Here is a 142043-nt window from a genome sequence, read left to right as displayed (position 1 = left end):
TTTTTAGTTTTTGCCCACTGAGTATGATGTTGGCTGTGGGTTTGTCATATATGGCCTTTATTACATTGAGATACGATCCCTTTATTCTAACTTTGATGAGTTTGTATGGGTGCTGGATTTTATCAAATGCTTTTTCTGCATCTATTGATATGATCATATAATTTATCCTTCATGTTGTCTAAGGCGTTTATCATGTTAATTAATGTGCAGATATTCAACCATCCTTGCATCACAGAAATAAATCTCCCTGATCAAGATGCATAATTTTTTTAAATATATTGCTGAATTTGGTTTGCTAATATTTTGTTGAAAATTTTTACACTTGTGTTCATCAGGGATATTGGCCTATAATTTTATTTCTGTGTACTGTCTCTCTCTGGGTTTGGAATCAGAGTGCTGGCCTCAGAGAAAGGGCTCAAAAGTCTTTCCTCCTTTTGGGTTTTTTGAAATAGCTTGAGAAGGACAGGTGTTAGTTTTTCTCTGAATGTTTGGTAAAATTTGCCTGTGAAGCCATCTGATTCAGGATTGGGAGTTTTGTTTTGTTTTGTTTTTTTAATTAGTGCTTCAATTTCATTAGTTTTAATCAGTCTATACAGATTTTCTGATTCTTCTTGATTCAGTTTTAGAAGATTGTATGTTTCTAGGATATTATCACTTTTTCCAGGTTGTCCAGTGTGTTGGCGTATAGTTCTTCATAGAATTTTCTTAAGATCTTTTTTATTTCTGTGGTGTTGGTCTTTCTTTTCTGGTTTTATTTGGGTCCTCTCATATTTTTTTCTTGATGAGTCTGGTTAAAAGTTTTTCAATGTCGTTGATGTTTTTTATTTTTAGAGGAAGGAGAAGTTGGGGAGAATGAGAAGGAGAGAAACATCGATATGCAAAAGAGCATTGATTGGTTGCCTCTTGCATGTCCCCAAATGAGGGACCTGGCCCGCAACTCAGGCCTGTGCCCTGACCAGGAATCAAACCAATGACTTTTGGTCCACAGGACGATGCCCAGCCCACGGAGCCACACCAGCCAGGGCTTTTGTTTATCTTTTCGAGGAACCAGCTATGCTTTCACTGATCTTTAGTATCATTTTTCATCTCTAGGCCATTTATTTCTGCTGTGATTTTTTTTCCTTCTACTTACTCTGAGCTTCATTTGTTGTTATTCTTCAGGCTCTTCTGGGTGTATGGTTAGATTGTTTACATGAGATTCTACTTGCTTTGTGAGGTAGGCAGGTAATGCTATGAATTCCCTCTCAGGACTGCTTTCTCTGTGCCCCATAGCTTTGGGGTGGTTTGTGTTTATTTTTATTTGTTTCCAGGTGACTTTTGATTTCTTCCTTGATCTCACTGTTAACCCGTTCAGTGCTGAATAACATGCTATTCAGCCTCCACGCATTTGAATGTTTTTTAATTTTTTTTATGGTATGAGCCACCAAGTATGTTTTCCTTAAACAAAATGTCCGCCAGATATTACCCCAGAAAAACGGTTCTATTTGGGAACAAGAGAGAATTGTGACATGTAACAGGCAGCCATGACGTGCCACTCACTTGCCGGTCTGCCCAAGTGAAGGAGGGAAGCTTTTATGGAGGGGAGAGGAAGAGGAAGGGTCATTACCTAGTTTTCTCTGTTGTGCTTGGTGATGAGTGCAGGGCACAGAGCGCCCCTTCCGCCTTCATATGTCCTTGTGAATGAGGCTTCTATTTACTAGTTTTTACGTTGCAGTGACTTTTGTGAACTCTGCAATCGAGGACAAGACATTCTAGAAAACTGAACACCATAAACCCCTCTAAAGATCATACCAATATTGTCGCCAAAGAGAAGGCATTTGAGATGCACGATAAGCATGCTGAGGAGGGGACTGTGAGCCAGTGAGATGTTTGTACTTTACGAAATGCGCAGCAGAGGAGCCGTTCTGCCCCAGCTGAAGGGGATGCAAATTTCCCATCTGCTGCTCGCTGCGCAGTCTGGGCCTCAGGCTCTTCTTGCTCCTAAAATACTTGTAAGATGTGATCTTGTTCCATTTTAATGATATAATCCCTACGTATGGTATGACAGAGTCTTCTTTCTTTTACATTTTTACTCGTTGAACTTAAAGGACTTTGTATCTACCTTTTTCATATTGTATGATGTAAAAATTATTTATAATTCAACTTTTGAAAGCAAAACAATCATTGTCTGTGATTCAAAAAAACTCAGTATCTTTAAGTTCCATAATGAGTGTTTGTACTTTTATAAGTAACTAATAATACATTTTGAAATAATTTTACTTAGTACAAGTGTGAAGAATATGTTTGGGGTTTTCAAGGTATGTGGGGATTTTTCTAGGTATTTAGACAAGAAAAATTTCTAATAGTATTTTTAGAAGTTTGTCAGGAGCGTATCCATGGCCGCGCTGCTATCTGGACTAAAGCTCTGCCACCAGAAGTGTGGACGCGCGGGGAAGTTTTCAGACAGCGGCGCGCTGCTCGGGGACGAAAGGAAGGGGACAGGGGCAGGAGCGGGGACGCCTCCCGGACTGTGAGGCCGAGTCAAGGGGCCTTTCACAGGTGCTCCTGGACGCCGAGTGAGGGACCTCCTCTTGGTTCACTGAGGACACGGGAGGGGACCCTCAGAGCTGGGTTCGCTCTGAAGGAGGGCGTCCTGGGACCGGGCTTCGTCGCCTCCTTCCCTTCGCGCACGGCACTGGAACGCCCCGGACAGGGACTCGGGCCTCCTGGTGTCACTCCCTCTGCGCAAGTGGAACGGCGTCCCCGCATCCTAGTCACCTGTCTCATTGTCCACGGCTTGCAGTGACGGCCACGCCTGGCTCTGGCCTTTGGGAGGTGGGGGGTGGACCCTGGTACCTGTGTCCTTGAGGAGCTCTGATCGGAGGAGCTGGCGCTGCGCGCTCCCTTCCTCCCGGGTCAGGCACGCGGGAGGGGCCCAGCCCGTGGGGCCCGCGCACAGGTGGGTGCAGCAGATTCCCCGCAGGACCAGGACGGCTCCACGCAGCTCTGCCCGCCTCGGCCATCTGTCCCGGGACGCGGCGCCCCGCCTTCCCCGGCCTGTTCGCACCCAGCAGAATGTTCCCTCTGCTGTTCCCAGCCGATCTGGCAAGGCTCAGGGCTTTTTTAATCAGCCTTCATGTTTCAGTTCCATGCAACTCTGACATTTAAATTTAGGTTCAAGCCCCTTGGCCTTTGCTTTCCTTGTAACTGCACAATCGCGGACAGTCCCCGAAGTCCCAGGTCCCTTTAGGTCTGACCGCAGTTTCTGTTCCGACACATGTTTCTTGTGCTCTAACCATGGAATTCCCCACCATTTCTATAAGGCAGTAGTTTTTCCTAAAATAAAATAAAAAAACTACGATTGGGGACTTGAATGAGGTATATGTCCAGTTGGAAACTGAGTCCGCTGTGAAATCATAAAGGAAGACTTCAGAGCCTCCCTCCCACGTGCTTCGCGGCTCACACTGAGGTTGTGGCGCCTTCTCTCTAAAGCAGGTCAGTGTTCTCTTCCTCTACAATTTCATTCTGGCTACAAAGGAGTTTTCTCTTCTTTATGTTCGAAATCTTTGATTTGAACCCCGGTTTCCTTCCCTTCACCATTGGTTTTGTGTGACTTTTCCTTCGTTTCACTTAGCATAGCCTTCACTCCTTCCCTTCTGTGTTTGCCGTACTCAAGCATATCTGTCAGCCTGTGAGCATCTTTATCACCAGTGTTTTGAATTCTTCATCTGTTAGGTTGGCTGTCTCCTCGTCACTTAGTTCTCCCACTGGAACCTTGATCTGTTCCCTCTTTTGGGCCACACTTCTCTGTCTCCTCATTCTGACAGGCTCCTGTGTGTGTTTCCCTCTGTGTCTTAGGTAGAATTGATGCACCTGTTATGTTGTAAGGGGCGGAGCCTTAGGTATTTGTCAGTACAGGTGACCCTTTTCATCACGTTGTGGCTCTGTGTGTGGGGGAGGGTCTGAGAGGGAACAAAGCTGCCTGCTCAGCACTTGCCCCTTTTCCAGGCACCTCTCCCACTTCCGTATGGGACTGGCGCCCCTCTAGCTGCTGCCCTGGCCGTTGTTCCCAGAATGGGTGGGTCTGCGGACATTGGGACCATGCGGGCCCTTTAAACAAGCGGACTCTGCTGAGACCGGCAGTTTCTGCCTCCGCCCCAACCCCCACTGGTTTGTACAGTCAGAAGCAATGAGGCCTGATTTTCCCTGGTGCTGGGACCATGAGCTGTGCGGTCTGGTGAGGAGCTCGGAACGCTCCCCAGGTGTCCCTCCTGACTTTTTAAAATGTGTGACTGCGCTTTCTGCCAGCCTGCCACCACTGCTGCCACCACCACACCGTGTCCTCTCCACTCCAGCTCCACCTCTCCTACCTGTCTTGATGAGTATTTCTTCTTTATAGCTTTGTTCATTGGACTTCCATGGAGCTCGATTTTCTGGAACTTCTGGTTGTCTCTAGTTTTGAGGTAGTTGTGTTCCTTCTTAGTTGTGGAGGGTGACGCAGTGTGTCTGTCTAGGCCTCTGTCTTGGCCAGAAGTTCTCTGAAATGTATTTCTTAAGACTTGAAAGTCACTTATTATTAATTGGTCAGACTGCAATCTGTTTCCAATATGAAGTGTGTGGAGGATAAGATCCTCATATTAATATCCCAGGATAAAGCTTCCAGGATTACCTAATTTATCTGGTGATTTTAGTCTGTCATAAATACAGTCAAATTACAGTGAAAACACCTGGAATTTTTTTTTCATCCAAGTCTGACATGTTTTCTATTTTATTTAAAGCGGCTACAGAAATAACGGGTAAGACATCTGATGTTATTTGTACGTGGAATCGGAAGAACAAAATAAACAAAACAGAAGCAGACTCACAGATACAGAGAACAGACTGGCCGTTGTCAGAGGGGAGGGGTGGAGGGGACAGGATGAAGAAAGTACAGGGACCGAGACGTACAGGTGGGTCGTTACAGAATGGTCACAGGGATGTATGTGACCATTAGAGAGCAAATAGTCAATATCATGACAGCTGGGAGTGGGACATACAGGGCCAGGCGGGGACTCAAAGCTGGGCGAGGGGACCACTCTGTGAACTACATGAGTTTCTAACTGCTTTGCTATACATTTGAAATAAATGTAGAATAATAAGTGTAAACCGTAATGGAAAAATAAAAAATAACTGGTAAGATCTTTATAGCTATGAAATAAAGTCATTTCTGTCTTTCTATAAATTTAATTACCCTCAATTATCTTCTAATAATGAGAAGTTTATATTTTCCTTGCCAACACACTATTGGTGTGCCTCGCTGACATTTAATGAGTTCTAATGTGTTGACACTGTGCACTTCCTACAATCATTTCTGTCTCTACCTGATATTAATTGGATCTCTTCCAAAACACATTAGGCTATTTATGCTGTTTGTTTTCTTAAAATGTTACATTTGCCAATTATCTGCTAAAATCCAGAGTTTGCGTTTGTTTACCGTTATTTAATACACTTTAGCACTTTAACTTTTCAGTAAGTAAGGTCTTTCTTTGTTGTATTTGCCAAATTTTGCTAAATGCCTTAGCAAACTTAAAAGAACTAAACTATTGAGTGTAAATGAGTCCACTTATCATTTCTTTTCTTGTTGCAAGAAATATAAAATTCAGAAGGCTCTAGAAATTATACAATTACTAAGGAAGCAAACATATGGGAAGGGGAGTTACGGGACTGAGGTAGAAAAGCACCCTAAACATTCAGTAAGAGGTAGTTTTCAATATCTCTTGGGAACACAGAGTTTTCCCCTTTCATTTTGATATAATACCTTAAATGAATATAGTCTCTGCAGAGGCAGCAGATATGATACTGAAGTCACATTGCCTGAGATTGAATCCTGGTTTCACTGCTTTTATATACATGCAATAAAAGCTCTCTAATCAAAATATGTTTTTTTCTTTTTAGGATTTGCCATATGTTTTCATACAGAAGCAGAAACAAAACTCTTAAAGTGAAATGCAAATGTTGTTTAAAAATATAAACAAGTGTCAGCTGGCCCTTGCTGCTGGGTGCAGGGGTGAGTGACCTGAAGTTTGCTGCTGACCTGTGACCTCCCCTGGACCTCACGTGGTGGGTGGTGGAGCGAGAGGGTACATAGTCTTGGAAAGAGAGGCTGCAAGCATGTACTCTCCTCCCTGCCTTGTTAGGCGACACCAGGTAAACACACTCATTTTTCTCCTTATTCTGTTCTCAAACATCACAGCGGCACCAGCTAATCCTGTTGTTTCAGCTATGAATGCCCTAAATGCTCATCCCCAAATCTGTCAGTCAGTGCTGGCCCCCATCTCTTTCTACGTGCGGCAAGAATTACATTTTTAAACACGAAGACGAGGGCTCTCCTGGGCACATTGGAGCCCTACTTTCCTGCAGTCAGAATTGGAACTCTCTCCGTGGGCGATGTGGCCGGAAAGTCGTTTGCTGCAAAATCATGGCCAAGACTAAAGTCCCACTGCAGTTAGTTAAGTTCATTAATATGGAGAACAGATTAGTGGTTGGGGAAATGGGTGGAGGGGTTCAGAGGAGAAAAACTTCCAGTTATCAAATAAACAAGTCACGGGGATGGATGTAAAGAAAAAAATCTCACATCCCATTCCAAAGATGGACTTCATCTCCCCATTATTTTAATGTGTACCTATTTCCAATGTTTCTTAAAAAGAGCCTTGCAGACATTGTGAGAGGGATGCTTCTCTTCTAAACGCAGATGCTTAGATCTGTAATGAAATCTGATGGACAGAAGTCTTCTTCCCTCACTATGCAAGAACCCCTGATGGATGCTCGCGAGGTGGCCTTGGCCTTTCTGGCTCACCCTGCCATCCCTCGCTCTTAGCTTCAGGGCTCAGAAGGCGGACAGGATGAAAAGTATGCTGTTAAACGGAATAAGAGTGGCTCAGGCCGGCAGCCCAGTGCCCTGTTTCCATCCTCGCAGACCGCAGAACAAACGATTGATACGCCCTGCACGTGTGTCGCTCTTCTCAGCCGGATTTCAAGTTGCCAAGTGCAGGGCTCTTGTCTTTCTCATGGACTTGACTACTCTCTTATCTGTGGCAGTTAAATATACGTCAATATTGCAGAGTCAAGTGTGAAGGGGAAAAATGCGAGAAGTCTAAATGATGCAACAGGACCGGGTTGCTGGAGAGGCAAAAGGATACTAATAACAGCGATTTTCAACTTTTTTCATCTCGTAGCACACATGAATTACTCAAATCACATGAGCTAATTACTAAAGTTCTGTGGCACAGTAAGAAATATGTTATACTTTTTGCTGATCTGACCAAAAATAAAAAATAGGTAGAATTTTGATTCATTCACACCGTCCAGCTATTGCTGTGTTGGCTGTTCTCATTTTTTATGTGACAATCTAAGGGAAAAGGGGCCGGTGACTAAATAGTCAGGTATTGAATGTTCTAAAAATTCTTGCAAGTCCCTGACCCGGGAGCTCAGTTGGTTAGAGCGTCGTCCATATGCTCCAAGATTGAGGGTTCGATCCCCGCTCAGGGCACGTGCAAGAAGCAACCAATGAACACATAAGTAAGTGGAACAACAACTCGACGTTTCTCTCTCTGTCTCTAAAAAAGTCAATAAATAAAAATTCTTGCAACACAGCTGTTGAAAATCGTTAGTAATACAATCCCGGTTCCTTGAGCTTTTCTGGCTCCGGTTGTCTTAGCAACCTGGGAGAGCGTCCCAGCCACGCCCTGGCCACGCCCCTGGCCACGCCCCTGGCCACGCCTCTGCTCTTCCCCAGTCCACGGGGCACAGATTTCCGCCCCAAGCGGCCAGCTGGGTCCTACTACCTTATCCACGTTTGTGGTGCCTGACAGAAATACAGTAGCCAGTACCTGCATTTAGAAAAATACTAATTCCATACAATCCCTATGTTGTTCTAGGAAATTTAAATGCAAAATCAGTAGGCATTTGTGACGCGGAGTCTCTGCCTAGACAGGTATCCGCGGCCTATTTTCAGGCAGTGCCTTAGACAGCAGCATCTTTAGAGGCCCCCAGCGAGCAGGGAGACGTGGACCTGGGAGCTAAGGAGCTTCCGGCCCAGGGCGGAAGCGGAAGTGCGGCTCCTGGGGGAAGGTGGCGGCTCTGCGCAGACCGGCTGCACCATGTAGGTGTCCGCCCGCGTCGCGCCGGGGGTCGACCCCACCGCCGCCCCTGACTCTCCCACTCTCTTTCTCAGGTCCAAGGTTTCCTTTAAGATCACGCTGACGTCCGACCCGCGGCTGCCGTACAAAGTGTGAGTCGCGCGACCGCGGGGCGCGGAGCAGGGCCGGCTTCACGGGGCCTGGCGTCCCGAGCAGCTCCCACCCGCCCCGGCAGCCGCACTCTTGCGTCTCCGTGCTCCCGGGAGCCTCCCCGGGCCAGCGGGCCTGGGCGCAGGTCGCGGGGGTGCGGGTCCCCGGGGTCGGGGCGCGGGTCCTCTCCCCGGGGCCGACTCGCTGGGGTGGGGGGCGGCCCGGGCGGCCCGTGGCCGGCCTCCGTGGGTGACCGCTGGGGCCCTTACCCAGTCCCTGTCTGCGCGCGGCTTGCGAGGCCTTTCCCCGCCGAGCAGCTGTTAGCGGAAGGAGGAGGCGTCCCGTCCGGGGCCCCAGACCCCGCGGACGTTTGTGACTGTCGGGGGCCGGGGCCGGGAGCGGGGGCACGCGCTGTTGGCGCCGCAGTGCCGGGGAGGCCGCGGCTGTGCCTGATTAGGCGCCGACGTTCTCGCGGGGCCGCGGGCCCGTCTCCGCGGGCGCTCACGGCGGGCGTCTGTCTCGGCGTCAGTGTCCACGGTGTGCGCGCGGACGCGCAGCCTGCGGCTCAGACACGTCCTGGTTTCGTCCGCTCCGAGGGCCCACGCGGGGAACAGGGGGCTTTTTTCCCTTTTAATCACCTTCTAAAAACTGTTCGCTTCTCCTTGCAGACTCAGCGTCCCCGAAAGCACGCCCTTCACGGCCGTGTTAAAGTTCGCCGCGGAGGAGGTAAGTGTGGGGGCCGCGGCAGGGCTGGTCTTGGGATCCTGCCTCTGACCCCCCGCGTCCACGTGGCTCGTCGCCAGCTTAACGCTCTCGGGAGGTCAGGCTCCGCCCCGGCGGGCGGGCGGCTGGTGAGCGTCCCTCGGCTGCGGCGGCGCGGGTTCGAGCCCCCGGCAGGGCGCGTGCAACAGTCAGCCCGTGGGCGCGTGAGTGGGGGGGACAGGCGGGTGCTTCTGTCTGTCTGTCTCTTCCTCCGCTTATCAGTCTATGGGGACCGCTCACTCCTCGCGGCGTTACGTTCTAGGCCCCCCGCGACAGGCGAGAATCCGCGAAGGAGGAACCTTACATTTATTTCTGTATTTATATACGTTTTACGGCTTTATATACCCTTCCCACACACTTATAACCGTTCCCACTCCCTCGTTAACCTTTCCCACACTTTTATGAACACTACTTATGTTCTTAAACGTGTTCTGCACTCTGAAACCTACGTCACCGTAACAACACGCGTGTCCGGTATCGCAGAGCCCCGCGGTGCAGCGAGAAATCGCGATCAATAATCAAACACAACGTCTTAAAGAAGCCGCGATGCGGTGCGGCCGCGACGGAGGGGCCGCTGCGCGATCTCCCCTCCTCTGTCTCTTCTGAGCTCAGCGACAGCTTTCCAGGGCCGAGCTGACTTGCAGGCGCGAGTAGCAGGAAGTTCGGAGCAGAGCGCCCCGTCAGCGGCCGGTGGTCGCAGCCCACGCGTCGCTGGTTCCGAAAGCAGCGCTTCGTGCGACGTCCCTGCCGGCAGCCTGGCGGGGCCTCAGTGTCGCCCGGGGCCCGGGGCAGCGCTGCGCCCGTCCAGTGGCGGCGCCCCGTTGTTGTTTCCCGGGGGCGCGCCTAGACCGTTGGCCCCCCTGGGAGGTCTCGGCCAGCGGCCCCGTCCCAGACACTGGGGGACGGGCTGGCGGCCTGGCTGCGCTTCCGTGGAGCACGGGAGGCGTTGGCGGGCACTTAGGTTTCTTCGAGGGAGTGTCGGCCACACCCCACGCAGCGTACGCTGCCGTTTCTGCCGCCGCGAGGCCGCCCTGCGTGACGGCAGCCGCGTGGCCGGGTCCGAGCGCCCGCGTGGCCGGGCTCAGGGTCGCTGGGGGCGGGTGGGCGGGGTCGTGTGGTGAGTGACGGGGGGCGCGGCCCAGGCCCGGGACCCGGTGGGCAGTGGTGTTGGCGGAGCGGCGCGGGCTCTGACGCCGGTCACAGTCGCGCTTTCCTCGGGCGGCGCTGCTTGTCCCGAGAGGCGGCCCCGCCGTGGGGGCGTCTGTGTGTAACCGCGTGTCTTCTCCCCGCAGTTCAAAGTTCCTGCGGCCACGAGTGCGATCATCACCAACGGTGAGGCCTTGTCTTAAAGCTGCTGTCGGAGCTGCAGAGGTTACTTAGAAGAAGTCAGATTAAAATGGGCTTAAGTGTCAGAGCCTCTAGTTTGTCTCGTTAACGAGGGACGTAACTGTAAACGCTAAGTCGGGGCTATCGTCCACGGCGGCCTCTTCGCGGGCGCCTAGTGCTCTCTGGTCCCCTGGGTCCGGCCGTTTACACCTTGGGGCCCGCGTGTTGTCACTGAGAGCGCGTCGTATTCGCCGAGGCGCTTTTTAAATAAGTTATGAGCTGATTAATGCTCCCAGAACTCGAGGCGTTCAGCAGGAAGGGGCCTTTGCCGCGCCTGTCGCCGGCTTTCCTGGTGACACCTGCGCCGTGACGGCGGTAACGAGGGCCTTGTCCAGGGAGAGGGGAGCTGAGGCCCCGGGGCGCCTGAGAGCCCCGGTCACAGTGACGGCGGAGAAGCGCCGAGGGAAGGCCAGGGGCGGGGGGGCGGGGTGCCCGGGGACACGGCAGGGCCCCCCTCGAGGGTCGGGAACCGGCGTCCGCCGTCGGCACGAGAGCCTCTGACCCGCCCTGCCCTGCTCTTGGCCGGTCTCGTTGCTGTTGACCGTTTCGCTTTGGAAATAACTTAGGAGGCTTTATGTTTATTTTCCAGATGGAATAGGAATAAATCCTGCCCAGACTGCCGGTGAGTATCGCGGAGACGTGGGCCGGGCTTCAGGGGTGATGCGCCAGCCGGGCCCGCGCGTGGGCGCCCCTGAGCAGCCAGGCGAAGGGTGCCCGCACCCCGACGGGGAGCCTGCAGGTGCAGCTGCGCTCCTGCTGCGGGGTGGTTCCGACCCGCCTCCCGAGGCCGGTGGGGGGCCGTCCCCAGGGGGGCCGTGGGGTGGGGGTGGGTGTCCCTGCTGCGCGCACAGAGCTTCTGCCCGGGCCGCGGGGCGCCACGCGCCAGCCGAGAAGTGGGGGAACGGGAGCGCGAGCGTTGCAGCAGGGGGTTCGTGCCCCGTAAACGGGCCCGTCGGCTTATGTGATGACCCTTGGAAACCAAGCGCACCTTCCTAAAACGCTGCCTCGGTCGTGAGCAGCGTTTACGTTTCAGTTACGTCCTAAACTGCTCTGTCTTACAACAGAATTGTGTTCCTTACGGATCTCGGGGTTGGAATTCTTAAAGAGGGATTTAAGTGTTTTAAACTTAAATCAACTGGTTTAGGTCTATAATTTTATTTAATTAGAAGGCTTGTTCATCAGAAATCATGAGGCGTTTTTTAGCGTAGACGCCTTTAAACTTCGTGTAAAGCTCTTGCTTTCTGGGTCTAGAAACGTTCAGTGCGCGTTTGTGTGGTCCCTGCCGATCGTGACCCGCCAGCCACTGCTGAGCGGTGCCCGTCACGGGGCAGGGACTGCGTGGTCGGGGTTCCCAAACCTGTCCCGCGCGGGAGTTAAGACCCGTCATCTTTCCCGTCCTCGGCACTTCGTCCTGCACTGAACAAGTGTTGATGGTTAGGCGACACGGTGACATGCTGAGCGGGCGGCATTTCGCGGCTGGTGCTGGGCCAGGGCTCCGGCCTGCGGGTGGGGTGCGCGCCGCTGAGCGACTGGGAGCGGCCGTGCGAGGCCCGCACTCGGGTGGGGTCGGCGCTGCCGGCGGCCGCTGCTGGGCCGCTGGGGCTGCTTGTCCCCGAGGCCGCTCACCGGGTGTTCTGTGTGTCTGTGTAGGAACCGTTTTCCTGAAGCACGGCTCCGAGCTGCGCATCATCCCCAGGGACCGCGTTGGAGGCCGTTAATGCCCGCTCCCCGGCAGCATGGCTCCCTTTCCCAGTAAACACGGTTCTGTCGCAAACTGGAACTCGGCGGTGACGGTGCTGTGCCAACACCTGCGGCCGGCGGAGCGGCGCGCGGAGCCTGTCCCCTGCGGCGGCCGCCCCCACAGATCTCCGCCTCGTTGCAGCCCCTGCGTGTGGGTTAGGGTCATCCAGCCGAGTTTTATTTGACTGCAGGGCGCTTCTGACCATTCTCTGAGGACACTTGGAAGGTCGAGTTTATTGAATCAAGTTTCAAGCTTCGTGTGCTCATATAAATTTCAGTTGACTAACAGAGAGCCCCAAAGTAAGTGTTTTCCATCTAGTCTTCCGTGTAGAATTGACGTCCCACACCAGAGAGGTAACTGGGATCTTTAGAATCACGCGCTTGTGATGATAGGAACGGAAAATAAAGGAGAAGCATCCCCTGCCGAGTCACGCGTTCCTTTTCCTGTGGCCGTGACACTGATCTGAAAACAGCAGTTCTCGCGAAGCGTGGTCTGAGCTGCACCCAGAAGAGACGGATGTGGAGAAGCTCTGACGCTCCCACCAGAGCTCAAGACAGTGCGCGTGGGAGACGCTGGGTGATGACACCCACTGGCCGCCCAGCAGGCCGAGAAGCACAGAGGAGAAGCCAGGGAAGCAGGGGACGGGGAAGCCTGGGGACCAGCCTCTGGGGAGGAGGGGACAGGAAGCCGCAGCGGCGGGCGGGCGGGGGTGTGCTCCACAGCGTCCTGGGGAGCAGGGACGATAGCCCTTGGCAGCAGACAGTTGCAGACCGCCTGAGAGCCTGAGGAAGGGTGCGCAGAGGAGGGGCACCTGTTTACACCTGTGCAGTGACACGCGGGCTCGCCCGGGGCTGAGCCGGTGCCGACCCCCCACTGGGTGGCAGGGGGCGCACGCCCGGCGTGGTCCGCTTGCCGTGAGCACCTGCCGAGGGATTCACAAGGAAGGCCAGTGTGGACGTCAGCAGGTCCCAGTGTGGTCCCTGTCATAGGTCCTAGGTGCCCTGGGGAAGAGTAAATGGAAGTGGAACGGAATCAGCCTCTGAAGGGTGGGCGGCGCTGGTACTTCTGTGTACCAGATTCACCAGCCACTGTTTCTGTATCTGATAAACGAACACCGGGACTCTGAGTTGTAAAGGGGAAAAGGTCTTCGCTGAAGTAGGAAAGTATACTAATGACGTTTGGGAGTTTTTATAAACAAAATGATGCTCAGAGAGCCCGTGGTCCTTCACGACAAGAAGCCTCAGAGAACCAGAGACGTGTGAACACTCGCTCCCTGCGTGTGTGCAGTTCAGACCCCCCGCCCGCCCCCCCATTTCTGCGCAGATCTACCTGCTACGTATATAAGTCCATGATTACTGAGCCGTAATTTGTTTAATGGTTTTGAAAATTTTATTGTAGCAAATTCTTAAAAACATTTTCTTAAAGAATTAGACATTTTGTTCTTAAATCAATGTGACCTGTAAGTTCCTCGTGCAGCGTTTGTTGATGCGTTTATCTGACTACATTATGGGCATATAGTGTTTTCTGGAAGCATGTTTTATCACGCCATAGCCCATATTTTCTGTTCTTACTGCGCCCCCGAAGCTCTTAGCATGCCTGGGAAGCCGGTGCGTGGCGGGTAAAGCGGACCGTGCGGGCGCGGGTAGTGGCCACGGGTCGTAGGAATGAGTCTGCGTTTCCAAGTGCCAGTCCCGTTTCAGAAACAAGCAAACACAGGCCATGGGGGCTGTCTAGGCGAGTCAGTCTCAAACCCGGGCGGTTGTCAGCATCTCTCAGGGGATCAAAAACAGATTTCTGGAAACCACCCCTCGATTTCTGATTCATTCAGCCTGGAGTAGTCTCAGTCTCTGCTGTGTGGCTCGGTCCGGAAGGTCACAGGTTTAATTCTGGGTCAGGGCACATGCTCGGGTGGCTGGTTCGGTTCCTGGTTGGGGTGCATTCGAGAGGCAACTGCCCCGTGTTTCTCTCCCACATCAGTTTCCCTCCCTCCCTGCCCCGCTTCCCCTCCCTAAAATCTGTAGGCATGTCCTTGGGTGAGATACATTTTCTTTTAAAAATTAGTTACGTGAAAGTAAAGTCAACGGGAAGAAACTCAGTCCCATTTAGGACCCCTCTCCCCAAATTAAGATGTTAAAAATATCTACCATGTCTTTTCCCTAAAGACCTTGAAATTTGTCACTTGGAAGCATTAATATACTTTAATGGAGCATTTCTGAGTTAACTGAATATTATTCCCAAGTCTAATAATAAAACTGAAAATTATGTAAGTTATATGTGAATGTGTGCATATATATGTGGTTTATGTGTGTGGTTTATGTATCTAGTTCACAAATGTGGGTTTTGTATATATGAATTATGTGTGTAATTTAGATGTACTGAACATCTGCTGTGTATTGTTTTGATGCTTTCACTCTTCACAATTTTGCGGAATTATCCCCATTTACAGAAGAAAGACTTAGGCTGCGACTTGAATTTCGATCCCTTGTTTGACTTTGGAGCTCTTCACATGGTGCTGGGAGCGTTTTCGGGGTCCTGGAACATGTGTGTAATGACGGGAATGCTCTTACTCCTTAACACCTGGCGTAAAGGCGGCGTGAACAGGGTGAAGTTGCGTAGGACATGGAGTAAAGAGCCAGTCCAATGGGGACCATTTTGATTCGGCCCCCCGCCCCAGGGTGGAGTGAAGGGAATAGGACTGCACCCCATGTTCACCTGCCCCACCAGGCAGTTTGTTTTTCCCGTGTGTGTCTCGCAGACGTGGCCACAAAGAGGAGTCCAAGCACCCTGCCCGTGAGCCCCGGCAGTACAGGGACAGGGACTACCCCGATCGTTAAGGACGGAGGCAGATAAATCGCCGTGTAAACCAGGCTGTTCAATTAAGCCGTTCACTGAAATGAACATCCTCAGCAGGCTCAGCCTGTCCAGTCTGTTAGCCCCGCCTCCAGGGCGCCGGAGGCAGGTGTTGGCGGCTCACTGGTTTCTCTCCTTCCTTGGGTCCAGTGCTGCTTGTCACAGACGTCTCAGCCGGCCCTGCGGTCTGATGAAAGCCCCCTGTGGTCCGGGCTGTCATCAGCCCCCAGCCTCCCGCCGCACGCTGCCTGCTGCCCCGCTGGTCGGAGTCCTGCGGACGGAGGGTCTCCTTTCCACGGCACGGGGCCCTCCGTGAGCGGGGCTTCGTGCAGAGTCTCCCGTGCAGGTTTCCTGTCCCAGCTCCCCTGATCCAGGCAGTCTCCGGGTGCCACGTTCTCCCCTCGTCGGCGGGGGAGCCGGGGTCTCTCTCTCCAGGTTCAGGAGCCGTCGGGCCTCCGCTCCTCACAGCAGAGTCGGGTGTTCACCTGTCCAGGCAGCAGCTCCGTCTCCGTGTGTCCCCGCAGAGCAGCGGTCAATCGCGGAGTCACAGCCCTTGTCTCTGAAGCTGCACAGCGTGTAGAGCGCTCGGGGCGTGCCTGCTTGCCCGTGGGGGGTGACCGGTAAGCACCGCATCGGGCTGAGAGACGGCGAAGGAAGGAACCCTGGGCAGTTGCAACTACTCGTGACTCAAACGCGGGAACTTCTTTACCCGGAATATTTGATTAACCCATGGACCCATGTTCGTAAAAGTTACACCTAATCAAAGCCTGCAAAATCTACCGAAGAAGTAATTCTATAGAAGGGAAGGTGTGCATCAGGCTCTTTAATGTGCTGGGAACTTGCCGGGCATTTTTCATACATTCTCTTATTTAATCCCCCATCTGTCTACAACATGCTGATGCCAATTTCTTCTCTGCTGTCGAAGAAGCCAAGATTTAGGTTCATGAATCTCAGGTTATAATGAGATTAGCTCCTTGGTATATGTGATTATAAGTCCACCCTGTGAATCAATAGACGTTTGCCATCATTTCCTTAGAATTATATTGCAAGTCCTGTTCCAAAACGAAGGTCCTCAGACTGGCCACCGAACTGCTTGGTGTCCTGACTGCTGGTGAAATTGAACATTCAGTAACCCCCACAAATACGCACAGACTCCCAGTAAATACACAGACACATGGATAACAACAAGGAGTCACAAGCGTTTGGAAAGCAGGCTTGTGACTCTCCTGTCTTATCTGCTCTGCTGTGTAGATGATGATGTGGCAGTTTTATCACGGCGCACGGAACGCCAGCCACGCTCGGCAGACAGCTGCAGCGCCAGTTTCTGCCATAAATCTCCGATTTTCTGGCAAAACTCATTAGCGGCGTAGAAGCTGCTATCGGGAGCGTGTTGTGAGGCTCCAGCATGTCAGTGTGTGTTTGGCTGAGGAGCACCGGGTTTGATACAGTAACTCGTGAATGCAGTTTACAGCCGACGAGCTGTTTCAGAAATAAGCTGGTATTTGTCGGCAGCGCCACAAAGGTTTTGACGTCGTGAGTGGAGCTGCCAGCTTGTCTGATTTTCTAGGTAAACGGATGCGTGGCACTGGGCGCTTTGCGTTTTCCTTAGACGTGTAAATCGTGTGGGGGTGAAACGTAAGCGGCAGTGAATAAGCGAGTCGGTCACGGAGCCCTTCATCCCTCGCGGCTTCTGCCAACAATGCGGACTGTCCGCCGACTGTTCGGCGCGACGTTGCCCGTTGGGCATGGTGTCAGAAGGCGCCTAAACCAATCTGTGGAGTTACTAAATCGCTTTTGTTTGTGTTCTTGGTGTGTGGGACGGACACGCCCAGCACTCGGAGCCTTCAACCTCACGTCTTACAAAGGAATCATCACTAGGAACAGCCTTCGTCCTAAAAAGCACAAAAATAAGCAAAGCACATGGATAACTAGGACTTACTGGGCTGTCGCCAGTATCAGGCACTTTGTGTTTTGTATTCTTATTTAATCCTCATTATGGTCAGTAATTATTTTATCATACTTTAAGAAGTTTTGATAATTTTTCCAGGTCACACAACTAATAGGCAGGAAAGGTGTAAATAAAATCCTACCTGGGAAGCCCAGCACATTTTTTTTGCTTTTTTTTTTTTTTTTTTCTTTTCTGTGTGGTTGCCTCTAACTCACGCCCCCAACTGGGGACCTGACGTGCAACTGAGTCATGTGCCCTGACTGGGAATCGAACCAGCGACACTTGGCTCGCAGGTCGAGGCTCAATCCACTGAGCCCCAGCAGCCAGGGCTCCGGCACATTTTTAGTAGATAGGACACACGGCTCCCCTTGGGAACTAAAAGGCAGGAGGCCTGGGCCGCAGCTCCTAACGACCTCGCGCATCTTCCGTGGGTCTGGCCGGCTGCTCGCTCCCCTCCTCTAACGTCCTGACAGCCCCTCACAGAGGTCCCCCCAACATCAAGCAATTCAAAGGGTGTCTGGGAAGAGCAGGGGCTCCCAGCCCAAGGCCAAGGTGAAGGAATCCAGAGATGGCTGAGGAACTGGAAGTAAAGCAGAAAAGTCGGGGCTGAGTCCAGGTCACGATCAGCAGAGGGACACGCAGGGAGAGCTCCGCGCCGCGGGGTGGGGGTGGAACTAAAACCCCTGCCGGGGAGGCTGGCCAGGAACCCGGAGCCTCGCAGGTGACGGAAAGGCCAAGGCGCCACGCTCAGCCGCGTGTCAGGGAACGAGGGGCGAGAGCCACAAGCGCGGTGCGCGGGCGTCCCAGCAGGCGTTCAGACATCAGAGGGTTAATGTGACTCGACTGTCCCTGGGGACAAGCAGGAGAAGCTGAAGTCAAGCTCCCGACCTGCCCGAGGCCGCCGGTGGGAACTCAAGACCCAGAAGCCCCTCGCCCAGCGCGGTGCAGGAAGGGCACATGCAGGGGCCGGCCGTCACCCTATCAGCAGAGTCACGGCGTCTTCACCTTAATTCTGTGGTTGGACTAGTTCCTGCAATAAATACCTCGTCACGGAGCCTCGCTGTGTCAATGAAACCCTGCCACACGTGACGGAAGATGCGGATTGTAAGGTGTAAGCCTGCGTGAGCATCTGCTCAGGCTGCCGTAGCCGCGTGGCGTCCACCAGGCCCGCTTGCCGTCCCAGTGGGGAGCCGGGGCTCTCGGGCCCGGGGCCTGCCCGGCGCGCGGGGGGCCACCTTCTCCCCAAGCCTCTTCGCGTCTGTCCCCGTCTCCACACCTGCCTCTCTGCTCCAATTTTCCCTTTTTATAAGGACACCGGTCTTACTGGGTTAGGACCCGCCCTAATGAATTGGTCTCAACTAAACTAATTACATCTGCTGTGACCCAATTTCCAAATACGGACACCCTGGGCACCCCCGGGGGTTAGGATTCCAGCAGCTCCCCCCGCCGCCCCCAGGGCAGACCCAGCTGAGCTCACGCAGCCCGTTTCACGCAGTGAGGCAGACGCGGCTTTCCAGGCTACGGGTTAAACACATGCTTTACAAAGCGCGTCCTTAAAAAAAAACAGAACGCTTTGCACGTGTGATTCCGACTCACACGTCCAGTCAGAAGCCACTGATGAGGCTCCGTCATTTTGGAAGCCAGCCGAACGGCCTGGAGCCCGCAGGAGGGAGAACAGGACACAGATCGCATCGCTGGCCCGCGGCCCGTGTCGTGGGTCCTGCCCGGGGAGCCCACGCAGAGCAGACCCGGGAGGCGGGCAGCCGAGAGGCACAGGGGCCTCAGGCACCGGGCAGCTCCGTCCCTCAGCCGTGGACAGTGGGGTTCCCGACAGCAGCCGGAGGGACGCGCTGGGAGGGCTCTCGGCCTTGGACGTCCTCCTGTGGGCAAGCGGGCGCTCACGCAGCTCAGCTTGTTGGCTTGTGTTTAGCGGCCGCACAGCTTCCCGCTGCCTTTACCCTCTGACAAGCCATGGCCAGCGGCCCCCACCCCTCAGCCACCCATCCGATATATTAAAAAAAACAAGTGGGGCCCCAAGTACCCCTCGTTCCAAACGAGAAGCAGAAGCAGCAGGTGAGTCACAGGCGCGATTCTGCCTGTTGAAGTGACCTCAGAACGGAGGCTTTATAAATCGGCCTCCGAAGGCTCTGCCCCGTAACACTGAGGGCGTGGGGACAGACCGCGTCTAAAAAGCTCGTCGTCCTGCCCGCCTGCCAGGGCAGTGAGTCCTCCTCTCCCCAGCAGCCGCGCGGGCCACTTGGCTCTGTTATCGGGGGTCTCAGCAAAGCGCCTGGGAGGCCCCAGGACAGCAGCCCCGGAGCAGCGCCGTCCGTCCCAGACACTCCCAGCAAACCGCCTTCTTCCCCGATCTGTGAACTTGACAATTAGGTGTGTTTCATTAGAGTTAAAAATATCGTGAAGCGAAGCCCTGGCTGCTGGGGCTCAGTGGATTGAGCGTCGGCCTGCGAGCCGAGTGTCGCTGGTTCGACTCCCAGTCAGGGCACATGACTAGGTTGCACGTCAGGTCCCCAGTTGGGGGCCCGAGTGAGAGGCAACTGCACAGTGATGTTTCTCTCCCTCTCTTTCTCCTTTCCCCTCTCTCTACTAATAAATAAATAAGCTATGTTTAAAAATAGCACAAAGCAGAAAGGTGTCCAGGTGCAAGTCATGCGCCTGCAGGGACGCAGAACAGAGGGACGCCTGTCTCCGGGGCAGGGCCTGTTTCAGACTCTTCGCTGAGTGCTTTGTCACGCACGCCTCTTAGCTTGTCGTGATGCCCCGTGTGTGTCCTTGTGTTCTGCGTGACGAGGGAGCCGCAATGACTATGTTACCACGCAGAGGGTAGAAGCAGAACGCAGACCCTTGTTTGATGCCAACGAACTCCCCTCCCACCCAGGGCAGCCGCTGGGGCACAGAGTTGATTCGCGTCTTCTCCTCCCCGGTGTTACTCTTATTAACTATTGCGGTGACGGTGGTCAGTAAGATTCTGTTGGGTTCAAGTGTACAACGTCATCTGTGTGCTGCATCAGGTCACCTTCCGTCACCATATACTCGACCCCTTCACCCTTTTCTGCCGTCCCCGACCCCTCCCCTCTGGGAACCACCACCCTGTGGTCTGCGTTGCCAAGCTCTTGTCTCTCTGTCTGTCTCATTTGTTCGCTGCTCACTTTCAGTTCTGTAACCCACACATGAGCGACATCATACGGTCCTTGACTTTTTCTGCCTGGCTTTCTTCACGTAGCATGATGTTCGTAAGGTCCACCCATGTCGTTGCAAGTGGTAGTTTTCCGTCTTCTCCGTGGCTGAGTGGTACCCCGTTGATTATGTGCCAGGTCTTTTTTTTTTTTTTTTTTTTTTTAGTTATATTTTATTGATTGTTGTTACAGTTGTCCCAACTTTTTTCTCTTTGCTCCCCTCTGCCCAGTACTCCCTTCTCCCCAGCAACCCCACCCCCCTTAGTTCATGTCCATGGGTCGTGCATGTAAGTCCCTGGGCTTCACCCTTTCCTGTATTATTCTTAACTCCCCCCTGTCTGTTTTGTACCAACTGATTATGCTTCTTAGTCCCTGCACCATTTCCCCATTTCTCCCCCTCCCCCCTCCCAGCTGATAACCCTCCAAACGATCCCCATACCTGTGATTCTGTTCCTGTTCTGCTTTGCTTAGTTGGGTTTTGTTTTAATTTTTTTGATTCAGTTGTTAATAGTTGTGAGTTTGTTGTCATTTTAATGTTCATAGTTTTGATCTTCTTTTTCTTAAATAAGTCCCTTTAACATTTCATATAATAACGCCTTGGTGATGGTGAACTCCTTTAGCTTTACCTTGTCTGGGAAGCACTTCATCTGCCCTTCCGTTCTAACTGATAGCTTTGCTGGGTACAGGAATCTTGGTTGTAGGTCCTTGCTTTTCATCACATTGAATACTTCTTGCCAGTCCCTTCCTGCCTGCAGTTTCTTTTGAGAAATCAGCTGATAGTCTTACAGGCACCCATTTGTAGGTAACTCTGCCTTTTTCTTGCTGCTTTTAAGATCCTCTCTTTATCTTGAACATTTGGCATTTTAATTATGATGTGTCTTGGTGTGGTCCTCCTTGGGTCTAGCTTGTTTGGAACTCTGTGCTTCCTGGACTTGTATGTCTATTTCCTTCGTCAAGTTTGGGAAGTTTTCCTTCATTATTTTTTCACATAAGCTTTCAATTTCTTGCTCTTCCTCTTCTCCTTCTGGCATCCCTATGATTCAGATGTTGGCACGTTTAATGTTATCCCAGAGGTTCTTAAACCTCCCCTCATTTTTTTCATTTCTTGTTTCCTCATTCTGCACTGGTTGACTGTTTTTTTCTTCCTTATGTTCACATCATTGATTTGAACCCCGGTTTCCTTCCCTTCACCATTGGTTTTGTGTGGATTTTCCTTCGTTTCACTTAGCATAGCCTTCACTCCTTCCCTTCTGTGTTTGCCATACTCAAGCACATCTGTCAAGCCTGTGAGCATCTTTATCACCAGTGTTTTGAATTCTGTGTCTGTTAGGTTGGCTGTCTCCTCATTGCTTAGTTCTCCCACTGGAACCTTGATCCGTTCCCCCTTTTGGGCCATACTTCTTTGTCTCCTCACCTTGACAGGGTCCTGTGTTTGTTTGCCTCTGTGTCTTAGGCAGAGCTGTTGCACCTGTTACATTGTAAGGGGCAGAGCCTTAGGGATTCGTCAGTACAGGGCGACCCATTTCACCACGTTGTGACACTGTATGTGGGGGAGGGGTCTGTCTGGATGAGTATTTCTTTATATTTTTGTTTGTTGGACTTCCAGGCAGCTCTGTTTTCTGGAACTTCTCATTGTTTCTCATTTTGAGGTAGTTGTGTTCCTTCTTAGTTGTGGAGGGAGACACAGTGTGTCTGTCTAGGCTTTCATCTTGGCCTGAGGTCAGATTATGTACCAGATCTTCTTTATCTACCATCTATCAAAGGACACTTTGATTCTTTCCATGTTGTGGCTACTGTGAATAGTGCTGCAATAAACATAGGGGTGCGTGTATCTTGGTGGATAAATTATTTCAATTTATGGCGTATATACCCAGTAGGAGGGTCACTAGGCCATACAGTAACTCTATTCTTAATTATACTACAAAGCAACAATAATCAAAACAGCAGAGAAGCAGACACACAGGCCAATGGAATAGACTTGAGAGTCCAGAACTAAACCCACATGTATATGGGCAAATAATTTTTGACAAAGGAGCCCAACATAATCAATGGAGAATAGAAGCCTCTTCAATAAATGGGGCAGGAACTACTGTAAAGCCACATGCAAAGGGATGAAATCAGGCTGTTTTTCCCCATATACAAAAATTAACCCAAAATGGATCAAAGGCCTAAACTTAAGACCTGAGACGATATACGTGCTGACCCTGCGGACCCTGGTCTTAGAGAACACGGTATGAACTTGACCCCAAAGGCAAGGGAGGGAAAGGCAAAAATAAGTGAGTGGGACTGTGTCAAGTTAAAGAGCTTCTGTGCAGCAGAAGAAGCTGCCAGCAAAACATAAAGGGAGAGGATGTTTACAAACTCTGACAGGGATTACTGTCAGAAATACACAAAGAACAAATACTACTCAACACCAAACAAACAAATAATCCAGTTAAAAAATGGCAGAGCCCTGGCCAATGGCTCAGTTGTTTGGAGCATCATCTTGTGCCCAAAAGGTTGCAGGTTTGGTGTCTAATCCGGGCACGTGCCTCTGTTGCAGGTTCAAGCCCTGTCAAGGTCAAGGCACACACGGGAGGCAATCAGGCGATATCTGTCTGTCTGTCTGTCTGTCTCTCTCTCTCTCTCTCTCTGCCCCCCTTCCTTTCTCTGTCTCTCTAAAATCAATAAACGTATCCTTCGGTGAGAATTTTTTTTAATGGGCAGAGGACCTGAACAGACGCCTCTCCCAAGAAGACATGCGAGGATGGCCGACAGATGCATGAAAAGATGTTCCCCTTCACTCGCTGCGAGGGAACCACAGATCAAAGCCACACGAGACACCACCTCGCACCTGTTAGGATGGCTGTTATCAACATGACAGGTAATAACACGTGTTGGAGAGGTCGTGGAGGAAAACAAACCCTCAGTCACCGGTTAACTTATTAACCTGTCACCAGGCAAAACACTGCACTTCCCTCCAGACGCTAGTGTACAGCTTCATGGATCACTTAAATGTGTGCGCATATACTCTGGTATTTATATTTAATGATATTTACACATGAAATATAAGATTTTGTTTACAGTTCAAAACAAATTGGAAATGCAGTTTTAAATATTTAAATGAAAGTGATTTTTTTATCACACTAATGCTATATTTATGCAAGAACCCTGAGTTGACTTTTAAAAAGTATCTTCATCCATCTTCCTGCTTTATGCAAATTCAGTCAAAAGAGCTCTCAATGTAATTCAGCCATTAGAAAAATCTGAAAAATCAAAAACAGCATTTTAAGTCAAAAACATTTTTACTTTCTGACCCTGGCCTTAGACAAAAATGCCAAGTGCAGAATTCATGATTACTGTGCACGGAGCTTTGACGACAGAGCTCCGATTGTGGGAGGTGCAGGGAAGCCTGGGTTTGTCCCAAGAGAGAAATCGTGGCCACGTCTTGAAAATGTCACAATTAAAATAATAATTAGAAGTCTACTTGCATTCACTTGATAAAGTTTTTTGGTGACTGTCAGCCATTTGAAAGTCTCCGTGCAAGACTGTACGACAGTACAAACGTAACCTCTTTCTTGTTCCTTAATGTCGCCCGCGACCGATCAGAACGGCACCGGTCCTTGGCATCCGTCCAGATGCAGGCCGACTGCCCCCTTAGTTCCACTGGGGAGTTACCGTTTCTTTCTTACACTTCACATATTCGAGGTAATATTAACCCCCAAATAAATTCTCGGTGTAGTTCCAACCACAAGAACCAGACATGCTGGTCCCTCCTGAAGCAGGACTCTTTCTCCGAGCCTCTCTTTCAAAGTTCTTTAGGTTGCTCTCTCAAAAACTCATGATATATTTATATCAGAGCTTTAAAAATTCTCATTTGCATTCCAGTCCCATCTTTCGGAGGATGTGACTTATTTCCAAAATAGATCCACGATATTTTAGTCCCATCATCTGAGTACGAACAAATCAGCGTTTAGCTTCGGCGACTCCGCTGACAGCGATGAGACTCAGGCTGCCTGGGAGAGCGGCGGGAGGCTTAGACTTGTCACCAACTAGACGTGGGTCTCCAGGTAAGTAAGCTCATTAACTTCTCGGAGGGTTTTTCATTTGTAAAATGGAAACAGGAAAAAAACTCATGAGATTATATGAATAATCAAGGTCTGTCCAGAAGGTCTTCAGCCACGTAATATGAAAAAGAGGGACATTCATTTATTGAAGAAGATAAAAGATAAAAGAAACAAGAAACATTGTACACAGGACAATGACGCCTCAGTCCCTTTCAGAGCAGGCACCTGGGACCTCACACAGGTCTCCCCGTCGCCATCAGCGGCCCCGTCATATTTTCATGAATCTCACCCATGGTCTGAAATCTCTTCCCTATCAAACACGATTTTAGTTTTGGGAAAAGCCAGAAGTCACAGGGCACCTAATCTGGGCTGTGGTGAGGTTCAGTCACCTGAGTGATTTGGTGTTTCACAAAAAATCTCTGCACGAGACGTGATGCACGAGCGGGTGTGTTGTCGTGATGAAGCTCTCTGTCACCAGTTGCCCGTAGCTGTCCCTTCTGATTCATCCAATAGTTTCCACGGAGGAATGTTCACGCTTAATGCAAAATTGGATGCAGATTCATTGCTCTACTTGCTCAGTCCTTTTGAATGCAAAGGCCACGCAGTACACACACTCACTCAGGGGTATCTACCGCCCCCACTGACTAGTACAGTGAGGTCGTCATTGTTCACGCATGTGCATTCCAGTCCTCTCTCCTTGGCTGCCAGGTTACATCGATGTCACACAAAGCATTGTCATTATATTAACAATGGCTGGACTTTTTCCAGACAGGACTTGTATATTTGATTGTTCAACACATTTGAGTTACCTTTCCCTCATCGCTGGTTTCATTTGCAGTGGGTGGTACTTCCAGAAGCAGTCTCCCCATTCCAGGTGTGCACCTCCTGTGACTTTCAAGACAATACATAGAGATTGTGTGACTCTAATAGCTAATAACTCTGGTGACATAAATTTAATTCAACCGTGATTTCCCTTGACTATTCCTTAGAGCCTGGGATCTCATAGCTCAGTTTCATCACTGATGTGCGTATGAGCATCATTGGAGCAGGAATGGTTTCTCTCAGTTCTGCTTCTGTGACCAGGGTGAATGACAGGTGATTTCTCCAGAAGGGTCTCTCACCTTTTTAATGAACTAGAAGAAACATCTATGACGATAACTCTTCAGGTCCATTCAGGTTTAGCACTTACTAGTTCAGCAAGGCCTGAATGCTGTTTGAACTTGTGTATAATAAACACTACACACTTGATTTAGGCAGAGACTGATCAAGGGGGGCCTGCACAGCCTTTAGGCCCTTCTAGCCCGAGCGGTAGCGTGGCCCCTGGTTGGACGCAGCCTTTCATTCTAGCACGTCAGCCTTCTCTTGGACATTCTGCTAACGTCCCTGAGGGAGCTCTGTCCCTGTGAGTGCCTGTTGAGAAGTCCCACAGCTTTCCTCCACATCACAAGGGTTTGTGCCATAATTACGATATTTATTAAGGCTCTTTCGGATGCGAACTACAGACATCTATTCAAGCAATCTTATGAAGGAGGAGCAGGAGGAGGAGACAGAAGTGTATTTGGAGGCTACTGAAGTATCTCAAAGAAAGAGAAAAGGCTGACTAACCAGGACCAAAGAGGGAGAGGACCACACTGCCTGGGACTGCGGACAGACAGAGCGGACACCTTTGTTTCTAGAGCCCAGTCTCTCCCTGGACTTGGCGTCAGCACATCGGCCTGCGTTCGCCGGCCCAGGGTTTGATCTGTCCGACCCGCCTTGGAGCAGCCTCTCCCACCACACTGATGGATCACGGAGCACGTTACAAGCAAACGAGGCATTGCTGGGTCACCCACACGAGCGGGACCTAGTCTACCTGTGCTCTGAACTCTGCGTTCTTGCCTTCCTGCCTGCTCTGTTCTATGGTTTTGTCTCTTTTCTTCTTTCTTTCCCCTTAGAACGACCCAGGCATTGCCCTCTGGGCGAAACACCTTCATTCTGACCAAAATCCATTAACAGTTTCTCCTTCCTGTGGACGGAAGTGGTCAGTTAGTGTCTCCCGTGCGCAGCGTCCCGGCGGCAGGAGCCTGACGCCGATACTTAGAAGACTGTTCACTGTAGGAACCTCTTGTCTTCCGCTCTGAACGTGCTCGGTTGGGGTATCGGACAGAGTGCATTCTGGGGGAAGGCACTGCACCTGCTTTGTGCGAGAAAAGCCTTTTTTCCTCATTCCCTCTCCTTGCCGGGTTTATACTGATGTATCCATTTAAGTCTAAGTAAAATTAGTTCTAAAACTGATGGTCACAGTCATTCAAATACACGTTTCCATTCTTATGATTGGAAAATAAGAGATATATAATTTCTGTACTTACTGCATAATCTTAACCCCATTCTTGGGCCTTCTGGGACGTTCTTGGGCCTTGGGATTGGAGAGGGCTGGGATGGAAGTGACAGGCGTTTGAAGCATGAACCACAGAATGAAAGAATAAGCCATTAGTATTTATATGAAACTGCAGCCGATGGAAACCAAGGCTTTGAAATGCTTATGGGTTCTGACTCTCCACACTGGTGGGTTCAAATAGCTCCCACTGGGAGCTACACCCCATTGGCCAGCGCTCTGAGCCCCACACCTAAGTAGACAGTGACCACGCTTCTCCTGTTTCTCTGATGCAGTCTGAGCTATAGCTAGCAGCTCCCCAGCTTCCGCCTCGGGGGGCCCCCTGCTCTGACACCCTCGATGATCTCAGCCTGCCGCCCTGGCACCTGCTCCCAGGCTGCTTCCACCCCTAATGTCGCTGGCCCTGGGCACCCACATGGGCCTTCTCTTTCTCTTTTCCTTTTTTTAATCCTCACTTGAGGACATTTTTAGAGAGAGAGAGAGAGGAACATCCCTGTGAGAGAGAAACGTTGATTGGCTGATTTCTCATACATGCCCCAACGTAGGATCGAACCCACAACCCGGGTGCATGCTCTGATGGGGAATCAAACCCATGACCTTTGGTGCATGGGACGGCGTCATGACCCTCCGAGCCACCGGCCAGGGCTGGACTTTCTCCTTTCAACAGGAGAAGTCCTCTCACTTGTCATGACAAGTTCACAGAGGTTGATTCTCAGAGAGAGGCTGGCTCCCTGGGACTCTCTGTGCATTTATCCCACGGTCCTGCATGTCTCAGCCCATGGAGGCCTTGGAGAGGGGACAGGCCAGGCCAGGTGCAGCAGCTCGTGGCCCCTACCTGCAGGCACTGCTCCTGCCAGCACTGACGCGTGTCTCGGTCCGACCCAGCCAGCCTCTGGCCTCACGATGCTGCTTTGCCAGGAGCTCCGCTGCCTCGTCTGCGTCTTATTCCTGTGAAAGCGGCAGCATCTCCATGATGGACCCGGAGCCAGGTGTTTTCCTCGCGGCATCTGGGAGCTCCAAGGGAAATGAGGAGCGTCCCAGGGTGTCCTCTGTCTCGCCGACTTCCCGTGGCCGGCAGAGGCAAGGTTCCCGGGACGAGTGGAAGGCCTCGGCTCCGACCGGCTGCAGCCAGAGCTGCTCCGGCACCAGCGCCTCTGAGCACGCGTGGGACGGGCGCGGACGAGCTCTCCTCTCGTTGTGGTGGACGTCCGTAAGCCAACGTTCGCCGTTTTAACGACTGTTAGGGGTCATATTCAGCGGCACCAAATACATTCGTAACGTTGTGCCAACGTCACTCGCCACCTGGGCGGCCTTGGCATCCTGCCAAACGGAAACCCCAACCCCAGGGCGGAGAGCGGGGCAGAGGCCCTGTGCGCAGGCCGCGCCCCCACGGCGTCACCACGACTGTCCTCCGTCGCCGTTACTTACGGCCGGTAAGCCTCTCCTGGGCCCAGTTTACAAACTGCACTTTATTGTAAGGACGTGTGCACAAGAAAAAGCACAGTAAATAATAGGGTTCAGTACTACTCGTGGGTACAGGCACCCCCTGGGGATCTTGCAACGTATCCTCCAAGGATAAGGGGGTACCCACGTACTCCAAAAACTGATCATTATGAAAATGCATCATGGGAAACCAGAGGAGGGCGCCGTCCAGCGTGGGGGGAAGGGCGAGGATCAGGGGGAGAGGGGAGAAGGGCTGAGGCTCGGGGGGCCGGCAGCGCAGGGCCAGGGACACGGAGAGTCGGGGGGCAGCGTGGGGCCCCCGACGGCCCTGCCCTCCACGTGCTGAGAAATTAGACTTTTCCCCCAATTGTAAGTCTGGCGATGCAGCCAATTCCCCGACATTTCAAAATACGTTTTGGTAAAGAAAATGTTTCTTGCCTCAGCCTGGACCTCGTCGGTTCCCCCACACCCCAGGCAGGCGCAGCGCGGCCACCTACTCAGGAACGCGTTGTGCCAAAGCTTAATGACACGCGCCCACGCGGACGTTTCAAATCAGTGTAATTGTGAGGGATTGGGCTTCTTTCATGCTGGCAATTAATTTGTTCGCTGCAGTTATCGCTGATGAATGAGGAACTCGTCCCGGATTACCGAGAAGAGCCCCGGAGTCTAAATAGGGTTTTCACAGTAAAATGCTTTGAAAACCCTGCTTGTTCTGACTCGGGCAGAGCTGCTTTGTGGAGGAACAATGAGGGCTGCGGGCATTTTCTGTCCGACAGGCGCTGTCTCCCTAACGAAGGCCCGTTTCGTTAAGCTCGGTGCGCTCACGGGGTAAAAGGTGAGGGACTGGCAGTGCTAACGGACCGTGTGGCAGAAGGTGTCCCGCTGAGCATCCGTCCTGTGGCCCCACTGAGAACGCGGAGCCGAGTATCCGTCCCAGGTGTGTCTGGCTTGGAAACGGAGTAACCAGGTTCCCCGGGAAGGAGCCCACGCACCGGTACGTAAGGGGCCGTGGAAGGGGTCCTCAGGCTGCTGACTTTCCCCACTAACCCGCCCTGGTGGAAAAGTGCTCTCTGGAACCGTGGACGGCGTGACTGTCCCATTTTATAACAAAAGGCCCTCTGTCCACACCAACGCCGGCCGTGGAAAAGCTGCCACGGCCCAAGGAGGGGCGGGACCGTCCGGGGCGGGGGGTCAGTCACCAACTCTCATTCCTTTGCCAAACCAATGGTCCTAGTTCATTCCCCTGAGAAGTGCCTTCCACAAACATCATAACATCTGAGGACAGTAAACATTTTTTTAAAAATCATTCCACATCTAGAGGGTTCCAAGTCGGATGACAAACATTCAGAGGCCTACACGATGAAAATCTTGGCGCGTTTCTTTATTTTTTAATCTCCTCCTGAACAGCAACCGCAATGGCGAGGTGCCGCAGGTAAGAATGAGCGCCTGGCCGTGTGCAGAACACATACAAACGTGGCGTGTTTCTACCGTGCGGCTGGCTCCCGTCTTTCTCCATAAACGCGTGTCTGCTGTAGGATAACTTCTTCCCAACAGGTACACGTATTTCCTTGGTTAGAGAAACAGCCTAGGAGCAGAGCGACGGAGAACAAATCACACACAAGCATCCTGAAGAAACAGCTTGTTATAGTCAGTGATTTCCCTCCAGCCCTCGAGGAAATATTTAATCTCTTTGAAACATGACTGCCAAACGGAACACCATGGAAAGACCAGCAGAACTAGACATTTGTCATATGCACTGCCGAATTCTCAACGCCTAGCCTTAAGCTTGACACAGTAAATACTCAAAACTCTCACTGAATGTATAAATAGCCTGCAGAACTTGAACAAACAAGTCTTACAACCCATTTGAAGTTCTTCTCTAAAATGGCAGCACTCCCTGGCCAAAGAGCACCAGAAAACACGGGTAGGCGAGGGAGCCGTGTTGCCTGCTGGGCACAGGGACAGATAACGCAGCCCGTGGTGCGTGTGAGGATCTCGGGAAGCGGCGTCAGAGGGACTTTGCTGGGACGTGGGCGGCGGGGGGGGGGGGGGGGGGGGGCAGGGGGGGCCTTCTGAGGATTAAGCTGCAGGGCTTTCCTCTGCGTCCGGCTTCGTCAGCAAGCAGGGACCACTGTAACCGTGCACCTCCACAAACACTGTCTGGAACGAGGGGGAACCAGGATGAGCTCACGCTGTATTTAGTCGAAGAAGAGGGGGGCGCTCCTCACAGCCAAGGTGCAGGAGAGCTTCTGTGGTTTGGGTTTTTTTTTTCTTCCACGCTGAGTCATAATCACAAACGGTCTTACTTCTGTCCTGACCCATCGTGATCGGAGCGCGACCTTCCCTCGCGCTGTTGTCCTGGGAGTTCTGTCTGGAGCCGGGCCCGGGCGACCTGCTGCTCACGCAGCCCCGGGCGCAGCTGGCAGGGCCGGCCGGCTCCTACTTGCCCAGGGCCGTGTTAGTCTTGCTTGAAATTCTCTACGACTGAGATCAACCTTACTTCTGTCCTTCAAGTGTTTTCAATAGCAACTTAGCTGCAATCATTTCAAAGTACATGCCCACCTCAACGCACACGCTGGAGGCAACGTTACCAGAACACAGGGGTCCGTTCGCCCACGCAGGTCACAGCTCAACGAGACGCAAAAGAGGAGCTCGTAGCACAGGCAGTGAGGGGCGACTTCACCCCGGGGCCGTGCCAGACGCGGGAAGCCGATGCTCAAAGACCCAGCTCCCCCGCGGCATCTGGGGGGGCTCATCAGCTGTGGTGGAGTCGGGGTTGTGGTGGGGGTAGGGCCGTGGTCTCTCTGAACGGCCGGCGCTCGGGCAGGGCAGCTCATCGGTGCGTCTGGTCCTCATCCCGCCGCCACCGTGGCCAGCGGCCGCTTCGCCCACCTGGGCCTGGGGCCACGCTGCACTGGGGCCTGCACGTCAGCTTCAGCTGGACCGAAGCTCCCGTCTCTGGGCCTGCAGAGCCGAGGCCGCGCGCCCCAGGTCAGCTGCTGTGGCGAGAACCCCGCTGCCCTGGGGGATTGACGAGGACGGGCGTGGACGCGCCAGGGAGACGGAGGCGCGAGTCCGGCGCTGGGGGAGGCCGGTCTCAACCAGAAGGAAGGAGAGGAGAAAGGACCGTGTTTAAAAAATGAACTTTCTATCGGGTTACAATAATCGACAACAATTTTGAAATAAAAAGAAATCTGAAAGAATGAACACTAGGATCTTAAAAGTGGTTCATTTAAGATAACACGGTGGGACTGGGAGGTTTTTACCTTCTTTTTCTGGGGATTTTCTCCATTTCCTAATACAAACACTTTTTAGCGGGCAGAGGCTTTGATCGGGTGTTCCACAGTCAACGTGCTCGGCATTTTTAAGTGAGTGATTCCCTGACGGTGATTAGTGGACAGGGTGAGCTTTGCAGTATGTGCATAATTTTAGATGCGAACGGCTCAGACGAAAGCGATTTTTTTCAGTGCCGCTCCCTGGGAGACAGGCCGGACCTGCAGACGCGGGGCTGTAAGAAGCCGGAACTGCAAACCACTCGGGTGGAGAAAGGAAGGGGAAAGCTGGAGATTTACGACCCCACCCGGAGCCCCTGGGCCTTCATGCGGGCTCTGCCGGCCTTTGTCTCTGGCTGTGTTGTTAGGGCCTGGGCTTCCGGCCCTTCCCTCCTCAGAGCCTGTGAGCCCGGCAGCTGCAGTGACTCCCAGGAGCTGAGCTTTGTCCTCAAACAGGAGAATAAGAGAAGCCAAAGCCAGGCGGCCGGGAAGTGAACCCCTAGTGAATATTCATAACAATCGACTTCGGTGTCTGATTGGCCAGGTGTTGCTTCCAAAGCGGCCGCTCTGCTGTGTTTGCCAATAGCAGCCCTGCGGGTGCTCACTCACAGGGGCTAGGAAAGGGGGTAGAGGGAGCACGTGAACTGGGGGTGGAAACGCAAAGGCGGAGCGCACATAGCCTCTCACTTACTGATTGAGCCAACGGGCTCTAACCAAGCGCAGGCTGGGCCCAGGCCTCGTGCTGGCTGCTGGGGGCAGTCTGGTCAGAAGGAACTACGCCCCCCGGGGTTGGGGGGGGACGAGGACGCCTTCCAAAAGCCATCTTCCTGCCACCACCCTCCTGACGCAGAGCAGAACAGCGCGCACTCAGGACAGAGCCTCCTCAGATACCTGGGCACGTGGGTTTGTTCAGGATGCTAGTCATGATGCCTGAAGTCTTAGTCGAAGAAGCTAAGCTTGGGTGATCTCCAAAATCTCTCCTTCGTTCATAAATATTTTTCTAAGTCTGGGGGGAAAGGCCACCCCTTCATTTGGGCTAACGGCTGCGGAAACGTGTTGACTCCCACCCAGGAGGTCACCAGTCTGGTGGCCGAGGCTTTTATTCTGAGCAGAAAGTTCCTGATTTCCCCGCAGCTGGAAATCAAGAACCAATGGCCGCTGGGAAGGGCGTGCCCAGGTGTGAGGGCCGGTAGAGGGGAAGCAGGCTTTCGTGTGCATTTGTCCTCCGTCCCTCCTCTGTACCTGGCAGGTGGCTGCGGGGACAGTGAGTGACCTGGCGCAGGGGCTCCGGAGTCAGGCGGACTGAGTCCAGCTCAGCGCTTCCTTCCTCAGCAGCCGTGCGAGCCTGGACGAGCTAGTGACCCTCACGGTGTTCAGTAAGCGACTTGGGTCGTGGGTGGACGCTAAGCGTGCTCTGTATGAACACAGGCGGCGACCGGAGGGTGCCCGGCGTGCGTCAGGTGGCCCTCCTCGTAGATTTTATAATTTACGTAGAAATACATGCCTGAAGACGACATTGGGAAGGGAGCGGGCAGGGTCGTTGGAGAGAGAGCGAGGCTACAGGCAAACTTGGACGTGGCTGTGGTATTATTGCTTTGCTTCCTCTTTGTTCCGCCCGAGATGAGCCTGATCACCTGGTCAGAGTCATGACCCTGGGGCCATAGGTGACTTCTAATGTCCTGGGCAGTGACAGAGCCGCCTTCCCCAAGGACGGGCAATGCTGGATCGGAAGACCTTCCTCAGTGACCAATCCTGCAGTTCCAACGACTGTCCCACCTCCTCCATCACCACGCCCCTGCCCTCTAACCACCCCAGGCTTTTTGTCTGCGTCTGGGGTTCGCATGGGCTCCTGCCTCCGCTGAGCCGTCCTTCCCGTGTCTGCTCCTGGCAGACTCTTCCAGCCCAGCTGTTCCGTCCTTCCCACCCTGAGCCAGGCTGGGGCGTCTGCCGGCCGCAGCCCCGTCTCCCCGCACAGCCTCACCCTCCTTCCCCGGACGGTCACAGACTGTTGACTCTGTGGCAACACAGGGCGACGTATTTCGTTTGCTCCGGGAGCCAGCACAGAGCTAAGAACAGGAGCTGGCGATCGGGGAACGACTGAAATGACGGCATCGCTCACGTTGCTGACAGGTGGCTGAGACCCAGGCGGGTCCCATCGTGCGTTAGTGTCTGCCTAGGCCCTGAAAATAAAATGCCAGTCATATATAAAATATTAGAGAAACTCAGACACCAAAGAAGTGAATGCTTTCTTATTAGCACGCAGTGACATACCAAGATAGTTCTTGTCTGGAGACGCTGTTATAAACCGCGAAGGGGCTAGAAAACTAAGAGCTGATTCTCGCTTCTTTAAATCCGCAATAAATCCAGAGAGACAAGACCAGGAAGGTCTGTTTAACCGAGGGATGCAAGTAAGAGAGTTGCAGAAACCTGGAGATGGGAACGTCATACGAAGCTAAGTTAGCATAAGCAAATATAACTATCTCGAGGCGGTGAGACTCGCTTTTTATGGCCAAGAGACAGTGTTTGGACAGCGGAGAGAAAAAGCAGATGGTTTCCCAGACTTGCGAAGTCTGCAGGGGAGCAGCGGGGAGCAGCGTGCCGCGGGGTGCTGCCGAACCAGCCTGCGGGGGCCCCCGGCGGCCGCAGGAGCCCACCAGAGAGCAGCGGGCCGGGCCGGGCCGGGCGGAGGGGGCTTTTAAAGTCACTAACGGCAGCTGAAGTTTGAGGTTTTTATAGCAACTGGAGCAAATGCCAGGCTGGTGACGAGGGGAAGAAACATCGGCCGATTAGACGCTGACCAGTATAATTTTCAGCACAGCAGCTGCTACGGAAATTGCAGTAATTGGACGCGTAAAAAATAGACGCTGTTGTTCTGACACCGCGCGGACCCGCTGGGGGCCCTGGCGCCCGCGCAGACGCGGGGCCGTTTTGCTGAGAACACGCTGGCGTGCGGGCCCCTTTCTCATTGTATCATAATGACTTATTCTGTGGATCAGGAACTCAAGCCGAGCAGCAATCTCACAGCCGGGGCTGGCGCGTGGGTTGCATAAAGTTGCAGAACCGATTTCACAAAGATCTAAAAACTCTTTCCTGCTACCGAATTATAATTTTTAACCAATGCAGTATTTGAAAACACCAGTTGCTTATTTTCTGCCTAATAAAAATCTAGTTATTATCAACTCATTACTTACATTGTATTCCTGCTCATAGTTATTGTACCAAAAAAATTAAGTATTGATTTGACAGTCTATTTTTACCTCAAGATAGACATTTACAAAACAAACTGCGTTGCGCAAGCTCTTGAGATAGGACTCTCTTACGGGTAAGCACACGGTCACTTGTTTTCTGCCCTAGATAAATCGCTTATATACTGGTCACCCCTGTAGCTTCCTTTGGGTTAGTAACACGGATAAAGTCAAGGACGCCATGTTAGAGTTGAACATCACCATACTGTGTATCCGTGATCAGTTATGGGCGTATCACCCCTGCACCTGTGACTCGTTTGACACTATTATGCCCCTTCAAGAGGTTTGCACATCATCCCACAGCAGTATTTGGAAACAGAGAGAAACTGGGAAAACCCTCGCCTAAGTTTTGGAAAGACAATGCAGCAGTAGAAGGATGAGTTCGCAGGCAAGGGAAGCAGGCAGAGAGACCAGGTGTAATATAAACAATTAGGGTGGGAACAGCTTGGGTAGGAACGGAATAAACAGACTGAAGAGCATTTAAGGGGTTAAAGGGGACCTGTTTTCAGACTAATTGAATCAGCAGGTACATATAATATGACCACATACAACAAGTACATGAAAAGATCACCAACATCTAATCCCTGATAAAATGTAAAATCACAATTACAAGGAGGAGGATGTGTCGTAGGATTATACACTTGACACCTATGTAATCTTACGAACCAATATCACCCCAGTAAAAGCCACAAGGTGCTACCACCTCACACGGGCCAGAAGAGCTATTTTTGAAATTCAAGGACAACCCCAGAGGGAGTGTGAGGAGCAGGGAACCCTCCTCATTCACCGCTGAGGGGAATGTAAATCGATGCAGCCCCCGTGGAAACACAATGGAGGGGCCTCAGAAAATCAAAAAGAATAACCACCTGAAATCTAGCCGAAGAGAAGTCCTGCAACGAGGGATTTAAAGAAGCAGCCGCATCGGGAGTGGTAGGCGGGGCAGACGCAGAACCAGCTGGCTCCACACCCACGTGCGGCAGATAAAAACCGGGAGGGCGAGCTCAGCTGCAGAGGTCCCCGTGGAGGAGCGAGGGCTCCCAGCCCCACACCGGGCCCCCAGCTCAGGGTTCTAGTGTCGGGAAGAGTCCCCGTAACTTCTGGCGGCAGAACCCGGTGCAGGTTGAGGCTGGGGGAGACGGAGGCTGTTCATCCCGCCCTGGCGTTACCCGGGGACCCTGCTCCACCCAACTTGCAGGGCCCCCAGATGCTTCCCGTGGCTTTTCCATACTCACTGCCTGTCGCAGCTCACACTCCAGACTTTCCTAAAATCTCTCAGACAAGCAGCCTCTCACCCCAGCATGCCCCACACCACTTGTTAAGCGGCCCCAGGCCCGCCACTAGCAGCAGCCAGCTGGGGCTCACCAGCCTCTCCTGGGCACCTCCAAGCCCAGCACAAGTGGCAGCCATCTGCAGATCACTTTGTAACTCAAGCCAGGTGGCCCTGGGCAGGGCACAGGTGGCAGCCGCCCTTGGCCTGCACCTCCCAGCACGCACAGTGGACAGCTGCAGACCCCACCAGAGCACCACCCAACTACAAGAGGAGGGTGTACGCAGCCCAGCTGGGGGTGATTGCACCCCAGAGGCCGGCCACTGGGCCCCGCAGGACACCTACTACACGAGGCCACGCCACCACATTGCTCTCTGTGGAATATAATATGTTAGTGAAACCTGGGGACGATTACAACTGCTTTGAAGACGCGTTTGTAAGTTAATCAAAGGTTTCGAAAGAGTGCTGCCCACAGCGTCTGCATTCCCATGCACGTCGGGGGGAAGCCGTGCGACTTCCGATTTCTGCCTTCCTCCTGCAGGTGCGTTACCTTGGAACCGGACAGCAGAGGGTCTCACCTAATGTGCTCCCGGCTTTTCTGTAAGAGCAGTGACGGCAAGTTTCTCTTCCGAGCATGTGGAACTTCCAGGGACTGGCCTGAGATGGAGCTTTGATAGGAGTGAAAGGCACAGGGAGCGTTCTCACCAAACCCGACCGCACCAGCCCTCCGGCTAATTTAGCGGGTCTCTTCCAGCAGGGAAAACGCAGAGTGCGCGTGTATCCGTCTGCTCCTCGCCAGTCACGACGTCTTCATGCCCCGTCCTGCCCAGTTTCTCTGTGTTGAGGACGTGGTCATATTCTGCATCTCAGTCTGGACGTAAATCAAGTGTCTTTGGCGCGCTGGGCACCTCTGTACTTAACCACTTTTGTGTTTGGTTGTTATAAATATTCCATAAAATTCAGTATGCTCCCGTCGCTTTTTTTTTCTTGCTGACACTGTTAACAGTAGTAGCACCTAGGCCCGCGAGTTCAGCACCTGCGGTAGCGCTGCAGGTCTTGGAGCGGGAGCCCATTCATCCCGCACGAGGCGCCCCCGGGATGGAGAAGACGACGACGACATTCTTGGCGGCACAGCGCCACCTGGTGGGAGAAGGAACCAGCGGCGGGAGGCCGCGCACCTGTCGCCCCGGGTCCCAGGAGGCGCGACGGAGGAAGCGGGGGGGGCAATGCCGGGAAGACGGTCTAGGCGTCCTGACGTCCTGCCGACGGGCAGACCAGTCATCGGTTACACTCACAGGATGGTTAGCGCATCTTTTACGATGTCTTGGGTCTGCAGGTCTCCTTCGGACGGAAGCAGACTGGGGTCTCGAGTGGCAGGTGTCATCCCCAGCGCGCAAGGCGATGACCGCGAACTCGTCGGCTCTGCAGAACCGCCGCGGGCCGCAAGCCCCTGGCCGTGCTCGCTGCGCCTTCCGCGTCCCCTCGGCGCTCTCCCTCCACGTGATGGAACAGTCTCGCTGTCTTTCTTGTCCTGACGCTGATAAAGTCCGAGAAGGAAGGCGCTGGGACTATAAAGTCGGAGGAGACGGAGGCTGGAGCCGGATATCGCCTACCAACTTCTCAGCAGGACAGACTGTGACCCATAAAACCGAGCTCTGTTGTGGTTTAAAGAGAGACCCGCGCAAAACCAGCGCCCCGCAGGCGCACGTGCGCGCACGGCCCCGCCGCCACGGTCACGGTCAAAAGCGCGTCTCCGAGGCCACGCAGGGAGGACGGGTCCGCCCCCGGGCCGTGTCCTGCCTTCACGACATCGTGATTTCCAGCAGGGCACCCTCTGCGTCCACTTCTCCCCCAGAGGGACGGAACTTTCTCTTCTGTCTCTCGTTAACGTGAGGTGCACAACTCCAACCTATTTCTTCTTGAATTTTGATTTTTTTTCCCTGCATATTTGTATTCTCTTATCAGAATATAACCTTGGGAATCAGAGACGACTGAGTATTCTTTTTTTTTTAATTGTATGTCATGATCACAGGGTTCGGAATGAGGTAGACAAAATTTTTGCAAAATGTAAGTCAAAATAAAGAGAAGATTCTGAGATGTTAGCCAGGAAGGGTCTTTGCCCATTTGCGACGAGGAAATGCTGTGTTTCTCGTAAGGAAGCGGCTCTAAATTCGGGACAGGCGGACGATACGTCAGAACTGCGTGCGTGGAAGCTGCGCCATTTTATTCGCCAGCGTCACGACCCCAGTACATTTAATTTTTAAATGCAGGACAAAACTGTTAGATCCATATCTTAAATGTTTTATTTATTTTGAAGTAAGTAAATTATTCACTTTATCAACATTATTAAAGTTAAATTTTAATATTAAAAAAGCCTCACTGAAAAATACAAATGACATCAACTACCTAATCATTTTTCTTCTCTCTGAGGTTTTAAGTAGCTACAGCGGCAACTCCACAGACGATGGAAAAATAAGTGAAAACTGGGATCGGAAGCGAGGTTTTCCCGGAACGCTCGTGCGCACAGGTTTGCGTCAGTGACGGGCACTTGCTCCCAACTTCCAGGTCAGCCCTGGGGCTGGCAGTTGACAGGTGCAGCCACTTCTGGCTTTGCAGCCGCTCCTTTCGGTCTTCCGACATGGCGGTCGCGGGTGAGCCCCGCTGGAGACTCCGCTCTTCAAAGGGACCAGAAAGAGAACAGCGCTTTGGCAAGGTCGCGGCATTGGACGGCGGCTTCTCTCCTAAAAGCCACCAAGCTGTTTTCAAAAGCTGGCCACCTGGATCCCTGTCGCCCTGAGGGTGTTTATTTCACTTTAAATTTATCGTTTACTAGACTTATGGTGGTTCCCTTGGGGGAACTAAGATCTTCAGACTCTAGTTTGAAAGAGGTCCCCACATCCTCATAAATAAAACGATCTGTGTTGACAAGTTTCCAGCCTTCCCTCTCCTGTCCTTTCTGTTGGGCTCCAGACTCACTGGGAATATAGGACGGACTTGACTTGGACCCAACGTGAGAACGTAAAACGTTAGGTGATGCCTGTCGCCCACCCCTTCTGAACTGAATAGGGCCATGCCTGGCATAGCAGACGCCCAAGAAATAGTTCTTGAATTTTTTTTAACACTAAAGTGCGCCCTGGCTGGTGTGGCTCAGTGGATTGAGCCCCGGCCTGTGAACCGAGGGGTCACTGGTTCGGTTCCCAGTCGGGGCACATGCCTGGGTTGTGGGCCAGGTCCCCAGTTGGGGGCATGTGAGAGGCAACTACACATGGATGTTTCTCTCCCTCTCTTTCTCCCTCCCTTCCCCTCTTTAAAAATAAATAAATAAAATCTTTAAAAACAAACAGATACTAAAGTGCTTCATCTATAGGTCATCCTTTCCCCACACCTCCAACCTGACCCTTAATCTCTGCGATTGAAGAACCCAAATAGGCAGGGTCTGCTTGGCGTTAAGGAGACAGCACCATGCAAGGACTGAGCAGCAAGTTGCAAAGTACTTAGAGAACCGCCCGCCCCCACCCCCACCCCAGCCTCCGCAGACAGAGAGGCAGCAAGCCCCTAGTGGAACTAATTAGAAGGAACTCAGAGCTCTGGCAGCAGAGCCACGCCCACGGCCTGGTGAAGGGAAAATGCTTCCTTCTCACTCCTTACTTTGCACCAAAAGTCTTAGGCAAGGTCCCTGGGGGTCCCCAGGTTTTTCACATGCCATGGCTCAGTGAGCTCCAAGTGACAGATACACCTAGTGCGACATATGAGGGGCGCCCTGCCTCTTCCTGGTGGGAGCAAACCTGGAAGCAAGCTGTCCGCCAGGGACAGAGCAGGGTCCCTCTTCTCTCGGCTGGCCCTCCCAGGGGCGCAGCCCGCGCGGAGCGGGGACAGGACTGGTCGGCCCCTTTTAGAGACCCGCACGGCCTGGTGCAGTGGCGCGCAGCGTCCTTTGTCACCGGTTCGCTGATGTGCACACGTCCTGGCCCTGGGCAAGTCCTTGGACGTCTCAACATCCTATTCTCTAGAACCTTCTAAATGGTGCCAGTTATGTCCACTGTATTCTAAACGTAAACATAATCTTGTATGAAAATGAATAATGAGAGGGCAAAGCGCTCAGCGGCTCCGTGTTCAGATAACCTTGATAGAAGCCGCTTTCGGATTCGCTCAGAGCGGGTAACAGTTTGTCTGGGGCTCGGAGCCAAATCCTCAGATTAACGTGTGTTTGTTTGCTCACAGCTGTTTCCCCAGCTCGTCGGGAGTTTTCCTGCTGATCGGCACTTGCGATGCACCAGGAAGGTCGGGGGAGTCGGGCTCTGGAAGCCACGGAAAGCCCACAGGCTCGGGCTGGCTAAGGTGTGTAAGCAGCTGACCGGAGCTGGGCCCGTCGGAGAAAGAGAGACAAACACCCCTCAACCTCACCCACGTGTGGAATCTGAAGAGCAACGTAACCGACGGACAAAAGGGACACAGTCCTGGACACATGGACAGACGGACAGCTGTCGGAGGGGAGGGGCAGGGGAGACTGGATGAAAGGAGGGGGAGGGATCAGCCAGAGAACCTGCATGCGTGACCCCTGGACGCAGCCAAGAGTGTGGTGAGGCCGGGGGAGGGGATGCGGGGGCTGAGTGGGGGTGGGCAAGGGGAAGGGAAAAGAAAGAAACTGGTCGCAGAATTTAGAATATTAACAGCTGGACTGAATAAATACGCATCTAACAGGAAAAAAGTAATCATTGAAATCAGTAATAAACGTAAACCTCAAGATAACAACATAGTTTCTGCTAAAAGGGTCTAAAAGCTGTTCAAAGAACAGGCCAGACCAGTGTGGACTCAGCACCCCGGAGGCCGGGACGCTGTCCTGAACGGTGTCATTAAGAACGAGTTGAGCAGGTTGGTCCACTGTCACTGCGTGTTATCAGCAAAGGCAGATTAAACTTTAACCCCACCTCGGCAGACTCCGGGGATAAGAAGTTGGGGATCAACGTTGGTTAGCTCCGCTTTGGGAGTGTTTGGGAGCAGAACCTACACAGAGCAGAAGCGTCACGGGCTCAGAGCACAGGCTGCTACTCTGAATGTCCTGTTAAATTGCTCTCACAACTACAGGTAAGTATTCGCATTTGATATAAGTGCATTAGTCCCTTAAAATATATTAAATACCTTATAACATAAAAATTGAACCAAATTTGAGTTATTTCTTTAAAGTACTTAGTCATTAATAAATGTTTTATTGCCTTTCCAGTCATAAAAATGGTCGGTAAAAGTGTGGTATTCTGCAACTTTTTTCATTGTTTAAAATGTTGTTTTGATCATGACAAATAGTAAGACATGTATTTTACCTTATGGCCCCAATCATAAAAATCCTAGAGAAAAAAATATAGGCAGTAAAATCTCAGACATTTCTTGTAGCAATATTTCTTCTGCTCCATGTCCCCAGGCAAGGGAGAGAAAAGAAAAAAAAATACATAAATGGAACTACATCAAACTAAAAAGGGTTTGCACAGCAAAGGATACCATCAACACCATGGAAAGACAACCCACTGAATGGGAGAACACATTCACCAAAGATACATCTGATGAGGTTAATATTTAAAATTTACAAAGAATGTATAAAACTCAACACTAAAAAACAAACAATCCAATTTAAAAATAAGCAAAGGACCTGAACCGACACTCTCCATAGAGGACACACAGATGGCCAATAGACATATGAAAAGATGCTCACGGCCACTAATCATCAGAGAGACAAATTAAATTAAAGCCACAATGATATGTGTCTTATTCTTGTTTATCTTTCCCGTGAATACAGCCTGGGGGGGGGGGTGGGGAGAAAGAGAGGGAGAGAAACATCCCTGTGTGGTTGCCTCTTGCGCGCCCAACTGGGGACCTGACGTGCAACCCAGGCCTGTGCCCCGACTGGGAATCGAACCAGCAACCCTTTGGTTCGCAGGCCGGCGCTCAGTTCACTGAGCCTCACCCGCCAGGGCTCTAATGCTTTAATGGCAAACGATAATACATGTCTCCGTGTACATTTAGCCAACAATGTCGGTGCAGCCGGCCTGCTCTGGGAAGGCCTCCCACTCTCTCCGGCGGCTGCGTGGGTGTAAAAGCAAACCGTCTGTGGGATGAGCTGCTGCAGACCCGCCTGGGACTCTGAAGGCAGACTGTTCTCCCCGTAACGGGCAAACTTTCAGTCTCCCCTCGTTCCTGTGAGTACGAAGTGTTTGTGCCTGAAAGGCTGGCTGTGGTTGGACGCTATCAAGCAAGACACACTGAAAGTGTAAAGCCAGCGGCCACGGTCACAGAGATCCTCTCCCGTGATTATTTTCTCTCGTGATTCATGTTCTTTGGTGTGAAGTTAGGCAAAATGCTCATTTCTTATCATCACATTTGGTTTTGCCAAAGCCGGATCACTGGAATAGGAGCAAAAAGAACCTTGAAGAAAGAAAAACGGCAAACACATAGCGAGTTACTGTAATGTAAATCCTCACATGAAAAGCTTCACCACAAAACCCCCGTTCGCTGTGTTAATCTCTTCCTCCTTGCCAGCTGCTGGTGTTGTAAATCCAGGACTGTTTATCAAAACTCCCTAAGCAAAGAAAAACGTCTCAGCGCTTTATCCTATTTGTAAAGATTTGTGGACATTAAACAAAAATAATAAGGATTTAAATATTAAAGATGGTCTCGGCTTCTTATGTGGGTACGTATGTTATTTCTCTAGGCATATTTTACATGGTGTGTTTTATTGGAATCAGCATGTTGGAAATTCCCAGATTTGTTTACCTGACACCCAGAAAGATGTATGTAGTGTGCGTGCCGGTTTAGAGTGGATTTGGGGAAATACGTTTTAGCAATAAAAAAAGAGGAGGGTCATTTTGTCAATTAAATGATCAGCTAAAATCTTAGATGCAGAAAGTGGGCAGAAGATCCCAGGAAGTGGGGAGGTATCTGGGAGGGGGAGAAGCAGAATCACGGACAATGTTAATTAAATAATTTGTTTAATAAATAATTACTTGGATGCAGTTATACCTCTGATGACATCACATCTATCATCTCACTCAACCTGTATAGCCATTCAGCTGAGCAATAATTTAAGCAGTGTCTTATTTCTGTTTTGTGAACGAAGAAACTGAGACATGAGGTAACATCGTTTGCTCGGTGGTAGCACAGCTGGTATTTGGGGGGGGGGGGCTCAAATGCAGGCACTTAGACCCCGGTCTCCAGGAAAGCACCCTGCGCTCCCCGACTCGCAAAAATCCTTCCCCTGGATTACGCACCCACGTTCCTGCAGGGCAAATGCTGCCCTAGCACGGAGTCGGGAACTGCCAGCCCGAAGTCCAGAGGACATCCGAGCCAATGTCACGGTCACTGACACAGTCTTGACCTGTCACCAGATGGTGACCCCTCCCAACTTTTTAATCTGTTTCTTATTTATTCCTGGATAATCCTGTAGGAAAGCAATTCTACACTTTATGCTCTTAAAATGCTCTTAAGATTCATGGAGGACCTCAAAAATCTTTTTTTTTTTTAATACACATTGTATCTTTTTTATATTTACTGTACTAGAAACTAAAACAAAACTTTTGAAGGATGTGTTTATCAATTCCTTTAAAAATAACAATCCCGTTAGATGCCAACCTAAACATATTTTTATGACACTAACTACATTTTCCAACACACACAAAAAAAGTAGTGAAAAAGTTAACATGATTTTACAACTTTGACAAATCCCTCCATGTCTGGTGTAAAAGAGGACAGCCGGCCGCTGTCCCCTCCTGCACGGCTGACGTCCTTCGCGGCACGTGCACCCTCAGGGAGGCGCCCTGCTAGCTTGGGGATCACGGTCAAGAACCCCGAGCTTGGCCCACTGCCACGTTGGCCCACTCAGGACAATGGCCGAGCAGGCTGATAGTAAAGTCCTGATTATTTAACAGAAAACAAAACAGCTGAGCATACGACTGACCTAACGAGACCTCGGTTGGCACCGGCGCATCAGGCGACTTGCCCCTCACTTGTCTCTCTAATAAATGCTTTAAACTAAGGTGCACCCTTAGCCCGTGTCCTCTGGGGACGCAGTCTTGGACCTGCCTTCCTTTCCCCACTCTCCTGAAAATAACATTTCTGCCCAGAGACCGGACGTCTTGTCAAGCAGACCCCAGACCCCACTGTTTGCTCCTGACACACCTGCAGCGCGGGGACCGGGGGCCAGTGTCTGTCACAGGCGGGCGCCTGGATTCGGTCAGCGTGGATGCTGATGGAAGACGGGGGTTTTTACAGATTTTTACATTCTTGAACTAGACTGGAATTTCTTCCAACCTCCAGCAATGAGACCGTGGAGAGAGGGATAGCGCTCTGTCTCAGGATCTACTAAACCCCGGCCGCTCAGTGGCCGCGGTTAAATTGAGAAGCGTGGACACGGGAATCCTGGTCTCACGGGAACTCATGAATGGTTCGGGGCAAGGAATGCCTCTTCTGTCCTCAGGTCATAACTGTCCGGCTCTTCCACTGCCTGCTCGATTTGTTTTTAAATACCCTGGATCTTCGTCTTCTCCTGCATAGAAATGAAATAATTCCCATAAGCCTTTATGTCCTCCCAGATGCCCTCTCTTCCTGTTTCATTTCTGCTGCCCTACAATTGTTGAAATTCAATCCAAGATGATTAAATATAAGCTAGTTTATGTATTTCGATGACTCCCTGAAAAGAAAACATTACATTCTGCAGTTCCATTTCTTGAGAGACCTCTGTTGCATGGTGTATTTCCCTGGATTGCACAGAGGGGAAAAAGGCAGGGAGTGGGTTGTTTTGACTTTATAATGATCCTGCTGTTCACCAGTAAAAGTTAAGAGAAGAAATAACTTCTATAAAAGAGCATATCTCCTTCTGGCCCTTCAGACCATCTTCAAAGGTAACAGCAAAAGAAAAGTCAAAAAATTAAACAAAGGTTTAGCCTATTAAACTTCAATGAGGTAAAGATTCAGTTCGGAGAACCACAAAAATATATGAATCAGGAATAAAGTAAATTAAATCTTCAACTTAATATTCAAAGAGAACCCACTTAGTTCAATTGTCTAAGTACCTGATTCAATAGCACCCAAAGCCAAGTGGTTTAAGATCATGATAGAAGAAATAAAGGTACCACGTTTATTTAAATGTAAGTTAATTATTGAGCCACATGAGTGAGTTGCTATTTTAACTTGGGTTAAAGATTAATTCTGGTTGTTGCTAAACTTTTCCAAAATCTTATTACTTTGTAATTAAATGCAAAGATTATGCTTAAAGTTAATTTTTTTATGCCATATTAGAAAGGAAAGGAAATTGATTGCACTAAGCAGAAAAAGTTTCCTTAACTCAGATATACTGACCTAAAAACGAGGGCCAAGTGAAAGAAAATATCTGTTCTTTCATTTGATCTTCGTTCATCCTTCATTTATCTTAGAATAGACTACAAAGCTTCTCGACTAAAAACTTCTTCTGTTGATTTATATTCATTGTAATATTATTAGAAAAAAACTTACCCTTTCCATACAAATTAACACTTCCATTGGTTCTTAAGTGTAAAGATCCATGAACTAATTATAATTAATATAATTTTAAACTAAACATCGCAATTCACTTCTCCAGAAGAAAGATTAACATTTTTATTTCCTATATTTTAATCTGCACTCCAAAAATATTTATTCCTTGTCTATTCTTTGAGAATCCGTTCCTACTGCCAAGTGTATTTTGTAAGAACGGCAAGGATACTTTATGGATATTTTCATTTTATGCATATTAGGTGCCCCAGCAGTTGCCAAGACGGTCCCCATGACCCCGGCCTCTGGTGTTCGTGTCCTTCCGTCGCCCTTCACGACCTATCAGGGCTGGTCCTCACGAAGCTAGAGAAGGCAGAGGTCTGGCATTCTGCAGTGAAGACTCTGCCTGGCCTCCATCCCTGGTTCTGGAGTCAAAGGGTCGGGGCTGGTGTCTGTGATTCATAGCGGGCTCCCGAGGCCACCCCTGAGTTTATGCCAATGAGGGGGCTCCTGGGAGGCCCACCTCGGCTCCCAGTGGAGGCTGGCCTTCCAGGAAGACCCAACAGGTGACTGGGGGGTGGGGCTTGGAGTCACATGGTATCAGTCTGATGTCCTGGGAGGAAAGGGAAGGCCCAGGTCGAATTTAATCCTGTGGTTAATGACTCAATCAGCTGAGAACCCTGGATCCCAGGGAAGCCAGGTGAGCCCGCGGGAGGGTAAGACCCAGACGCCTTGCCTGGGTGCGCGTTCTGAGGGCCGGGCGGCCATGAGTGGAAACCCCAGACCTTGCCCTGCGCATCTCTCTGTGAATATAGTGCTGGCCTGAGTTCTCGGGGTCATTCTAGCGAATTCCTGGGCCTGGGAGGACAGTCACGAACCCACTCGTTGGTGGCCACTTGATCGGACGCGCAGGCGGCCTGGGGCCTCCCGAGCTCTCAGCTGGCATCTGAAGCTGAAAACAGCCCGTGGCAGACGGTGTCCTGTGTGGGTGAGATCTCGCCAAACTCAGGAAGGTCAGTCAGCATTTTATTGTGTGTGGTATATCGTTTCTCAGAGCGGGTCACGGAGGATGTGGCTTCTGCCTCTGTCTGGGCTCGCTGGCTTGGGGGCAGATTAGCCGCCCTGTGCGCTCCTGGGGAGAAGCCACGGTGTCCGGCCACCAGCCGGGGCGGGGGGGGCCTGTCTGGTATTGGACACCCGGCTTCCGTGGCGCCCTAACAGGAGCAGAGCTCTGGCCGACACTTTGATTGTCATCTCGTCTGGGACCCACATGGACGAGCCCCTGACACTAGAGGCAGCAGATGTTTCTTGTTTCCACCACTACCTGCGGGCCAGTGCCACATGCAGCGACAAATAATCAGCATTCGGGGGGATGTGGGGTTATCTGCACTTTGTCTGAAGTCAGAGCTCTCCTTTTCCAGTTTGTCCAAAAGAATAACGGGGACTTGCCCTTCTCTGTCACTGATTTATTTTCTTTGGAATGGGTTTTAGAACATTTATACTTGTTCCCCATAATAAGTGACGCTGTCCCTCTTACCTCAAGGGTCGGTGAAGCCAACCCCCAAATCTCAGTGGCGGGTCATGGAAAGGTCTAGTTTCTGATCCCAGAGTGGTTAGCTGGAGTCCGGGCAGCAGGACTCCAGCAGTGAGTCAGCAACCTGGGCTTCTTCCCCTTCTCACAGCCCCATGCGTGAGGAGGTGGGGAGCGTCGCACGTGGGGTCTCCCCGCCAGGGTTAGAAATTAGGTTCCTCACCTCTGCCCACTGCCCCAGCCAAGCCCAGTCTCGCATCAACCACCTTAGCTGCAAGGGAAGCGTCCAAGTGTGCTTTTCATACTTAGCCAACAAGACAGAATGAAATCTGTAGCATCAATTACGTACCACGGAGGGGAGATCTGGGTGTTTGGGAGTGTACTGGGTCTGGCCGGTAGGAATCAAAAGTATAAATAGCAACATCCTTCTGCCAACACGGAGGCATCTTCGTGATCCATGGAGCACAGGCCGGCGCAGGAAGAAGAAACATGTCCGGAGGTGCGTCAGAGTTCACACCATCACGAAATAAGCGGAACCCGACGGGGCTTTCTCTGTCCTACAGGCTCTCCTGGCTCTTGCTCTGTCACATTTGGGACAGTTACAACACTCATGTATTTCTACATGACTTGATTTTGTGGTGTGGGTTGAACGGTAGTCAAACCGATGATGGAGCGCAGAAGGGCATTGTCACATGCACCCAGACACACGCATGCCCAGGTGACATGTTCTGACCTGGGTGGCTTCCAAGATGGACAAGTTAGTGCCTGATTGCCCCAGTCCCTCCACGGGGCTTTCGGGCCTGCGTTGCTCAACCCTGCGTCACGGGGCAGCCTGCGTGCCAGGGTTGGGGCCCCCTGAGCGCAGCGGGGCAGAGCCCAAGCAGGCCCCCGCCGCACACCGCATCCACGTGTGTCCTCACCTGCCACCTTCCTCCCCAACCCACTCCCTCGCCGCTCCTTCTCACCCACCACACGCACGTGCACACACACGCGCGCGCGCGCGCGCACACATGCACACACACGCACGCGTACACAGGCACGCGCACACACACACGCACACACGCACACGCACGCACGCGCACACACGGGCACACACACACACGCACACGCACGCGCACACACGCACGCGCACACAGGCACGCGCACACACGCGCGCGCACACGCACACACACACATGCACGCGCACACACGTGCGCACACGCACACACGCACGCACGCGCACACACGCACGCGCACACACACGCGCGTGCACAGGCACGCACACACACGCGCACACACACGGGCACACACACGCACACATGCACGTGCACACAGGCACGCGCACACGCACGCACACGCGCACACGCACACACACGCACGCACGCACACACGGGCACACACGCACACATGCACGCGCACACACGCGCGCACACGCACGCACACACACGCGCGCACGCACAGTTCTGAACTCCTCCCCGCGCGGACAGCTGCTGACACCACCGCAGCCTGTCTCCGGGCTCCGCCTCCCTGGACGCGGCTTTGTGCTGTGACTGGTTTTATACAAAGGCCTTTGAAACTTTAGGTGAACGAGAGATTTTTTTTTTAAGCTTAAAAGGACTAAACATTTATTTTTGAAAACTGAGAATTTTAAGTAATTTGGGGTATTTGAAAGACATTGAGAAATCACTGTAATGTTGTATTTTCACACAAATGGGTGAAAATGTTAAAATAAAATGAAGAATACAGAAATGGATATAAAAAAAAAACAACTTGCGTTGGAACGGAGAGAGACAATATATAATAACATATGACACCTTACGTCATCTCTTTAGATGCTCACGCTTTAGGTCCAGGGGCCCTGAAAGAAAAAATATAGGTATTTTCTTAGCTACTTGGGGCCCAGAGAGAAGCTACACTTCAAACCGAAACTTGAGATTAGAAGCCCATTTTGTGGGCATAAACCCTAAGGAGGAGCGAGATTAGCCGAAGGCTCAGACTCCCCCCCCCAAACGCCTGCCTGCAAGGCCACCTTGGACTTCCATGATGATCAGAAGACGGAGGTTTCACTGTATTTTATTACCTTCGTGTAAGACAGAGGGAGACGGGGGCAGAGAGTGGGGCAAACACGCACTGACGAGCACATTAATCCCCTTCTTTTCAATCCTGATTCATCGGGACTTTTCAAATCTGGAAACTCCCCATATCTTATCCCAGGCTCTGCTCTTCATCAGAGGACAGATTAGAGAAAGAAATTCCAGACATCAGAGAGCCGGTGGGCTCTGACCTCTCCGGTAAGGGCTCTGGAAATGCGCTTCAGATAAACAGGTGCGCGCGGTATTTTCGTTCTTTCCTCTCTGGGCGGTGAGGACAGAGGGCAGAAGTTTCCACCGTCCTTTGCTTGCTAAGCGCTCTGTTATCTGCCAACTACGTTAGCACAGAAAGGGGGCTGCTGGCTGCAATATCAGCTCCAGGCCCTCCTCGTGCTGGGAGTCTGGGCGATTCTGGGAACGGAAGAGCTGCTCACGCAGCCCAGCTCTTTGCAGACACCCGCCCTGCGGGTCGTGATCAAAGGAAAGCCGACCCGGGGAAATGCAGCAGCCAGTGTGCCCTTCCGTCCTGACCGCGCCTCAGGACACGTGGGAGAGGTTTTCCAGGGTAAGGCGAACCCCGGGTTTAAATCCTGACGGGCCTGTGTGGCCAGCCCCTTCTGAGGGCCTGTGACGGCACCTCTCGTCACTGGCCGGCGACACGCGCCCGACCCCTGCTGGCTCAGGAGGCAGTTACGTTTTTAATATACGGAAATCGGTTGCATTTTTGTACACTGATAATAAACTGTCAGAAAGGGAAACTAAGACAACAGTCGCATTCACAATGGCTTCAAAAAGAATAGAACACCTAGGACTAAATTTAACCAAGGACGTAAAAGCCCTGTACGCAGAATATGATCAGACACTGGAGAAGATACAGATCAGTGGAAGCATGTACCATGCTCATGGACAGGAAGAATTAACATTAAAGCATCCGTACTCCCCAGAGCCATCCACAGAGTCAGCGCAATTCCTGTCAAGACATGAACGGCGCATTTCACAGAACTAGGCTCCTTTTAAACCGCTGGACTCCTGTGCGTCACAGCGGGCAGGTCTGAGTGGACCCTTCCGCGAGGCCGCCCCACTGCAGATCAGCGCGTTGCGGCGGGGATCCCAGGGTCCTGTGTCTCTGTCACTCCCGTCTGTTCCTCTGTGGTCTTTCTCTCCTTTGTTACGTAGAAGCGGTCCCGTCAGCTCTCAGCTCCTCTTCAGCAGGAATTACTGCGTCTCTGGGTGTAAGTTGGATGTGTTCATGGGAACCGATTTCAGGGTTTTCTGCACCTGTTTTGGACCAGAAGCTTGAGCAGAGCTGGGGATGCCCTCCCTTTGCTTCCCCTCTTTGTGTCCAGGTCCCTGTTCCTGTAAATGAAAGCTCTGCATGTCCCCCAAAACCAGAAGGAAAGAGTTAAGAATAATTGCTCACTTTTCTCCATTCTTTAAATTACGTAATAACTCAGCTACCCTGTTTCTTGCATGTATTTTTCCATAAATACGTGCCTTTTCCTGAAATCTTTCTGTCCTTATTGCCCTCCCCTTATTTGACTCACTGGCAGTGTCTCCCCGGAAATACTGGAATGTCCTCACCGCCTCGCTCTGGCCACTCCTGCCCGTCCTCAGAATTGCAGCAGCAAGAGCCTTCCTGCCTTTATCGTCACACACAGCAGCCAACGTGCAGAAGTGTTTCTTCTTCGTGTTCACATTATGGAATCTACAGCGGTCCCTCTCTATATCATGGTTCGCTTATCGCGGCCTCACTGTATCACAGGATTTTTAAAAATATCATATTTAGTTATTTATCGCAGATTTTTCTCTATATCGCGGGATTTTACGGTACCATATGCATATGCTGTTAAAGTTACGTAGGTTTAAGAGTGTAGAATATGTTTAAGAATGTAAGTGTGTTTATAAAAGTGTGGAAAAGGTTAATGAGGGACTGGGAACAGTTTATAAGTGTGTGGGAAGGGGTTATAAAGCCATAAAATATATATAAATACTAAAATAAATGTAAGGTTCCTACCTTGCGGATTTTCACCTATCGCGGGGGGTCTAGAACATAATACCCACCATGAGTGAGGGATCACTGTATCATTAAGTCTCTAGATATCGCGGCGTTTCCACACTAAAAATGGGAGAGTTTTTAGTAAGACCATGAACGTAACGCTGCTGGGGGCAGCTTGTGTTTCCTTCACGGCGCCGATCAGTTTGCGATTTACTTGTCCGGTGGAAGATCTCATCTATTTTGCTTGGTTTGGTTTGGTTTGGTTTGGTTTTATGCTCGTTCAACAGTGTAAGCTCAGAGCCTCGCACAGGTAAGCGACTGACAGAAACGCAAGACGGGTGCCTGAAGCCAGGGACGAATTTCCAGCTGAGCTAACGGGCTGCACACTCGCAATCAATGAGCCAGCGCTCGCTGCGGCACATCTGTATTTTGTCTGCCGCCTGGAACGGGCATCTGCTCCGCAAACTGTCCCCGGGCCGAGAGACACAGGCAGGGTGGGCGGAAAAGGCACCCACTGCACGCTCAGACCTGCTGGTGTGTTGTTTTGATGTTTGCATAATAAAACGTGCCCGAGAGAAAATTATGTCAAGTATGTGCAAATGGTATTTGCCTGCAGTGGTTCCCGAAACCTTGGGAGAGAGACGCACGATGTCAGCCACCAGGTGAGAGGAAGGACAAGCTTTCCCACTTTGCGAGGAAGGCAGCAGACCCGCGGTGAAGTGACGTGCGCCCAGCCACAGCGGGAATCAAGAGCTGTCACGGGAACACCAGCGCGGCCACGAAAGGCCCCGTCCTTCTGCGGAAGAAGCTCATCCTATCTCCACGTCACGGTTTTCCATTTTTATTTGCATTTCAATGTGGACATCGACCACGCTGAAGCTGAATAACAAGCTAACAGACTCTGGGTTGAGTGGACTTAGGAAGAATCAAAGCTTATTTTGCAGGAATTTTTGACAGCGGTCACCCTTACATTCATAGTTTTAAGTTTTAAAATTCTTTGAAAAGAAAAGGAAGGAAAGGGAATCTGACCATCAAGACGAGGTGGAATGAGCTGTAGAATTCAGGAGAGGCATTAAAGCCGGAAAAATTCTACTCCTGGCCCTCCCTGTCGGCCTTCTCTCTCCAGGCTCCGTCCCCATCTAACCCCGGGCTCACCGCCCAGTCTGTGGACTTCCGTGAGCTGCTTCCCCAGTTTCTGTAGAGCCGGCGCTCTGCGTGCGAGATCCGTGGACTCGTGGCTCTGCGAGCGACCTTGGTGGGTGGGAATTTCCCACCCGTGAACTCCCTCAATGGCGAGCGCACTTGTGGGAATGGGCAGCCGCGCATTTTACAGGAGAGGGTCAGTGAGCGCAACAAAAGTTTCCACAAGGCTTCATCCTGCACAAAAGTGAGTCAAATGTGGCCATAAAAATAAACAACAGGGTCCACACAGTCTCATTCAGAAATCAACAAGTTTATTTTGTTTGGAAATACAAGAGAATAGGGACTGCCTGTGGGAGAGGAGACGGGGTGGGCGGGGCAGGAGAGCGATGGGGGGAAAACCCGACAACTGCAAAAGAACAATAAATTTTTAAAAAAGAAATAGAAAGGACAAAAGTGACATATAGAACTATGTAAGTTTAAGGTGTACAGTGTGATGATTTCATACACGTATATGTTACAACCTGACTATGTAATCTTTGTAAAATATTAAAAGCATATAAATTTTTTTAAAAAAGAAATACAAGGAAAGCATTCGCTGAAAAAAAAAAGTGAGGAACATAGACTTGTACACTGTCCTGCCGCTGTCCTAGCCGAGGGGCCAAGTCGAATTACAGGCACAGCGACTCCTCTCCCCAGGGGTCACCTCCCCAGCGAGCAGGAATTTGCACAGGTTCCTGCTTGTTACGGCTCAGGGCGGCTGGCCTGACCCCCGCTGCCTGACTGCGGGCCTCTGCCCTCCCCTGACGGTGCAGCTGCCCTCTGGGTTTCCTGACCTCAGAGCTTCGTGTCTAATACGCTGTGAAGTCCTCGCCCTCTGTCTCTGTCCCCCTCTCTCCCTCTCCCCCTCCCCCACCCCTCTCTCTCTCCCCCTCCCTCCCTCACCCCCTCCCCCACCTCTCTCTCTCTCTCTCTCTCTCTCTCTCTCTCTCGCGTGCACATGCGGCACAAAGGGGCACAAAGGGATGATTCGCATCCCGGGCAGGACAGAGAGTCACGGCGCGAGGTTCCGTCCAGTCACTCAGAAGAGCGTGCCACCCAAACCTTAGGAATGGCTCATATCTGGAATTTTCCATTTCACATTTTCAGACCACGGTTGACTGCAGGTAATGGAAAGCAAACGTGTATATTTTTTTCTGAGTTAAGACTCATCTAGCTTAGCTGCATATTTTTACAAAAATACCTCCACCCGCACTGAAAGGCTGTGGTCAAACACACAGCCAGACAAACATCAACACGCAGGCCTTTTGAGAGAGTAGGAAGGACAAGCACAGATGCGCCGAGAGACATTTGTGCAGCCACAGAATCAAAAGGAGAAGGGGCTTTTGTTAGATCTCACTGTGGACCCCAACACACCCTAACAGGGACTTTGATAGAAGCCTATTCATAAAAAGCCAAAACACGGGATTGCTGTGAGCAACTGGCAGAAGCCATCACAAAATTTATTTTTTAAAGTTCAAATGCCTGCAAGAGAAGAGCTTTCTCCCTTGTTCGTTCTTTGTTTAGCTTTTCTGGGTTCAGCCGAGTGGGGGTCTCCTGCTTCAGCCGAGTTTAAATTACACATTGTTCCGAGTTATGTTTGAAGACTTACAGATGGAAAAGCCACAGAAATCAGTGCCCGGGATCACTGGCTTTAGGACAGCAGCGGGCACGGCCGAATATTTGGGAGAACTGTTTTCAGAGACGCCAAGCGCAGGCCTTCGCGCTGAGCCTTGGGCGCCGGGAGTTCCTCCAGCCCAGCTCAGCCCCTGCGGCCGCAGGGACGGCGGCACACGTGTCCCCTCCCTGCTCTCTCCGTCCTCAGCAAGAAGGGTCCTCACCAGCGTGTGGACCAAGCAGGCTCCCAAGAGCGTGCATTCCACGATCCCATCGTCAGTGCCACCGGAACACACGGCTGTCGCCAGTCCCCCCCCTTGCTGTGCTCAGGAACCGTACGTAAGGAAAAGTCCGAAGGGTTTGCCAAGTATCCTTAAAAGACTTTAACCAAAGTGAGACTTTAACTAAAAACAAAGCCACTAGTAAGGCTGGAAATACAAGCAAGAGAGAAAAACTAAACTGAGAGATATAATGAATATCTTATTTATTATAATCACAATCAAGCATTTCAGTCTTTCACTAATAAAATACTGCAAAATAAATCCAGAAAACTAGATAAGGAGAACCCAAAAAATTAGACTGTGCCATCCCCGCTCAGTAGAGAGTTACACGTATCTCTGTCTGCCTGTGCATCTGCCTATTAGCATCCCCACACGGGTGCAGATACAGGAAGTATCAGAAAACGAAACTTCTCCCTTTCCACGTGAGGTATGTGTGCATAGGTGAGTACACGCACACCCCGTCTCGTCTTTTCAACAACTTCATGAGGACGGCCGAGGCAAGATTTTCATCTTTTCTCCTCTTTCCGAGTCACATTTTTGGAGATACAGACAGTGACTTGCCCTAGCTCCAAGCAAGCAAGTGGGAAAACGCGCTTCAAAACCCCGGGCCTGGCCGGGCGACACAGCTAGATGCAGCGTGTCCCGTAAACCAAAGGCTGGCGGTCCGCTCTCCGGTCAGGGCACGTGCCTAGGTTTCAGGTTTGACCCCCGGCAGGGCGTGTACAGAGGCAACCAATTGGTGTTTCTCTCTCACATCGATGTTTCTCTCCCTCTCTCTTTCTCTGTCTCTCTGCCCCACCCCAAAGCAATTAATATTTTTAATAAAAAACAGAAAACTGCTGCCTCCAGCCCAGGGTTCTGTCTTCTCCCCCGCCTTCGATGCCCATCAGAACACAACTTTGTCTGGAAAATTGAGGTGTCAGTGATGCTCTGTATAATCCCTAATAGTAGATCCAGCTTGAAAATTCACCTGTCCTCACAGTGAATTTTATTTTACTTTATATTGCGAGGTTTTCCATTTTTTTGTTGGTTAAGAAACATAGTTTCTTAGTGCCGTTGTACGTGAGCTGCCCGTATCAATGACTGTAAATGCCGTCCCGTGTCCTTTAAAGAGGAGCAGTCAGCCCACAGACACGCGCTCTGACCCAGACTCAGTGGCACCGTGTTTACTAACAGTGTCGGTCTTTCTGCCAAGAAGGAGGGCCACCGCCTCTGACCACAGAACGTGAGGAAGCAAAGTGTGGGGTGACCTACAGATCTCACCTCAGGACACCAAACACCAGCACCAAGGGGTACGTATCAAAGGGGAGGTTGTTGCCGAAGCCTGGTCCCCAGGTGTACAGTCAAGGAAACTGTAGCAGCAAAACAAAGAGACTCGCTGCAGGTCATGGAGCCGGGGGACGCTGAGCCCAGGCCAGAGCCCCGCCCTTGGCCGTGGGCCCTGCGTCCGGAAGAGCTGTGGGGCTGGTGTCGCTAGGCAAGCATCGCTCGGAAGCCAGGAAAGAGCCAAGGTCTGCTGAGAACTACCAAAGCCGCTTGGTGTGAAGCTTCAATCATCTGTCTGGAAGTGTTTCTAAGGTGCCCACGAGGCAGCCTCCTCTCTTAGAGCCTCACGAACACGAGAAAAGTGAAGTGAACTCCGCAAGGACCCTGTGCCCTGCGACGTTTCCCCAGGTGTGTCAGTAGCTCCAGTCTGACTGAGCATCTTCAATTCATCACATCCGTCCTTTACTTCAGGAAACAAATTCTCTGGCGCAGAACCTTGGTCGGAAACCGGGCTTAGCCTCCGCCTCTCTCCCGTCTGTCTGTCTTTCCTCTGTGCCGCCCTCCCGACATTCTTAGTCCCTCCACCCGCCGCAGAAAAAGTAAATAAATAGAAGTTTTAGCTTTAAGTTGACTGGAGGAGATGATTTTGGGTTTTTCATATGCTAAACAAAATAAATAATTTATTGTAAAGGATAGTTTTCCCTGAGTTTATTCAGGAAGTATTAAAAAAAAAAAACTTAAGAATATAAGAACTGACTTCTGGCCAAGATGGAGGCCTAGACAGACACGCTGCATCTCCCTCCACAACTAAGAAGGAACACAACTACCTCAAAACTAGAGACAACCAGAAGTTCCAGAAAATAGAGCTGCATGGAAGTCCAGCAAACAAGGATATAAAGAAGAAATACTCATCCAGACAGGTAGGAGGGGCAGAGCCGGAGCAGAGAGGACAAGGTGTGGTGGCAGCAGCAGCAGTGACAGCGGCGGCCTGTGGAAACCACAGTTACACATTTTAATAAGTTGGGAGGGACACCTGGGGAGCACTCCCAGCACCAGACCAGACCATGCAGCTCATGGTCCCAGCGCCGGGGAAAATAAAGCCTCATTGCTTCTGCCTGTGCAGACCAGTGGGGATTGGGGTGGAGGAAGAAACTGCCCGTCTCTCAGCAGAGTCCGCTTGTTTAAAGGGTCCCCATGGTCCTAGAATGTCCACAGACCCACCCACTCTGGGAACAACAGCCAGGGTAACAGCTAGAGAGGCGCCAGTCCAATACAAAGTGGGAGAGGTGCCTGGAAAAGAGGCAAGTGCTGGGCAAGTGGCATGGTTCCCTCTTGGACCCCTCCCCCACATACAGCGCCACAACGTGGTGAAATGGGTCATTCATATTGATATATACCTGAGGCTCCGCCCCTTACAATGTCACAGGTGTGACAGCTCTACCTAAGACACAGAGGCAAACAATCACAGGAGCCTCTCAAGATGAGAAGACAGAGAAGTGTGGCCCAAAAGAGGGAACAAATCAAGGTTCCAGTTGGAGAACTAAGTGATGAGGAGATAGCCAGCCTCACAGACATAGAGTTTGAAACACTGGTGATAAAGATGCTCACAGGCTTGACAGATATACTTGAGTACGGCAAACGCATAAGGGAAGAAGTGAAGGCTATGCTAAGTGAAACGAAAGAAAATCCACACAAAACCAATCATGAAGGGAAGGAAACTGGGGTTCAAATCAATGATTTGGAACATAAGGAAGAAAAAAATAGTCAACCAGTATAAACTGAGGACACAAGAATTGAAAAACATGAGGAGAGGCTTAGGAACCTCTGGACAACTTTAAATGTGGCAACATCCGAATCATAGGGGTGTCGGAAGGAGAAGAGGGAGAGCAAGAAATTGAAAGCTTATATGAAAAAATAATGAAGGAAAACTCCCCAAATTTGGCAAAGGAGATAGACATACAAATCCAGGAAGCACTGAGAGCCCCAAAGAAGCTAGACCCAAAGAGGACCACACCAAGACACATCATAATTAAAATGCCAAAGGGGAAAGATAAAGAGAACCTTAAAAGCAGCAAGAGAAAAGCAGAGGCTTACCGACAAAGCGGTGCCTATAAGACTGTCAGCTGATTTCTCAAAAGCAACTCTGCAGACAAGAAGGGACTGGCAAGGAGTATTCAATGTGATGAAAAGCAAGGACCTGCAACCAACATTACTCTATTCAGCAAAACTATCATTTAGAATGGAAGGGCAGATGAAGTGCTTCCCAGACAAGGTAAAGCTAAAGGAGCTCATCATCACCAAGCCATTATTATATGAAATGTCAAAGGGACTTACTTAAGAAAAAGAAGATCAAAACCATGAACATTAAAATGACAACTCACAACTTTCAACAACTGTATCTAAAAAATAAAAACAAAAACAAACTAAGCAAACATCCAGAACAGGAACAGAATCATAGGTATGGGGATCATTTGGAGGGTTATCAGCTGGGAGGGGGGTGGGGGAGAAATGGGGAAATGGTGCAAGGACTAAGAAGAATAATCGGTTGGTACAAAACAGATAGGGGGGAGTTAAAAATAATATAGGAAAGGATGAAGCCATAGAACTTATATGCATGACCCATGGACATGAACTGAGGGGGTGGGATTGCTGGAGGGAAAAGAAATTTGGACTACTGTAACAACATGATCAATAAAATATACTTTTTAAAAAAGAATATAAGAACTAAGGACATAAGATGAAACTTTAAAAAGTTATGTTTTTCCAACTTATTTTATCCCTTATGATATTGAGAATATTAGCCATAAAATAGTATTTCCTTGCTAATTTCGGGATAGAAAGTTCTAACATCGAGGTATTTATCCAAAAGAGAGATCACCACCATCAATAATACTTATTTGCAGATGAGACTTTAACCTTCACTACTTTTTCAATAATCATAATTTAAGCAAATATTTAAGCAAATAACAGTATGTGTTACCTTTTATGTAGTTAAAAAATAATAATTAAGACATTTACCACCCTCGCCCACCAAAAAAATAATAAGTCCTAAGAATCACTCTATCACTTCCATCAACACAGGCCAATGAGCTTCTTTTTTAATGTAGTTTATTGATATCCTTAAAAATGAATGAGAACCTCTATTCTTCTTACCACGAAACGAAATACTGAGCTCTGCCCTTTAGGCATCCGACCAGCCTTCAAATGCTGCTCTTATTTATTGCTGCTTGCAAGTCAAGCAGAGTTCGACTTAATAAAAGGGGAAGAGGAAGCCCTGGAGCCACTTGGGAAGCGTCAGGGGTGGGGCTCTGGGTCTGGCTCTGGTCAGAACCTCCCCAGACTGACAACTGCGTGGCTGACGGCCACTTGGCTTCCATCTGACACTTGTCGGTCAGAACACATAACTAGAATTTGAAGCCTCACATGCAGAGAACCGTGTTCTGAAGTCAACCTTCTAGCACGCAGCATCTTCCTAGTTGGTTTTCTTGTGAAAAGGAAATAACCCATCTTTCCTTGCCACTGCAGTTTGAGTCCTGTATGCAATAATAAATAAGCATAATGAATTATAATAATGCCAAAGCAAATTGGGAATTGGTGGGCAGTTCAATGGGGATTTTCTCGTATGTTGAAAATCCTGGCCACCAACCTTCTGTGTTTCTAAATGTTCATTTTTTATTGGATTGGCCAAAATGTCCGTGGGGTTTTTTTTTCTGTAAAATAAGACACACTTTTCATTGTCACCAATAACTTTCTTGATTCAGCTATTTTGGGTATGTCAACTATCTCCCATGTGGTAAAACGTTGATTGTTCCCAATTAATGTCTTGATTTGATCACTATCAACATCAGCTGGTCCACCCGGCCGGGGAGCATCGTCCAGTGAGAAATCTCCAGCACGAAACGTCACAAACCACCTGACAAGTTCGATCAGTCACAGCCCCTTCCCCACACACCGCACACGTCTATTTTCGCATTTCAGTTGCCTTTTTACCCTTCTTGAAATAATAAACCATAATATGCCAAAATGTTTCGTATTTTCTTCCATCTTCAGTATTAAAATGGCTCCACAGAAATTTACCAGTTTTGGTAAGTTCTTCTTTAAACGCACGCGGGTGTGACGGCTGCCACAATATGACCTAACAAAATCGTTTCAAATGGCGTTAAAGACAGCTAAGCGCTCCTGGGCCACCGTCCGGAAAACACCAAAAGAACTTTTTGGCCAACTCAATACTAAATTGTGAAATGTATTCATTAATTGTAAGGGGGTTAAATGCTCCCCAAACGTATAAAATATATAGGATAAACTCAGTCTTAATTCAATTAACTAAATGTTGTTTGTGTGGATGAGCGTTTATTTTTAAATCTCTCTCTCCCGGGGCAGACACCGCGCTGACTCCCGAGGTGCAGAAAAGCTCTGGGTGGGTCGGGCAGGGATCCCCATCCCGAACTGGAGGAACTCAAACTAAAGCCAAAAAGGGCTTTTTTTTTTTTTTTTTTTTAAGATCGATGCTTCCCACTGAAATGTGCCCACAGGGGCACCTTCTGCCGTAACAGTTCCTGACTCTCCTTCCTTCCCCAAATCTAACACCTCTTCCAGCAGGACAAGGGCGGGGGGACCCTTATTCCAAGTCTGTGCTCCAGTTCATCGGCCGGCCGTTGTCCGTGGCGAGGAAACAGCATCCCCTGCGACGGAGCACACAGGCCAGTGCAAGCCACGCGGCTGCAGGAGCTCACCTGAAGGCGGCTGCGTTCTCCTCGGGAGCCCTTGGGGGAGGCGGGGAGTTAGAAAACTTCGCAGAAGGGGCGTCCGCGCACGTGTAAGGCGGGACAGACACACGGCGGCAGGAGGCGCCCGAGCTCCGACTTGCAGAGCGGAGGCCGGATGGGCCGCGAGCCTCTTTTCGGTCGTGCATTCTCGGGGCGGCGTGCGTTCTCGGGGCGGCCGAGAAGCGCGATGCCGACTTGCGGGCCGAGCTCTGCGGGGTCTAATTACCGCGCGCACAGCTGGGGCGCCTCTGACGACAGCCACGGCCGCGGCGGCTCTGGAGGAGCTGGGGGCGCACTCCCTCCACCCCCCCCCAACCCAGCCTGCCTTTCCCACGCGTCCTAAACGTCCTTTTTCGCCTCTGCTCTGAACTCCGTTCCAAAAGGAAGGGCGTAGTGAAAACTCCCCAACGCCAAACCGGGTTTCTTTTCATTTACGGGGAGACAGCAGCGGGGAGGGGCTCAATCTGCTTTGGCTTTTAAGTCCAGTTATCCTTCTTTTGCAAACTGTCCTGGGTTTCCACTGGCGCTCCCGCGGTGCTGCACGGAACTTTGCTCTCGGGTTTGCGAGTTTCGGGGAGAAACGACCACCCGTGCGCGGGGTTCCACCGGGTGGCGGGGTGGGAGCTGCGGGGGGGCGACCCCGAGTTGCAGGAAGCTGCAGAGGTGAAGGGGGCGCAGCGGGCAGCCCGAGCGGAGCGCGAGGCGGGTGGGCGCGCACCCCGGGCAGCCCTCCCCTCACTTGCCAGACGACTCGGGGCGTCTTTTCTCCCCTGCCCTCCCCGGCTCCCCCAGCCTCCGGCCCCAGCAGCTGACTGGCAGGAATCGCTGTCCAACCCGCGGCTCTGGGCCTCGTCCCGGGACCGAGGATTGGCTGCCCAGGAGTAAGGGGGGCCAGGGGGAGGGATTTCCCTCAAAGCCCAGGCTCGGTCCCGAGACCCCGGGTGGAGGAGTGGAGCGGCTCGGTGCGCACCACGGAGCCACGAGAGGCCGGGTGGGCCCCAGTCCCCCCGGCAAGGGCCAGTCCCGCCCGGCCGCGCACCTTGCCCGTCCTCCGGGCCCAGCCTCGGCCACAGCCGGACCCCGCAGGCAGCGCGCGCAGTCTCGGCACTTCCCGGAGGGGGTCTGCTGCTCCTGCCCGGGGACCGACTGCGCGCTCTCGGGCGTATCTGTCCCAGCTGCAACGCCTGCACCATGCACGCCGCCGGGACCCCCGGGGGCACCTCCCGCGCGCGCTGGGGAGCCGGCCCCAGCCGTTTTCAGCCCGTGCCCCCACCCGGGCGGGTGCTGCTGCTGCCGCTGCTCCTGTCACTGGTAAGCCGCGTCCCGGCACAGCCCGGCGCCCCCGGGGAGGCGTCCCTGTCCTCGGATCTCCCGGGGGTGGCAGGGGTCCCCGCCAAGGAGGCTATAGTAATGGCGAACCGTGGGCTCCGGGTGCCCTTCGGCCGCGAGGTCTGGCTTGATCCCCTGCGCGACCTGGTGCTGCAGGTGCAGCCTGGGGACCGCTGCGCGGTGACCGTGCTAGACAACGACGCACTGGCCCAGCGGCCCGGCCGCCTGCATCCCAAGCGCTTCCCGTGCGACTTCGGCCCCCGGGAGGTGAGCTACTCTCACCTGGGCGCGCGCAGCCCGTCGCGAGACCGCGTCCCGCTGCAGCTGCGCTATGACGCGCGCGGTGCGACGGCGGTGCTCCCCTTGGCGCTGGAAGTGGAGGTGGTCTTCACGCAGCTGGAAGTGGTGACTCGGAACTTGCCCCTGGTCGTGGAGGAGCTCCTGGGGACCAGCAACGCTCTGGACGCGCGGAGCCTGGAGTTCGCCTACCAGCCCGAGACGGAGGAGTGTCGCGTGGGCGTCCTGTCCGGCTTGGGGACGCTGCCTCGCTACGGGGAACTGCTCCACTACCCGCAGGGCCCAGGATCGGCCGGCGAGGGGGGCGCCCGGGAGCCCCTCCTGATGGACTGCAAAGCTTTCCAGGAGTTAGGGGTGCGCTACCGCCACACAGCCCGCAGCCGTTCCCCAAACAGAGACTGGGTGCCCATGGTGGTGGAGCTGCGCTCGCGAGGGGCTCCCGCAGGCAGCCCTGCTTTGAAGCGAGAGCACTTCCAGGTGCTGGTGCGAATCCGAGGAGGGGCCGAGAACTCCGCGCCCAAGCCCAGTTTCGTGGCCATGATGATGATGGAGGTGGACCAGTTCGTGCTGACCGCGCTGACCCCAGACATGCTGGCGGCGGAGGACGCCGAGTCGCCCCCCGACCTGCTGATCTTCAACCTCACCTCTCCCTTCCAGCCGGGCCAGGGCCACCTGGTGAGCACCGACGACCGCAGCCTGCCCCTGTCCTCCTTCACCCAGCGCGACCTGCGCCTGCTGAAGGTCGCCTACCAGCCCCCGGCGGAGGACTCCAACCGCGAGCGCGTCTTTGAGTTCGAGTTGGAGGTGGTGGACCCAGAAGGCGCCGCCTCGGACCCCTTTGCCTTCATGGTGGTCGTGAAGCCCATGAACACGCTGGCGCCCCTGGTCACCCGCAACACCGGTCTCGTCCTCTACGAGGGCCAGTCCCGGCCCCTCACCGGCCCTCCAGGCAGCGGGCCCCCAAACTTGGTCATCAGCGACGAGGACGACCTGGAGGCCGTGCAGCTGGAGGTGGTGGCGGGGCTCCGGCACGGTCACCTCGTCCTGCTGGGTGGCTCCGGGGTCAGCCCCGCCCCCAAGACCTTCACAGTAGCGGAGCTCGCGGCCGGGCGGGTGGTGTACCAGCACGACGACGAGGACGGCTCTCTGAGTGACAACCTGGTGCTGCGCATGGCGGACGGGGGCCGCAGGCACCAGGTGCAGTTCCTCTTCCCCATCACCCTGGTGCCCGTGGACGACCGGCCGCCCGTCCTCAACGCCAACACGGGGCTGACGCTGGCGGAGGGCGAGGCGGCGCCCATCCTGCCCCCGGCTCTCAGCGCCACGGACATGGACTCCGAGGACGCGCTGCTGCTGTTCGTGCTGGAGTCGCCCCCGGCCACAGGGCACCTGGTCCTCCGCCAGGCGCACCCTCCCCGGGAGGCGGAGCAGCTCCTCGGGAACCCGTGGAGGAAGCGGGGCGAGTTCTACGAGAGGCCGGTGAGCGAGTGGCGGCAGCAGGACATCACGGCGGGGAGGCTGTTCTACGTGCACTCGGGGCCCCACAGCCCCGGGCCGGTGATGGATCAGTTCTCCTTCCGGGTCCAGGACAGCCACGACCCCCCCAACCGGTCCGGGCTGCAGAGGTTTGTGATCCGCGTGCACCCCGTGGACCGCCTCCCGCCGGAGCTGGGCAGCGGCTGCCCCCTGCGGATGGTGGTGCAGGAATCCCAGCTCACGCCGCTGAGGAGGAAGTGGCTGCGGTACACGGACCTGGACACGGACGACCGGGAGCTGCGCTACACGGTGACCCGGCCTCCAATGGACACGGACGAGAACCGCCCCCCAGCCCCGCTAGGCACCTTGGTCCTGACTGACAACCCTGCGGTCACGGTGGCCCACTTTACCCAAGCCCAGGTCAACCACCACAAGATCGCCTACAGGCCCCCGGACCGGGAGCTGGGCGTGGCTGCCCGCGTGGCCCAGTTCCAGTTCCAGGTCGAGGACCAGGCGGGCAACGTGGCCCCGGGCACCTTCACCCTGTACTTGCAGCCAGAGGACAACCAGCCGCCTGAGATCCTCAACACCGGCTTCACGACCCCGGAGGGAGGCCGCCACGTCCTGAGCGAGTCCGAGCTGCGCGTGACCGACACGGACACTGACGTGGCCCACATCACTTTCACTCTTACGCAGGCGCCCAAACACGGTCACCTGCGGGTGTCTGGACAGATACTGCGGGCAGGTGGGACGTTCCATCTGGAGGACATAAAACAGGGTCGCATTTCCTATGACCATAATGGGGATGAGTCCCCAACTGACAGCTGCTCCTTGGAGGTCAGCGACAGACATCACGTGGTGCCCATCACTCTCAGGGTGACGATCCGGCCCGTAGACGATGAGGTGCCCGTGCTGAGCCTGCCCACTGGCACCCTGGGGTCCTATCTGGATGTTTTAGAGAACGGGGCTACCGAAATCACCGCCAGCGTGATCAAGGGGACCGAGGAGGGTGCCGATGAGCTGATGTTGACGTTCCTCTTGGAAGACCCGCCCTTCTATGGAGAGATCCTGGTCCGTGGGGCCCCAGCAGAGCAGTTCACCCAGAGGGACATCCTGGAGGGCTCTGTCGTCTATGCCCACACCAGCGGGGAGATAGGTCTGTTGCCCAAAGAGGACTCCTTTAACCTGAGTCTGTCGGGTGCGTCTCAGGAATGGAGAGTAGGTGGGAGCTCCATCCAAAGAGTCACCGTGTGGGTGACCATCCTTCCTATCGACAGCCAGGCCCCGGAAGTGTCTGTAGGTGAACAGTTTATAGTGACGGAAGGTGATAAGAGCGTCATCACTTCGAGGCATCTAAGTGCCGAAGACGTGGATTCCCGCCACGATGACATCCTCTGCACCATCGTTATCCAGCCCGCCTCCGGTTACGTGGAAAACATCTCTCCGGCGCCAGGCTCCGAGAAGTCAAGAGCAGGCATCGCCGTGAGTGCCTTCACCCTGAAGGATGTCGGGCAGGGTCACATGAACTATGTCCAGAGCGTCCACAAAGGGGTGGAACCCGTGGAAGACAGATTTATATTCCGTTGTTCCGACGGCATTAACTTTTCAGACAGACATTTTTTCCCCATCGTAATCACCCCCGCCAACGATGAGCAGCCAGAGCTGTTCCTGAGGGAATTCATGGTGATGGAAGGCCTGAGCCTGGTCATCGACACGCCCATCCTCAACGCCGCCGACGCGGACATCCCCCGTGACGAGCTGACTTTCACCGTCACCCGGTTCCCCACTCACGGCCACATCCTGAACCAGCTGATCAACAGCACGGTGTTGGTCGAAAGCTTCGCCTTGGACCAGATCATAGAGAGTTCCAGCATCATCTACGAGCACGACAACTCTGAGACCCAGGAAGATAGTTTCGTGATCAAACTAACAGATGGTAAGCACTCGGTGGAAAAGGCGGTTCTCATCATGGTCATCCCCGTGGACGACGAGACGCCCAGAATGGCCATCAACAATGGGCTGGAGATTGAAATTGGGGAAACCAAAATTATGAACAACAAAATATTAATGGCAACTGATTTAGATTCTGAAGACAGCTCCCTGGTTTATATTATCCGCCACGGGCCAGAGCATGGCTTATTACAGAGACAGAAGCCTACAGGCGCCTTTGAAAACATCACACTGGGCATGAATTTCACCCAGGAGGACGTGGACAGAAACTTGATTCAGTACGTCCATTCTGGGCAGGAGAGCGCACGGGACCTGATTAAGTTTGACGTGACCGACGGAGCCAACGCCCTCATAGACTGCTACTTCTATGTGTCTGTGGGGGGTGTTGACATCGTCTTCCCGGATGTCATAAGTAAGGGAGTGTCCTTGAAAGAAGGCGGCAGAGTCACACTCACAACAGACCTACTAAGCACCAGTGACTTGAACAGCCCCGATGAAAACCTAGTCTTCACCATCACCAGGGCTCCCATGAGGGGTCTCTTAGGGTGCACAGACCACCCTGGGGTGCCCATCGCGTCTTTCACTCAGCTCCAGCTAGCGGGCAACAAAATCTACTACGTCCACACGGCGGACGACGAGGTGAAGACGGACAGCTTCGAGTTCCAGGTCACCGACGGCCGTAACCCCGTCTTCCGGACCTTCCGCATCTCCATCAGCGACGTGGACAACAAAAAGCCAGTCGTCACCATCCACGGCCTGGTCGTCAGCGAAGGGGAGCACAAGCTGATCACGCCCTTCGAGCTCACCGTGGAAGACAGGGACACTCCTGACAGGCTCCTGAAGTTCACCGTCACCCAGACGCCTGTGCACGGCCAGCTCCTGCTCAACAACACCAGCCCCGCCGTGGCCTTTACCAAGCAGGACCTGAACGAAAACTTAGTCAGCTACAGGCACGACGGCACCGAGTCGAGCGAGGACAGCTTCTCCTTCACGGTCACTGACGGTTCCCATGCGGACTTCTACGTGTTCCCTGACACGGTGTTTGAGACCAGACAACCCCAGGTCATGAAGATCCGCATCTTGGCTGTTGACAATAGTGTCCCCCAAATGGCAGTGAACAAAGGGGCCTCCACACTCCGCACTCTGGCCACCGGCCACTTGGGGTTCATGATCACAAACAAAGTTCTGAGAGCGGAGGACAGGGACAGCCTCCATGTTTCCCTTCGGTTCATCGTTACGGAGGGCCCCCGGCACGGCTCCCTCCTCCACCTGGGCCAAGGCAACCACAGCGTCTCCCGGTTCACGCAGGGTACGTACTGCTCACGTCTCTTTCCCTACCCAGCGGGCAATCCGGGCCTCATTTCCTGAGGATGCGGCTGTCCCCGGGACCTTTAAGGAGGAGATCACAAATTCGAGTTCAGAGAAGGGACAGAGAGGGACAGAAAGGGGGGAGGGGACTCTCCTTCCTGGGGAAACAGCCCTTTTCTCGCCCCAGGTGGCTCTGCAGTGCCCTTGGTTAGGCTGAGCACCGATGTGTTCTGATAGCAGGAGCCAGACTGGGGCGGATTAAGTCGGAGCTGCCTTCCTGGCTCTGCCCCGGTCGCCGCCCGCCCGTTCCCGGAGCGGAGCGGCCGGCCTTGCGCTGGGAGAGCTCGTGAGGCATGTCAGCCCCGAAGAAGGAGGCGTGCTCTCTGATTGCTGTGTGTTCAGATGATTCTTGTTTTCCAAAATCATTCAAATCAAGCCTCCGAGTTTATATTACTTTAATTTTTGAGAGCATCGTTCTAATACTGGGATCATTGGTAGGAACTTTGGAACTAAAATAAAAGGGTGTACTTTGTAGGTTTGCTTTGTAGATTTTACAATTTTTTTATATTTCATGACAAACACCTGTCCAAAGACATAAGCAGTAATCCCCTATCTAGATTTATAGAAGTTACATGTACAAGGCATGTTACTAGGATACACACAGAACAGGGGAGTATGAGACGCCATGACATATGAGAAGACAGTACATGTCACGAAAACAGGCTCCGCTTCATCATTAAGAACCTGAAGATACGTTAATGAAATGAATAGTGTAAGGAGGGAATTATTTTATTTTGAAACTTCTGTGTGCGGGCATCCCCCGAGCCGGGCGGTGGGCAGGGGACCCCTGAGCAGCCGTCCGCGTGCCGGCCTGGGGCTGGGGCTCTTTTCTCCGGAACGAGCGGCTTTCACTACAAAGGCCTTTGGGTCGCTTTCACGAAAATCTCACCAAGTCAGAACGGAAACCGGATCTCTCCCCTGCGGGCTCTGTGGGCAGAGACGGCGTGTCCCTGGGTGTCCCAGCAGGGTGTTCCATTCCCGCAGCCGTGCTGAGCTCGCAGATAAGCGGGCCAGGCCTTAAGGGGCACGGTGCGGCAGAGCCTGGCGTCTGGGGGCGCGGCCCCTGTGTCAGGCGCTGGCAGCCGGCCCCACACGCCAGCCTCCCGACTCGGCTGGAAGCCTGCATGTGTCCTAGGGCCTTCAGGGACAGGAAAGCCCCGAGGGCCCCTGTCACGCCAGAACCTTTTGTGAAAAGGCTTTCTGAGGACAGAGATGCAATCTGAATTTGGAGTATTTTCATGGAAAGTGGGGAGGATGAAGGGAATTCCGGGGTGAGCGAAAGTAGCTTCAAGTATCCACTTCCGATGGTCTCAGTGAAATCACCGGCCATCGTTACCTAAAAGACAAATCATAAGTAAGGATCTGAAATAATGGCAAGAAGAAGACAAATAGCACAGATAATACACTATTTAATAAATAAATAATAATACAAGAATAAGCTCTGTGTTTTGCGTACTCACAGCTGTAAACCTGCTCTTGCCCAGCCCTGTCCATTGGAGGATTCAGAAAATGTTACTTTAACTCCTCTGGCCAGACAAAGGATTCTGACATTAGAGATTTTTTTTTTTAAGGGGATTTTTGGGTGAAGACGGGCAAGTGCGCTATTTCAGGACAGCTGTCAGCCTATGGCTCTCACTCGGACTCCCCACGGTTCTCTTTGAGGGTCATTTGTAAGTGAAGAATCATAGTACGTTTATTACTTTAAAAGGTGAAGATAGATTTTTAAGGTTTCTTTTTTAAAACCAACGGTCCCATTCCAACAAGAGCCCGAACGAGGACGAGGGGCGTCACTGGGGCGGCTCCCACAGACTCACCTCAGCGAGTTGAGACCGGAGTTGGCTCACCGCAGCCGGTTATTTATGGGGATGAGATGGAGGAGGTAAGAGCGGGTGACGCTCTGTTCCAGCCCCACCTCCCGTTGCCCCCCCTCCTGTGGGGAAACGGAAGCGGCACCTGGGGAGAGGGCGCTGCTGGCTGTTTTCTGTCCTATCGAGAAGGGATGTGACTCCTGCTTTAACGGACTTCCTCTGCATTAAACTCAGTCACCTCAGCACACGTGGCCGGAGAAGGTCGTTCCTGATCGATGGACTTAGTGATTGACAGGAGAAAAACGCGAACTCATTTCTCAAACGTACTGAATTCTGTTATTAGGGGAAGGCACCAGGTAGCGTTAGACAAATTAGGGGGCTGGTTGGTTACCTCACACTTGACTTCTCTGCCAAGGTGTCCCTGCGCCCGTGACTCTAGCTCTAAGGCATCTGTCTCGAGTACCCGGATTTCTTTTTTTCTTGTGGAAGGTAATTTACAAATCACGTCCAGACATTTCCTCGGCATTTGAAGCAAGGGCTGGTTCCAGGCATGGTAATGACCTTGGAATTTCTTCTAAACCCATGGAATAAATGATTGTGTAGATATACTGAACTACATTTGATGTGTGTTTAACATTTAGGAAAAAATCTCGTTAGGTGTTTACTTAAACGAGATGACCTTTCGGCTTCTGGGTTTTCTTCCCTAATCCTTCTGTGCCCTAAGAAGTGAGTGTGTGTGTGTATATAATTTATAATGTGTGTATGTTATTCTAGGGGTACCTGCAGAATAACAGTGTCGAGATCAAAGTCTTTACTCACTAGGAGTTTTTTAAAGTCCCCTGAGGGAACTCTGAATTAGTAACAGAGTTATAAAAAAAATGAAGAGGGTTTCTTCCTGACTGGCCACTATTGCACGTCCTAACACAGAGGGAAAATTTGACACCTGGGTGTCAAATAATTGCATTCAAGTTCTCTGCTCTTAAAAAATGTTCTTAAAAATCCATTTTAAAGTACTGATTTATGTCAATAAAACTATCTCCTAAGTACTATAGTTTTTTCAAAAAAACTTAATACAGAGATTGAGTGTACTAACCAGTTTTTTTCTTCCTTCTCGCATGATAGAGCTTATAGATTTTCCTATAAAATTAAAAAAGGAGCGGGAATGTTGGAAAGGGTCTTCCCCGCATGACCTGAGGACGCTGTCCCTGCACCCCGGCTGTGGGGTCAGAGCACAGTCCACTTCCTTCTTACTAATAAACTGAAGGCTGTCGAAGTTAAGGGTCCTGGGAGTGAGCAGGTGCAGAGCTGTACGGGGGGCTTCGCTCCCTGCCCCTCAGAAACACCCCGCGTGGGCACGCAGGCACGCAGGCGGGGACCCTGCACCTCTGCGCCCTTTTAGTCTAAGTTCAGGAACCGGTGAGCCTTTGCTGAGTGTTAGACCCTGAGCAAAGGATTATGGGAAGATGAAAAAAATCCCAGGAATTTTCAGCCTCCTAGGAGAGGTAGCCGTGCAGAAAGCTAAAAACGACTCAGGGCAGAAGTGGGGGGAACACTCGCATGGCGAGGAATGAAGTGCCGAGGGAGGACCAAACGTTTTGAACTGGCTTCAGCGCCAGGGACCTCTCGTAGCACTAAGGCACCGCTAACCGCTGAGGCACACTGTCCCCTCCCCAGACGTCTGACTGTAAGCAAGTCACCTTTCTAGCCCGGTGAGCCCAGGTGAAGTCCATGTAGCACCTCTGTGGTTTGTGGATTCTACTACCCTGTATGACTTGGAACTATTCTTAGTAAAATCCTGTTCTGGTATACAATGCCCTTAAACGTCAGAGCAGGGACGTAGTCCAGCCCTTCAGGGAGACAGGTAGATGGTCCACAGGACCGTTGCAGCGGCGTGAGTGAGGGTCTCGATTTTGCGTTGCCTTGGGAACCGCGACTTCCCACCTGGCGTAGATCCAACAACAGTCTATTTTGAGTATCACAGAACAGAGCGTTTGCTTTGTTATGTGGTCAGTGATTATCATTAAGGAGAACTGGTAAAAATGGATGAATTACATTCTTAAAGTTGTATGTTAGTCACAAATAAAAACAAATTTTGCCAGAGACTCTGATGGCTAAAATGGGAGGCCGTGGAAAGGGCATTTCTGAGACAGAATCGTTTTCCCTTGCGAGTGAAGGTTTTAGCTTTTATTAGATGTGTGTTATTCCGTGTCCTCTCCGACGTTGATTCATGATAGCCATTTCAGTGTGGGATTTTTTTTTAAATTCTGACTTCCTATTTTCTCTTTCAAAACTCGGGCTGCCTAAAAGCGGCCTGCGGCGCTAGAAGTGGTAAGAAAGTTAGCTTGGGGGGGTGGGGGGCAGGGCACCTGCTAGTCCCACAGGGAGACAACGGGTGTGGTTTCTTTGGTGCCAGGAAATCTCCCATGTCCCAAAATATCTCTTTCCAGCTGTCACGGAGCTGACATCCCGTATTTAGGCGTCACTTCTCTGGTGCGTGGACCCACAGATTCCTTCCTTATTATTATAACCTAATGCTCGCACTGTGCAGGGCATCGGGTTTCGGGGAAAGCTGAAACCCAGGGGCTTGGGGACAGGAGGTGGGAGACAGGGGACGAAGGGGACAGGAACAGCCAGTAGGATTCCCTAGGCCCTAGGGACTCATTGGTCATATTGTTCTTTGGTTGCTTTCCAGCTGATATCGATGACATGAAAATATGCTACGTCCTAAGAGAGGGGTCCAACGCCACAAGCGACGTGTTCCGATTCACAGTGGAAGACGGTGGTGAGTGTTCCGCTCTGCGGTCGGGGTCCACGCGGGGAGCGGCTTTTACGGGCTGCCCCGCGCCGTCGCCAGGAATCCGTGTCAGGTGTTTTTAGACCAAGTAAATTTGGTGTTTGCCGTAGACGGTCTCACCCGTGCAATCTGATCCGAGGCTCCTCGGCCAGGATTCCGGATTCGCGTTCTAGTTATTTGTGGGTCGTGGCTTGCAAAGCGCGTCGGAGGAAGTCCGTATAAATAGGACGCCCAGGCCCAGTGGCTCAGACCGCGCCCTGCAGCGCGCCACCCACTCGAGGTGACAAGAGGCTATTGGAACCCAGCCTGGCCCCGCCTGTGAGCCGGGCGCCTCCCCGGGGTGCCTGCCCCGCGGTGCCCTCACGTCCCCATTGGGACAAGGTGCCCTTCTCTAATCTGCACAGGGTGCTGTGTGCACCCATGCTGCTGGAGAGGCTGTCGCGTTGGCCAAGAAATGGGCGCGAAGTACGTGTGTCCAGTGAGTTTCATAGTGGGGGGGACTTTGTGACTTAGTCTCCCCGAAGTCTCCCTGGTGGAGTCTGAAGAACACTGTAGAGACTAAGACGGGGCCTGGGCAGTGTCTCGTCCTCGCTCCGTCGAAGGGCTGCCCGCGGCCCGCTCACCTTTCAGCTCTCTCCCCGGCCCTCTAGACCAGGAGGGGGAAAGGCCTCATTGAGGTTGGTCCCAAATGTGCTTTAGTCCTCATGCGCGCATGAGAGAAGCCGGAGAACGTCAGGAGGGATGTGTGTCGTGTGAGCAGGACACAGGACGTGAGGGAACATGAGGAAGAAAGGAGAGGGAGGGAGACAAGAAATCAGCGGGACTGAGTCCTCTGTGTCCTTGTGATGCTTTGAAAATGGAGCCCTGTCGCCCTGGCCGTGTGGCTCCGCGGGTCGGAGCGTCATCCGTAACCAGGAAGTTGTGGGTTCGATCCCTGGTTGGGGTGCATCCAGGAGACAGCCGATCAATGCTTCCCTCTCGTATCATTGTTTCTCTCCCCCCCCCATCCCATCTCTCTGAAAGCAATGAAAAAAATGCCTCCGGTGAGCCGAAAAACTAATTAAAAAAATTAAACGGCATGCTATGGTGTCACCTGTCTCAGAAAGGTCACCTGCTTACCCTTCGCTTGGTGTGAAACAGTAAATAGCCCTCGTTGCAAATATCATCATTGACGTCACGTGATCACGGCCCGACCACAGCGTGCGCCAGGTGTGTGCCGGAGAAGCAAGAAAGTGTGTTCACTTGGGTCCAACTCTTCTGTTCCTATTACAAGTCAGATGCTTAAAAAACTCAGTGCCTTTATTTTCATAGAACGAAGTCATCGTTTAGTAACCTGGATGTCGATAAGTGAGTCTTAGAATGAAACCAACTTATGCAAGAATCACCTGCTGTCAGATGAGGAATTCTAGCCAGTGGACTTCACAGCGGGGCTCTAACACAGTCTCAATCTGTAGGGCACGGGAAAAGACCAAAGTGTTGGTTCAGGCCACCATGTTCATCCCTGCTAATGATGAGACAGGTCCACGTGAGTCCTCTCTGCAAAGCTGCAAACTGAGAAAATGCTTTTGAAGGAAAATCTGTGACGCGAAGGCTGTAACAGTCCCCTTGAGACCGGGCCCAACAGAAGCAAAACCTTATAAACACACATATGTCACCATGGGAAAAAAAATCTAGAGATTAAATGCCCAATAAACATAGCAAAAGCTCTTTAGTCATGGCATCCACATGACCAAGTATGCAGCTCTTAATATTCATAATTATAAAGTCCATCATCATGCAATCTTAACATGATCACTTAGGAGTGAAATGTGTCTATCAGAAAATTAGTGAAGGAAGTGGAAATATTATATCAAAACAGGCCATTTGCCCACATCCCGGGGCCAGTCCACGCGCAGGTCCCTAGTTACCAGGTCAGACCCTGGTGTCGGGAAGAGGGCTTCCGTCCTCTGCAGCTTCATCCGACGAGCCTGTGGCTGAGGATATGGAGCCACTGCGGAGGCTTTAGCTGACCCGTCTCCCACTCCCTCCCCAGGGCTGGGCCCAGGGTGCGCATCTGACAAATATCAGGATGAACGAGGGGACAAGTGGAGAAAAGCAGCCCTTTATTTGTTCTTAGGGTTTTTCTGTTACAGGGGTCCTGTCTGTTCCCGTTGTTCCTCCCACCCCCCCACCTCCCCCTTTTTTTAAAATATAAGGACCAATTAAATGGTACGCTAAGAAAAGCTCCTGTAAACATAATCCTCTGAGTAGTCTTCGCATTCCTTTGGAACAGTCTCTTACCCCGGCATTAATTTAAATCCCTGTGGCACCAAGAGAGATTTTTGGTAAAGCTTTCACATTTTCTAAACACATGAAAATAACTGCTGCGAACATCCCTTTGAAACCTCCAGTGAGACATACTGAAGGCTGAAGGGACTCACAGCAACCGCAAGTCCAACGCTCACGCTGTTCTCCAAACATTCTTTTCAGAAGAAAAGAGCTGTCAGTATGGTCTATAAACTATTCCACCATTTTAAAATGGAGAGAGGGAAACAAGCATTTTCTATGACTCCCTGAACTCCGAAGAGCCTCTCCTCTCCCCGTCTCTCTGCCTCGGGGGGACGGGGGCCCACACTGCACGGGCGGGGAAGCCCACGGCTCTGTCAGCACCAAGGACCCGCCCTCCTCCTGGAAAAGCCGTCATGCAAGTCGGCATGAGTTTCTTGTTTGTTCGCTTGTTTTCGGTCTCAAGGCCTCAGCCTCGGGCCCTAGAGCTTTCTTGGCAGGCACCAGAAAGCATTAGGATAGGAGATCACCCGCTCGGTGTAGCGAGTGGGAGGAGCCCCGTGAGCGCCGGTCTGCTGCAGCCTCCACGCGTGACCTCATACTGCGCGGGCCGCACAGCGAGGGCCCGGCTGTCCCCCCATCTCGGCCCTGAACCTGGGCGTCAGGTCTGAGCTGGGCGCTATCACGGATCTGCCCCGCGGCCAGACAGGCGTTGCTGCTGTCTGTGACGATGCCTTTTGGCGCCCGGTTTCCCACCCACCCAGATCCTTCCTTCGTGTGCAATGGAAAGGCATAAACAGCCTCTTGACACAGGAGAAGAAGCTGCAGACCCATCTCTGCACGTGAGATGTCAGTTAGGGGCAGGGCTTCCGGGCTCGTATTCCATATGTGACGACGGAATTTTCAGACCCAAAAACGGACTGGAAGCTCTTCGTTCCGGTAAGAAGGAGCACACGCGGAGGCTGGAAGGCGGCTAGTGACGTCGGGGTTTTCGGGAAGTCACTGTTGATGAATTAGCCTGAATGTGAAGCAAGGGCAGGAAAATCTAAGTGCCCCACGTCAGAAAACAAGGCCTGGATACCAGCCCTAAAGGATGACACGGCACATTCAGCTTGGAGGAAAAAGCGGGCGTTCGCGGCAACCAGACTCACCGCTGGAGGCGTGAGCACCCGAGGGAAGATGCTCATGCGTTGGAGGTTATACTAAGACTGGGAAGGGATGGCAGGCACCGTCACAGACACCTTCAGTCTGTAAGAGGGCACCAGGTCTGTGAGCGGCTGTCCTGGGAAGGGGGGCACAGCGTGCTTAAGCCCCGCTTTTCCCATTGAGCGGGACTGCTCAAGACACCAAGGTCTTTCTGTGACATGTCTCTGCCTTTATTTTTTTAATTTTTATTATTGACTTTCAGAGAAGGAGAGAGAGAGAGAGAGAGAGAGAAGCATCGATTTGCTGTTCCACTTATTTATGCATTCAGTGGTTGCTTCTTCCATGTGCCCTGACTGGGGATTGAACCCACAACCTCGGCATAGCTGGACGATGCTCTAACCAACCCACCGAGCCACCCAGCCAGGGCCCCGTCAGATCTGTGCCTTTAGAAGCATGACTATCAAGTACCGAGAGTATCCATGAAATAGAAGTTCTACGTTTTAAACAGGAAGGTATAAAGTTTATTAGTTACTATTCTTTAGGTTCATTTCAAAAGTATGTACCATGTAGATAGACTATTTTTATTGGCTTTATCTCATAGACAATTTTTCTTAAGTTGTTAAATCTTTCAATGAATATGAATTTTTATTAGTCACATTTATAGAGGTTTAGCATGATTTTTTATTTACATTCAAAACAAATGACAGCCACATTTTTAAAACTAAGCAAATCTTTTATAGGTCATTAAAATACCATCATCTCAAACCAAACCTTTATTTGTGGGATACATTGTGTAACTCGATAATAGCCCACTCTCCGTTTTTAACTTTGCTCTGGGCTGCTGGGAGGAACTGAAGCGGAATGCAACGGCCCCGTCCGTAGCAGTAACGGGTGTGATTCCATATTGGCGGGACCCTCTGAGAACAGAACAGGGAGGGCTCCAAGGTAAAAGTCACCTGCTAAAAAGAGTCTTCCTACTCACTTATTTCTTGAATTATTCAACCAGCACCGTTGGAGCCCCTCTGTGGGGAAGGCAGGTATTGGGCTCCGGGAGAATCGTGTGAACGTCCTAGCCGTGGTCTCTAACCCGCGGTTCCGATGCGAACGGGGGATGAGACGGTCGGCGAAGGAAGCACTGACGCGCTGTGGGACGCACCGCGACACCCCCCTTACTCCCACGGGCGATGCGCTGTGAGGACGGGCGGCGGCAGGTGCTGCCTTAGACCAGCGGCGCCGAGGCTGTGCGAGGAGGTGGGAGGGGGAGCGGGAGTGATGAGCGGAGGCTCTGAGCTTTGGGGTTCAAGGGGCCCCGAGCTCAGCTCACAGAGCAGAGGGAGACACAGGCAGATGCGTTCTAAGGGAAAGGGAGACCCCCAAGTCATTGTAAAGCGAGGGGCCCTGTGTTCCAGCTTATATTTTGAGAAGCAGCACCCAGGGCGCGCTGGCCGGGTGGCTCAGTGTGTTGGGGCGTCGTCCTGTACACCGAAAGGCCGCCGGTTCGATTCCCAGTCAGGGCACATGCCCGTATGGGAGCACACCAGTCGGTGTCTCTCGCCCCTTCCATTGTGTCTCAGATCAATGAGAAAGAAACGTCCTCAGGTGAGGAATTTATTTTCAAATACCAAGAGGAAACGAGGAGACGGGCGTGAGGCCAGTGCAGCAGGACAGTCTGCAGACTCGCTGTGGCCGGGCCCCTGGAGGGAGGCCGAGGGGGACCGGCCAGCGGCGCAGGCGGCGGTGCCTTCGGGCTGGAGAGGACTGGGGGTCGTGGAAAAGGCTCACGGGCCGGTAGGAGGTCCCTTTGAACACACTGAGGGGGGGGGTCTTCTTTGAAACGCGTGTGCAGCAAGGCCAGCCTGGCGGCCACCGGCTCCTTCCCTCGCCCTGGGGGCGCAGCCTGGGGAGTCGGGCTGGGACCTCCTGTGACCCTTCTCGGCCCGTTTCACCCGTGGGGGGGCCGGGACGGGACCGGGGCTCTTCTGAACATGAAGTGAGTGAACTCACGGACACAGGGGGGTCTGTGACACCTGAACAGAGGGGTTTCCAGAGCTTCTCTTCCTCCTTTTCTCTCTCTTTTTCCTTTTTTCACTTTTCTTTTCTTGCTTATTACCCCGCAGTCTCTCCCCCTTCTCCCTTCCTCTGTCCTTCTTTTCTCTTCTCCCAGCAGCTGCGTGACGCTTGCCTGTCTGTTTTGGGGGGGTGGGGGGGACAGGATGAACAGGGACAAAGTGGGCCGTGACGAGCACGTCCGTGATGCCGAGTTTCAAGGCCACGGGTACGTTCTTCCAAAATTATTTCATTGCTGGGAGATTTTCATTAAACCAATCATAATGGTCACATCATGGAAAGCTGTGTCTCTTGAGCTTGGGCTGCATGTTTGATTTCTCCTTTTCAGTGACGGGAGGTATAGACTTCATAGGCTTGATGGTCAAATACTGTGACCTGCTTTTATCAGAATTGAGCGCTCCGAAGAGTCTGCAGAGCAGCGCAGGGGTGGTTTCAAGTCCAATACACGGAGCCGCAGCCGGCGAAGGCCTTGATAGAACACCCTCTTGGTTCCGGCCTGGGAACCCCTGAATGTATTTAGTGTACAGAATGCTGTGGTCACCCCGCTGACAGATGCTTCACCTCATTAACATTATGAAGATAAAAGCAATTAAATTAACGTACGTTTAAGAAAATTAGTAAATATGTGTAACAAAAGAGCGTATGTTTTGAACGTCTCCATCTGTAGCACTGGAGAATGAGGGCCGTGGGCGTTACTACTGCTCTGGATACGTCCCTTAAGGGCTGAGTATTGCTGTGTGCGTGATGTGAAGTGAACTGATACTTCGTAATGCCACAGAATAAAAACGTAGATCCTGTTTTCTTGGGTGTTATAGGGACACTGTCCGCTCCGCAAACTTTTGCACCTCTAACATTGTTACAAATGACCATTGGCCAATATATGGATTTGATTTAACAGATATAGCCAACTTCCTGCCTGAGGAGCAGCAAAAACCCGCGTCTTTTATCATATCACCGTGGGGTCAGAGGAACGGGTGTTGTACTTAATCCTGATTGCAAATGAGGAAAAATGGAATATATTGAAGTTTAACCTTGTGATAAAGTGACGACTCAGTGAGGAACACACCAACACACATGCTTTTGTTCTTGCTTCAAAAATGTAGATTAATTTCCGAAGGTCCATTTCCTAGGAGCAGAAAATATTTGTGTAAATGAGAAAGAAAAATTTACTTAGATCCTTAATTTATTAATGTGTCTGCCCGTAAGAATAAAAATAAATTGATTGTCAAGAAACTGTACATAAGCAGTTTTTCACTAAGGAGATAACTATCGGGTTAAAAAAATAAAACCAGTGTACTTCAGGTGGTTTACATTTAGAATTCCTACTTTGCTAGGGTAGAAGATTCCAGAATAAATCATTCAACTGTGGCTCTGCACCATTTAACATGAGATTCACTTTTGCAAAGGGTGTTAGTATTCTTGATACTAAGAAATTAAAAAGAAAAAGATTCAGGGGCAGTAATCATATAGCTAGGTTTGGTTTTCAGTGTAAGCTATTTTTTTTTTTGAACGGAGCACCCTCCCTGGCATCTTTGGAAGGGAGCTGCGACCATTTTCCTCTTTTTGCTTCGAGCGACGTCTGCTGCCTCCTGGCAGGCTGAGGGCGGGGTGGCTGCTGTCCTCGCGGCCCGGTTCCTGGGGCAGAATGTTTTCATTGTGCCTTCACGGGGCGCCCCGCCTGCTTCCTGTAATTCCAGGGATGTCGCTGGGAGAGGCAGGAGCCCGGCCCGCTGGAAACGGCGCGCTCAAGTGTAGCTAAGAGCCACTTCAGAAATGGAAGATAAAGTGGCAGAACTGGTCCGTGGACTTCAGAGACCCAGCGGACAGAAAAGGGCCACTTGGCGGGCCCGTCTGCTTCTCTGCTTGACTTTACGCAGAAAACGGCCCAGAATTCAGTGCCCGGCACCACTGCTGGCAAATTCAGGGAGGGAGGCCACACTGGCCATCTCAGGAGAAGCTGTTCTTGCTTCCTCAACCCCAGAGTCCTTTCGTTTCACCCCCCACACCCCTCGGCTAGCAACCAACCCACTGATTTTACTGTTTACGGATTTCTGTTGCGTCTGATGCCTTCACGGCTATTGATCCCAGCAGAGCCGTCCTGAGGTTTGCCTGAAATGGTCTGACAGACATAAACTGCTTCAGGTAATGGCTGGCACGGGGCCAGAGCGGCCTCAGCCTCATGGGGGCCCTGCGCGTGAGGCAGGGTGACCCCTGAGCGCCAGAGTCCTCGCAGACGTGACCGCAGCGCCTGGCCCGTGGGATACGCAGCGAGTGTGCGCCGAGTAAGCCGTTCCTAATGGGGTTCTCCTAGAGCCCCTCCTGCGTCTCGCCGCTTCCCCCCGACCCAGGTGTACTGTTTCCACAGGGACCTGAGAGTACAAATGTGACGCTGAAATTGTCTTTCTGAAAAGAACGTTGATGCGCCCCTCTGCTGCCACGGATCGTTTTCCCTCGTGCACGCCAGGGCTGTTTCCCCATTTCACCTGCCCAGGGCTCTCTGGGGTGCAGGGGGGGATTCAGGCTCTCAACGCACAGACTGGCGGCGTTGGGTCTGCCCCGTCCCCCAGCCCCCCAGCCCCCCAGCGTTTCTGCTTGGGCCTCACGGGTTCAGGCTCCCTGCCCTCCTGCGTCTCCTCTTGTCACTTTCCCTCGGGGACCGGCCGGATGGTGCGTGTCCTCGCCGACGTTCCCCACCTTTCTCCTGAGGGCCAGGCACCGCCGCCCCATGGTCCCGTGACACCACATGTTTGTGTCCAGGGACAATACTCAAAGTATTGACTTATACATGTAGATGTTGATCTAATACTTTCAGTCACGTCAACCGCACGATGATGTACATACATATGAATGTATATATGTACATGTATATAATTGCTCACCAGGTGACATCAGTGCAGCACAAATAATTAATATGTGGTATACAATACAAGGTTGTTAATGTCCTGTGCAGTATATTATACATAGGTTTTTTTTAACCCTCCCCTGAGGGTCTGTTTATTGGTTTTAGAGAGCGAGGAAGGGCGGAGACGTCGATGTGAGAGAGGAGCGTCAGTTGGCTGCCTCCCGTCTCCGCCCCCCTGAATCTACCTGAACAGCTTCCTGGAGGTTCTGCCGCATTTTCCTCTTTCCGCAGGATAATGTATCCGCACAGACACCTCCTGGTATTGCAATGATCATGCAGTGTCTGTATGAACGGGGATTCAAAAGCATCTTTAAAATTCTGAAACCTTATTAATTTAGCCCTGGCCTGTGTGGCTCTGTGGCGCCTCATCCCGAAAACTGGGAAGTTGCCAGTTCGATTCCCGGTTGGGGCACATGCTGGGGGCAGGTTCAGCCCCCGGGCGGGGCGCCTGTGAGAAGCGACCGACCCCTGTTTCTCTCTCACGTCATGGTTCTCTCCCTCTCCTTATCCCTCCCTCTCTCTCTAAAAATAAATAAATACACACGTACATATGGCCGGTACCTGAGGGTAGGAATCGCGTCTGTCCCCCGTCGCACACGGCACCCAGCACGCCCGTGGCCCGGAGCGTGCTGTCGATGAAACCAGGAATAAGTGAGCGGACGCCCACAAAGCAAACCGGCGGCCACTGTGTCCCACCTCACGCTTTTCGCGCCGCGGAGACTCCCGATGCCCTCCTTCGGGCACGCTTCGCTTCTGCCGGGGGTGGGCCCCAGTTTTACTGCGTTGTTTACGTGACGGGGACAGTGAGACAGCTCAGAGCTGTAAAATGAGTCGCGTCCCCCTCGAAGTACGACGGCAAGGACATCCCGGTGTCAGAGGAGCAGCGCGGAGGGGCAGCGAGTCACCCACCAGGAGCGTGGCCCGCGGGTGCGGGCCACCAGACGTGCAGTGGGCCCGAGGTCGCCGTTCCTCGGGGGAGGACAGTGAGGCCAGCAGAGGTCTGGGATGTGCTTGGGGAGCACGGAGCTGACTGGTGTGTGCAGGACCGGAACCCCCAGATAGGCTTTCTTCTGGTGTCATAAACATGCGGAATGTTGTGTGTTCTTCTTTTTTTTCTTCTTCTTCTTATTCCCTGGTGGCTTTCTGATTTTCTGAGAAGGACCAGGGCACCTTTTCGTCATTGGCAGGACAGCCAGTGTCACCATGTCACACCCAGCAGGATGGATACAGCCGAGAGGGGAGCTTTTTTTCTGCATGGGGCGTGTTCAGAAGGTCACACAACAGGGCACAAAGGCTTTGCGTTTGAGAGGGGGCATTTACTAGGACGCCCACCCCATCATTGTGCTAAAGACAACCAAGATCATAAAGTCAAGTTTGAACGCCACCTTTGCCGCGCACGAAATAATCCAAGGTCCCACCATCATGCGGGCCATTGCGGCCCCACGTCCATCTCAGCGGGACGAGGGCTTCGCTGTGACTGGAGCTTCCTTCAATTCTTTGGACGGGCTCAGTGCGCTTAGGGCCCCCCCTTTTTTTTACCCGCAGGGATTTGTTACACATTTCACTTCTTTGTAAACTATATTTTATTTTGTTTACAGAGTGATTCTCTCTGTTAATCATTACTCAGTGACAAAGACACAAATGGCATCTGAGAACGTCATCTGTGGAACACGTGCCAGGAGGGTGACCCTGGCACCTTGGCGGTGACCAGAGGCGCTTCCCGCTTCACGGAGGGATTTCTGGGCGTCTCGGCGTTTCTGTGGGTGGGAGGCGCATCCCACACTGGGAGAAAGGAATGCTGGGTTGCTGGAGAGCCTCATTAAGACTTGGCACTTTCTTGGAAAGACTTGCAAGAAGAAAGTAGAAGAATTATACGTGACCTGTTCCCCATCCAGCTCACCCTCCCGCCCGCCCCGCCCCCAAAGCTATTATTTACACCTGTGTTTTGAGATGTATTCGCAGCTTATTCTTAGAAGACTAAAACCTTTTTATTGAACTGTGATTTGTCATCTAGATAAGGCTCCTGGCCTTCCTTTTGTAGGTGCAGATAAGATGAGAGAAACAGCCAGAAGGAAAAGATCATTTGTCCAGAGGAGAGAAAGATAAAAGACAGTATCTTTCTTCCTGTGTTTGATGTATAAAGTCCTGCTCATACACACTGAAACGGAAAAGTATTCTCACGCAACTTAGTTTTCCATACGTTTTGTTCTGCGCAGGTTCCACCCAAGGTCTTGATGAGAAATACTAATGCCTTTATAACTACTGTCTAAGGGAAAGAGTCCGCAGTCCTCTCTTTTGGATGTGAATTCAAACACAAAGCTTCATGCTTCCTGTTCCATCTCTGTCTCCCTTCTTTGTTGGTCACAGTGCTTCGGTCACTACTTTCTGTTGGCGTACTCTCCGTAAGGATGGTGAGAAGAAGGAAAAAAAGACGTGAAGAAATCTATGTTAGCTTCTGGAAAATGTAGCTACCGGGTAATTTCTGTTTAACTGAATTTATTCTTCTCAGTAACTACTTTAGAATTAAATGAAGAAAATTGTAATGAAGAAAACACACAAAGTAAGTGATTAAAGACCGTTACTAAATTAGCTTTAAAAGGAGCATGTAGGTATTCCCGTCGCGTCCCAGCAGTCACGGGGCCGACGGAAGGCAGCCAGCGGCGGGGCCTCTGCTGGATGAATTATCTTGAGAAATGGGCCTGCTATGTCATTTTCTGAGTGAGTAAGGGGGACGATATTGCAGCGTATTATCTAGCCACAATCCTCGGGGGTGGGGGGAGCACTCACCATATGGGGCGCTGACCGTGCTGTGCACCAAGACAGCCCACACAGAACAGACTCGTCCTGAGCAAGTAAGAAAGAACCAGCAGTGTACAGCTGACGGGCTCCCACCAGGGAAAGTAAACTCCTCACTGCCTCCTGGTCTTGCCTTTGACATCTGTGTCCTCAGGGCACCCGGACATGTTTATTTGATGTGTGTGTGTGTGTGTGTGTGTATAAACATATATATATATATATATATATATATAAAAGTGAGGGGTGGGGCCAATCAGCAGTTTTCATTTCCCTTCAGTTCTTCCGCGCATCAGAGACCCTTTTCAGCAGAACTGATTAATATGACAGCGACCAGCAACGCTACGAATGGAGGGTCCCAATGGCTCTGTCTGCGTCCTTCCGGCACTGAGGACAGAGCCGTTGCAGTTGCTGACATTCTCATGGGGGCCAGTGACCCCTCAGGGCGCAGAAGTGCAGCCCAGGGCAGCAGCGTCCTTTCCAATTTTGTGTTCGTTCCTCAGCCTGAAAGTCTCTGCTCCGTCATCACCCAGCCCCGCTCAGCTCTGCCCTCCGGTGCGGGGGCGGTCGTTGCTTCGGAAGCATGCTCCTCGGTAAGCCTTTAAGTCCCTTATCAGAGCTGGGCAGATCCTCGAGTTCAAATATCCACAGGGAATAGGAGCCAACTCAAAACAGAGGCCACCCTGGCCCATTGTAGATTGTCAGGGAGCAGAGCTGTGTTTTTTGGAACTGGCCGAAGTCCTAATCTCTGTCTCTCTTTGGACATCTGATCCTGCATTTGACTAATTAAAAAACAGGACTGGGGACTCTACTGCTAAGCCGCACACACACACGCACACACGCACACACGCACACACGCCCAGGTGTCCCCACTAGGAGATGTGATATCTGGGGAAGAGGTTCCCCGGCAGTCAATGTGTTTCCCTGAGCTGAGCTGATTTTTCTTGGCTTTCTAAAAGCTAACGTGTTTACTCTGCCGTTTGATTAGGACGTGGAAGGGCCTTGGACCAGGTTCTGTGCAGCTGATAAGATGGGAAAATCCTTTCCTTGGGTTGGTGTTGGTTCCTCAAAATTAGGAAATGCAGTTCCAGTCTACAGGGGGAAACGCGGACGATGGAAAACGGTGCTGCTCGGGGTGACGCTGCGCGGGACTCTCTGCTCCCGGGGGGTTTTCAGAGGTTCACACGCCGAGCCAGCTCACCCCGGAGTTTGCTCTGTGGGCCGGAGGCCGCTGCGCCTGTCTCTCCCGTGAGCGCGCATCCCCGTGCGAAGGCCCCGCGAGCTGCCGGCGGGAGGGATTCTGTTTACACGGCTCACTCCCAGGGCGTGTCCCTCCTGGCCGACTCGGGGTGATGTTTTACACGGGGCACCTGTTAAAAGACGGGAAAGCGAGGCCTGGGAAAAACATGTGTCGGGAAATGCTTTTCTCAGTTGCTCCAAAGAAAACCAGATAAAAGACTGTGTTCTCTATTTCTGGAGAATGTTCTGGACCATATTTTCACTCTTGGTAAAAGCCAAGGTACGAGTGTGTGTGTTGTATGTGTGTGTGTGTGCGTGCACAAAAGCACACGTGTGTGCATTGGAACATGCGGTGTTTTCCCGCTCAGCTATGAAAAGGCTTGAGACACGGGCCAGCCTGTGCTCTGTGCCCCGCGTCCCCTCCCTGCAGTACCTTCAGGAAGCCCCTCTATTCACACCCTCAGTTCGAAGGTGTTCTGGTGGCGCCCAGTCTGCTGGAAAGTTCTAGGGGAGAAACCATGGCCCACATATACGATTTCACCCTAAAATCTAACTCCTGGGCACAGTCTCTCTTTGACACAGTTGGGTGCATTTTTCAAGATCCTCGCTCCCCAGTTCCCAGAGCATTGGTCATAAATTTTGACTGAGTAGGAAAATTACCGGCTTGTCTACTTCCTGCGGCAAGAGACTCAGCCTCTCGTGCTGGGAACTTTGCTGCATCGGTGATGGATGTGAAACGTCCTGGAGATTTATAGGAGAGGAGGAGGTACTGTATCATGTGACCACATACATGATCAAGTCTTAGGAAACGTGGAATTAGTGGGGAGGGCTCACTGTGCCGGAACACAGTAAGCTTAGACCAGGGTTGCTCAGTCGCAGGGTGGACATTTTGGTCTAGACAATTCTAATTCTTTGTGGGGGGCAGAAAGCTCACCGTCCTGTGCGTTCTAGGGTCCCCTACCCACTAGACCACTCCCTTCCCCTTCCTCACTGTGACAACCAAAAATGTCTCCCACCGTTGACATATGTCCCATGAGGGCAAAATCAGTTACACTCCCCACCGCACAGGAACTACTTGTTTAAATACATGAGTCCGAAGTCAGCGTATGTACGCTTTCCACGTATGCCTTTAAAAATGCCTCTGCAACCCGTGAATTCTCTGCGGTGACCGTGGTCCCTAACCCTTCAGATATTCACAAAATGCCATGGCCTTGTATATTAACCCAGTGAAGAAAAATGTGGCTTATTTTGGCCTAAAAGAATATTGTTACACTGATCCTCATTTTTTTTAGGTGGGGAGGCAGGGAGGGAGGGAAAAAGAAAGAGAGAGAAACTTTTATCTGTGGTATGCATTTGGATTTTAACCAAATAGACACTTAAGCCCAAAACTTCTCCAAGAGATCTAGTCGTTGTTTCTTTTTACTGCTCAAAATAAATGATCTCTTCCAGCGCCTTCCTCTACACCCTTTGCTTAAAGACAAGAAGAAAAGTTAGAACTCCAGAACTGACACACATTTGAAGAAGGCCTGGTTTTCAAACCCTGGTGTAAATGAGCGCAGAGAATAGCTAAAGGAGGATCTTCCAATAAAGGCTTTCGTTTCTCAACTGATTTATTGTTCGTAATACCTGTGAACATGACTCATAAGACTTGCTGATGACGTCTGTTTAAAAGTTTAAAAGAGCCCCTTGTCATCGCTGGCCCTGTAACTTCTGATCACTAAGAATATATTTCTCAGTTAAAAAAAACACATCATTTTGTTTACACAGTGGTGTGGTAAACACACACTTTTTCTAATCAAAACGTTACTTTTAACTGAAAAGCAAGTATCCAAACGGTAAGTTATTTTGTAAACAGAACGGTACGTTTCCCCAAGTTTTACCAAGTGTTCGCGGTGCCTAAAGCACACTTCCGGAACAGGGTAGAGGGCGGGGGTGCGGGGACAGGGAGCCTCGGTCCCCGCCGGGGGCAGCCACAGCGGACATCAGGCTGATGGCGCCGCAAAAAATTAAGAACAGAGTTACCAGAACACCCGGCAATTCCTCTTCTGAGCAACTACCCGGAAATGTTGAAAACATTTATTTGCAAAGATACATGCTCCCCTATGTGGCCAAGACTTGGGAACAACCCAGGTGTCCTTCCATAGACAGTCAGATAAAGAACACGTGGTTCCTCTAGACAGCGGAACGCCACTCGGCCGTGAGAAATGAGGAAATACCGCCGTTGGCGACAGCAGGGATGGACCTGAGAGTATCGTGCTTGGGAAAAGCGAAGAACCGTACGATTTCCCTCACATGTGGGATCTGAAACAAAAACTCACAGACACAGACAGCACTGTGGGGGTGAGGGGTGAGGGGTAGGTAAGAGTAAAGGGTGTCAAATGCACGTGACGGGACATGGCTTGACTTTGGGGGGCGGGCACACAAGGCCGTATGCAGATCACGCGCCAGAGGAATTACTCCTGAAACTCTGTGCTCTTATTAACGAGTGTTACCCCAGTAAAAATAAATTTAAAAAAACAAACTTAAGGGAATGGAGTGGAGACAGCTTAGGTAGAATAATGGTTAAAAAAAAAAAAAAAAAAAAAAGTAGGTATAGATTGTAGAATTGGCTGAAATTCGGTGGAGGCCTTCCATCCACACACAGTTCCCAACGGGATTTGCGTAAGAGGGGATTCTGTGATAGGGCAGTTTGGCAGGTGTTTGTGTCCCGTCTCCTAGGTCACGAATTCGTGTAACTGGCTACTTACAGTGGGCTTTTTAGTTAGCCATTCCATGTGTTTATGGGTGACTCTTCATACTCTAAGGATTCCTATTTTATTGTGAACAAAACTTTTCTTTTATGGCGATATTTATAGACTCATTTGTATCATGATGCAATTTTCCCTTCCATGGGCTAAAATCCCAATTTGGTGGTTATTTGTAAGTGATATTTGTTAATCCACATCCAAGGGTATATGTATTGATTTTAGAGAGAGAAGAAGGGAGAGAGAGTATTATCGATGTGAGAGAGAAACATCGATCGGTTGCCTCCCACACACGTGCCAACCAGGACGAATCCCACAGCCGAGGCACATGCCCTGACTGGGGATCGAACCCTCGACCTTTGGTCTGTGGGATGACACTCCAACCAACTGAGCCCCCGATCAGGGCCTGTAAGTGATACCTTGGGTTCCTGGTCCACCTTCATTCTAACGAATCCTTGCATAATTCCACCAAGTTAATATTTCTTGAGGAAGAACTCAGACTCTGTCTCCTCTACAGCCCGTTTTCTTAGTCAGCCCCCCCGCTTCTCGACTGCCCCCCCCTCCGCTCTCCTGCCACAAACTGGACAAAGCCGGACGCTGTGACTGCCGCCACCCAGCGCTGGCCCCCTCCAAGCAGTGCCACGCTCGGGGCTCCCGCACGGCACCCGCTAGCCCAGCCCAGGCCCTGCTGCCGCCCGCTTTCCTTCCACTTGTGTGAGCATTTACGTGGGGTGTGCGGTTTACCCTCCGCACTTGAGGCTGAGTCTCCCGGAAAGGACCCCACGTGGGCCGTCGCCCCCCTTCAGACCACGCGCCCTGAGCTCTGGTCCAGCGGGCACGGTGCTGCGTGGCCCTCGAGTGGCTCCCGCGCGCTCCGGCGCTCCCGGGCCTCGCCAACGTTTCTGCGCCCCGTGCGTCTCTTCTCCTCCCTTTTGCAGTTAAATACAGAAGTGAGTGGCTGTTACATTAACCGGAGGCAGGAGCTCTGGCCTAACTTTAAGGGGATCTGACCAGTCACCACCGGGTTTGACTAATTAAACAAGTGAAGTACAAAAGCTACCTTTGTGCAACTAATCTGAAATAAATGAAAAGAAAATGTGAAAAGGAAGCATGATATTGATGGCAGTTCACTCCTCTGTCTCTCTCCCTCTGTGTGTGAGTGCGTGTGTGCGTGTGTGTGTGTGTGTGTGTGTGTCTTTCCTCCTCTTTCTTCTTCCTTCCCTTCTTGGCTCCTTCCCTCTCTCTTTTCTTCCTTGACAGACATTGATGAAAATACTTTTCTTAGTTTGGCATAATAGCCCAGGAACCAGAGGTGATTTGCATATTTCTTTTTACGTTCAGGTCTAGAAATCTAAAACGTCCCAATCCTGCTTTTGCTGCTGCGGACAAATAGACCTATGAACCCGTGGCTGACTCAGATTTAAAAACAGCAAGAGCAGATTAATCTCCAAATATCTTTAGGGAGTTCTCATTCCGCGCCGGCATCTAGAATTCCCCGTGAAAATTCCCTCCCAATATTTTAACTCACAGAACGGCTTTTGTGTTCCCATCGACCTTAATCCCTCTGTCCCAGCCCTGAAATATAACTTACGGTAAAAATAAAAACAAGATAGGCTAAAGGGGTTTTATTTGTTGCTGGGTTGGTTTTTTTTTTAACCATCAGACCGGGTTGGGTTATTTTTTCTCTCTCTCTCTCTCTCTTTTCTATTTTTGTCTCAATGTGGGTATGACACACTTTTAAAGATGATCCAGCAAATAGCGCAGCCTGTCCCTCGCTCATCGCAGCGGCGCCGCCTTCCCGGAAGGCGCGCGGTGCTGTCCCACAAACAGAAATTAGAAAACAGCCTCTGCTCCCCGGGAATTAAGTCCGTGGTGCCAAACCGGTTCATCTGAAAGGTGCTGGGAGAGCCACCGCTCTCATTCCCCTGCAGCGGCTCCTTGGGGTGGGGGTGGGGCCGGGGCCTGTCTGGCGCCACGAAAGGAATCAGGAGCCCTGCCGGCGGTGGCGTTTATTTTAGGAATGTGTTTCCAGAGATCTAACGAGCGCGCGTGTGGCCCCGGGCGGTGCCCGACGGAGAGTCGCTGCACCAGGTGTTTGTGTGTAGTTTCTCCTCTTCCCGGAGGCGGGAGACGGGGTGGATCTTGACAAATTAAACTCAGCTTTTGGGGAACCAGTTACTGTTTGTACGAACCTACGGGGTTGTTTGGGTTGGTTTTACTTCTCCTTGTTAACGGGGAAAATATAAGAGAACGTTACTTCTGGGCTGCTCTGAAGGGAGGCGACAAGGCCTGCCCCAGATTTCATACATATGTAATAATGTCGCATGATTTCAAACACACAACTGTTGTGACCTTGTGCTTCAGAACGATGCCTGGGGTCACGGTCCGCTCGGTGGCGGCCGCCCAGGGTGAGAGGGGACATCCCTGGGAATCATTTGTCTTCTGCGAACGGCTGCTTTGGGGCCCCCCCTCCCACCCCAGCCCGCCTGGGCCCTGGGACAGCGGGTGGCGATCGAGGGTGTCATCCAGGCTTTATTCCTGCCCTAAAATGCTTGGTGTTCCTATTTGTCCTGTTCACCAACCTCATTCCTTTTCTTCGTTCTTCTTTTGTTCCACTGGAAAATGATTTTGTTTCATCCTCACCCGAGGATATGTTTCATTGATTTTAGAGACAGAGGAAGTGTGACGGGGAGAGAGAAACATGGGCCTGAGAGAGAAACGTCCATCGGTCGCCTCCCATATCTGCCCCAACTGGGGATCGAACCTGCAACCATGTGGTGCCCAGGATGGTGCTCCAACCACCTGAGCCACCCGGCTGGGGCTGGAAAATAACTTTGCTTGAGACCCACCAGCTCTGCGGTCTGTTCCTGACATCGGGCTCCTTCTTGCTTTGCGATTCGGTCTTTCTCAGGTGGACCCGTGAATGCTTTGTTCTCCAGCACAGCCCGGAAGCGGCCAAGGCCAGGCGTGGAGGGGGTGTTGGCGAGCGTGGGGTCAGCCTGCCCGGGGGCCCACGTGGGGTCGGCCCCAGCAAGGAACCCACACCCCTCTTTTGAATCAGCGTGTGTTCTTGGGTGAGACAGAGTCTGGCACTTCCATTTCCAGAGGAGAGTGTTACTGCATCCCGGTGACTAAGTTAGCTTTTAATTTAGACCGCACGTGACCACCGGCTAATGTGCACGTTGTACATGGGAGTTCCCGGCAATTACATGTTTGCTTTGTCCTTTGTGCTGGGGAGATACACACCTGAATTCCTCATCCGAGGCGTGTGCAGGCCGACAGGGAGGGCGCCCGTCCCGCTGGGTTTAAACCTCTGATGGAGGAAGCACCGCCCTGCACCATTCACTCGGGCCGATTAACAAAACAGACCTAAGCCCCAGGTTAGGAGACGGAGACTCAGAGTCTCCTCTTTTTCTTTCTTTTTGAAACAGGGGCTGAGAATAACACATTCCTTTCCTCTTTTTTTTTTAAGGGATGGGTGTGGGGGAGGGGCCGTGCAGTGAGAAGGGGGGAGGGTCTCTGCCGGCCCTGACCCCGCTGCAGCCTCGAAGGAGCCTTTTCCTTCCACTGCCCTGATGCTTTTGGCTCTGACCCCAAACTCGTTCATAACGCACGAGGGTCTTCCCTGTAGCTCGTGTTACTTTTTTCCTATGATGTGGTCTCAAATATTTAGGAACAGACATGCACTGAGACCATGCTTTGCTTCTCTTCAATAGCACACATTTAGACAAAAAGTGAAAGCAAATTAAAATTAAGTTAGCGCCCCCTGTACATGGAATGTCAGCCTAACGGAAGGAATCTGGTTGTTTAGAGGAAGGACAAAACATTAGCAAGGTGCACTGCAACCCTGGGTCCGTCCCAGACTCAAGGGTCTGAAGTGCGTCTTTGAACCTGACAGTGACCCACAGAATGTGGGGCCACCTCCCAGGCAGGGTTATCGTGAGACGCAAGGAAATAATGGGCACGTTATGGAAATCACCCTGAGCATGGTCCCCCACGCCCTCCCAATACCCAGCCGCCTCCTGAGCATCGTCAGGGGGCGGGGAGCTGAGACTCAGCGGGGGGACACCCGACTACAGGGAGTTCTTGTTGGGACTCAGGATTGACCGGTCAGAGCCTGTGCTGTGGCATCATCCGGCTGGTCAGAGCCCCCAGGGCGGAAGTGGGCTCCACGGTCAGCCAAGCCCATCGCGTCGCTGCTGCTCTGCCCAGACCCCCCGCCGCTGGATTCAGCTGCCCCTTCTCGGGGACCGGCCTGCGGCCACAGGAGGCCCTGAGCGTGGGCACCACAGCCGTGGGAGGGTCTTTCCTGTTCTGCATGAAGCAAGAAACGTCCAAAGAGGGCTGCTGGGGACCTCGTAGGAAAATAAGGGACCACGCATCTCTTTGAACACGCGCCGTGGATTTCTGCACTGCTCTCCGGGAGCCCGGAGGGAGGCGGCGGTGAGCAAACCCTGCCTCTGCGCTCCGAGCCCTCCGCCGGTTCTCACCGGTACACAGTCCCCACGGCTGTGCTGGGCACGTCCTGTGTGTGACGATGCGTTCGCTCTCCGGAGGCCCCTGCAGCGCACGCACATCAGCGGCCGTGAGGCCTGCTACTCCAGGTCTCCAAAAACAGCCAAAGGGGCACAAACTGCAGAAGTGGGCTCCTGCTTACAGCCAGACGCTACACGGGGTTATCCCCGGAGTCCCGGCAGGCTCGGGCGTGGTTCTGCATCCGAGGTCACCCTGCGTGGATTCTTTTCCTCTGTCGGTTCTCAGAGTGCGGCACAGAGCCACGCGGGAGCCGGTGAGGGCTCTGCGCACAGCTGTCTGTCCCAGACCAACGGCTGCGGGGAGGGCATCGAGGGTTCCTTTCAGCTCACGCCCCTGGACACCGGCCGGGAAAGGGTTGATGAGAGGGAGGGAAACCGTGTACAGAGGAAGAACACGCTTCCACTTCCTGGGCTCCGTGTTGTCCTTGGAGAGTAACTTACTGTGACTTCTGTTGAGTAAATGCGATTGATGTTCCTTATCTGCAGAGTGACGGTCTATCCCGTTGACGTCTCCTAGGGGACAGACTGGGTGCTGGCCACCACGTTTCATTAACCGATCGATACCTATCCTTGTTGCACGTGCGTTTCTGGGCAGAGACACCTCGTCTGATGTGCGTTGTTGGCTCACTGACGTCGGACTCCCAGCCGGGAGCACTGGCCCATCTCCCTGGACAGGCTAACCCTCCCGCGCGCACTCCCCGGACGGGCTCTCCTCGTGCGTAGGCACACCGCACAGCTCTCTGCCGCCAAGACTGGGAAATACACTAATCCGCCAAGTCCCACACACGAAACACAGAAACGCGGAAACGGTGGGCAGGACGCTGGTTCACAGCAGAGCCGGAACGGGAAGGCGGAGCAGCCCATAATGCGTGCTGCTCACAGGGGCTTTGCCGGTCCCCGCAAGTGAGCACAGAAGCACCACGGGTACTGCTCTTGGGGTGACAGGTCCGTCTTAGCAAGGAGACGAACGAGCAGGAACAGAATCCGGGAATAACGAGCACCGACCGCCTGCACATCCGCCCCCGGGAAAGGCGATGGAGAACTCCCGTCTGTGGAATCCCGTGTACAGATACCCGTTACATTCATGTATGGGTAGATTTGCAATCAAATATGTCCCTAAGGAACAAAAGTATGTCATAGAGTCACGTGGACTGCGATCCTTTGACTTCTAAGGTAAAAGTTGGCGTCTTCGTTGGCTCCGTCCATTACGTGGTAACTCCACCTTCAGAGCCTTCGGAGGACAGAGGGTAGAGTGGTTCGCTTGCGCTCCGTCCCGTCACCAGCGTACCCTAGCCCCATTTGTGCCTTGGCTCCGAAGGGTGGGCCCACAGGTGCCGCCCCGAGAGCCTCCCCGAGAGCCGCCCCGAGAGCGCACGGTGTCCACAGAGGCCGCTCGGTGCTGCCTCTTCCTCTCCACCCGAGTCTGAGCCACAGAACTCTCTGCGCATTTCTGCATACATTCTCTGTATTTCTTCGTGGCTCAGGGGCTGCGCTTCCGCTTCCCTGGAAGCTGCGGCTCAGGACAGAGGAAGAAAGTGGCCTGTCAGTCGTTGAAAGCTGTGTTGCCAGCCCTGGCCGGCTGGCTCAGCGGGTCGCGTGTTGTCATGTACGCCGCAAGGTTGCGGTTCCGTCCTCAGTGGGGGCGGGGGCGAGAGGCAACTGATTGATACTTCCTTCTCCCTCTCTCTCAGAGCAATGAAAAGCATCCTTGGGTGATGATTTTGTTTTTACTTAAGTTGTATTTCCAGCAGATTTTGTGAACAGCTTAATATTGGGCTAAAACAATCATTGGAATTATTGAGTAGCCTACAAACTTATAAAATCTCCCAGCAGGTTTCCCGGGTCTGTTTCCAGCTCTTCCATCCATCACACCGAGCCTGCCCTTAGGTCAAGATAAAAAGGGAAGGAAATAAATATTTAGTGACTGTCCTGAGCTCCTGCCAAATTGAATTCCTTGAAGTTTCCTTTCCCCTGGATTTCTTATCTCTGTCCACACACTTAATCTCCCAGGAACGACTTTCCCAGCTCTCTGAACCGCTAAATGCCACCCTGTCCTTCAGGGCCCACGGAAACACCCTCTCTCCCCCGAACTGGCTTTGATGGCGGGTTAAGGTGCCCCCCGCCCGTGAGCGCCCGCAGCTTGGTAGCAGGGCCCCTCTCCACTGCCTCTGTCCCCCTCTCGCTCAGATACGTTATCTGTGTGCTTGTGCGTCTCCACGGTCAGGCGTCCACAGCTCGGGGTGGAGGGAGGCACATTCAAGAGGCTGGTTGGCTTCAGCGTGGCCCCTGGTGGTTTGCACAAGCTGTGAATGTCCCCTGACCTGGAGGGCCATGGACAGGGCACCGGGGACTCTCAGCAACTCCCTAGGGAAGACTCTAAGGCAAACCCAAGATTATGTTTCTTACTTTTTCTTTTGCCTTTTTTAATGGTTATTCTCTTACAGTTGTCCCAATTTCCCCCCATTTCTCTCCCCTGCCCCGCCCACCCCCTACCCCCGACCCCTGCTCCCAGAGTCAGTCCCCACCCTGTTGTCCATGTTTGAAAGAGGATCCCAGCCCTGAACGCCGTGGCTCGCTGGCTGAGCTCTGTCTCGAAGTGAAAGGTCGCCGGTTCCATTCCCAGTCAGTCAGGGCACATGCCTGGGTTGCAGGTTTCTCTCCCCTCTCTTTTCCCTTCACTTCCCCTCTCTCTAAAAACAAATAAATAAAATCTTTTTTTTTTTTAAATTATCCCAGCACAGAAATGGCAAGAAAATAAATCCCGTATTTTAACTTGGATGTTTGGTCCTCCCCGCAGGTAGTAACGAGGCTGAGGGCACGGCCTGGTGGCTAACCCTACGCTCACCTTCTAAGAGACAGAACTGCTTAAAAATCAAGTTCTGTTATTTTACCGATCAGTGAGGTAACATCGTTATCTTAACCTTTGTTGATAAAACTATTTCTATTGCTCATCTAAAGGATGAGCTACAGCTCCTAAAATAGCTGTGCATTTGATTTCCGGTTCAGCTTCCAGACTGAATTTTATTTTAGGCAAACGGAGTTGTAGCAAGCTAGAATCTTCTACTGGGCACTAGCTCTTCTTCAAAAAAATAATGTGTCCAAACGTTTTTGGAAAAAAAGTTGTCCAAGCTCAGTGGACACCCGGAAGTGGCCCTGGATGAAGCCCAAGTCAAAGTCAGACCCTAGTTTCACATTGAAGAACGTACTTTGTCCGGCGCATGGTCCTCGTCCTTAGGGAGAGCTAAAGGGAGGGTGTGATTCTGTGTTGCGCTAAAAAAAACCTGTTGCGTTTCATTGAGAAAGGAAACGAAGAGCCTGAAGGCCAGCTGGAAAAGCTCAAAAGAGGTCTTTTCATAACATCCTTCATGGATTTAGTGGTCAGGGCTTGGGGACAAAGCGTTTGGGAGTGTGTTTTCAGCTGTCCGGCACCTGTCGCGTGGATTTATGGCACAAGCCACAGACTTTAATTGGTTTGCAGCAGGACGTTAGGACTAGATTCCTACTCGTCACCGTTGACAAAACTACTTGCAAAAGGAAAGAAACACACTGAAGGGAAAATCTTTTTTTTTAACTTGCTTCACTTGGTCTAAAATGTCACCTTCAGTGACAATAGCTGGAGCTATTGTTATTTCAAGTAAAAACTGGTATTGTTTCCCCAACTGAGGGTTTAGAGGCATGTACCTGGTATGTAACGCCGCTCTTGAGATAAAAGGCGGAGTTCTTTTGTGCAAGGTCAGTTTTAGGAAGAGTTACGAAGAAACTGCATCTCAGGTCCTCCGATCCCCGCGTCGCTTCTCCTGCCTCGTAACTAGTCCCTGAGATGTTACAGATTCTGAAACACGATGGATTCGTGTGTGTGGAAACCGGACATCATGTCGTATTTACTTCTACTCGGCGTTAAGTTGATGCCCTCCCGTCGCCTCTGGTTTTAAGAGAAAAATAAATTTTTTAAAACCTGAAACAAAAAAAGAAGAAAGAAAAAAAATCTCTGACTTAGTGCGAAAGCTAAGCACCTACAACAATTTCCCTGGAGCAGGTTGCTGTCTGGCAAAGCCAAGTTCCTGGGGATCGCGTCTGAATTTTATCTGAAATAAAATCTCCGAGTGGTGGACACAGGAAATCCTGGCGGACTCGCGTAGCTATGTGCCACTCAAAGCCCCTGATTAAGCAGTAACCTGGCACCCTTATCCTTGCAGAACATAAGTGCCAACTAGAAAGCAAGGTTTTTTCTTTAATCTGTAAGTAGAGATGAAATGAACTATCCCTAAGACCATCTATCTAGTAACCAATCACCCCTGGAGGGGTCCCTTGGAAAAACACAAATTCTAGTAGTTTAATATTTATATTAAAATATTTAAAATACGTATAACACTGTCCAAGAATAAAAGTATGCAAGACATTTTAGAAAGGGTGTCATTTTTAAAAATGACATTCAAAAAGGCTCCACACTGAAAGAGGGATGTCCCATTAATTTTGAGGGCTCTCCTATCACCAGGAAAATGAGGCTCCGCTGAACTTGGCTTCAACCGGCGCGTGAGAACATCTGACGCCTGTAACAGGCGTTTTTCTGGCAGCCAGCCGGCACTCCTGGTCACGACAGGGGAGACGGAGTGAGCAGACAAAGAAAGTAAACACATATAGGATATGAGCTTATGGAAAGCACTGGAGAGAAAAATTAATCCAAATCCAGGCGCTGGGCGGGGCTGGGTTCTGCACGGGGCTTGCTGGTGCCGGCGGAGGCCTCAGGACTCCGTGTGCTGAAAACACGTGCCGTCTAGCAGGAGGGTGATGGTTTCTGGAATAGCCCAGGGAAGGATTAGAATCACATTGTGTAATTAGCTAAAAAGCATGAAGATTTAGAGAACTAGAGAAACCGTAGGCTTAGCAATCTCTTACTCAGGTTCCAGGCTTGATTCCCTGGTCAGGGATTGTACGAGAGGCTCCCAACAATGGTTCTCTCTCACGTCGATGTTTCTCTTCCTCTCTTCTCTTCTCTTCCCCGCCCCCCTTCCTCTCTAAGATCAATGAACATATAAAAAAGGGAAGAGCCCCGGTTGGTGTGGTTCAGTGGATTGAGAGCCAGCCTGTGAGCCAAAGGGTCGCCGGTTCGATTCCCAGTCAGGGCACAGGCCTGGGTTGTGGGCCAGGTCCCCAGTGGAGGGGGGGCCCACGAGAAGCAACGACACTCCCTCTCTTTCTCCCTCCTTTCCCCTCCCTCTAAGAATAAATAAATAAAATCTCTTTTAAAAAAAGGAAGAAAAACAAGCAGGCGTTACAAGATAGTCGCTTTACTGCTAAAAATCATGCTTCTTCCCCAGGTCTCTTCAGCCAAGAAATGAGTTCTTCTCGTGTGTCCCAGGAACTACGCGGCCGTGGGGACTAGACAGGCAGTTGGAGCCCACGCGCACCTGCCGGGGAAGAATTAGGGTTCACTGCGGTCGCAGAGTGAGAACACGCCCCTGGGGGTTCTCTGGGCCTCTAGGCCGCGTGCGTGGGCAACTCCAAGTCGCTGCCCTTTTATTTTTACAAAGTTTAGCAAAGTTGGACATCTTCCCCCTTCTTTGTTCACTCCCCAGGGTTCCCCCTGCGCGGGTTTTTTGGGGCGTCAGTTTATTGACATCTGGCTGTTCTCCCGTCTCCTTTCTTCGGTCCAGTGCGGCGCAGAGGGGACGCGGAGGAGAAGAACCCGGAATAAAATGGGGCTCCTCGCTGTGCTGACCGCTCGGGCTCCCCTCCCTTTGGCTGCGGGACTTACAGAGGGCGCCGGTGTCCGCGCCTCCGTGTCCCGATCGGGGCGGTCAGAGGAGCAGGGGCGCGTGCGAAGCGGTCCGCCCGTAGCGCTTCCCTTGGGGTCCCGGGCGCGCGTCAGAGGGGCCCCGCGTAGGGGCGGGGGGCGGAGGGAGCCCTGGCTGCCCCGTTGCAGGGCGTCCGGGGAAAAGAGCTGTTTGTTCGCCCTCCGGGGTGGAGTGGGATACGGGGGGCGCGGGGACGGGATGTTTGCCCCCCACCCGCTGCCGCGCGAACCAGAAAAGGTTCGTCTGCGCCTTTAACGCGCGAGGAGCCTGGGCGCGCCCCGGAGCCGGCCGCGCTCTCTGGCGGCATCTCGTGGCCGGTGCGGCGTCCTGCGGCTCGGCCCCTGCGGCTCGGCCCCTGCGGCTCGGCCCCTGCGCTCCACGATCCGACGGAATCGCCGGCCGGTGTGGCTCCGCGGATGGAGCGCCAGCCCGCAAGCCGCAAGGCGGCGGGTTCGATTCCCAGGCCGGGCACATGCCCGGGCGGGCAGCGCAGTTTCCCCAGCTGTGCGTCCCACGTGCTGATGGGTCTCTGTCCTTCTGTCTCCCTCCCTTCCCGGCTCTCTACAGAGTAAAGAAATAAAACCAAATTGCTTCCTTCCCCCTCTGCCAATCCTCGTCGAGATCAAGGAGTTTTGTGAATAATTCTGTCACTTACTGTGTTTCTGCATAACGTTCGCTGACCAGAAAGCTTCATTCCCACGTGCGTGTTCTGGGGCGGCGGATCACACGGAGCAGCTGCAGCGATTCGTGTCCTTCGTCCAGCTGCGCCCCGATCTGGTGCTTTACCTTCCTGTTTTCTAGGAGGAAACCGGTTGACCAAGCAGCGTTTTCACCTGAACTGGGCCTGGATCGCCTTTGAAAGGGACTATTACCTGGTCGACGAGGACTCCGCGTTTCTCGATGTCGTTCTGCAACGCAGAGGTTACTTGGGAGAGACTTCGTTTATAAGTAAGTTTTCATTTCCACTTCTGTCCCATAATCCCAGTGTTCTGGCCAAAGTTCAAAATTTTATAACCATTAAAAAATGTGTGGTTTGCTGCTCTGGTTTTAAAGCTGAGGGAGCTGTTGCCATTTAAATGTTCTCTAACTGCTAACAAAACAGGCCAGGAGTTTTGTGTCGGGAATAAGTCAGCAAGACAAAAAGCTGTAAAAACAAGAAATGTGAACCAAAATATAGACGTCTTCAAACCCGCATATGATCTTCTTCTGATATAAAATAACTTCACAAAACTGGCAGTAATCACCCATAAGTTAACAACAACAAAAAGTTAATGTCACGAGCTCTTAAATAGGTTTAGGCAATTATGTAATTTATCTGAAAGATGAAAGTCTTCAAAATAACAGTGTAAAACCAGGTGAAGCCTGCTTTAATAATAAACAAAAAAAAATTTCAGTAACCTAGTAGGCGCTTCAGGTGTAATTTAGTATTTCTCTGTTGCGCTTTAACGCCCTGGCGGGTCACGGAAGCTTCCAGAACCCCAACTCTGCGTGACGGCGCTGCGTAGAAAGCGCTCATTGTGACTTTGCTGCAGAACCCGCAGTGAGACATTACATACTGATCATTCTTTGCAGCTTTGCCCTCTTAAAACTGAGAGTCAAAAGCAAATAAGTAAGACTTTTTCAAAACTCCAAGCTCACATTCAATTTCAAAAATAGATATTTTTACCAACAGGTCCACGGGTAATTTTAAGCAGTAATATAATAGCTGGCACAAAATATTTGGTTCATTGATAAAAAATGATAGCCCCGCCCCAAGGAATGGTATTATTTTTGGTACCATATGCTTTACAGACACCTAGACTGATAGAATTTTCATGCTATAAAAGAGCTTTTATTGAGTGGAAGTGTCAGCTAAGGTAGGAATCTAGAAAACTGTTGGCAAAATAGAGTTGTGACCGTACTTATGCCTTCAAAATGACATTTGGAAATTTTCCTGGTCCCTAAAATTCAAATGCCTTGGACAGTAGATCCCACCCACGCACGCATGAATAAGCGCACGTGTCCATGGAGGAGCACGCACCCATCTTTTCCCCATGAACTGTAGTCATCCGCGTGGGGCCGTCCGCGCCAGCAGTTCGTAGCGGCTCTGCAGCTCTGCCGGGTGAGCGGCGCACGTCACTCAGTAACCAGGGGAGGTGGCGTCCCGGCTGGGGCAGGGCGCAGAAGTCAGGGCAGCGTGTGGGCAGCCTCCAAGGCCGTCCGTGAGCACACGTCACGCCGCTGTCCTACGGCCTCCGCTCGCCTCCGCAGACTTTGAGAACCAGATTGTTTGCGTTAGAGCTAAAAGCAAGTATCACTTGACCTTCAGAAGCGCAGTTAGTAAACCACAAATTACGTGACATTTGTCCATGTATTTTCTCAGGAATGATTATGCAGTTATAACCCACTGATAAATAATGGCATTACATTTCACAACAGTATTGGAATTTCAAGGCTCTTATAGCATATTCACCAAAGGCAAGATGAATGAAGCACATTAAATACTTTGTCTTTTATTCCTGAGAACAACCCTTGATTCACTAACTCAGCAGATGTTTTCTTGAGTGCGTGTTAAGTGCCAGGCGCCTAGCGAGGTGTGGCCGAGGAAGTGATAATGACGCTTGGGTTCCTACCCTGTGCCGGGCCTGGTTCTCCGCACCTCACAGAGGTGCCCTCAAAGGTACAGAGATGCCTTTATCCATCATCGCGTAGATAAGGAAACAGACGGGTTGTCATTAGCACAAAGTCACACGGCGCGCAAGGGCCACGCTGACACGGGGCTCCAGGGCTGGGGCCGCCCCCCACTCTGCTCCTCACGTGGTCCACAGTGAAGGAAGGTACTGACTGGCCCGTTATCCCAAAGCCGCCCTGGGGCCGGGACGCAATATAAAACCTCTTCTCTCGTTCCAAAGGCACCTTACATAGACCCCACGCCATGCTTTTCATGCCAGGGGCGAGGACCGAGTTATACTGTCACTTAGCATGGCAAAGCACTGTGTTTCGTTTAATAATTAATACTCTTTGAAAAAAAAAGCAGCACCCATTTCAGCCCAGTTTGGTGGCTTCTTGATTTCCAGAGCTCTTTTTGCCCTATCTAATAACATTATCTGTAATATATATGGTTTGCCAGGTGAATATTTGTAGCTCCACGTAAGAGGGCTTCTTGAGCATGGAGTAGGCTGACTGTGTCATCTGCCATATTGGATTGAAATGTGGACTCGTGTGTCCTCCACAATCTCTGCGCCACGTCTTCATCCTTTATTAAAGTGGGAAACCTATTTTACGTAGGACCTTGCTAACGCGCCAGCTCTGAGTCAGTGGTCGGGGACAGGGCTGAAACTGTGTCACGAGGAAGCCCCCAGCCGTGGCTGGTGCTGCCGGTCCATGGCCCACCTGTTCACACAGTAGGGCAGCCATGCACCTATAGTGGGTCCTACGTGTTAACCATAAAAAGGAAACTTTATTCTCCACCCAAAGCAAATTCCACACTCTGTCTTAGAGGTTCCACGCAGACTTAGCCTGAAGAAACATAAGGCACAGTGTTGTTATGTCTAATATCATGGAGTGGGAGGAGAGCAGGACCGTGACCCACTCGACGCCTGCAGAGGGACACTTTCACAGTAGGACCGTCCCCAACTCTCTATCTCATGGAGTCAGAGTAGGGTCAGCGTGGCACTGCCCGGGCAAGGGATGCATCAAAGGCCAACGAGGGAACCCTTCCTGACCCGACAGAAATGCGGAACTAAGACCATGACTCCGTGCCTCTGTGCCTCTGTGCCTCTCTGACTCTGACTCTCTGACTCTGTGAAGGTATCGGCACTCGGGATGGCACTGCGGAGAAAGACAAAGACTTCAGGGGCAAAGCGCAGAAGCAGGTGCAGTTCAACCCGGGCCAGACCAGGGCCACGTGGCGCGTGCGCATGCTGAGCGACGAGGGCCACGAGCAGTCGGAGACCTTCCAGGTGGTGCTGTCGGAGCCGGTGCTGGCCGCCCTGGGGGTCCCCGCCGCGGCCACCGTGGAGATCATCGACCCCGGGGACGGTAAGAGCCGCCGCCCGCTGGGGCCGCTGCCAGGGGTTGGGTCTTGACGGCAAAGTCCTCTCTGAAGAGTTCAGATTCCACGTTTGGGCTTTCTGCGTGATGTCTGGATAGGTGTCGCCACGTTCTCAGATATGCTGATGGAGGAGGGGACCCCAAAGCTGAGGAAGGGGAGTGATTGTTTCCAAGGAAACGCACTAGAAATAAGCATGGGATTGTTCCTACTGTACTTCTATCCCTCAGAACCAGCTCTGTTCATCCCCTTTTCCTTAAATCAATTCGTTACTTTTGAAATGTCTTTTAAAATGTGCTTTAAAGGAATAGTTTAAGAACTAGCTCCCATTTGGGTGGATTTGCTCTGCATATCACACTCGGTTATTCATGTCTCCTTTGCATATTCACCAGCCAAAAATTTTCATGCCGCTCCGTTTCCAGATCTGTGACAATACGCCCACTCGCCCCACGCCCGCCCCTTGGCGTGTGCATGGTTGCTCTTAATTTCTCATAGATGGTGTTTCCTTGTCGATGCACATGCTCGGCTGATGTGGGTCAGAGTAGACTCCGCTGCTTTTCTGTGTAACTTGACCTTTCCCTCCTCCCGCCAGATGCTTCTGCCTCCCGGCTTGCCCCGTGGCGGTGGGGGAGAGAGAGCTACGTGGCCTTTGAAGGCCGGCATTTATAAAAAGCTTGGAAAGACTCTCCCAAAGCTGAGATCCTGTCAGAAGCCAGGCGTGACTTTTCTTTTATACCACCAGCCCGCTTTATTTTGTCAGCCAGAAAACTCTTAACTGTTCTGTGAAGATACGATCTACCGCATACATGAAACAGAGACGGATGTGGAAATCTGTGGGTTACGCGATTCAGAAAAATTAAAGGGCGAGGAGAGAGAGCCCGGCTCTGTTTGACTCACATCTCTGCCTTTCGTTAAATGCAAAGCTCAATTATGTTTATGCTTTCCACTAAGGAAGTTAGCATGTAATTACATTAACTTCAGCTGCATCAAGGAAGGATAAGTAATTAGGTTTCTTCTAGTCCTGAGTTTGGGGTCAGCGCTAGAGTAAGAGAGAGCTTCTCTCTTTTGAACAAGCCCACGGCAGCGTCGATCCGTATCAGCCGGCTCCTTTGTTGGGGTTGTTTGAAGTCACTCTGGATAGCTTAGTGTCCCATTTATATAATTGCCGTACTTCACTGTAAGGACTGAGACAGCTAAGCTCATCTGTGCCTTCCTATTTATAAGCCCAGAGTGACACTCTCTCCCCATAATGGGTCTGAGAAGTGGGATATTAAAAACAAAGTATATACACACAATCTCACACACACACACATACACGCACGCACGCACTCCTTATATAATCTGTAATGTTGCAGCCGACCAAATAAAACTCTCTAATAAGTTTATTTCACGCTCCGACCGTGTGAGTTGTCCTGTAATTTCCTAGGTGAAGTCCAGCCTTCTTCCTTCCTGGCCATGGGCTTCCCTAGAATGACCAACACGTGTCCCGTGACACCCGCTCTGCCCCTTGTCCCGTTGAAGACCGCAGGCCTGGAAAAGGCAAGACCTGAGGTTCAATTCCCAACTCTGCCACTTGCAGTTGCAAGACCTTAACCCAAGCAAACAGCTTGTCCTCTGTTCCCTGAGGCACAAACTGAGGAAACCTAATCACGCGCACGGGCCGGCATTCTTTCGAATGTTCTACGAACCATAAAGCGCAAGTGTTGTTATGTCTCATATCATAAATGGAATGTTAGGCTTTATTTTAAGAGACTAAATCATCCTTTTTATCAATCACTTGCCCGATTATTTCAGAATTGTGAGTTCTCACCTCTTGGAACTCTTCGCCGGGAAGTTCACTCGCCCTGGGAGCCAGTACGCTTCTAAGCCCCTCTCTGCACAGGACGTTTTAGGAGCTATTTTCATGCCCGCCCTGAAGATGCCTCTGGCTCATGCGTGTGCTGGGCCCTGCCCTGTGTACTAGGAGCACAGGGACGACTAGGTCCCACCCTTTCTATCGAGGAGCAGGTGGTCGGCTGGGGAAGGGGGCCCTGGGATACCGATTGCAGCAAAGGGTGACGTTTTACGGCAAAACGTGCCGCAAGTGTTCTGGGAGCGAGAGGCGGGAGGGCCTTGACTTTCTGACTCCGTGTTGGTTTAGGGTCAGAGCTGCTTCTCCTTCGCCCCTAGTTTGTACAAACGCAAGCAGGTCCCCGCTTCCCCGGCGCTTTGCTTCCCCATCACTGTCACTGACCATGATGACCGATAGTCACCGGCACGTTCTCCGGGCCCGACAGCGTGCTCAGCACACGGTACGCATTCTTCCATGCGGCTTTTCTCGCCTCCCTGCCTTGGTGGTCATACGTGCCATTTTAGGCATTTTATTTGCGGTTTATAGGGTGCTCTCAATTTCACGGGTGCCAAGTTTTAGAACATCGGTTCCCAGATTTAACACACACATGCACATACACTGAACACCAAGTCCCTGCACATGCACAGACACATATGCATACATGCATGTGCCCTGGATTCTCACCTGTTCATGAGTATACTCTCTACCCACTATATTACTTAAATCCCACAGTTGTGATTTAGACAGACTTTTCAAATGATGATGTATCTTATTAACTAGATAAGTATCTCTATTCACTGCAAAAATAATAATACGAGTCGGTGCTTAGGCCAGAGAGAAACACCGACCAGTTGCTTCCCGTAGGCACACGCCCGGCCGGGGACCGAACCGCAGTCGAACCCGGGACCCTTCAGTTTATGGGACAGCGCCCAGCCGAGTGGGCCCCACCTGCCGGGGCGGACGCCTGCTGCTTTCTGAACTCTGTTGCTCTGAGGCAGGCATCGCCATCCTAAGAGAAACAAAATAATCTTTTTTGAAAACAAATCCACAAACAGGACCCTGGTTAAAAATACAGAGCACAGCTTCTGGCCTCTCCTACGGTGGGTAAGAAAAAAGGGGTGCACAATAAAACTCATCCAGGGATTCAACACTTCCTGAAAGTTTCTCCATCTACAAAATATAAACATTTAATGCTGCAGAGATTACGCCGAGACTCACAGGAACCAATTAGTCGGCCTCATGCTAAAGAGTAACCTTGGAGCTCATGGTTCCCGATGGGACGTTGTAACACTTCCTCTGCGGCTTAGATATCCCCTCGTTATTCTCGTGGGTTTCTTTTCAAGACCCCGCTGAGATGAGCCACTGTTACTCCATCTGTTTCAGGGGCGTCAGAGAACTGCCTGGGTTCACGCCTCACGGTGACAGGGTCTGTGTTCCATTCGCCGTGTGGGACACGCTCTGGGCACCCACGTGGCCTGCAGGTGCAGGGATGTCTCCCTGACGACTCTGAATGCATCGACCTTTTTCAGAACGATGAACGTCGGTGCCTTCGCCCCTGCCCTGCCTTTTCCTCCCCTTCTTGGTTCTACAATAGCAGCAAAAATGTAGAGATTTTGTTCTAGCAGATTCTTAGCAGAGTCTGTTATTTAATCTGTTCAGTATAATTGAGAAAAGCTCGGTCTGAACCTCCCTTTCAAATGTAGCTACAACTACTTTACTTCTGAGACTTGAAGTCTTTTCTTTTTCATTTTTTTGCCTAAGCCACAGCACAGTTAAACTGAAAAATAAAATCAGCAGTTGCAAATGAAGTACTCACTACAGTATAGTCACACCGACTTATAAAAAAGGCATTCGCTTCACTCAGCTTCACCTTTCAGCATAAAGAGGAATGAAACCAATCTGAAGAGAGAAAAGTAACACAAACTCATGGCCAAAAAGTTAGAGATTTAAAGAAACAGCCGTCGCCGCGGTCCCGTGTGGAGATGACCTCTGTTCGCACGTGAGGGCGACCTGCGGTCTCTCCGCCCGGGTCTCCGTTCACAGGGGGCGGAGGTCTCGGGACTTTACACCTAAAAAGCTGCGCTTCCTTCAGGCCATGGGCGCGCGTCCCTGGCACTGGAGCGACGCACCAAGGCTGGAGGATAACGTTCCCTGCAAAGGCTCTTTCCCCCCCTGAGACCCGCCCATCACAGAGGCCCCTCCCCCGCCAGGTGCCCACTGAGGGCTCCCCGTGCCAGCAGCCTGGAGCCTCCCTTTATTCCGCTCCAAAGCCGCCTCTCTCCTCCGTCCGCCTTTGAGTCTCTGCCAGATACAAGATTGATGGCGGCTGCCTCCCGGGCCGTGGCTCGCTGAATAAATATCTCCCGCTTGCTGGGATCCCATTGGGTGGTCTTTGTTTCCACAATAGCTTTCTCTGAGTCAGAGACCAAGCCCTTCCCGTGGCCCCAAAAGCCCCAGGGGACGGGACCGCCACCCACCCGTCACCCCTTCCTTCTCTGGCCCCAGCCCTGCCCCCCCCCCGGACCACCCAGACCACCCCTGCCGGTTCCTGGCACCCACCTGGCGCCGCCCGGCCTGGGGCCTCGGTGCTGGGTCGGCGCTTTGCCGGGAGCTCCCCGGGGTGTTCACAGAGAACGTCCTCGCCACCTGGCAACCTCGGCTCAGAGGGGCCCGTCGGAGACCCCGCTGCCCGTGGCTTTGCTGTGTGGCCCCTCGCGGACCTGCCCCCCGCAGCACGCTCTATGTTCTTTCTGTCGGCCGCCACCGCCCGACCCGGCATAGGCTTTGCGTGTGTTTGCTGGTTTTCTGTCCCCCTGCACCCCAACTCGGATGAGAATGAGAGCGGGGGTCATGTACCTCCACGCCCGCTCCCGTTTGTGACCCAGCGCCTGGCAGGCAGCGGGCAGCCAACCGATGGCTGGCAGATGACTCGTTGGTTACAAGGTCTTATGCACCCACCCACTTATTCATCGTGTCCTTTTTTAAGTGGGTGTCTTGGTGCCAGTCCCAGGAGAAAGCAAGGTTGCTCTCGCCGTGCGTGATTTGAAAACAATTATAAAGCACACGCTGTACCAGTTCGAGGGGAGGGATCGGGACGCCCCGGGCACAGCACGGTGACCGCGGGAGCCACGGCCGCAGCTCGGCCTGAGGGGCGGGAGGAGCAGGTGAACCCAGAGCGTGAGCCAGATGTCCAGCGGGCACTGTAATCTTTATTGGGGGGTGCAGCGCATGTGGGGACCCTGAGGGAGGCTGGGAGATGAATGCCGACCTCTTTCTGCCCCTGTCCAGCCCCCTGAGTCCTGCTGGGCCCCCTCGGCAGCCCCAGCTGAAGCCGGAGCGTGGGGGCTCTCTCTGTGGTTCACACGAGTCCAATCCCGGGGCACCTGGCGGGGTGGAGAGGGGCCTGCGCTCCCCACTCCAGTGGCCTCCACAGTCCTCAGCAGCAGCGCGGCGACTGTTGTCAAAATAGCCACGGAGCCCTGGCCGGAGTGGCTCAGCGGACTGAGCGCCGGCCAGCAGACTGAAAGGTCCCAGGTTCGAGTCCCAGTCGGGGCACAGGCCTGGGTTGTGGGCCAGGTCCCCCGTTGGGGGCGCGAGAGGCAACCGCACACTGATGTTTCTCTCCCTCTCTTTCTCCCTCCCTTCCCCTCCCTCTAAAAATAAATAACTAAAATCTTTTTTAAAGGTCATAAGCATCTTCTGTGTGTACATGAGACGTTCAGTGGATCAGACTCCCAGGCAAATGCCAGAGTATCTGCCTGGGGGTCACCGCGTCCCGTGACTGAACTCAGAGTTTCATTGCACTGAATGGCGTCGTCCATTGAGCCGGGTTTGCTCAGCGATCTGTGTCGTTTCTGTCACTTAGTGAACCTTCCAAACCCCATGGAAACGAGCCGCCGAGTCTCGGTCTGTAAACGTGACGCTGCAGACTGCGCTCTCGTTACTCCTGCTGAGACGGGGCGTGTCCCTGAGCAGGCGCTCCTGACGGCGGGGAAAGGCCCTTACGAATTCTAAAGGGACCTCTGCTTTAGAGCAACGACCAGCAAGGAACCAAGGGGGGACGGTGCGTGGTCATTCCTTAACCGTCCAAAGGGAACCCACGGGGGTGAAAAGAGCAGGTGTAGTCGCTCTAACACGGTCTGAGTTTTAACCCTGACTTTCCGGAAGAGCACCTGAGAAGCAGTTCGCGTGTGTGAGTCCGAGTCTCCCCATCTGTGCGGGCGGAGGCTGCTGAGGGCTCTCTCCTAAAAGAATAAGCGAGGGGGAGAAACCGATCGTCCGAGGGGTTTCACTCTGCGCCCCGCCCCCAGTAACGACGGCCGGGGCGCCTGTGCTCTCTCCTCAGAGCCCACGGTGTTTATCCCGCAGTCCGAGTACTCGGTGGAGGAAGCGGGCGGCGACCTGCTCATCCCGGTCCGCAGGAGCGGGGACGCGAGCCAGGAGCTGATGGTGATCTGTTCCACGCAGCCAGGTAACGCCCAGTGCCCCCGGAGGTGGGAGTCCGCCTTGTTGGCACGTTGCTGGCGCAGCACTGGGCCATGAGCGCTGTGTTTTATTTTAGAGGTTTCATAGGAAAAATAAAAGCGGTGAGGGGGTCTGCTGCCGCTTATTCAGAAATATTCGATCCACTCGGTTGCTCACTCAAGTATCAAGTGCTTTGTGGGTTGCAAGGACTGGAAGTCCCCTCCTCCACCCAAGGCTGCTCAAGAAGAAGGAGTCCTTGCTTAAATAGAGGAAGACAGCCCTGGCTGCTGTGGCTCAGACTGTCAGCCTGCGAACCAAAGGGTCGCCAGTTCAAATCCCAGTCAGGGCACAGGCCTGGTTGGGGGCATGAGAGGCAACCACATGGACGTCTCTCTCCCTCTCTCTCTCCCTCCCTTCCCCTCTCTCTAAAAATAAATGAATACAATCTTTAAACTAAATAAATAAAAGAAAAGAAAACAGAAAGTGTCAAAGACACATTGTCAAAGACACACCCAAGGAAAGAAACTAATTGCAAACTAATTAGAAACTCATTTCACTCCAATTGCAGAACATTCGTGTTGCGCACGGGTCAGGCGCCTCTGGAAGCTGGGTTTGTGTCCCACGGAATTAAAGTTAACCCGTAACACCCAGTAGCCAAGTAGCTGCCCCGACTCTGCCAGAGGACACGTCCCTGACACCCCTGCCCTCTGAGCTGACCATCTTTATGGCCGCGCCGCGCGGTCCTGCCGGGGAAGGCAGCGCAGGGCGTGACCGCAGTGGGGCCCCGGGAGGGGCTCGGAGGCCGGCGCATGGCCGCAGTGGGTGTCCGCGTGGCTCTGGGAGACTTGGGGCGGGCCGCAGGGGAGCCGTCGGGGCTCGGCCCGCGTCTGTGGTCCGTGCCCCGTAACCCGCCCACTGCTGTCTGCCTGCGCAGGGACGGCGCGCGGCACGGTGCCCACGTCGGTCCTGTCCTACTGCGACTACATCTCGAGGCCCGAGGACCACACCAGCGTCGTGCGCTTCGACAAAGGCGAGCGGGAGAAGACGTGCCGGGTGGTTGTCATCGACGACTCCCTTTACGAGGAGGAGGAGACGTTCCGCGTCCTTCTGAGCGCGCCCATGGGCGGGCGCCTCGGCGCCGAGTTCCCCGGGGCGCGGGTGACCATCCTGCGGGACAAGGACGACGGTGAGTACCGATTTGCGGTCGGACCAGGACGGAGCGCAGCCTCCAGGCCCACGGGGGCCGCGGGAACGCTGCCACATGCGTGCTGAGTTGACGTTTGATTTGAGAGCGGGATTCAGCCCCACGCTGGCCGTATCCAACCATTTGTCTTTCTTAATTCAGTATTTTCAAAAGGCAAAAGTCACACCCGTGTGGGTTTCCCTCTGTACAAGGCCATTTACCATGAGGTGATTAAGCTTAAAATGTCCTGGTGAAGAACTGAGGCTATTTTGATCAATCCCTCCCTCCCTCCCTCTCTCTCTCTCTGTTTTCTTTGCTCTTAATGCTAATGTTTTCTCACTGTAATCTGAGGCTTTGAATTCACTTTTCAAAGAAACCCATCCGCCAACGCTGTTAAACAAATACCTAGGAAGGTAATAAATTTATAGAAAATTAAGTTCGACAGGCATCTCTGCACCCCCCCAAGGAGTGGGTATCGAGACTGCTCTTCCTGAGGGAAATGAAATTTCCACGAGGTAATCCCTCCCCCGGCGTAGGAAAAGGACCAGAGGGTCTGGGCTTGCGTTAGTGCAAACCCCAGTTAACTGGTGGCCAGTCGGCGTAAGGAATGGCCCAGCTCAAGGGAAGTAACAGTTTGACAGAATTACATTTTGTACTTGGCATGCTTGAGTTAGAACAACATTAAACATCAGGAGATGGGAAAATGCGTTTCTAACTGTTCAGAATCTTACAGCATTGCAGATATTAACAGACTATTCAGAGAGCTGATGGCACTAACGAGTCCGTGGAAGCGGGGGACGTTTAGTGAGTCCCACTCTGAGGCAGGGCCGGAGTGCACAGAACGCTGAACGCCACCCCAGTGTTTCCACGTGTGAAGGGTGTTGCGTGTAATGATGTAGGTATTGCAGCATTTAAAAACAAAAAGAAAGTAAAGTAAAACAGTATATGTGAAATGCGGGGCCTGGAAACAAATCTAATCTCACGTGCCATGCACACAACACAGCAAATACGTGCTGTGCACCTGCTAAGTGTGCTGGGCGGGGACCTCTCCTGCCCTCAGCTCCCCTATGTACATATATTTCAGGTCTACGGAGCTCATGCTCCTAGTGGGTGGTGATAAAGACCGTGGCGAGCAGAGCGACTGGTCTGTAGTCTTTCCCGAGGAAACGGGCAACCAGATAAACAGCGGCAAGGCAGTGGGTGCTCTCAAAGGGGCGCCCACAGAGAACTGAGCACACCTGAGTCACGGGAGCTGGCCGCGCTCCCACGCACCCTCCGGCTGTGACGGCGTCTCCACCCTCTGCGCCCGGCTGAGTCACAGAGTGCAGACTGGCAGTTGCCGAGCCGAAAGCCGCCCTGTGAGAGGCCGGAAACGGTGGGGGGAGCCTGACTGGCCAGCACTGACAACAGAAGTCAGAATGCGGCCCTGGGAGGGGAAAAGGCCTGCTTTCTGCCCTGACAAGGCTGAGACGGTCTCCGCTTCCACTCCCCTGGGGGTTTCCTGAACAGCCCCTTTCCCAGCCCAGGAAGTTGTCACAAAGCCAAAGCCCCTGGTCACAAAGCCCACAACAAGCTCATTCTTTTCTTCTTCTTCTTCTTTTTCAAAGTGTCACACATATGCCGAGGGATCGTTTTCTGGGCCGAGTCACAGGGCTCGTCTGTTCTCCAGGCTGCAAGGGGACCCTGTAAAAACAAGATAAAAGTGTAAACCGGGCAGGGGCGCGCTTGTAGGTCTGGGGTACGAGGTCCCCGCTCAGCAAACTGGTGAAGCGGTGTCTACGCCGCGCGGCACGGTTGGCAGGGGAACAGAGGCGTGTGCCCACTTGGCCGAGCGACACAAGCCGCCGTGGTGTCACGGACATCGGTCCCGAACACACATGCCAAAGTTCCTGAACGTGTCAGTACGTCTACATGACAACATGGATCTGGTCTGACATACCGAGGGGACAGATAAACTATTAGCAGAAGATGTTTGATGAATTCTCTGAGGAAAGCCTCACTACCTTGTACAAAACATCGCAACCCGTGACCCTTTTGTGAAGTGAGAAACTCCATCACACTCTTGGGTCTTCATCATGGAAGATCCGATACTTACTTCTATCTGGACTTTGTTGCTCCTCTTCCTTTTCAAGCAGCGAAAGGAAAACGAAATAGGCAAAGAATTTTCCGTGGGCCTTTCTCTGAAAGAAATCAAAGGGAATCAGGGAGCAACCAGGCGGAGTGGTGGGTCCTTGTTCTGCGTACGCTGGCTTTTCCCCTGTGTTCCTAATCCACACGCCTCTCTCCCCACCCTCCACCCCAAATCCTGCGACGTCCTCACTGTCCTCCCCATCTGAGCTGCTGCCGCCTCATCCAGACTAGCTCCCTGCCGCCTTCCGATTCCTGAAGCTGCTGTCAGGCTGATCTCTGCTTCCGGTTCACCCAGTCTGCCCGTCTCCCCGTCCCCTCAAATGCGTATTTTATCACGTCTCTGCCCTTCTTAAACTGAGCACACTTCTCCCCGGATAACTCCTGGGAAAGGTGCCCGGGCTTAGCACACAAGGTCACCGCCAGCGGGTTTCCTTGTCCCCCCAGCCCCTCCCCCGGGCAGCACGCGGCCGCATGGCAGACACTCTGCAGCCCCCACACGGGTGATGCTGTGTCCTGACCTCCGCTCCAGCTCAGCACGGCGCCTGGCAGGTGTCGGTAAATGCGCAGCAAGTGGACGGACGGACGGACTACTGTACGCAAGTGCGCAGGGCGTCCAGAGCTGCCTCCTTAGCTGCCTTATTCTTTCTTACACGAAAAGATTTTCAGACACAAAGTATAACGTTCTGCCTATTTAACGCGATACAGTTGGTGTGTTGCCAAAATGCCTAAACTTCTCAGACCAAAATAGGCACCTGCTGGCCTCCCTGACTGTTCCCAGGCACTCCTCTAAAACCACTGGTTACTCTCGCACCAGAAGGTTCCGGGTTCCGCCTGCCCAGCTGGTTAGACGTCAGATCCAGCTGCTGGGTGTTATCCAGCTGTCGGAAGAGAGGCCCAGCAGCCGCGTCGTGACATTAGATTTAGCTGAGCACTAGTGGCCTGGAATTGGCTTTAAGCTCCCCCATATCAGCCATCGTTTAGCTGCCCAAGGTCATTACCGACCTGCCCCCTGAGCTGCTTTGGAGCCGCGAGCTGGACCGCCTCAGCCCTGCCCCAGGGCGGCTCGGTCGTTCCACCCTAGCAGGGGGTACGGCTTTATTTTTAATTTTATGTTTTAATAATACTGGATCACGTTTCATTGTCGACTCATTAAAACAAAGCCCAAGTTTAAACAATGAAACAAGGAGTTGTTTTAGGAGCCACGCATGTTAATGAGTAAATTTCACCTGTGAGACGTCCTATGAACACCGTAAGACCGACATGTTTAGCATCTTGGGGTATGATTTCGCCTTGTTTCCAAATGCTTTATGGAACAAGAATGGTTTTCTAACTCCTGTGTTTCCCTCGAGAAGAAACGAGGTCCCCAGCGCAGAAGAGAGGCCTGAGTTGGGGATCCTGGGCGGGGCTCCTCTGTACGGTGCTCAGCCCTGACCCACGAGTCAGCCTACAAGCTTTTGTTTTGCGCGGTCCTTCGCGCACGGGGTCGGGGACGCCGCAGAGCCTCCTCGCTGGCTGGCCGCGCACACGCGCGTAGACAGGACTCGGCCCCAGACAGCTGCTGCTACTGGCATGTCTTCCTCGCATCTCAGGAGACAATGTCCTCATAAACGTCAGTCTGGGCATCTCAGGCTCAACAAAACCATTTGAAAGCTCACTTTTTCCCGTCGGGAAACACGTCAGTTCCTTCCCCTCAGTCCCTGTGGCAGGCGTGTGTGGTCCGGCTCCCAGCTTCCTCCTCAGCACCGTGTGTAAGAAACCTTTGTGACCTCACCGCTCTGGGTGTCCTGCAAGTGTCCCCAGCCCTGAAAATCATGGTGACACTTCAGGCGCTGAATACTCTTCTACGGTCAGTGCCTTCATCTGTTTCCTTCACGTTCAAGGGCACAGCACAGCGGATACAGACCGCAGAGTGTGGCTTTCCCCCCGGATCTCACACGACGGCAGTACCCAGTCCCAAGTCCCCCGGGTCCTGCCCTGGCCGGAGGGGTGCGATCCCTGCTCCCAGGTCAGGGACCCTACAGGAAACCAGCTGATGGCTGTGTCTGTCTCTCTCTCTCTCTCCCCCTCCCTTCCTGTCTCTCTAAAAGCAATGAAAAAATGTCCTCCGGTGAGGATAAGGCTGAAAAACCTCCCTGGCGCTGCTCGCGCACTGCTCAGATAGCGCTTCTCTGCCCTTGGCGGAGGGCCTGGGCCGGCGTCTGGAATGTCACCGGGGCTGGTGCCGAGGAGGCGGGAGGTGTCGTCCTTGCCCAGAAGGTGCCCCCTGCAGATCCCAGCGCCGTGCCTTAACTCAGGCACCTACTTCGTGTCGTTCGCAAGGACTGGAAAGGGTCAGAGATTCGGGCCTCAGTGGCAGTCGTAAGAGCCTTGAAAAGACTGCACACGGGCCTGGCTCCGCCGCCTGGTCACAGAGAGGCTTTCCAGAGCTCCGACTTCACCTTCACCCCCTGCTCAGCAGTAAGAAATGTCAGGAATGCTCGGGCTCCTGTTTCACGTCCGTCCGCCTTGACGGGGGGCAGAAGGCTAACGCTCAGCCCGTCCGCAGTCACAGGGCTCAGCGGCCGCCAGGTGAGGGAGGAGGTACCCAGGGGGCAGGCGCGTCACCCTGTGAACCAGACGTGCAAACAGGTCTTTCAAGTTGGGTTTTGTATCATTCGGGAGTTTAGGGGCATTCAATGCTTTTTTCATGCCCCTCCTACGAAAAAAAATACACAAAAAAACGGAATATTCCAGTTTTACTAAAAGTGATTTATCGGGGCTGGGGCCAGGAAAGTGAAGAATTCTTTCTCCACGTGAACAGGGCGCTAAGTGGATTTCCTCTGGGCCGTGAGCGCGCGGTTTTGTTCGGGGTTGCGTGGTGGGTGATTCAGTGAGGTCATCCAAACAGTGGTGGTCGTTCTGCGTGGCACTGGGTTCCGGGAACATCGATGTGGGTTGTGTGGCCTCTTGGACTCCGTCCTTCTGCGTCTCGTAAAACCAGACGCAGCTGCATCAGGTGTCCCGGGTCAAAGGGCTGCTCCCAGATTGCACAGACAGTTCCTGTGCCTTTGTTAGTGGTGACCTCGAGGCCCCCATGGGTGAAGTCAACACTGTTTCTGTGACTTCCTCTGTGAGACTATCAATGTTCCAAACTAAGCTCCCAGAATTCTCTTTCGCTTTCCCGTGTTAGTCAGCTGACTGCGCAACCTCCCATTTCTCGCGGCGGCTGCCTCGCGAGGTAAACTCTAGGTCACCAGTGGAATCAGACAGAAAATGACTGCGAGGTCAGTTCATCACCAAACCTGGAGGAAAATGCAGTCTCTGAAGCATGTTTGAGACGCATGCAAAACCCTTGGTAGGAGGTCATTTCTCTACTGGAACCTCAGGGGGTACCGGACACCCCCAAAGCCCTACAGGTGACCTGCAATCACGTCCTGTCTCCCTGAGATCTCCCGGCCTGGTTACACCGGTAGGTGTTGGCTCTGCAGGGCTTATAACAGACGCCGCCCCCTGGGTTAAGGGGCTAGAAGATGTCACATGCAGAGAGTCTCCAGAGTAAAGACCATGGGGCCAAACTCATGCAACTGTAGCCCCAGGCGTTTCTTTCATTCTGGTGTTGTTTTACCAGCAGAACTTCCGAGAACTGCGCTGAGGAGCCGGGCACCTGGGGACGATGTTGTAGCTCCTTCCTCAAGGTGCCGGTGTTCCGTCCGGCGCTTCTCCGTCAGTGCTTTCGTCTTTCAACAGAGACTCTTTGACCTGAAAACTGTATATTGGGTTGACCAAAACATTCGTCAAATCAGACACCTTTTTCGTTGCCACCAATAACTTTATCGATTTGGATATTTTGAGTTTGTGGGCTAACTCTCACACGGTGTAGCATGGATTGTTCTCAGTTAAGGTCTTGATTCGATCACTATCAACTTCAGCTGGTCTGCCCGGCCGTGGAGCGTCGTCCAGCGAGAAATCGCCAGCACGAAACGTCACAAACCACTCCTGACGCGTGCCATTAGCCTCCACACCCTGCACAAAGCTTTTGGGGGTTTCAGTTGTGTTTTTACCTTTCTTGAAATGATAAAGCATGATACACCAAAAACGTTATTTTCTTCCATCTTCAATATTAAAATGGCTTCACAAAAGCTCACCAGTGTTGATGTCACATACAATCTAACAAAATTCTTTTGAATGAAGTTAGACAACTAAGCGCTACTAAAGACATCTTACAGAAAAAAACAAACAAACCTTTTGGCCAACCCAATAAATGTACAGATGAAAGATGGTCTCTTACAACTGGAAAACGTGATGGTATGAGGGAGTCACTATAACGAAGTTAACTCTTCTCTGGAATTATGTCAGTGGAGTCTGAGGTAGAAGAAGGGAACTAAAAGGAATGGTTTTCCTGTTGTTCTTCACAGAGCCCGCCTTCCGCTTCGGAGCCGTGGAATACTCTGTGGACGAGAGCGCGGGCCACGTGCAGGTGCAGGTGTGGCGAGTGGGCACCGACCTGTCCGGGCCCTCCAGTGTCACCCTCAGATCTCAGAAGACGGACCCTCCGTCTGCCACTGGTGAGCAGTTTTCTCCAAGAGTTCTCTGCAGGGTACACACGATACCTTGAGGCTAAAACGCCTTATCCCGTTAAAGTCACCCGACTGAGGGGTTGCTTTCCTGAAGTGAGGACGGTGCGGGAGGCGCCGAAGCCCCGTTTCCTGCTGTGAGAAAGCGCGCGGCGGGGCCCTGGGTCGGAGGCTGAGTCAAAGACGCCTTAGCCAAAGGCCTAATTCTAATGCCTGATGGGCACGAATGTGTCCTCTACACGTGTCCAGGCCAGCGCTGTTCCCTGTCATAGCATCCACACGCACAGGGACGTCAGGCTGGCCAGCTTCACAAAACCCTGACAGCGTGTAAGTATAAAGGCCTCTCCGCCGTGGCTCCAGCCTCAGCTCCAACAAGCATCCCCGTCTGTCCTTTGGTTTCCCCACTTTGCTACTCAGGTACCCCAGCTGACACAGGATTAGAAATTTCCTTCTGTTCCTTCTCAGTCACCGACAAAACAGACTCTGCCTTTTACTCACACGCAGGCGCATGCACACGTGGACATCAGACATACCTAATGCACTCATCACGCAAAGCCATTGCCAAGGTTGCTCTTAAGTTTTAACTTTCTTAATGCAGGAGAACCAGCACAGTGTCTGATGTGCAGTCCTCATCCAGTGAACACCGGTTCCGCCCAGTAGGTTATTTTATAAGCGAAAATTCAACGCAAAGAAAGATAAGGATGAGAATCAGGTGAAGAAGCAGAGGCGGGGAAATACAAGAAGGGCCACAGTGGATTCAGATACAGAGATTTTTTTTAAATGAACCGCAGACATGCAGATTCACACATAGTTGCATCTTCAGAGGTAAAGTAGATACAAAGTGAGCGTCAGGAGTCTCTGTCTGTAGATGTAGCGCCTAGAGACGAAAAGGAAGTTTTGTTCTCAGCCACCTTAGACGTAAATGGAGATGCCAGCGCTAGGTGTGTACCCAAAGCTCTGAAAACAATGCGCCAAAGACCAGAGACCAACTCTGTCCTTGAGAATAGCGGGCTGCTCCCCCTCGCTGGGGGGAATGTGGGTGCAGAGCCGGGGCAAGAGCTTGTGTTGGAAATGCGTTGCTCTAACCGGGAGCCGCGCACCTAAATACAATGTCCTCTAGGAGCTCACCAAAAGGAATACCGATATTTAACGCATGCCAACGAAATCTAAATGAATGCATTTATTTCATATGTAATTTATGGTCATCATGTTTGATTGATACACTTGACTTTTAGACCTGACCTTACTAGCTCCGTTTCATAATTCCAAAACAAAGATGGATAAACTATAAGACACAACACAAAAATAACTAAAACTAAAATAACACATTAGACACAGATCAAACGAGGTTCGGAACCTGATCTTTGATTGACCATCTCAATAGGCAAAGTAGGTACTAACCTATTGTATCACCTTAAATGCACTTTTCTGTAATGTGATGCTATCCTTTCTTCTTTAAAGGAATGGTAAGAACACCTCCATGAATTGCTTATCGCGATTTTGTTTACATCCCGTCAGTCCCCGGCTGAGTAATTCTTCTGTCTCTGTCACAGCGGGCACAGACTACGTGGGGATCAGTCGGAATTTAGACTTCGCACCGGGCGTCCGCGTGCAGACGGTCCGCGTGGCCATCCTGGACGACCTGGGGCAGCCCGTGCTGGAGGGAGTCGAGAAATTCGAGCTGCGGCTCCGCATGCCCGTGAACGCGGCCATCGGCGAGCCCAGCAGAGCCACCGTGTCCATCGATGACTCGGTCTCGGACTGTGAGTGTCTGCGCGCGGATAACCAGGAAAGTGATAAGCTGGGACTTGTGACAATGTCGGGAAGCACGTAAACTAGGGTTTATGTTCCTGCACGAGCGGCCCAGAGCTGCCGTACGGTCCTATGGACTCAGAAGGAGCTGTGTCTAACTCTGGGTCACAGAAGAGCCTCCGGGCAGACTTGGCGAAGGACAGCGCAGGGGAGACAGTCAGCACTCGTGAAGGTCATGCGCAACTGAAACTTTTTTAATGAGAAAAGAATTCCCTGGGACAGACGAGCAGAAGCACATGGGGTCGCACAGAGCCTTGGGCACTCGTGGTCCCATTCCGCTTCTCCACACAAGACACTTCCCGCCACCTCCTCACACACAGACACCCTGACGGTTCCCTGGTGACGAGACGAGCGCATCGTTCCGAGGCGGCCAGCTGTGGACGCGTGGCCGGCCCTCTCACGTGTCCTCACGAGGGAATTCTGCATGACCATCTATGTAACTGGCCTGGCGTGTCTTTGAGCCACCTAGCGTGCTGTCCATGAGACCTAGAGTTCTTTGACATGCCACAGCCCGCACCTAAGTATTTCATATACACCTGTAATATTATACTCATTGTCAGCTTTTCCAACGTGGTCTGGGGAAACCATGCTTGTAAAACTAGGCGCAAAACTGAATGGTTTCCATACCAAGACATTCTGGGCCCTGGCTGGTATTGGTTGGTGGGTTGGAATGTCATCCGTAGACTGAAAGGTCCTGGGTTCAATTCTCGGCCAGGACACATACCCAGGTTGCAAGTTTGGTCCCACCCGTATGGGAGGCAACCGATCCATGCTTCTCTCTCTCCTTAATGTCTGTCTGTCTCTCTGTCTCTCTCTCCCCTCCCCCCCTTCCTCTCTCCAAGAGCAATGAAAAATGTGCTCAGGCGAGAGAAAAAAATTCGGAGAAGCCCATGATTAAGCAACACATACAGAAAAATAATATCTCAGTATCTGGTTTTCTTCCCTTTTTAGTATTTCACTGCCTCCCCTGCTCCACCAACTGGCAGAGCAACCTCTCAAGGATAAGGAAGTCCAGACATTTGACACTGAGGCTTTGACTCAAGGTTGACTCAAGGCCGGGACACAGGGGTGACCGAGCAGCTGCTGGGTGCCGGCTCCTCTCGTGGTCATCGGGTGGCTCTCTCCTCTAAGCTCTGTCCGCTGACATGCGTTCCGCTGGGGGGACCGCTGTGCCCTCTGACACGGGCGTGTGCGTGTCTCTGCAGTGCCGAGGATGCAGTTCCAGGAGCGAGAATACGCCGCCCGGGAAAGCGACGGACGGGTGGCGGCGACGGTGCGCAGGACGGGGGACCTGCGGGCCCGCTCCTCGGTGAGGTGCTACACACGGCAGGGCTCCGCCCAGGTGGTGGCCGACTTTGAGGAGCGGCCGAACACGGACAGCTCCACCGTCACCTTCCTCCCGGGTACGTCCGAGCCTGGCGTGTTTACTGGGATCTGAGGAAGCCATGCTTTTGGTGGCCAACATACATCAGGGACGCAGGCGCTCCTGATTCCAACAAGCGTATGACGTGGTTTCATGTGCGCTGGACGATCATCGGGAGGGAGACGGTGACAGGCTGAATGAGTGTCCTTCCTGGTGTCTGACAGCGTATTGACTAGTTGACGGTGGTGTGTTTTACGTTTATTCAGTGGTAGGAGCCCACGTATAGACTTTACAACGCTCGAATGTATACTTAACGTTCACGTGACGGACGTGAAAAGGAACTCATGTCAGATTTTGAATATGTACCCAGAGCCTTAAAATAGATGATCAGTTTGACCCGGTGATTGTCCTAGAGACCAGCACGGTGGCCGATTAACAATGGCCAACCAGGACAAGGCTGCGGAATCTGAGCAACAGAAGCAGCGTTGGCCCTTTGCCCTTGTTTTCTGAGCAGCAGGCGTTAAAGAAACGCTCTCCCAGCAGCGGCCTGTCATGGCAGGGGGCGAACATCTGCTCGTTCCTCCGGCAAACGTTCACGTGCCAAACGCTGTTCTTTGCGCCTTCGGTACAGCGAGGAAAGGCGCCGCCCTTGGCCGTGCGGTGCAGCGACTCCAGCTGCAGGCGCCGCTTTTCGGCCTCTGGGCTGTGGCTGACCGGCTGTCCTCACGGTTCCAGGGGAGACGAAGAACCCTTGCGTCCTGGAGCTGACGGACGACGGGCTGTACGAGGAGGTGGAGGAGCTCCGGCTGGTCCTCGGCACCCCGCGGAGCGACTCCCCCTTTGGGGCGGCCGTGGGCGAACAAAACGAGACCGTGATCAGGATCCGGGACGATGCTGATAGTAAGGAGTCACTTCCTGTGCGTGGCGTTCAATTGGGACTGAAATCCATCCGGTTAAAGGGTTAGGTGGCTTAGAAATAATCTCCCTCTTCTCGATGAGGCCTGGAGAGGGGACTGAGAAGTAAGAAAAAGACTGAAGGAGAGAAGGAGATAAACCATTAAAACTGAAAGCTGACGTTGAAGAATATGGTTTCTATCTAAACACTGAGTCCCAGTCATACATAAGCTCCCCTGTGGTCCTGACACCCCTGGGTGCATGTAGTCCTGAGCCCACAACTCCACTCCCATCAAATGCTCAGCCCGAAGAGACAGCATATGGTCTCTGGGGAGCAGTCACTGGGAGCTGGGGTGCACTCAGGGGTCCCTAACGCGCTCACCAATAACATCGGGGAGGAGCCCGAGAGGAGCCAGGAAGGGGACGGTCGTTCACCGTGTCCCACAAGGAAAGACACGTGAGACATGGAGGAAAAGCACCTCCCTTACAATTTAATTTGTTCCTGTTTCCCACCATTTTAGAGACTATTATTAAATTTGGAGAAACCAAATTTAGCATCCGTGAGCCTAAAGACCCGGGACACTCAGTGGTGGTCAAGGTCCCAGTGATCCGCCAGGGGGACACGTCGAAGGTGTCCGTCGTGAGAGTCCACACCAAGGACGGCTCCGCCACCTCCGGGGAGGACTACCTGCCGGTGTCGGAAGGTACGGCTGCTCCAGGGCGTGTCTGGGGGGCTCGGACTCAAGGGACCCTGGGAAATGTGTGAGAAATGTCCCCCTGAAATTAAAATGAAAATAGACATGCTCCTGTAAGTTAATCTCCTGCAGAAAAACAGAAGCAGTGGCCTTGACGGCCAGGATGTCCCCATTAGGCTGAGACGGGGTGTGGGTTTGGACGGGGGAACCTTTGAGCAGAAGCACCCGACGATGCTCCGAGTCTGCTTTACCTGTGATGGGTTTCACCTTCGCTCCAGTAATGAGACACCAGATAATAACACTCCTGCAATATCCTATTATGCTGAAAATGCGTGGGAGCAGAGATCTTGTCTCTTTTAATTTATAGAACTCCCACAATTTAAACTTCAAGCCTGAAAACTCTGTGTCAGCAGAGAGCAGAGAAAGGCTGGTGGGGTTGCAACCACAAAGACTGTGGAGTCTCTGGGCCTTAGGGACGCGTTATGGATGCTCCTCCTCCATCTCTCTTCAAGTTTATGGACCGTCTCACCATTTACTTTTATAAATAATTAAAATCAATCAGTACCTTTCTCTCTCTCTCTCTGTGATCTTGCCCTTGTAGAAATTGAGTTTAAAGAGGGAGAGACCCAGCATGTTGTAGAAATTGAAGTAATCTTTGACGGGATGAGAGAGATGCGTGAGGCCTTCACCGTTCACCTGAAACCGGATGAGAATATGGTGGCAGAGACTCAGGTGAGCCGTGCGGCGCAGGTGCAGATTCACAGAGATGCAGGTGGGTCGTGCGACACAGGTGCAGATTCACAGAGATGCAGGTGGGCCCTCCAGCACAGGTGCAGATTCACAGAGACGCAGGTGGGCCCTCCAGCACAGGTGCAGATTCACAGAGACGCAGGTGGGCCCTCCAGCGCAGGTGCAGATTCACAGAGACGCAGGTGGCCCGTGCGGCACAGGTGCAGATTCACAGAGATGCAGGTGAGCCATCCAGCGCAGGTGCAGATTCACAGAGATGCAGGTGGGCCCTCCAGCACAGGTGCAGATTCACAGAGATGCAGGTGGGCCGTGCGGCACAGGTGCAGATTCACAGAGACGCAGGTGAGCCATCCAGCACAGGTGCAGATTCACAGAGACGCAGGTGGGCCGTGCGGCGCAGGTGCAGATTCACAGAGACGCAGGTGGGCCATCCAGCGCAGGTGCAGATTCACAGAGACGCAGGTGGGCCCTCCAGCACAGGTGCAGGTTCACAGAGACGCAGGTGGGCCATCCAGCGCAGGTGCAGATTCACAGAGATGCAGGTGGGCCATCCAGCGCAGGTGCAGATTCACAGAGATGCAGGCGACCCGTGCGGCACAGGTGCAGATTCACAGAGACGCAGGTGGGCCGTGCGGCGCAGGTGCAGATTCACAGAGACACAGGTGAGCCATCCAGCGCAGGTGCAGATTCACAGAGACGCAGGTGGGCCGTGCGGCACAGGTGCAGATTCACAGAGACGCAGGTGGGCCATCCAGCGCAGGTGCAGATTCACAGAGACGCAGGTGGGCCATCCAGCGCAGGTGCAGATTCACAGAGACGTGGGTGGGCCATCCGGCGCAGGTGCAGATTCACAGAGACGCAGGTGGGCCATCCAGCGCAGGTGCAGATTCACAGAGATGCAGGTGGGCCGTGCGGCGCAGGTGCAGATTCACAGAGATGCGGGTGGGCCATCCAGCGCAGGTGCAGATTCACAGAGACGCAGGTGGGCTGTGCGGCGCAGGTGCAGATTCACAGAGACGCAGGTGAGCCATCCAGCGCAGGTGCAGATTCACAGAGACGCGGGTGGGCCATCCAGCGCAGGTGCAGATTCACAGAGATGCAGGTGGGCCATCCAGCGCAGGTGCAGATTCACAGAGACGCAGGTGGGCCGTGCGGCACAGGTGCAGATTCACAGAGACGCAGGTGAGCCATCCAGCACAGGTGCAGATTCACAGAGACGCAGGTGGGCCGTGCGGCGCAGGTGCAGATTCACAGAGACGCAGGTGGGCCATCCAGCGCAGGTGCAGATTCACAGAGACGCAGGTGGGCCCTCCAGCACAGGTGCAGATTCACAGAGACGCAGGTGGGCCATCCAGCGCAGGTGCAGATTCACAGAGATGCAGGTGGGCCATCCAGCGCAGGTGCAGATTCACAGAGACGCAGGCGACCCGTGCGGCGCAGGTGCAGATTCACAGAGACGCAGGTGGGCCGTGCGGCGCAGGTGCAGATTCACAGAGATGCGGGTGGGCCATCCAGCGCAGGTGCAGATTCACAGAGACGCAGGTGGGCCGTGCGGCACAGGTGCAGATTCACAGAGACGCAGGTGAGCCATCCAGCACAGGTGCAGATTCACAGAGACGCAGGTGGGCCGTGCGGCGCAGGTGCAGATTCACAGAGACGCAGGTGGGCCATCCAGCGCAGGTGCAGATTCACAGAGACACAGGTGAGCCATCCAGCGCAGGTGCAGATTCACAGAGACACAGGTGAGCCATCCAGCGCAGGTGCAGATTCACAGAGACGCAGGTGGGCTGTGCGGCGCAGGTGCAGATTCACAGAGACGCAGGTGGGCCGTGCGGCACAGGTGCAGATTCACAGAGACGCAGGTGAGCCATCCAGCACAGGTGCAGATTCACAGAGACGCAGGTGGGCCCTCCAGCACAGGTGCAGATTCACAGAGACACAGGTGAGCCATCCAGCGCAGGTGCAGATTCACAGAGACGCAGGTGGGCTGTGCGGCGCAGGTGCAGATTCACAGAGACGCAGGTGGGCCATCCAGCGCAGGTGCAGATTCACAGAGACGCAGGTGGGCCATCCAGCGCAGGTGCAGATTCACAGAGACGTGGGTGGGCCATCCAGCGCAGGTGCAGATTCACAGAGATGCAGGTGGGCCATCCAGCGCAGGTGCAGATTCACAGAGACGCAGGCGACCCGTGCGGCGCAGGTGCAGATTCACAGAGACGCAGGTGGGCCATCCAGCGCAGGTGCAGATTCACAGAGACGCAGGTGGGCCATCCAGCGCAGGTGCAGATTCACAGAGACGCGGGTGGGCCATCCAGCGCAGGTGCAGATTCACAGAGACGTGGGTGGGCCATCCAGCGCAGGTGCAGATTCACAGAGACGTGGGTGGGCCATCCGGCGCAGGTGCAGATTCACAGAGACGCAGGTGGGCCGTGCGGCGCAGGTGCAGATTCACAGAGACGCAGGTGGGCCATCCAGCGCAGGTGCAGATTCACAGAGACGCGGGTGGGCCATCCAGCGCAGGTGCAGATTCACAGAGATGCAGGTGGGCCATCCAGCGCAGGTGCAGATTCACAGAGACGCAGGTGGGCCGTGCGGCACAGGTGCAGATTCACAGAGACGCAGGTGAGCCATCCAGCACAGGTGCAGATTCACAGAGACGCAGGTGGGCCGTGCGGCGCAGGTGCAGATTCACAGAGACGCAGGTGAGCCGTGCGGCGCAGGTGCAGATTCACAGAGACGCAGGTGGGCCGTGCGGCGCAGGTGCAGATTCACAGAGACGCAGGTGGGCCATCCAGCGCAGGTGCAGATTCACAGAGATGCAGGTGGGCTATGCGGCGCAGGTGCAGATTCACAGAGACGCGGGTGGGCCATCCAGCGCAGGTGCAGATTCACAGAGACGCGGGTGGGCCATCCAGCGCAGGTGCAGATTCACAGAGACGCAGGTGGGCCGTGCGGCGCAGGTGCAGATTCACAGAGACGCAGGTGGGCCATCCAGCGCAGGTGCAGATTCACAGAGATGCAGGTGGGCCATGCGGCGCAGGTGCAGATTCACAGAGACGCGGGTGGGCCATCCAGCGCAGGTGCAGATTCACAGAGACGCAGGTGGGCCGTGCGGCGCAGGTGCAGATTCACAGCTGGTGGTTCATGAGGGCAGCTGCCTCTGCGCCTCACACGGCGCACGACGGCTGGGAGTCTGCACAAGGCTTACTTCCAGAGACGCACGTTACCCGTTGTGACTCCCAAATAAATGTTGTTCCTATTGGATTATGATCAAGAAATTCCTGTCTTTCTTTGAAAAATCATCTTTGTAGAAACTCAAAGACTAGAGTCACTGAGCCCCCCCATCTGCCACCTCACCCTCCCCAATTCAGTCAAAAACAACAGAATGCAGGGGTCATGTCCAGGGAGAAAGCGCCGCTCAGCCACAGCCCCTTAAAACATGCACCTCAACCCACCAGACACCCCGCTGCTCCTCAAAACCCCCACCTCACCCACCTCGCTGCATCACGTGGCCGTCCGGCCTCGGCAGCCAATGGGCCCTCTGTTTACTTAATTTACATGTTCCAGCAACCAGATTTTGTTTAAGATGAACGTAATTTCCACAGATTTTCAACCTTTAAACCTAAAATGATTTTTAAAACTAACCGATTTTAGGAACATTCTCATGTGTATAATATCTGTGCTTAAATTTCCTCTGTTTCTTTTATTATTTGTTTTGCTGTTAGTATGAGATCAAATTCGGGAGATTTTCCTTCCTTACGTGTTGATTATCGTTTCATAATTTTTACTACTTGGTGCTATTTCTGCTGCAGTGGCTTGCTTTTCTTTAAAGTCCTATTTCAAATCCAAGGACGGGCAGAAAATCTTTTTTATAAGCCTCGATCCCATAACAGTGAGTCTTTCATTGTTATTTTTACGAAGCTTCCTATTAAACTCTTTTGAGTGAAAGGAACAGAGATTCGCTCAAACCACGTCAAGCAGTGAAAGCTCCTTTGAGGAACACACCTGCAGACGCGCGTCTGGAAAGAGTGGCAGTCAGACGCTGGGAGAGTTGTCGGGAGCTCAGGCACATGGACCGGCGGCAGGCATCCCGAGGGCCCGCTCCTGTCGGGACCCTGCCCCTCCCCCGGCCGCTGCCCACGGAGCGCTCTTGGCTGGCACCCCCTTCAGCGTAGCCCCGTGATCACATGACCTCCAGGACCCACCTTCTCTCAGGGTGTCTGTGCACTTCCCTCCCACCAACTAATGAACCTGTTCATGGGTCTTCCCCTTTGCAACCCCAAGACAGACTGAGTGACGTTCACCACAATCTGGAGAAATAAATCAGAGCCCAAGGACCCCTGGGCCACTGGCCGACCCAGGCTTCCCGGGGCTCAGGGACCCTCCCCCGGTGCCAGGAGACACAGCGAAGGTGCCAGGGTCACGGGGAGCAGACACAGAGGGCTGGCTCTGCGGGTGACAGTTTTATCCTACAGAGCCAGGGCCTTGCCAGCGTCCGGGCACCGTTCTGTGCCTTCGGCACGCCGGAGCCCAGCGTCGCAGTGGTCGCCAGTAATTGTCCTCTCCTGCAGGTGACCAAGGCCATCGTGTACATAGAAGAGATGGGCAGTATGGCAGATGTGACCTTCCCTTCTGTGCCTCACGTGGTGTCCTTGCTGATGTATGACGACGCATCCAGGGCCCGGGACACGGCCGAACCGGCGGCCGGCTACCCTGTCGTCTGCATCACGGTGAGTAAGAAACGGAGGCGGGTCATAAAAACAAGGACTTCCGATAATTATCGCTTAAGCAGTGCAGTTCTGGCCCTGACGTGAAGACGTAAAAGCGGGGAAGAACCGCACGTCTTAAGCATTGAACTTCGGACGGGGCCGTAGAACACCGGTCAAGTCAAGCGCCTGTTTTTCTTTTCTTATCCAACGCGGCTCGTGAACTGACGGGTCCACAGTGTGCTCCCTCGGAGGCTGTCACTGATAGCTAGTAAATAAGGGTTGGACGCTGCCCTCAAGGAAATTAAAAAATAAAAAAGAGAAAAGCCTGCGAGAATTGCCGGCATAGGACCAGATGTGAGGTCACCGCGGGAACAGCGCAGCTCCAGGCGGGAGGGAAGGCCGAGGACGCTCAGTCAGGGAAGGTCATTGCGGGAAGAAGCGGTTGTCTCACATGCCCCCCGGGAGAACAGCACAAAAAAGCGGCTTATTGCAACTACACTTCTGTCTGCCTGCTCCTGTCTCTAAGGGATAAAAGCTCCTTGGGAGCAGAAATGGGGGCCTATTAATTTTTCTGCCAGACCAGCGCGGGCATGAGGACCTACATAAAGTCGGTTCACAGTAAATGTCTGTTGAATTAAGGAGACAGAAATAGGAACGGGGTGCCCGGGGACAGAGGCCGTCCAGTGCGGTGTTGGCGTGATGGGGGGCAGGGAGCTCCAGCGCAGAGGAACGCCGGCCGGGAGCGGGCACATGAGGGCGTCGTTGACGGGAAAGGCCGAGTCAGGGAACCGGTGCTGGAAGAAGGGGGGGAGCAAATTGAAGAATAGAGTGAAAGAAGAACCAACCAAGTTCACTGACCCACTGGGTGTGGGGGTGGGGCAAGATGGGAGAACGGAGGGAAGACGGGAGGGAGAGACTGAGGAAGAGCAAGAGAAGGAACAGATTCCCTCTCCCAGCTCCAGGGATTCATCACGTTAGCAGTGGGAATGCCCCCATATGACATGCAAGGGTAGAGTTCAGAAAGGCTATCACAGCTGGGAATAAAAACGCGAAGGCTGCGTGAACAGCAGGTGAAAATGGGAAAAGGAAAACTTCCCAGGCCCTGGCTGCTGTGGCCCAGTGGACTGAGCGCCGGCCTGTGAACCACAGGGTCGCTGGTTCGATCCCCAGTCAGGGCACCTGCGTGGGTTGCAGGCCAGGTCCCCCGTTGGGGGCGCGTGAGAGGCAACCACACATGGATGTTTCTCTCCCTCTTTCCTTCCCTTCCCCTCTCTAAAAATAAAATAAGTAAAATCTTTTAAAAAGGAAAAGAAAGGAGGGGAGGCAGGCAGGCGGGCCTCCCAGGAGAGCACTGTGGTAGGACTCGAGAGGAACAGCAGAGCTTGGTTCCGTCCGCGGCCCTGACCCGCCCTGTGTTTGCCGCAGGCTTGCAACCCGAAATACTCGGACTACGGCAACACAGGCTCCATCTGCGCCGGCGAGAACATCAACGACACGCTGACCCGGTACCGGTGGCTGGTCAGCGCGCCCATTGGCGCCGACGGCGTGGCCGGCCCCATGAGGGAAGTGGACTTCGACACCTATTTTACGTCGACCAAGATGATGGCCTTGGACTCCATCTACTTCCGGCCCGGCTCCAGGGTGCAGTGTGCGGCGCGCGCCGTGAACGCCGACGGCGGGGAGGGCCTGGAGCTCCTGAGCCCCGTTGTGACCATCAGCAGAGAGGAAGGTGCTGCGCTGCTCTTGTCACGGAAGGCGCTGGGGGCGGTGCGATGTTATGAGGGTCTCATTTCTGGCGTCTGAGTCCTTCAAATGCCCCGTGCGCTCCATACTGTGCTCTAAGTACTTACAAATGACAATAGGTTTTTTTATATTCATTAGAAAACAAATATTTATTCATTCCACATTTTTAACTCACCTGTCATGCACCTGAGTTTTTGCTGGCACATCGGGGCTTTGTGCTGTAATTTAAAAAACAAGTGGCCCTGGCCGGTGTGGCTCAGTTGGTTGGAACATCGTTCCGTAAACCAGAGGGCTGTAGGTTTGATTCCCGCTCAGGGCAGGGACAAGAGGCACCGATCAGTGTTTCTCTCCCTCCCCTCACCTCACTCTAAAATCAATAGGCATGTCCTTGAGTGAGGATTTTTAAAAGTTAAACAATGCCTCACGATGAGCCCTTCCATTAATAAAATAGCTCAGGTGCAGAAGCCTGCCTCTGATTTTACTCCTAACCTCATAAATACCTGGTTTTATACAACTAAGAAGGAACTTATATATTCGAAGCTGTCTTGACCTTGTAATTTAGCACCTTGGTCTCCTCCATGACATTAACATGAAAACATCAAAATTCTTTCACAGCAAACACTGGAGGAAGGTTTTCACATCAAAATTCTTGAGGGTCGCAGAGAGAGAGAGAGAGAATGAGTTATAACTTATATATTGCAAGAAATTACATACAGAGAGAATACTGTACATTTCACTGATTCTAAAGAGACTTTAGTCTTTGTTTCAAAAATGAGTGCATTTTTAGTTTTATCAGCTCACAAATGAGTATATTTCACAACTAGCGACAAGTATATTATTCTAGAGTAGACGTCAAATTCACTTGAATTATACTTTTTCTGTTGCCTGTCAGTGGTTCCCACTGTGTCTGTCCATACATGATGTTAAAATGGTTTTGTGAACACGTTCCCACCCTCGAATGTTCAGCACATGGTAAATCACATTGAACAACAACCGTTTTTTCTCAAACTTTATACAATACCCACGATGCTAAGAAGTAGCCCCTGCGCTGTTGTGACCACTCCTCACGCCACGATCTTCCGCGTCCCAACAGTGTCCACCCTGGGCCATGCCTTGGTGCAGAGGGGATCGTCAAGTACGCGGAAAGGGAACGGAGCCTTTTAAAAACGCCCCTTTAGGCGCAGTCCGCTGTCTGCCCTTAACACAAATGCGTCCGTTCCAGGCCTCTGTCAGCCGCGCGCGCCGGGGATGGTGGGCGCGGAGCCGTTCTCGGCCAAGCTGCGCTACGTGGGTGCTGAGGACCCCGAGCACGCCAACCTCGTCAGGCTCGCCGTCATGATGCCGCACACAGACGGTAGGTGACAGGGAGCAGATCCCGGGCGGCGTCTGGGCTCCTCGCTGCCTGGGTTGTCTGACCGACGGCCCTAGACAACCGGGCGGATGGCCGCTGCTCACTCCGTGGCAGAAGCTTCCAGCCTCTCCGCGTAGTTCCAGCGTCCCTGCTTTCTTTCTGCCCGGTGCGTTCACAACGTCAGATGAACTGGACACACGTCCAAACGCGACGGGCCAAAGCCTTGGTGCACGCGCTGGCGTTTCTGAGCGAGCACAGGTCCGCCGTGGGCTTGCACGTCCAGCGACGCGCGCCAGGCTGCCGTGGCTGCCCTCCCACCTGTGTCTGCGGTTCCGTAGCTGCAGTCGGAGGGAATCCCTCCCGGTAGTTGTTGCAAGAACGGAGACTTCTCCTAGGTAACAAAATAGACTTAGAAATGCCACCGACAGGATTCTGTTGTGCGCTCCTTCTCTCCAGGGAGGGGCGTGTGGCGGGATGCGTGCGTCGGCAGCTTTATCCGCACTTTGCGAACGTTCTTCCCCGTTTCCAAGTTGTGTTCCGCTCGAGTCACCGTAGGCCTGAAGCGAACGGCAGCCATTACCCGGCTGTCGGCTGTAGTTTAAGAGGCTGAGGAGAGGAAGCAGTGGGTGCTCTCAGGAACCACAGGCAGACACCGCCTTCCTCATAAAAAGCTTTGTCTGTCTGACAAACCCACGCGTGTGCGGGTCGGGGGACGGCGTTAGGCTGACAGGACGCTGTCCCTCTCCACAGCGTCTCGCTGGGGCCAGGTTTGCGTGTAGGTTCCCCGCAGGCATGTGGCCCAGGGCGGCAGAGAGCAGAGGAGAGACCCGCCAGGCAACGACGGGCCTACAGCAGCGAGAGAACAGGGAGGGAAAGGCAGGAAAGTCTTAGTATTGTTATGACAGTCATTTAACGTTATCACTCTCCGGAGAAAGCCCAGGATCCCGCTCTGCAGTCGGCGCCTTCTGAGACTTGTCTAGAGACACGGGGATTAGGCAGCGCACTGGGCCTGCGCGCGGGCAGGAGCGGTGACCATGACCCTGATTCCTCGCAGGCATGCTCCCTGTGATCTCCACGAAGGAGCTGTCCAACTTCGAGCTCACCCTCAGCCCCGACGGCACGCGGGCCGGCAACCATAAGTGCTCGAATCTCCTGGATTTCACGGAGGTCAGGACGCAGCACGGGTTTTTGACCGAGGCCACCAAGAACCCGGGAGTCGGCGGCGAGACTTACCCTTACCAGTACAGCCCGTCCCTCCGAGGGGCCAGCACCCTGCGCTTCTACCGCCACCTGGACCTCGAGGCCTGCCTGTGGGAGTTCGTGAGCTACTACGACATGTCAGAGCTCCTCACCGACTGCGGGGGCTCCGTGGGCACCGACGGGCAGGTAGGGCTTCCCGCGTCTGAGCCGGGGCCGCGGGGAACACGCTGATCTGTCCAGTTGCGTAGGTTTGGGCGGAATCCCAACCCCAGTCTTGCCTCTTGGTGATATAGGTCATTCAGTACAAGAAGGACCAAATAGTCGCCACGGGCGGTGGGAAAGTCCAGGTGTGTTTCTGGAACATTGTGTCAAAATAGATGCATCTTTTTAGCAATGCTCTGAACCTGCTATGACATTATAAAGATGGCAACCCTAAGTAGTCTTCAGAGCATACATTCTCTACCTTTTATGTGTACAACGCAGACAGCCTGCTTTCTGAAAACCGTGCGCGCACCTGCTTCAGCCTGTCCCGTGACATCTGCCCACATCTGCCCGGGTTACCTCCAGTGTACCAAGGGCATTTTCCGTGCGGATCCTGCCCCTCTGCTGTGTTCCTCTCTCTGGCCAGCTCTTACCGTGAAATGCTCAGCTAGACCTGTTATCCTTTGCTGGGTTTTTAAATCACAGTTTCTCTACTAATTTAAGTTCATTATTTTTCTTCTTTGCTTTGCCGTGGCCGGCCAGACTCTTGCTGTGGAGTCTGCGCTCGAGGGTCCTGAGGTCCCGTCAATGCAGGAGGGGGGGGGTTAACTCATGTTTTTGTGCCCAAACGTTGTGGCCTGGTCACAGGGTAGCTCATCTTTGCACCTGCATTAGCTGTTTCAGTTCCTCAGATTCAGGGTAATACAGGACATTGTAAAATCTTTCTTCATCTTGTTCGGTCATGTTCACTTTATTATAAACAAAATTACTTTTCTTGATTTTAGGTTTTTGTCACAATTTTAGTATTACAAAAATTTCAATCATGATGGATCGTGACAGGGAAGTTTTTCAATGAATTCTATGCAGATGCGTTATCTGATTGTCCAATTGATTTTGAAATATATTGTAGTGATTTGGAAACTGATAGTTTATCGGAAGACAGTTATCAATCTGATATTAGACCACCAAAAGGGCAAAAAGGAAATGTTATAGAATCTGGAAGTGAAAGTGATTTTGAAGAAGAGTAGATTGAAAATGACATTACACCAACTTTGGAGGGTTATTCAAATACTTCTGGTGTAACTGTTGAACCTAGTGATCCACAGAGCATCAGTGAAGTGACGGAGTTACTTTTTGATATTGATTTTTTTTTATTTAGTTGTTTCTCAAACCAATTTATACCATTGCCAAATGGAACAATTTTATAAAAACTCTGCCAGAGCTTTAGCATGGACGGAAGTTACCACTAGCGACATAAAGAAGTTTCTCAGTTCATTGATGTTGATGGGACAAACTAAAAATCCCATTGGAGACATTACTGGTCAATGGACCCTTTGGTTGAAGCATCAATATTTCCTAAAACTATGAGCAGGAAGAGGTTTGAGAAAATTCTTACATTTTTCCATCTTAATGATAATTCACAAAATAAATCTAGTGAAGACAAACTATAAAATTAGACCTCCTTTGGGTTACTTTATTCCAAAATTCCAGCCTTTGTATTTACCTAAACAGGAGTTACCCCGACATGAAGAGGACGTATCAACTTCAGAACGTACAATCCGGCAAAGATAACAAAATACGGGATCTTCGTGAGAACGTTTTGTGAAAGTGAGACTGGTTACGCTTGCAACTTCGAGGTCTATTCGGGTGAAGGCAAAGGGCTACAAGAAACTGTGTTATCGGTCTTAGAGCCATGCCGTGATTCTTGGCACCATGTATATCAAGACAATTATTATAATAGCGTTCCTACAGCTGAAACATTATCAGAAAAGAATCAGAAAAGAAAACATGGATCTATGGTACCATAAGGGAGAACCGCGGTTCGCCAAAGGTACTCAAAGTCAAAGAACCTTCAGAGAGGGGAAATGACATTTTTACAGAAAGGACCCATTGTTCTTATATCATGGGAAGACAAAAGACTAGTGACTATGACACCAACTATTCACGATGCCTCTGTGAAACCCACCGGAAAGCGGGAGAGGAATTCTGCGGAAGACACAGGTCAGCCTGCGTGCGTGTTAGATCCCCACGAACACACGGAAGGAGTCGGCCACGCGGACCGGTACTTGGCGAACAGCAGTATCTTTCAAAAAAGTATGAAGTGGTATATAAAAAAGTAGCTTTCTTTCTGATCCATTGCGCCTTATTCAGCGCATTCAAAATTTACTGTAATTACAATTTTCTAAATAAAATAGGATACAAAAAATTTCTGCTAGAAGTGGCTAGGAACGGACAGCTGCTGATTCAAGGGAATGCAGCCCAGAACCCGGCACTTCATCTGGTGCCTCTCACAGAGCTCCTTCCATCGATTCACCACTCAGGCTTTCAGGACAACTGAGACCACGTTTTAGAAAAAATAGTCACTGGTGTGAAAAAGAATCCACCTGGAACACATAGAGCATGCTCCTCAAAAGGAAAGCACAGTGAAACCAGCTGTATTTGCAAAATCAGGTGTATTTGCAAAACCTATGTGTACCATTGCATGGAGGCGATTGCTATACAGTTTATCATACCAAAAAATTATTAAAACGTATAGAGAAGATATGCACAAAGTTCCATTCCAGCTCATTCTGTATAAGTAAAGTATACACTGAAGTGCGTTACACTGTTTCACTTCTGTACTCAATTACGTGGATATGGGGTGGCTTCCACGGAAAATTGCCTCCCTCCCTCCTTCTGCTGTCCTCTCTTCATCCGTCATCTAATCCTCCACATATTCATACAAATATAATTATGGGGCAGAGCGAAAATCATGTACAACTTTCATGTGAACCTATTACAATGTCTGAAACGTGGTAGGTGTGTAATGAGCAAATATCGCTTTATTCTCCCTGACCCCCCCAGCCCACCAGCAAAATACCAAAAAGAGGAAAGTATAAATAAATGTTAAGTAAGATACTTCATTTCAACTGATTATAGCTGCTTCCAGAGCCTGCCTGCTTTCTCATCATCTACATAATAATTTTAAAAGTACCTTATAACCATATTATTCATAATCGCCCAGTAATAGAAGTATCGCCGCCTGCTATGGCGTGGACGCGCATTGAAGCCAGCATGCTCACAGAAAGAAGCCGTCCCAAAAGGCCACGTGAAGTGTGGTTCCCTTGATAGGAAATGTCCAGAACAGGCGGATCCATAGAGACCCAGAGTGAGCTAGTGGCTTCCCAGCACCTGCAGGGGACGGGGCGATGCAGGGATCAGCTGCTCATGGGGATGGGAATTCCCGAGAGGGACCAGTGTGCAAAGTCGCACAAATGCCTTCAGTCCCATTGTGTGTCCGCCGTCAGTGGACGGCAGGGTCTGCGCACTCGATGGGAAAGCTGCTAGGGAACTCCAAGGCCATGTACGTCTAGTAGCTCAAAATAACGCCCCTTCTCTTAGGCGTTGCTGCTCCGTAGTCGGTGTCGCAAAGGAAGGAGGTAGAGCAGCAACCGTTTAATCGCTTGGAAGTGAACGTTGTTTCTCCTGCTCCAGGCCGACGCGGAAGGACACAGCTCGTACCCAGCGGGGCTCCCGCAGCAAGCCACACGGCGCACACTGATAGATTCCGTTTCCTCTCGCAGGTCTTGAACCTCGTGCAGTCCTACGTGACGCTGCGGGTCCCTCTGTACGTGTCCTACCTGTTCCACTCCCCCGCGGGCACGGGTGGCTGGCAGCACTTCGACCTTAAGGCCGAGCTGCGGCTCACGTTCGTGTACGACACTGCCATCCTGTGGGACGAGGGCATCGGCAGCCCCCCGGGGGCGGAGCTGCAAGGTGGGTCGCACACCTGGGACGCTCACCTGCGGGACGCGCACCTGCGGGACGGCACCTGCGGGACGCGCACCTGTGCGATGCACACCTGTGGGAATTACCAGAGAGGCAGGGCCACGGTAGCTAAAAGCAGTAGAAGCAACTTTGGCGGGTATTTATTTTTATGTTTCACATTTTCAGGTGATTTTATTTTTGTCATGAGAAAACTTTTAAGTAAATCCATCAGTGCCTCGAGTTTTGCGTAATCCATGCCTGTTAAATCCAATACCTCCATCTCATGGATATTTAACCCTCGTAGTTCATTCTAGGTGACCAATGACAGGATATCTATGTGAGACAACGACACAGTCTATATATTTCCCTAGAGTCTAGAAAAATGGGGAGAGGGCGTTCTAATCGAAAATACAGAATTAACCGAGGGGGGAAAGTTACGCCTCTTTGTTTCTGAAAATGGGAGGCACGTTGTATAGTCCTGGGTCCTGATTCCGGCTCTCCAGCTAACCAGCTGTGTGGGCCTGACCACTTGCTTAACCTTCATGGCACTCAGTTTCCCTGGAAAGGGAGACTGCTCCTTCTGTTTTGAAGTCCCGTTGTTCTGTGATACTTCCGCAGAATGTTTTGGAATAACGGTGGTAAGTGCCACTAACTACGGGGCCCATAAGCATCCGCACAACTCTGTTGCAACCTCAGAATCATAATTCCAAGTCCCCGAGGATGAAGCAGACTGACAGAGAGCGAGCCCTGTCTCTCCTCAGGCCAATACCTCTGCCTCGGGTCCGTGAATGTCTGAGCTTCCTGCCCGCGTTACTTTTTATGAGCCGGAGGGAAAATTCTCCCCGTAGTTCCATCTAAAATCTGCTGCCTTAAACCAATTAAAGGTCCCTGAAAGCCACGTGTAAGGCACTGTGTTCACCCTGAAAAGCTACTCCAGATTAGATTCCGTATTTCATCTCCTGCCTCTCCTGCTAATGCCCCTCTGGCTAGATGCTCAAAGATGAGGTGAATGGGAACCCACTTTAGGAAGACACCCCACCCGGGAACAGTCCCTGGTCACCAACGTTTCCACTCTTGCCCGCGATGTGCCCCCTGCAGGCTCTCTGTATCCAACCAGCATGCGCATCGGCGCGGACGGCTGCTTGGTCGTGAACTTCAAGACGGAGGCGCAGTTCCACGGCTCCTTTGTGCTGTCTCACCCCGGTAAGCCGCGCTCCTCACCAGCGCACTGATGACCGGTCGCGAGAACACTCGCGTTTTCAGGCCCAGACGCTGTTGACCGATAATGAGCTAACTCGTGTTTGCCCTCGCGTGAGCTTATACGACACTTAAAACTGAGAGTAATGTAGGATTTTGTAAAAAAAAATTGTAAATTATTTCATTTTCATATTCAATTACACAAGAATAGCCGGTGATATGAGGTAGCTTTGGGATAAAATCGCCACAGCCAATGCCTGGGGCCAGCACTTCCACACACGCGCACGTTGGTCAAGCTGCCTCGCGAGCCCGGGAGCCCTTCACGCAAAGGAATCCCGTGGGTGCGATTACCGACCTGAAGGCTTGATCATCGCTGGGCTACAGCCGCTCATCGTGACCAAGTCCTCATCATCGGGGTGACTTTTAGAGAAAAAAACAACATGATTAAAGCTAATCTAACAGGGAACTCTCCTGAGCTTATTTTAGGTGATGTTTTCCGTAGATAAAGAGCATGCATCCGTTCCACCGTGCACAGATAATCGGATTTTAATTCTTTTGTTCGGCAAGAACCTCTGCGTTCACAACTGTTTTCTAGGTGCTGCATGAGCCCTTTCGTGGAGCCAGACTGTCACTTCCCTGGGGTCCTCAGGCTTCAGGCCTGTTAACTAACTCCCTTTTGTAATGGGCCATGTCATTTTACCGCCTGGGGGACTGACCTGCACATCAATAAGGGGGCAGCCACTAAAACTCTATTTCAAAGCCTTATTTGGCATACAGAATGTTTCATTACAAAATCTTTTCTTTGACTCTGGGTTATTAAAACGGTGCATAATTTACTGCTGTGCCGAATCCCGCCAGGTTGGCAGGAAAAAGAGTTGCCTCGCAGCCTCCTATGGCCTTGCTTTTCTGGGCGGGAGCGCGCCACAGAGGAAAGAGGAGGGCAGAGCATTCGGGAACAGGAAAGTGTTTGTTGTATTTTTATGAGACTGTGCTATAGGACGTGCAGAACCAAACAAAAAACAAAAAGCACTTTTTATTATAATTTACAGTTCTGGGAAGTGAGGATTCTGTAGCCTTCACGGCTCCCGTCCACGTGTCTGCCTTCCTAATAAACTGAACCTGGGTTTGGACGGGGCCGCAGGCAACCGTCGTAAAATGAGGCTCCGCGTGGGAGCCGGGTTTGCCCCGCGGCGTGGATGCCACAGGCTGGGGAGCTCAGCTACCGCTTTGGGCACAGCAGCGGCCTCCCCTTGGGCTTTGGTGCCCGGCTGGCCTCTCGGGAAGGGAGCCTTTCTGCACAGTGACCCTTGTGGGAAAGCGCGGAGCCAGGAATCCGAAGGTCCAGACCTCACGGTGGGGTCTCGGGAGAGCCAGCCAGGGCCTCTCTCTGCCAAGTGGGACCAACGGCCCGGCTACCTGTAGGCTTTTATCCACATAAAAGCCAATGATGTACCAGAAGGTACTTGGACGGCTCTCCACTGTCGCGCCCTCTTCTAACCGCTCCGCGTGGCTGTTCCTGGCACCTTTCCAGCCTCCTTCGCAAGCTCAGGGGTCACGTCAGCGGACCATCCAGGCCTGACCTTCTCCCTGCGCCTCATACGCAGCGAGCCAACCTACAGCCAGCCCGTCCAGCAGTGGAGCTTCGTGTCCGACTTTGCAGTAAGTGACCGAGGCTCCTACCTCGCCCTCCCCTCCCGGGACCTCGGGCCACACCCGCCATGGCCCGTGTCCTCCTTCTCCCCACAGGTGCGTGACTACTCAGGCACCTACACGGTGACACTGCTGCCCTGCACCACCCCCCCGCACCAGGGCTACCACCTGCCCGGCGCCTGCAACCCCAGGGAGCCTGTCACCTTTGACCTCGACATCCGATTCCAGCAGGTGTGTCTCCGAGGGTCATTTTCCCGGGACTTGTAGAATCCCACTTTGGTCTTTGTTTGGTTTGCTTTTATGGGAGGGGGGGAATTTCACACAAAGACTTGGATTCCTGTGTCCTGGGGGAAAGAAGGAAGTCAGACAGGTAGGAAGGGAGGGAGGGAAGGAAGGAAGGAAGGAAGGAAGGAAGGAAGGACAGAAAGAAGGAGGGAGGGAAGGGAGGGCTGCCATTTATCCATTGTGGGTTCAGCCTATAAAATCCATAATAGAAGAGTATGAAGGGTTAGTGTTTTCCTGTCTCTTCCCGGAGTTTGCAGCCTTAGAGATGTGGGGATTTTCCCCAGTTTGCAAGTCTTCATCTTGGTTTCGGTCTTCAAGAAGAGTAACGCCACCTCAAAGCGCCTAATTGCCACATATTAAAAGAAATGTGATGGCACTTTGAGTCCAGGAGTTTATGCCAAACGTTGTCCTGCCACCGACCGAGACATTTATAAGTCCCCTGTGTGCCCGACGACCCAGTGGCGATGAGCTCAAGCTGTGCTCTCCAGGCTCCTTCAAGAAGCAACGTCACCTGGCCAGTTTTCTCCTCGAGGACAAACCCAGTGTGACGATTCCCTAAGTTGGTTTGGAGGAACCTGAAAATCACAGTACAGTCGTCCCTCTCTATATCGCGGCTCACTTATCGCGGCCTCACTGTATCGCAGGATTTTTTTAAATATTATATTTAGTTATTGCGCATTTTTCGCTCTATCGCAGGATTTTGCAGTGCTGTACACGTGTGTTGTTAAAGTGACGTAGGTTTAAGAGTGTAGAATAACACCTATCACAGGGGGTCCAGAACATAAGACCCACAATAAGAGAGGGATCACAGTGCTGTGTTTAGATGTTACATGTCCTGTACAGCACATGTGTGCACCCATGAGTAATGTGTGTGTGCGCCGCCGGAACAGTCAGCACCCGTCAGAGGACTTCTGTGCTTGGTTTCAGGTCAGCGACCCGGTGGCAGCGGAGTTCAGCTTGAACACCCAGATGTACCTGCTCTCCAAGAAGAGCCTCTGGCTGTCTGACGGGTCCATGGGATTCGGCCAGGAGAGCGATGTGGCCTTCGCAGAAGGTATCGCTTGGCAAACGGGTCTGCTCTGTCTGCGACACCCTGTGCTTTGCTTCACTGGGATTGTGTTTAAGGGAAAACTCACAGCCTCTGGTCCGGTTTTGAGACCAGAACCGGGTCTTTACCCCCGTGGTGGGGCCTCGTATACGTTCCTGGGTGATTTTAGTTCTGGAGACATTAACCTCTTTTCCTTGCTTAAGGGGTTTGGGGAATAAGTTGGGATTTTTTTTTTTCTTGAATGTATTTTCAGGTTTTACAGACTCAAATACCGCAGCTGCGTGGCGTGGGCCCCGGCTCGTGGGCCACACTGTGACTTTCTTGTTCTGCATGTCACAGGGTTTCCAGTGCGTAGGGTTGGAGCTCAGCATGGATGCGAGACGGGTGCCTGAGCCCCTGGGACCTCTTAAACTCTCTTCACAGTCAGACGGCATTGATTCCGCTTCCCACTGACATTTTAAAAACTATTTTTCTATTACAACTGCTCTATTAAATTTCCCCATTGCTCTCCTCGCCCTGCCCACCTGCCCCCGCTCCCACGGTCAGTCCCCACCCCATTGGGTCATTCACGTTAGTTCCTTGCCCAGACCCTCCCTTTTCTCTCCCCACTTCTCCCCGCCCCCCTCCCCTCTGGTCCTTGTCAGGCTGCTCCCTGTTTTCACGCCTCTGGTTCTATTCTGCTCACTCGTTAGTTTTGTTTCCTTGAGGGTTTTTTTAGTGTTGTTTTATAACATATCAGTCTGCATTTGCCAACTAACATCAATAAACCAGACTTTCCCTGCGCGGGCTGTGATGGCCAGACCTGAGGTTGTCTCCACTGCTGGCTGGTCACGTGGGGGTCCACACGAGTTCCATCGCTCGTGGTCCTTCTGCAAAGAGGTCATGTCTCAGGCCTGGGGTGGGGGGTGGCGTGCAAACCAGAGCCGGGAGCGAACGCTAGAAGGTCTTCAGCATTTGATGCCACATTAGAAAGAGAAGGAGCCCTGACTGGTGTGGCCCCGTGGACTGAGCACCGGCCTGTGAACCAAAGGGGCGCCGGTTCGATTCCCAGTCAGGGCCCAGGCGTGGGCTGCAGGTCAGGTCCCCAGGAGGGCGTGCGAGAGGCAACCACACAGTGAGGTTTCTGTCCCTCCTTCTCCCTCCCTTCCCGTCTCTCTAAAGATAAATAAATAAAATCTTTTTAAAAAGAAAAAGAAGAGAAGAAAACGTCAGAAATTGTTTGCGTGTCCCACACACACACAGCTGACCGCAGCCCAGCGGTGACCCTCGCGTGCCCGTTTCAGGTGACGTGATCTACGGCCGCGTCATGGTGGACCCCGTCCAGAACCTGGGGGACTCCTTCCACTGCAGCATCGAGAAGGTGTTCCTGTGCTCGGGCGCCGATGGCTACGTCCCCAAGTACAGCCCACGGGACGCCGAGTACGGCTGCCTGGCGGACTCCGCGTCCCTGCTGCACAGATTCAAAATCGTGGTAAGCGGGCACTCCCGTCGGGGTAGGGGGGTCGGCGCTGGGCGCCCTCCTCCCGCGACCCCATCAAACGACCGTGACTTGTAGAACGGTCCCCCTGAGAACCCGAGAAGGCCGGCGGGACAAAACTACTGCAGCGAAGGACCTGAGGAGGAGGCCGCACGGAGGCCGGGCGAGGGGAGGGGACGCAGACCGGCTGGTCCCGTGCCCGTGGGCGGCGGTTAGGGGTAGGGAAGGTGCCCTGGCCGGTGCAGCTCCGTGGGTTGAGCATCGTCCCGCGGAGCGAAGACTAGGGGAGGAAATCTTGGCTGTGCAGCCCCCCCACCGGAGGAGCGGGGTTGTAAGATACAGAAATGTCTGATCGCTCTGCCGCAGCCCGAAACCCACGTAACGTTGAACTTCCCTCGCAACGGAAAACTAAATGTTTTAAACTGGGGTGAGTGCTTTGGCGCAAACCATGACCTAGGGACGTGTTCAGAGTTAAGCGCTTTGCCTCCTACTTTAACACAGCAGCGTCTTTCCACGGGAAGCTAAGCGGGGACAGTCTGGGCTTGTCCGCACCTTCACGCGACTGACAGGGACGCATCCGCGCGTGCCCGTGGGGGCCTGTCTGACACCAACCCTCCTTTTCTTCATTGCTTCCAGGACAAAGCGCAGCCGGAGACACAAGCCACCAGTTTCGGGAACATTCTGTTTAATGCCAAGCTGGCAGAGGATGACCCGGAAGCTGTCCTCTTAGTGAATCAGCCTGGATCGGATGGATTTAAAGTGGACTCGACGCCGCTCTTTCAGGTGGGCCGAGAACAAGGTCACGGACAGCAGCTGGGGCCCCCCGGCAAGCCACCCGGGGGTCTCGGTTGTCAGTGGCAGCAGTAGCTACATTGCATTTGAATCGCGCAGGGAAATCACAACCAACCACACGGGGCACCTGGTGAGCACTCCGTACCCTCTAGCCGCTCTTATTATTTTTATTCATGTATTATATTTCTCTAAGTCAGTGTGCAGTGAAGACCCTTATTCAGCGCAGAATAAATCTCAGTCTGGTGGGTGGGAGCGCCGCTTCTCTTATCCAGAACTTCCTTCCCGTTGACTTCCTGTGACCGCTTTGATTAACGTGATCGAGTGTGCACTGCGGGACTCAGACAGACAGGTGTGCACAGCACGTAATCTCTGCCCCCAGAGACGCTGCAAACCAGGAGAGAAAACTGTCACCTATGGGTGGGCAGTGAAAAGGGACGCAGGCAACCAAAACCACAGGGAGCAGACAAATAGGACAAAAGCAGAGATGTGTCCCCATGAATCCTTGGGGACGCTGCCCTTTTTAGGATAGTTACTAAAAATCGTGCAGACAGAATGGGTTGGAGAAACATATCACCCTTGTTCAACCTGAAGAGAGAAGCTTGGGGTGGCACATTTGTCGTTTGAAGTAGAAGCAGGCATGTTTTTTGTTTCTGTTATTTCCGTTCACTCCCAGAGCATCTGACCTTCTCTGTTTGACCCCGGAGGCTTCCGAGAGCCATCAGAAAACCCCTCCTTGTCACTGGCCCTGGGAAAGCAGACGTTTTCTCTGCTGTTACAGGGAAACACGCAGCAGGACACACTAGCAAAGAGCCTGGGGTCCCAAAGTCTGAGTTCTAGTCCCGCCTCTGCCACTCAGAGTTGAGGGAGTGACAGGAAGCACATTACGCAGCTGCTGTGAGTTCGTGGTGCGTTAGACGTCTGGGGTTCTTCGTGGCTCTGACACTCTGGGGCTGCAAGTGGCTGACGACCAGACGTGGACCCGCACACCCTCCTCAGTCGTTGCACAAAATACTTCACAGAAAGCGTCCCACATGCTCCCCGTGCAACGGCACTAGGTGCCTTAACCCTGCGGGCTGGGTGAGGTCAGCGTTCACGACCCCAGCCGCTCGTGTCTCTCGGAAAGGGTCATGAGTCAGTTGCGCAGTTACAGTTTTCTAACGAACGCAGTTGTGTGTTCTAGGTCGCTGTGGGCCGGGAGTGGTACCTCCACGCCATCTACACAGTGAGATCCAAGGAGGGCATCCACGGTGGCGTGGGCAAGAGAAGCGTGGAGCAGCGGCACCACTCGGTAGTGAGCGCGGGCCGGCCCCGGGCCCCGGGCAGGAGCGGGCGGAGGACCAGGAGCGCCCCCACGCTGGTGAGGGACATCGGGGTGGAGAACAGCCGGGGAACAAACATCCAGCACATTGCCCTGGACCGAACCCACAAGAAGCAGGTGCCCAAAGGCAGAGCGGCGGCCGACAGCGCCCGGCCCTGGCCGCCCGGCGGCCCCCTCGCTGAGGTCAGCCTGGCCGTGGTCCTGGGCAGCGTCGCGGCAGGGCTGCTGGCCCTCGGCCTCAGTGCCGTCCTGGTCATGCTCTGCAGGAGCCGGAGCAGGAGCGGCCCCAGCGGGAAGGGGGCCCCCCAGGCCTTGGGCAGCAGCGAGCCCATGATGCCCCCGCGAGGCTGTCACGGCCACAGTGACAGCTCGGAGGTGTGATGGCCGCGGGGGACGCGCCCTCGTCCTCAGGTGCCTCCGACGGAAGACGACAGAAACCCAGATGCTTCTGTGAGTGGCAGAGGATTGAGGACGTCAGTGACGCAGCTGCTGAGAGGACCTGACTGTGCGTACAAACTTGGATTTGAATTCTGCCTGTGCTCTCGTGCGTCAAAGGACAACTCGGACCCCGGACCGCCTCCCTCCTCTTGCCCAGACGGCGGCGGCCACGTAGCCACACGGACGCAGAGCCGCAGACCGCAGCGAGGACCAGTCTCCCACTCAGCGTGTTCCCGACGCAGGGGACGAGGACTGACTCGCAGGTGCTCACCGCGTCCCCGAGGGCTCCAGCGGCTGGAAACTCGAGGTGCCCCGATCACGCTGGTCCTTGGTTGTGTACCCGTTCGCTCCTAGAAGCGTTCCGATGGGTGGCCTGGGGGGATGGTGAACACACTGTTGATTGAAACACGTTGCCGATCAGGTGACGGCAGCACCGAGTCCTGACCTGGGCCGCCCAGCCCGGAAATCGCCTTTTCTCCCGCGTGGGCGGGACTGGAAGGAGAGGGAGAGGGAAAGTCACTCGCCCCCGGGGTCTGAACTGCCCGTTATCTCCATCAGACCCTCCGTGTTGAGTTGGTGCCTTTCATTTTAAATTCACCCGAAGAATGTGTTAAGTCTAGACGAGGCCCGTTGAAGGGAGAACAGTTCTTGCGTGACATGATACCTTATCGGTGCTCAATATCTATGGGAAATGGGAGGGCGG

The 142043-nt window shown here is 52.5% G+C and overlaps 2 protein-coding genes across 2 annotated transcripts; both read left to right on the top strand.

The window, feature by feature from the left end:
• Positions 1 to 8057: 8057 nt before the first annotated feature.
• Positions 8058 to 12225, top strand: UFM1 (ubiquitin fold modifier 1). The gene is made up of 6 exons (XM_090258127.1): positions 8058 to 8119; positions 8192 to 8248; positions 8915 to 8972; positions 10301 to 10340; positions 10984 to 11016; positions 12045 to 12225. Coding segments are annotated over exons 1-6 (258 nt in total). The 5' UTR covers positions 8058 to 8117; the 3' UTR covers positions 12113 to 12225.
• A 48937-nt stretch (positions 12226 to 61162) lies between these two features.
• FREM2 (FRAS1 related extracellular matrix 2) lies at positions 61163 to 141481 on the top strand. The gene is made up of 24 exons (XM_090258320.1): positions 61163 to 66332; positions 70892 to 70981; positions 97281 to 97427; positions 100269 to 100499; positions 106686 to 106811; positions 107739 to 107990; positions 114512 to 114661; positions 116224 to 116433; positions 117688 to 117885; positions 118581 to 118745; positions 119261 to 119443; positions 120036 to 120166; positions 124756 to 124914; positions 126319 to 126622; positions 127859 to 127990; positions 129042 to 129373; positions 132952 to 133144; positions 134234 to 134338; positions 135864 to 135991; positions 136079 to 136213; positions 137195 to 137321; positions 138599 to 138786; positions 139429 to 139575; positions 140765 to 141481. Exons 1-24 carry the CDS (start codon positions 61163 to 61165, stop codon positions 141281 to 141283), a joined length of 9522 nt encoding a protein of 3173 aa, XP_090114446.1. The 3' UTR covers positions 141284 to 141481.
• Positions 141482 to 142043: the final 562 nt, after the last annotated feature.

The sequence above is a fragment of the Furipterus horrens genome, unplaced genomic scaffold (assembly GCF_987537825.1).
Source record: "Furipterus horrens unplaced genomic scaffold, mFurHor1.1.pri manual_scaffold_12, whole genome shotgun sequence".
In the NCBI taxonomy this organism is placed as follows: domain Eukaryota; kingdom Metazoa; phylum Chordata; class Mammalia; order Chiroptera; family Furipteridae; genus Furipterus; species Furipterus horrens.
Note: the sequence above shows the minus strand (reverse complement) of the source record. Positions and strands in the feature narration are given on the sequence as shown.

Bases quoted from the DNA above. Each gene is read 5' to 3' on its own strand.
- UFM1 (XM_090258127.1), top strand. The intron at 8,249-8,914 runs GTGAGTCGCGCG...TTCTCCTTGCAG, and splicing joins CCGCGGCTGCCGTACAAAGT to ACTCAGCGTCCCCGAAAGCA. The intron at 10,341-10,983 runs GTGAGGCCTTGT...TTTATTTTCCAG, and splicing joins GAGTGCGATCATCACCAACG to ATGGAATAGGAATAAATCCT.
- FREM2 (XM_090258320.1), top strand. From the start codon at position 61,163: ATGCACGCCGCCGGGACCCCCGGGGGCACCTCCCGCGCGCGCTGGGGA. The intron at 66,333-70,891 runs GTACGTACTGCT...GTTGCTTTCCAG, and splicing joins CGTCTCCCGGTTCACGCAGG to CTGATATCGATGACATGAAA. The intron at 106,812-107,738 runs GTAACGCCCAGT...CTGCCTGCGCAG, and splicing joins GATCTGTTCCACGCAGCCAG to GGACGGCGCGCGGCACGGTG.